Here is a 144,179-nt window from a genome sequence, read left to right as displayed (position 1 = left end):
CCTCCCCCTGATAAAGATGCCTTACGATCCTTCCTTGGGCTAGCAGAGTATTATGCCAGGTTTGTCCAGTCATACTCCCAACTAGTCGAACCTTTAAGGAAACTTTTGAGGAAAGGGTCTAATTTTGTTTGGACACAGGAGTTGGACAAGGTTTTTTGTGAGATTAAGAAGTTGATTGTTTCTGCAAAACCCATACATGCTTTCAGGGAGGATGCCATCTCCGTTATCACAGTTGATGCAAGTATTTCTGGTCTAGGAGCAGTGCTTACACAGAAGGTTAATGGTCAGGAGCAGACTGTGGCGTTTGCGTCTAGAGCACTTAAAGAATTCGAACAGAGATATAGTACTATCGAGAGGGAAGCCCTGGCTTGTGCATGGGCTGTCCACAAGTTTAAAATGTACATTTGGGGTAGGAGATTCGAGTTGGTCACTGACCATAAGCCACTAATCTACATCTTTAATAAATCCAGTTCAGCGTCCATGTCTGCACGACTGATGAGATTAGTCTCAAAGTTGCAAGAGTTTAACTTTTCCGTTAAGCATATTGTTGGTGGCAAGAATTTTCGGGCTGATTGCCTATCTAGAATGGCTATGGTCAAGGATGACGAGGAGGATTTTCTAGTGGAGGATGTCGAATGTGTAACCTTTGTGGATGCAGTGGATGAAATTAGTGATGTGATTTCCGAGAGTGATTGGAAGGAAGCCACTGCCTTAGACAATGTGTTGTTAAAAGTTATCGAGTTTACCACCCGTTGTTGGCCTGAACCAAGAGGTTTGAGCGGCGATCTACGTAGTTTTGCTCAAATTTCTGAGGAACTTTCTGTTGAGAACGGTGTAGTACGAAGAGGTGAGAAATTTGTTCCTCCTTTTAAATTGAGAGAGTCTATTATTAATAAGGCTCACCAAGGGCATTTGGGGACAACTAAAACCTCTATGCGCATTAAGCAACACTATTGGTGGCCTTCAATTGATTCCCAAGTAAAAAATTTGATTGACTCTTTTCCGGAGTGTTTATTATCCGACAAACATTGGCACACATTAAAAGTTCCTCTACACCCGACGGATTTTCCTAACTCTCCCTGGGAGAAAGTTGGGGTAGATTTTTCAGGCCCTTATTCCATTCTCCAACAGGAGAATAGGTACATTATTCTTTTGGTGGATTATTTCTCAAAGTGGATGTACTTTGATTTTGTTAAATCTCCAGATTCAGACTCCACCATAACCTTTCTCAAGAAAGTTTTTGATTTAGAAGGATCCCCCAAGTTTATCGTCATGGATAACGGGACTCATTTTGTCTCGGATAAAATGTGCAAATTTTTGAAACAATTGGACATTAAACAACTCAAAGTCTCTCTTTATTCTCCAGCTTCGAATGGTCTTGTCGAGAGGGGGAATAAAGTAATCAAAGAGGGTGTCCAGACGGCGGTTTTTTGCGGTTACAGAGTAGATGAGTTCGTGAAACAAAAAGTATGGCACTATAATACCTCCCCTCATTGCGTGACTGGGGTTTCCCCATTTTCCTTACTGAGAGGCAGAGAGAATCGTTCTGTTTTATTTCCTTCCTGGTTGCACCAGGGTTCTGCCGGTAGAACTATTGATTTGGACTCTGTCAAGAAAACTGTTCTCGAAAAACAGAGCCAGATGAAGTTACATTTTGATGGTACCTCAGATGGTAAATTGGTGGACCTGCTGGCTGGTGACTGGGTTTTAATCAAGAACCCCGGGAGCGTAGTTAAAGGACGTTCAAAATATTTTGCACCTGTTCAGGTAGTTAAAGTGAGTAAAGGAGCAGCTTTTCTGGGCAAAAAGGGTTGGTGGAACAAACGCCAGTTAGTGAAGGTTTCTGATCACCAAGCTGAAATTATCAAAGGCAGGAAGTATAGTGATAACTCTGATAATTTGGATTGGAGTTTTTGGATGGATGCCCCTCCCATTTCTGGTGCTCCTAATCATTCTTCCACGCAGCTTCCTCATTCTTCCACGCAACTTCCTGAGGAGGGTTTACTGGATCCTCCAGACATTATCATTAACCAGGAGGCCTCAACTCACAAGAAAGTTTCTTCTTTCGGCAGACACATCAGGGCCCCTGAGAGATATAACGAATTCATTAAATTCTAGACATTTGTTTTTTTGTGTTTTGTTTCATTTTTTTTTTTTTTTCTTCTTTTCCCTCTTTCATTTTGTTCACTGTTGTAAGGGGGAAGGTGGTGTAATGTAGGTCTTGGCTCGCGTTACTGCTTTGACGTGGGTTTGGCTCGTGGGTCTGACTCGTGTCTATCTCACGAGCCAAAGCCTGGGGCTGGTATTGTTATCTTTTAAATGTGTATCCACGAGCCACGGCCGTGCGTACTGTGTTATGGTTCAAAGTGCTTTCCTCGTGCATGGACGGCTGAGTCTTTCCGTTTGCCATTGTAACCACCGGCTTCACGGAGACCAGACGTCCATGACGGGTGGAGTTTTTACTTGAAGATTAAACTTCACTTACCTGAATATTCTGCCTCTTCTTCATTTACGACAATAAGTCAGGCACTGTTTATACAGGTAGAGTCTTCCAAATGAAGATTAATGTCTCCTAGTAATGTGAAATTGGTTGTGGCAAGAGGCGAAAAGGCTTCAAAAAAAGTGGGTATCCAGTTGGAGAGGTATTCAGGGGGATGATATACTAGAACTTCTGAGTAAGTAAAGTTGGGGGAGAGAGTAAGCATTTAAAATGCAGCTTCACATGCAGGAATGGGCAGATGTTCTAGGTTGCAGCTATAGATTTTTTTTATATATTACTGCAATTCCACCTCCCTTTCTTTTTATTCGATCTACTCTTGCTATCGCATAGTTAGAGGGTAAGGCTGCTACGATGTCAGGGCCAGAGCTCTCATGAAGCTAGGTGACCGTGAAGAAAGCCGCATCCGGTTGATCATTAAACAATAGATCAAAAATAATGGCTTTGTGTTTTGGGAAAGAGTGTCAGCTTATGCTTGTCATAGTATAAGATTTTGTTTTGGGGATTAATTGCTTTCCGACGTATGGTGTATTTGTGTGATGGTTAGGGGTGAAGTTAAAGCCACAATGCACGCAGGTAGTGAAATCCGTGTTTACGAGAGCTCTAGAGCAATTAGGCATATGAGATGTATTAAGGGCTTTCAGAAAGTCGGCGTCATAGTGGTAAATCCCTGTCTTGGTTGTCTGTTTTTTTGTTGTTTCCTTAATTATAGAGCCAGCGTTCTTGGCCCTAGGCCCGGGCCAGGCGCGGACGGGCGCAGACAGGCTTGCTTTTGGCGCGCCGGCGGCACGCCCGCTGCGCGCGTCCGCTGCGCTTACCTTCACGGGCGTCCATTTTATCCCTCACTGTCCGCACAACAACTAGCCCGCTGCCCGCTCCGTTACCTCCAAGATGGCGGCTATCGGCGGCAGTCACGGTGTTGCCCAGCATCCCCTGATGATCAGCACCTATTCGTCTGAAACAGGAAGGTGAGAGTAACGTGCAATTATATGAGGAGTGAGTGCTGTTTTAAAAATTAGAGAACAAGTTTCTAAAAATTAGATAACAGACAAGAGCTCCCGGCGTCCGCCTCAGGAGTTTCGATGTTAATGGCGATAGATCAAGCTTAAACTGATATTCATGTAATGTATTTTATTAACTGTGCATCAATAATAAATTTGAACTAGCTGAAATTATCACTCAGGAGACTTGTGGGCTCCCAAGGATCTTTGGGTCTCATTTACAAGACCATTGCACTGCCGGTGTGTTACTTTTTTTGATGCAGCAGCAACGCAGTGTGCCTGCCCATATTTATAAGGCCACGTAAAGTCATTCTGAGTGGCTTTTTTTAACTGCCTTGTAAAAATGGGCCCCTTTAACGCATTACTCTGCATGAAAGGGCTGATCCATGAGTGTTGCAGTGGCTGTTTAATCACAACATCCATAGAACCAGACACATTTCTAGACTTGAAAAGTTTTGTAAAACTAGGGATGCGTCTGAATCCGACGCCTCCCCAGGGGAGGCATAGGAATGGAGCAACAGGGAGAAACACACTTAGTACATTCGTTGGTCGTGTTTGCTCTCAAACGGTATAGCTATGCGAGGTGCACCTTCGGCCAGGCCTCTGTGTCTGTGGTTCCAGGCTTCAACTAGCTACCGAATTTGGTGAGTGTCCATCAGGACCTGCCTGGGCTGCAAGTGCCGTTCCACTTGCCCTTGACCCTTTGCTGGCCCCTCGCCTGCTCCTCAAGGGAACCTGCCGTGTAGCATCCCAAGGACCCTGTGTAAGCGTCTCATCTACTCACCCTGTTGCTGTGTCCTGCAATTTAGCTCCCTCAGTACCCCTGCCATGAGACATCCCAAGGGTCCTGTGAGAGCATCACATCTACTCTCTCTGTGGCTATGTGCCGTCATTAGCTCCCTCAGTGCCCGTGCCGTGAGGCATCCCAAGGCCACTGTCTGAGCCTTCCATTCACCTCTAGTAAATGTTCTCTCTTTAGTACATCTCCTCCTTGCAGGAGGGGGATCTGTGCGAACTTTGGGCCTTGCGCCCTTATTTAACACCCCCCTGCTGCTTGCCAACTCGCCCCCTGATTGGGGGGGGGGTGTTGGCTACCTTGCGCTGGCCAATCCTGGTCACCTCTCCTTTTGCGGGCTGCACCGTCTTGTAGTGGAGAGCTTTCTGCCTTCGGGCTGCATTTGCCCCGGCCCCCAATGGGTTCGGCGTCACCTCTCCCAGACGGGCTTCTAATCCCCGCAACGAACACACCCTTGCAACATGATGCAAGAGCGTCTGCACTGGCGCATGGCAGCCACTTGTGCGCCAGCGCAGGGGATAGCCCATGGATGTGCTGTTGTTAATAAGACGCATCCCTGTGCTCTTGCCCCTTCCTTGCGATGTGTGGCAGGATGGATGAGGAGCAGGCTGATAGTAAACATCTTCTGTACCATACACAGTCTATATCAGGCACCGTTTGAAAAGATGCAGCATGAGCACAGCTGCCATGTGTGCTTTCGTAGCTGGATTCATCCTGGCAGATGATTCTCACATGTTCTCCAAATGTCCAGTGTACTGGAAAGTGCTAGGAAAGATAAGGGATACTGCTGTCGAATGGAGCTTGCTGGTCTATGGTTGGTTTCTTGCATTACCAGACATTATGCAACAGTGCTTCACGGATGTCACCATTTGTTGGTTCTTGCAGCATAGGTTCGAATATCTTGTATGTGGATTGAGGAGTTCCCTCCAATGCTGGATGCTTGATGTTTCGCATATTTAGCACACTAAGGCCTTTGCCACATGTGGCACTGCACTTGTTCTGGTGTGCGGGGTACTTTTACATGAGTCGTGGTGGTGGCAGCGATAATTTTAGAAACAATACCAAACAGTATATTAATGTAATTATTTTCATAATAGGGAGCTGCTGGAAATTAACATTTCCTTTTTGAGATGACCCTGTCATATAATTTTTCTGCCAACTTTGGATTCAAGCTTGGTGGGACTGGATAATAAAGCGAAAGAGATCAAATGCCTACTCTGGCAGAACCCCATTTACAGAAGTATTAAGAGAAGTCTGATTTAATATGCAGTTAATAGCTAATATGAAGAAAAGGACATAAAACCAATTATTCCTGATTACAAATATATGTATGTTTTACGGGGCACACGTTTTCCTGATGCTGACGAAAAATGTGCAACTGCCACTAAATGAAATGTACACATTTCTGATGTGCCTACATGCCTGTGATAACATGCAGGGCTGGGGCTATTAAAGAAAAAGTGAGGGAGCTGCCGTATGACTCGAACGTCAGCGGACAGCAGGGAACGCCAGGCTGCGGGCAGATCTGCAAATATTACACTTTTCAGGAGTCTGGTGGCCCACATTTCATTTTCTGCTGTCGTCGAACATCATCGCCGTTTCTGCCCCAAAGAAGTTTTTATTGAATTCTTTTCTATAGCAAGTACCCCGTGAATACATTGAGGGGTTTAGTAGTAAAACAGCAGAATACACAAGACATACTCTCCCCAAGACTCCTGGCGAAATCAAGAGATTATGAAGTGCAGCAACTTGTACACGGAAGCGTTCTTGAGGAGTGACGCAGAATCTCAAAAGAGAACACACAAAAATTGCGAAGGAAGAAGAAATGTATTCTCTGAAAGATGGAAGCACAGATTGTTTTCGTCTTGAAAATATTTGTGAGAATAGAAATGGACACCAGCTCCTAAAGGAAGGGGAAAGCGAAGCTTGCCATTCCGACCTCTTTAAATGTAAGTTTCACAAATTTGGTCACGTTTCTTTTACAAAACGTAAATAATGTCATGTATGAATGTGCATGCAATATAGTAATTAAGCAGTTGCTTGAACTGACCGGAACTACAACGTCAGTGGAAATGTTTGCTCCGCAGGCTCGGTGTAATCCCGTCAGCACAATTTTGTAGACTTTTATTTTATATTGGCTAGAATGAGAATGACCAGGACTGGCTCTCAAAGACAGGTAATTCTCCTCACTCGGAAGAACCGAAGAGGACCCCTGTCTGGGTTATCATTATTGGCTCCTCTGACATCAACCCCGAGGCGGTCACGCTCTATGTACAGGTGACACATATACCTTGTCAGCAAATGCTCTATTTATTTCAATGAACCGAATACTTGCCTGTTTGAGTATCAGTCACTGATTGTCGCTGACTCCCTCACTGCATTCATTTTGTCATTCCATAAACTGGGAAACTCTGAGCACCTGCGAAGGCTGTCTGTTTTAATTCCACTGCCCCACTGCATGTTTGCTTCCGCAATCCTTCAAACTTTTAGCATGAGTGAAATCTGGAGTGCCACAAGAGTGGCAGTGAGTGTTCCCAAAGGTTGCACGCAACTCCACACCTCTCACTTCTTAAAGATTCATTTTTTCTCACAAGAACTCACTGAGGGGATAGATTTATGAGCCCATTTGTGTCCCTCTTGCACCAAAAATGAGATTAAGGAAGCCACCTTTTCTCATAAATCTTGAGCAATATAATGCAGTGCACATCGTTGAGTTGCATTACCCCGAGCCAGGGAGGCGTTTCCATTGGTATTGCATTGGTGTTCCCAAGCAACATCGATGGAATTTCACCCATTGCCAGATTTACAAGAACTGATAACCTGAGAATGCACCAAAAAGATTTGCCTCCCCAGGAGAGGCATAACAATAAGAATTATCTTTATTTTACCTTGTTTTTCCTCTTTTGGTGTGTGCTGCATTTTGAGGCACACATAGCAAGAGGAAAATGTCTCTCAGAATAGTTTCTGCGCAGGAAGGTGCCCTTTCCTGCACAAAAACAATCCTTCCTACAACACAGGTGGGTGCCTGTGATGGCATTAGGCGGCCGAAAGGGTGCCAGCACAAGGGAAATAACAGAAATGTGCCATATTCTTTTCAATATAGTGCATTCCTGCCCTTTCCCTGTCACACGGTGTTGCGCAACGCGGTGACTTGCTGCGTTGCACTGCATGACAATTCCCATACGTATGCCCCTGAGGGTCTTTCTTCTATGTGAGTTGAGTGTAGATTCCTTGACTGACTTAAACGTTTGCGTTAATCATGGGGCAAAGTTGCAAACTGACTTAGAATTAGTTGTACAGGAGCTAAGTGTACTTTTAGATGAAATTGCGGTGTGAAGGAGGGCTCTTTGGCGCTTCTACCCTGCTCTTACCCTACACTGACTCGAGCAGCATTGTCAGTCCTTTGGAGTCGAGTGGCCCTGCACCCCCCCCCACCCACCTCACGAGCAGTGTCTGTCGGGTTGAACAAAGGTCAGCCTGGCAGACACTGTTCATGTTCAGGTCAGGCAGCCAGGAGCCAGGCATGCGCTAAATGTGCAGGCTTCTGGCTACCTGAGCTGAACTTTGCTGGGCTGAGGATTATTATTATTATTATTTGGAATTTTATATAGCTCGCGGTTACCCTCGGGCATCCCAGCGCTTGTCCAAGGCTCCGGAGGCTAGTAATAGAAAGGAAACATTAAGCGGGGAACAGGTGGGTCATGAGTAGTTTCCGGAACCGCATAGTACAGGTCTCAGAACGTTGATTCAAAGGAAGCACATTCCACAAATTGGCCACGTTCACTGAGAATCTTCTGCCACCCGTCCGGGCTCTTTTCACTCTGACAGTTTGCAACAGATATTTATGATCCGAGCGCAAGGCTCTGGTAGCCTTATAGGGGAGCACCATACTCCCCAAGATGGGAGGTCCCTTCCCCTGAAGGATTTTGTGAGCCGTACAGAGGGATTTAAATTTTACCCTCTCCCGCACCGGAAGCCAGTGCAGTGCTCTTAATGCTGGTTTAGCTGACTGCCTCCTAGGGATGTTCATCAGCAGACTTGCTGCTGCGTTTTGCACCTGCTGGAGTTTATTGAGCGTTGCTTCCGGAGCGCCCAAAACAATCGCATTACTATAATCCAGCCTCGATACAATTAGTCCCTGGATGAGTAATTTCCTGGAAACCGGTGGAAGAAGAGGCAGGACCTTACGGGTTGACCGAAGAAGGCCGAAACAGACTCCTGCGTTTTTTTTGGCATGGGTCTTAAAAGATAAGTCCTGTTCCAGCCACACCCCCAGGCTCTTGATCTCATTTTTGGGGCTTGGAGGATCGCCGAGACAACTATGCCAGCTGCTTGGCGGCAAGGAGAGCACCGAATGGCCCAACAGCATCATCTCTGTTTTGGAGCCATTCAGTTTTAATGCTGAGTTGCACATCCATGTGTGCACCTTGGACAAGCATGAGTGAAGTAAGTCATGTTGATTCACCAGCTGGGAAAGAGCCCACACCAGCTCAGTGTTGTCAGCATAACTGATAGTTTTAATACCGAATGGTGCCACCACACCCTCCAGCAGGGCCATATAAACATTAAACAATGTAGGGCTCAAGGAGGAGCCCAGGGGCACATCACACTGGAGGGGGATCGATGCCGACTGTTCACTACCTTCCCAGACTTGATAAATCCGGTTGGTCAGGAAAGACGCGAGCCACTTCAGGGCCGTCCCTGTAATGCCTACATCTGACTGCCGCTGGAGCAGCACCTGATGGTTCACGGTGTCAAAAGCCGCACTGAGGTCCAGAAGGATCACTGCCACCGATCCTCCTGAATCCAAAATGCTCCTGGCTTCTTCCACGACTGTCAGAAGGGCGGTGTCAGTGCCCTGGCCTGGCCTGAATCCCGTTTGGGAGTCCCGCAGCAAGCCATTCGACTTCAGGAAGTATGACAGTCGACGGTTCACCAGTCTCTCCGCGATCTTCCGAGCCCGGGAAGCAAGGAAATCGGCCTGAAATTTGCCAGGTCAGATGGCTCCAGACCAGGCTTTTTCAGGAGGGCCTTTACTACTGCTTTTTTCCAACTCTTTATGACCCCTAGCACCTTAAGAACTTCGTCGGTGGTCACTGGTCCAAAGGCTTCAAGCTCAATTTCCACAGCACCCAGCTGGTTACCTATATCTAATTCCTGGGCCGGTCGAGGTAGGGAGCTTAAGATATTTTCTACTTTCATGTGGAAATAGTTGGCCAGTTCCTTACATTTCTCTCGGGGACTATCATGGTTAACCGGAGGTTCGGGGGTTTTCAGGAGATCTCTGAAAACTTTAAAGGACTCTCTAGAAAAGTTAGCAGAATTGCCAATTCTCTCCTCAAAGAACTTAGCTTTGGCATCCCGAAGAGCGGCTTTATATCCTCTAATTGCCGCGCAATACTCTTTCCGGCTTACCTCCCCCCAATCCTTTCTCCAAATCCGCTCCAACCTCTTGCAGCCTTTCCTAAGAGTTCTCAATTCCTGGGTGTACCAAGGGGCTGAGCCCACTCTCTTCTCCCTCATCAGCATTCTCTTTTTAGGGAGAATGGCGTCCAGGGAGCTAGTCAGCCAATTTTCCAGGTTCACACTGCGATTATTGGATCCAACATTGGGCAGGGGCATGTAGCTTCAAGGTTAGCGGTCCAGCTATCTACTGGCAGCCTAGACCAGGCCCTTTCAACAGTATAGATCCTAGGGGTGGCTGCAACCATTAGTTCACACTGCCAAGTGAGAGGAACCAGAAAATGGTCTGACCAAGGCAAAGCCAAGGAGGGCAGGGCTTTAAGGCGGTCAATATTAGAAAAGACTGGGTCTAGTAAATGGCCCTTACTGTGCGTGGCCCCTGAGTTAATTAGCCTCATCTCGAAAGCTTTTAGATCGCACTGCAGGTCAACAGCCAATGCGTCTGCTGGATCGTCAAAATGGAGATAAAAATCTCCAAGTGCCACAAAATTGGCTGTCGACGACGCCAAAAGCGTTACAGTTTCCATGAGCGAGCTGACAAAATTGACCGCACACCCCGGTGGGCAATACACCAGAAGGCATGATACCGAGGTCGTGGACAACATCCGTAATGAAAATTGACAGCTCTCACAGTCACAAACCCCCCCATCCTGGGTTCTACAGGCAAACGTGTCCCTATAGAGGATTGCAATACCACTTCCCCGCCCCACAGGCCTATCCAAATGGTATATTAGGTAGCCAGGGGGGAGTGCTCGCACCATATCTGGCCCTGAACAGGACGTGGTCCAAGTTTCTGTTAAAAACAGAATATCCAACTCGTGATCTTGCACGAGTGAATTAATTTCTATGGAATGACTAGGAAGGGACCTACAATTCAGCAAAGCCATTAGCAAGGCATTTTTTCCCTTTACTCTCTGCCCCATCCTGCATATCCTGCAACTTAAAAAAGGTTTCTCTCCTTTGTGGATGTAATTGCAGGTCGCATCTTTAGGGGGTCGTAGTAGTATAAGGTCATTTCTAGTGTACCTGATACCGACCTCTGAGAAATTTGCCAGTGGGTCTAGCCCTGAGCCCGTCTGGGTCCGAACGGGCACAGACGGGCTGAACTCTGGTGTAACTCTGGCGGAATGGCGGCGGACCCGCTGCGCGTGCCCGCTGCGCGTTTGCATGGCCGTCTTTTGAAGAAGGTCTAGCGTCCTTGTGACGACTAGACCGTGCGAGGAATGGCGTCGCGCTTACCCCCAATATGGCCGCCGGAATCAGGAAGGCAAGGAGAAGGACCCGCAAAGAGCGGTGGGTTTCCAAATATTATAGTGCAAGTAAGTGGGTTAAAAACAGGGAATAAGCAAAACTAAATTTAAATTAATGGACAAAACGGGCGTTTTAAAACTGATGCCGATATACAACTCGCAATTCGCACTAATGAGCGCAGCACGCTTTAAACTACTGCAGTGCGCTTGCACTACTGCCAATGCCCCCGAATTATGATGTCACAGCCACTGTAGGCAAGACCTCCTAAGCTCAGAAAAGGTCCCTGAGGCCTCCTCTCAGTGATGGTGGTAGTGTCACTGATTGCCTCACACCTGGGCTCTTCAGTTTTAAGCCCTGAAGCGCCAAGGATTGAGTTTCAATCAGTGATACTTCATCAAAGAATGGGATGGGGTCAGCAGTGTCACTAACCCCATCCCACTCTGTGATGACGTTGGGACTGCTGCCTTACCTTATTGGCTGACCTCAGGTTAACCAATGAGAGAAGGCAGCAGCCCCAAGCCTTCTAGGACTACTGAGGCAGAACAACTGGTAACTCTGTTTGAAAAAAATAAAAATTACGTTAATATTTGATGCGTGCGTGCGTGTCTGTATGAATGTTTGGTAATGTTTGTTGTGAATGGATGTGTTTGTGTGTGTGTGTGTGTGCGTGCTTGTCAATGCACGGCTGTGAGCATGTATGTGTGCATGTGTCCCTTCCACCCCCTCCCTCCTAAACTAGCACGTCGCCATTGGACTCGAGGGACATTTATCTGGTTGAGACCTTTGTTCCTGTGTAGGGCCATTTCAATCTGACGCTGTTAGCGCTCTGACCCCCTTAATATCACGATATGTGGGCGAATAAATGACTTTATAGACCAGATGCTTCCGTTGTGCAGGACACGTCTTTCATGAGGTATTTAAACCGGCAGCTGATTTGAATTCGGTATCTGTAATTAATGGTCCTTCTAATTTTATCATGTATTTTAGTACCATAGGGTTTTATTTCTTGCTACGTAAATGTTAGCCTAAGTACACTGTATTAACGATTTGTGTGAACTGTGATTAACTACTGGAGCGGTTACATTGTATTGAAGCATTGAAGCAGCCAAATGTCCTAGAACCAGTCTCAATAATTAACGGTGAACTGCATTTTCAGGTCGCCTTCAGGCAGCTTTAGCAACGTGGCACAGTTTATGTCAGCAGCACACTAAAGCACAAAGAGAGTGGGTTTTTGGGGCAGTCTATTTCGGCCATTGCTTATTTGAAGTGGTGTCTTTCACATCCTGCATCAGCTCGCATGACTATTGAGCGGATTAACATTTGCAGCAAACTCTCAGAAAGAAGTCCATGTTGGCATTCCAGGCTCCTTTCCAGAACACATCTTTGCATCCCACTCTCTTCCATACCTTTCGTCATAAAAAGGAATGACTCGCTAATACACATAAACCTTCTGAAGAAATATTAATAGAGCGATGTTCAATGCTTGGAATGAAGACACTTTGTAAGTAACAGTGACTAGGAAATACCTGTAAACCTTATGGAGTCTTCATCTGCTTCTTACAGAAGTTACAACATGTGCATTCAGATCCACAACAATGACTATCACAATAGTAACTAAGCAATGGCATATTTATTTTGTCCTTTGAAATGAAGCAAACATTCATCATACTAGCAAAAGTGGATATGCGAATTAATGTGTGCAAGCTGCACCCTCTTTATGAGCTGCCCTGCTCAGACGCGTACTGGAGTATTTGCCTTTATTCTATCATACTTTCAAACAAAGGGAAGTTTAAGGGGGCCTGCATAATTCTCCGACAACTTAAGATTGAGGGGGTTTTGGTGCCAAATTAGACCTAAAAGAGTGCAGCATCAGCAATGATGTACTCGGCTCACGAGGCACAACTCATAGTGCCTAAAGCATCTTCAAATATGTACTCTACTGTTTCATCATAAAGATACACCGTGGCTGGAAAAGGGCACTTCAAATATATCCTATCCTGAAATTGTAGGGGAGGGAAGGGATTTTAGTTTTGACTGGTAATGCCTTTGAAATCTCTAATTCAGTCGCGGTTGGCAGCACTAGAGTGTGATGGGGCAGGCAAATGGGTGTTGGGTGGGTGACACATTAAAACAAATAAAGAAATAAATACTCACTTGGCTGAAGGAACATCCTCCTTACTCTGGTCCGGTTATCTTCTTCATGCAAAACCCCAAACAATTCCCCATACCAATGTTGGTGCTGCTCTCATGCTGAGATCAACGCCAGGATTGAAGGAAGCTGCCTGTCTCGCCCACTCCTGAGGGCACTAAAGGCATGGGCTCGGTCTGACCCAGCTGTCTTAAAACAGCAGGGTTAGAGGTTTCAAAGTGCGCATGTCTGACTGGCCATCGCAGGACGGCTGGCTAAAAGGACACACGCTTTGACATGAAGTGCCCTGTGCCCAGGCAGCCCACCCTGCTGCCCGCTGCTGTCATTCAGCAAGCCCCGCCCATTCCTGACGCCTAATTCGGGATAAGCAGATGAAAAATAAAATGGTAAGAAAGTTCTTTTAATACCATTTCATTTTTCATCTCTGGGGCATGGGGGACATTTTAATTAGTGGAGTGGCACTCTCTGTTCAAATGGAGGAGCCGCCCCAGCTCCAATACTAGCTTAAGCTAATGCAAATGGCATAGCAAGGACTTGTGTATGACTCAAGAAGAACATCTAGTAATGGCTTGCTGTACTGCACCTAGGTGAAAGAACTGTTAATTACTTAACAAATTGTCTGTATCATTTATTGAATTACAAATATTGTTCAGACCATCGTTTCCAAACTGGACTCCACACATGTTGTTGGCAGGTATCATTGCTATTTAAGTGAGAGGACATAGCTGCAGCAACCTTTAAACATTTGCTTGTTTATTTAAATATTATGTGTTGGACAGGATACTTCTTAGGTGTTGTGCCTCAAACTTTTTCTTTTTGATGACTCTCTTTTTGTGGCCTTAGGACTGCAAGCACTCTCAGTGTATTGCAGTGTGAAAGTGCATGCACCTTTCTTACACAGGGTAGGAAGTGGTGCCTACCTGTTAGGTGCTGTACCTGTCAGTAAACTGTAAAGAGATACACCACATACCCATGCCAGGTACTGCACTGGCTACTAGTGGACAACAGCACTGATGGAGCCACCCACAAGAATAGTCTTTCAAACATGTCTGAAGACTGTCATTGCAGGCCTGAATGTATGCAGTTGCACTTATGCTCGGGTTGGCATTTCTAAACCATTAACCAATACTGAGTGGGCCGTTCACTACCACGAGGACACCTCTAGGGTTACCCATGAAGAGTGGGGCTAGTGGTAGGGGAAAGGCAGGACAGGTACACGTGTGTTCCCTGCCCAGGTAGTGTATAATGCCCATGTTGATTTTCCCTACCTAGTAGGTCTGCTCTTCCCATGGGTCAATATGGGGGAATTGCTGAATGACTTTTAAACTACAGTTTCATCTTACTGCAAGGAGTAGCCTCATGGTGCTTTCAACCATGTATCATGTCTGCCATTACAGGCCTGTGTGTGTGCATTGCACGTATGCTCGGACTGGCCTTTCTAAATCATTTGCTAATGCTGAGGGTGCCCTTTGCTATCACCAAAGCACACATAGGGTGAGCCCTGGGGAGTGGATCTAGTGATAGGTGAAAGGCAGGGCAGGTACACATGTGTATTCCCTGCCCAGGTAGAGAAGGACCCCATGTGTGTTTCCGCTACATATGAGGTCTGCTCTCCCCATAGTTTAACATGGGGGAATGGCTGAGATTACTATAAACTGCAGTTGTGGCTTACAGCGCAGCAGCCTCATCTTTTTTACTATCATTGAAGAAACATAGACAAATCCACCCTTGTAGTAAAGTGTGCTTAGTCCTTAGTACCTTAGAAATGGCACTTCTGGAAAGTGGAAATGTCTCTGCACCAAACTCTTTTGAGTGCCTCTTACTTTGACTCCAGTCCACACTGGAGGCTGCAGGGGCACATCTTTGCATTTCCCAGAGACAGCCATAAGCACTTGACATGCAACTAGAATGATAGTTCTTGGCCATTGGAGAACTTGACTGTATAGATTGGGTGAGAGAGGTTTTGGTACTTGGACTTTAGGAAGCCAGATCATGGCCCCACTAAAGATTATCCCAAAGCCTCATGGCAGACACGACTGAAATGTAGGGGCGACATCTGCGGTTTAAAGGGGAACCCTATGAACCACCCCCACTTCTAAGGCGCACTCCAGTATAACTACTGGTGCCATGCTACTAACTAGAACAGATGACCCAAAGGCTCCAGCCCAGAGAATGCCAGCAGAGGATCACATTAGGGCTGAGACTATCTCCACAGCGCCGCTGAGCGGTTCGAATAAGATAAAGGCGCATCCAGGCAACCACGCAATTTTATTGATCCCGGAATATACATCAAGGGGCTCCTTTGACATCCTCAACAGGGGCAACATTCTACGCTTATTAAACTACATAGACAGCTTAAAGGACATATCCACCGAGGATCTGGCCTCAGTGGAGTTTATAGTCTTACCGGAACACCAAGGGGTGGAAGTTACTAAAACAGTATGGGCCTCATCTGATTTGACTGAAAGCGTGCTTAACGAACAAGCAAAACTCAACAGCTGGGGCATACTACTTCGCCCGGTGGTAAAACCGAGATACCCAGATCCCCAGATCCCTTGGCAAGCGATTTCTTGCATCAGAACGCATGTCCACCATTCCCTATCTGTACTGCGAGGGGCCCGTAGTAGATCCCCGGTCAGTCAAGAACAAAAAGAACGGGGTGTCAGAAGGTTTAACCCCGCAAATGAGCAAACTAACTTAGACTGGACATGGTTGAGCAGGTCCATAAACAACAAGCCGGAAAAACACTGACATGATAACCAGGTAACAGGGAAATTGTACAAAGCTTTAAAATCTGCTCCTGAAACATCAATGGCATTGGGGACAAACTTATGGACGCAGATCTAAAACATTACATGCAAAGCTTCGATATCTTAGCCCTCCAAAAAACTTGGTCAGATTCCCCACCACTACTTCCAGGCTTTTCCTTGAACTTCGTTCCTCCAACTCAGTCCGCAAGATTTGGTCACAAAAAAGGAGGCCTAGCCATATATAGTTCACTAAAAAGCACAAGCACAGTGGAACCACTTATATACAACCTAGACTCTCCGAACGCAATCCAAGTACTACGAATCACCATTAGAAACCAGGGAAAGAGGGAGGTGATAATTTTAATAAACATTTATCTACACCCCCGAGGTAAGAAGCAAGGAGCTCGGCAGCTGATAGAAGTGCTGTCAAAGTTAATAACTGTAGAGCATACAAACAGCTTGATTGTCAGCGGTGACTTCAACCAGAATATGCTCAATATACCTGCAACGGAAGTCAGCACCGTCGACGACCCTCTTTCTTTGGAACAATACCAGCAGGATAATTCTTCAGGGGGTAGAACTACAAACGCATCACTCCGACTTCTAGGAGCAATGGAAGATCTGGGCCTTAAAGCACTTAATGTGAGATTCCCTGGGGATCGTCCCCAAGCAGCAACATTCCACAGCACAACGTCTAGTTCAACAATCGACTTCACCTTCCTTTCGGGTAACTTGTTCCAAACAACTACCGATTTCCATATTGGCTCACTTGACTACAGCGATCACTTACCACAAGAAGTGACACTAAAAGCCTTTACAATACAAATACCGGAACAAGCTATTGGTTATGAACAAGTCTTTACAGCAAATGACCGGCGTTTAAAGTGCAGAACAGATGATCCCGTGGCCCTTCTGATTTACGCCAAGCAAGTATATGGCGAAACCCAAAATGAAACAATGGACCTTGTAGCCAGCTGGGGGACATTTACAGAAACGTTGCGCAAAAATATGGGAAAAACACAGAGGAGAAACCAGCTCGAAGGAGGGAGCAATACCGCCAACCACATGCAGCACTTTAATCTTACTTTGACAAATAATGCTCCCCTAAAAAGTCTAAAAACTCTTATCGGCCAGACCTTACGAAGAGCAGGGAAAGATCCCGATGCCAAGGATGAACTGAGGATGCTAAAGCGTGACCGTAGGAGGTTGTTATGGCGACTCAGGAGGGAATCAGAAGAGGCTCTTTAGGCCAAACTTTTATACGACGCCAAATCAAACAACAGTACGCAATTTGGAGAAAGATTAATAATCTGTCCAAGGCGCAGAATTATGGCACTAATTCCTTTGTCCAAGAAGACGACTGGATAACCTTCCTTAGTTCACACTTTAGGGGTACTGATGCCAACATCTAAGGTACCGCCACACATATAAAATGCACCATGGACCGTTCAAAACTCATCCGTGATCGCCACAAGTTCCTGCAGTCAGACCAGACTATTGCAATCAAGTGTGCACTGATCTGTGACAGAATCTCAAAGGGGAGGCGCGAGGGGGCCCCGGGCCCAAACGGGATTCCACCCCTACTGTTTAAGCAAGACCCTGCGTTCTGGGCAGCGGCCCTTAAACCAATGTTTGTCAAGATCTTGCAAACTTCTTTAATTCCATCATCGTGGAGGGGAGCCATTATTTCACCGATCCTCAAAAAAGGAGACCAAAGCGATCCAAAAAATTACCGGTTAGTGGCTCTGCTCGATAATGAGGCAAAATATTTTGCGGGCCTCCTTCTGCATGAACTGTTATCCTGGGCAGCCGAAGTCTCAGCAATCCCATACAACCAAAAAGGCTTCTGTAAAGGCATGGGAACCTCTTCTAACATCTTAGCACTATCTTTATTAATTGATGCAGCACAAGAAGCGAACCAGCCATTTTATCTGTGCTATATTGAATATAGTTCGGCTTTCGATCATGTCGACAGGAACCTTCTGTAGGAAAAGTTATTCAAACTGAACATTCCTCCGCTGCTTTTAAAACAATGAATTCTCCTTCACACCGACACATGGGTGCAAGTCAGGCTGGGCACCGGTGACCTTCTTTCAAGAAAGATTCCAACGTGCACAGGAGTAAAACAAGGCTGTGTTCTTGCCCCAACACTTTTTATTCTTTTTATGGGAGACCTATCCAAATTGTTGAATGACTGCAATTCACATGCTCCAAAGCTAGGGGGCTCACAGATTTCCAACCTATTCTATGCAGATGATTTGTTACTCATCAGCCGGACCCCGGTTGGCCTTCAGCGGCTGTTGGATATTACTTCACGATATTCTGCTGCTAATAGACTTACCATCAACCGGGAAAAATCAAAAGTTATGTGTATCAACCTTTTCAAAAAGAAAGCAACTAGAAACTGGCTCCTGTCATCTTGCAAGCTAGAAAAGGTCAGTGAATATCGATATTTGGGGGTATTTATAGACCATAAGGGTAACTTCACTCCGCAATGTGAAGCCATAAAAAGGAGAGGAGTATCTGCAGCAGCGACACTCAGAACCCTAAAAAACACAGTTTCAAGTCCAAGCTTTCTCCCACTAATAAAGGTAATACAGGCAAAGCTAATTCCAGCAATCACTTATGGCAGTGAAGCTATGAGAGGGAGGGACGCTCCATTATTAGACAGAACTGTGGCAAAAGCACTTCGCATGATCTTTGGCCTACCAAGGTATTCATCGCCGGCCCAAATGAGACTAGAGTTCAGGATTCAAAAAGAAGAGCTGGCACGCAAGGGAGCCTGCATAAAAACCTGCCATAAATTATGCAGGGGCGAACCGAATACCTTAAATGCGCTCCTGTGGAAGGAACTTCAAAACAAACCAACATGTCCAGCAAGGAGGTACTTGGAGGGAGCCATTGAGGACCTAGGATTACAGCAACTTTGGTCACTCCCAGTCTCCGCAGCAGTCTTTAAAAAGGTGGTCAACAAGACAGTCCGGAAGGAATCAGTACTGCAGGACAAAGCCGCCCTAATCGAGTGGGATCATGGTTGGCTTACAGTTCAATCATACACCGCGCCTTTGCCCCAAACCTATCTGCAGATTGGTTTCACCCAAAAAATAAAAGAGAAATTTCTGAAATTTCGCCTGGGGCTACTGCCTTCAGCGCCCCACCTGCCTCCATGGTTACGGCCACCGCTACCTACAAGATGTCGACTTTGTGGGGACGGACAGGAAAACATAGTCCACCTGATCACAACCTGTTCCGAGCTCACTCATGAACGACGAGTTTTCCTGCGTCTGCTTTTCAACTTCCACAAGATACGGACTTGTACACAAGCAGTTCTGGCCTGCTTTAAAGGGGACAACATCCAACTGAGTTGTCGAATGTTAAAATTTCTCGAAACAGCCTAGGCCCGCTACAAAATCTTGAAGGAACCAACTAAAGCGAGCAATACCTTAAACAGCCCAAATGATGATCCTAACGGTACCCCGGAAGTCCAATTCCTACACTGACTCCTTGACTCTCACACTTGATCGTTTTAATAAGATGATAAGCCCCCTTCATTTGTGTTGTTGATTGTCTTATTCAGTAATCCTGTTTACTTGTCTTATGTACAGAATTTTAGTTTTTAACTCGTTCAATTCAGACACACATTTTATAAATTGGTGCTTCTTTGTTTTATTAACATTGTAAAGGTTTTAAAGAACCATGTACAATAAAGTATTACTTCCTGTTACTTCCTGTTACTGGTGCCATGCTTCAACTGGACAGAGATACACTTTTGGGGCTGTAGGGTCAGACATCCTGTACTGTGCCAGAGGAATCTTTTCTGCACAAGGAGGAGACTGCTTTTCAAAGGGATTGTGCACCCTGCCTGAATAGTGGCTGGCCTGGGCTGACTACCAACTGCTGTATGGCACCTTGACGTGTACTCACCTAGGGTTCGTTGGATTGAGGGACCTCTTGATTGAACTGGGCAGCCCCTAGAGTGTCTCTGCTCTGCATAAAGTGGGTGAACTTCCAGGGTGGTGGCCAACCCCCATTTGTCGACTGCTGCCTGGTGACCCTGAGAGTTCCTTCAGTGTTCTCCCCAGGGCCCCTAACTAAGGGTGACTCTGGCCTTAAACTGATATAGTAATGGGTGGGGTTTTTGACTCAAAGCTTTGGGCAGAGAAGTGGGCGGGTGACTGAGATGTGTAGGAGGGAGTGTGCGAATGGGCCCATATTTATATTATCAACTGGCCTGCTGGATATCATTTACACCACGTTACGCGCTGAGTGCATGCTTGTGCTTAATACAGACTTGCTGATAACCTTGGTACTTTATTACAGTGCTGTGTGAGTGTGGGAGAGTGTGTTGCCTGAGAACAGCCTGCTATTAGTTCTACCACACAGTAGTGTTATTTCACTTGTTTCCTTTATTACCTAAAGAATACTCTGTTTTGACATTGACTTCACTTGTGCAGCCTTACCCTACGGCACAGTTGAAAAATGTTAAAAATTCCTGTGTGTCCACATTCCTGTTACCTTTGTGACCTGGGGTGCACTCTAGAAATATATGCATTTGTATTGTGGTATTTCCCAGGGTGAGCCCAATTCTAACTATGTATCTCACAGCATAAGGTGTAAAATAGGATTTTTTCAAAGTGTGCCTATTACTGATATCATTTTAACACTGTTGGGCCTAGTACTGTTAGTTATATTTCCAAGTCTGATTTATGTCTAGAAATACATGCTGTTCATGTTGTGTTAACTGTTAAGTAATGTGTATGCTGAATACAATCTTCATTATCATACAACCAGTGTGAAGTCTCTTTTGTGTTGCTCAGACTATTTATTATGTGAGAGTGCTGTGCCAATGCTTTACACACTGCCTCTGTGATAAGTCTGACTGCTCAGTGCCAAACTACCCAAGGGTGACCTCAGGTTATACTGTTGTATAGCATTTTAGGACCCTAGTGTAATTTTCCCGATTCATGCTCTTATTTAGGTATAAATCACCATATCCTTATATAGGCATAGAAATCATATCCATATTTAGACATAGCTCATGCAGTCCAAATACGGCATGGCTACTTCCACTAGTTCTGAAAATCCACAACGATTTCTTGGAAAACTCGGCTTCAGCAGCTAGGGACTTCCCTTTGCTTGAATATTGATTTGTCCAAGAACTTATGGAGTTTTCAAACAATTGAGACTCTTTGATGACGTTATTATGTCCACCTTTACGTCAAACTTGGCACCTTCAAGGTATAAGTATGCTCACACTTGCCATAGCAAACACACAGTGGTTTGGAGCAGTTCGACTATCTACTTGCCCAACGCATTCTGCTACAGCAAGTGCCGAAGGAAGCCGACCCTCCAGCAGATGCACTGAGAAAGACGCTGTCTTTTCTCTTGCCGAGTAATACAGCTCCAGTGTTTCCAAGCTACCCTTGCGGGTTGTTGGGAAATTGAGTCCTGAGACTGACCTGCTTCATTCTAAACCAAGGTACGGCGCTGATTAGATCCTAAAAGAAATCTTGGAAAGATTCTTTGCAAAGAATACAAAATTTATGCTACACCTCACTTACTTCTTCCCTCGTACTAGACTTAGGTTAGGTACATCGGGGTAGGCGTATTTTAGAAGCACCAGTTGAGTACTTTTTATCCTTTGTTATTTATGTATGTATTTATCTGTGGTCTAGGAACCATACAATGTTTTACAGTATTATTTTATTCTACTGTTCTTACTTGACGCATTATACTTTGCAACCAGTATCACGATTGTAACAGTTCATTTCTTCTGCTTGAGAAAGAAGACTGTTCAATAAATACTTTATTGAAAACGCCCGTCTATCTATTTCTCTGCACCCCTGGTGAAACGAAGCATGCAAGAATAACTGAGTAAATTATCTATCTATTGTTTCCACTACTATGAAGATCAATTTTATCTTGGGGAAACAAAGTTGTCATGTTTATGCGGTTGTCAAAAAACTAAATCCCTTCTTGTGAACCCAAGAAAGTTTCTAATGACCACTGAGCTAACTGGCACTCACAATTAAGTCTAATATATTCGATAGAGACCTACTAGATATAAGTCCTAGGTCACATCTATAGGATATATTATTCCAATGCGCAGAGCCTATTGGGAATATAGGAACTACACTACAATACAGTGAGTGTAATCACTTAATCCTGACAGGAGTGGTAGGTTCTGTCTGGCTTGTGCACCGCCTCAACCAACCAGAAAGTACCAGTTCCAACATTATGTTCATAACCTTTTCATATAAATCAAGCATATGGTTCTCTAGAAAAGAATGATTTATATATTAAATTGAAATATATATTGCCGGTGAATGGATTGAAGTGTACAAGATGAGTGACAAATTGATTGGATGAGGAGTGACTGAGTGTAATGATGAAAGCATACATACATCTGCCCAGTCACTCATTCTTTTTATTACATTCACTCATAGGCCAATCCACAACATAACACACACAAACAAACATAAACACACACACGTCCATAATGAAGTGGTACTTCTAGTCACAAGTAGGGTAAATTGTCCTTTCCAATGCTTGTATGTAAATGGGTAGGGTAAGAGTCTGCTATCAAAGCTCTGTTTTTTTTATTGTGATTGTATGCGCAGTGTATAGATTTCACAACAATTTTCTAAATTACTGTTTTTATTACCTTGCTAAAGAAATGTTTCACTTACTTTCTTGCTATTTCTCTCATGCTCTAGCCAAAATGAAAGCTTGCAGACCAACAAATGCGGTAGAAAATCCCTGAATTGGTTCCTCTCATCTGAATGACTTGCAAATGAGAAAAACTGTCTGATGATATCTTTCAAGCCATGAACATGAACTATACTTGGAACAGCTAATTCTGTTTCTGGTTTGTGTTTAACATGCCCCACAAGTGTGCTGGTAAATGTGGCTTTACTTTCACATAATTGGAAAGACTGTCAATATGATTACCACTAATAAGTCTGTTTTCTTCCTGCATTATCATTTCTTGTAGACTTCAAGGAAGCAAGTTATTCTATGTATCTGGGTGAAATGATCACTGACTGAACTACCAAATCTTATCTCATATCTTCCACCCCAAACCCTATGATCACGTCATCCCACTCCTCGCATACATGCTATGTATAACTGGAAGGAACATGTAGGAAATAAAGAAGGTAAACTAGAAGGGGTTGTAGGCCATGTCAATGGACATTCAAGGTACCCTATGTTCCTGCAAATATTGCCAATTATTGCTGAAAAGTATTATTTTCAGAACATTTTAAAGACTGGAAAAAGTATTATCTACCACTGGTTTTACTGTATTAAAAGCTGCTTGAAATGAAGGTTTAACGATTGGTCATATCTCAATAAAATTATTGAATTCATATTTTTGTTTTGTAAACATTTGCTTTTAAGAGGTCTGTCAGAAACATGGTCAAAGTAATAACTTTGGACACCGACATTCATGTTAACTATCGGTATATAAGAAATGATGAGCTGGGGCCTTCTTAGCTGTGTCAAGTTAAGTCAAAAACAAAGTTTATTTAGACCATTTGATCTATAAACCATAGTTCATCATATAAAATCTACATATCACAAATTCATATTCTTAACAATTAAAAAGTCATGTTATCCTAAAAACTACATTTGTAACAGTTTAAAATCAAGAATTCATTTGAATTATAGAACTACTGGCTACTTTTAAGCTTCCAGCCATCCAGGGAAATTAGAAACTCCCTGCATACATTTCCCGATAGCTATCGCGATATCTAAATATTCCATATCAACTAGAAGCTCCCGTGCTTGTGAACCCTCCTCAACACCATATTTTAAAAATATCTAGCGCAGGAACTGTTTATGTAAATTTAAAAATATGTAACAATCCAATAAAATGTGCAAAATATTAAATTTAATTCCTAATTTACAAAGACATTTGCCATCAGGAATGCGTTAAGACAACTTTTATTGCACTATTTACAAATATCGGGTTAATACCTATTCTTAGCTTGAGGACTTCTGTTCTTAGCCAACGGTTCGGTAGCAAATCGATATATGGGAAGCTTACGTCTTTCTCCCAGCCTGAGCACATACATTTTACAGTCAAATACTCTTGGTCTGTTACCCTAGAGATTTCTTTACCCTGCACTTTTAGTAAATTCTGTATTACGTTAATTTGGAGTGTCCTTGGGTCAATGTTCACATTCAGGTGGTCACAGATGGCCAGGAGTTTACTTCTTGTCACCTTAGCCCACTTTAACTCACTGGTCTGAATTTCTTTCATGCACCATTGTGACACCTTTGTGACTTCCCCCTGCCCCAAGCGATTCAAGAAACTGAGGAGGCTCAACTGCACCTGCACATTCCATGCAGTAAGACCTAATTCCAGTCTAATTCCAGTCTAACTGCCTGGATCATTACCGACCCAGGAAGAGACAGTAGGGATTTTAAACATTTCCCCTCCTCTTTATCCCAGGAGCTTTTACCATCGATGCAGAGTACTTCTGCCCCATATTAGAGTTGCGGGGGCATCATTGCCTTAAAGGCTGTCAATAGAGGTTTGTGGGACATATCACCATAACTATGGTTAAATCTTTTCAGCCCACATACCGCTAAATGTGCTTTCAATTTCTGTGCTTTCAAATGTGTGCCCCACTGCAAGGACCTTGTAAACCATATTCCGAGGTATTTGTATTCGCTTACAGTCTCCAGTTTGGATTGGCCCAAGTACCAGCTAAACTTCGTACTCTTCTTCCCAAAACACAACATTTTTGTTTTATCCATGTTTACTGTAAGTCATTTTGCAATGCAATAATCATTAAATACATTTAGCTTCCTCTGAAGCCCCACCTCTGTTTGATCCTTTATTACAAGGTCATCTGCATACAGTAGGCACGACAGGTGCCTACCATTTATTTTTGGTCTTGCACCTCTGGCTGTGACCAAGAGAAGCGGCAAGTCTGCTAGAAATATGGCAAAAATCAGCGGGGCCAGAACACAACCTTGTCTCAACCCGTTGTTTATCTCTATCTCCGTTGTAAGGCCGCCAGAGGTATCTTTAATTACCTGAGCCCAATTTTGGCTATGCAGTTCCTGGATTACACGCAGAAGATCGGCAGGGACCTCGTAATTTTTCAATGTCTCCCACAAACAGTCCCTATCCACCAAATGAAAAGCTGCGCGAAAGTCCACAAAGCAACAAAACAGTTTACCCTGCAGCTCCATGGACTTCCTCGCTACGGCCCACAATGCAAAGCAGTGATCAATAGTAGAGTGTCCTTCCTTAAAGCCGCCCTGCTCTATTGGAACTATTGACTGTCGCTCCGCCCACTCCTTTAAACTACCAAGGATTATTTTAGAGAAGACCTTTTCACCAATGTCCATAAATTGATCAGCATATAATTCTTAGGGTCCTTTTTTCACTTTTTTATGCAAAGGTCTAATTATGGCTCCTCTCCAGGATTTGGGGAAGTAGCCTGAATCCAGGATTGCTACAAACATGTGCGATAAGAATCCTGCCCACCAATCTATCTGAGTTTTAATTAAGACGGTGGGAAGGTTATCACGGCCTGCTGCATGTGATAAGTTCAACTTCTTAATTATTTCTTTTACTCTCTCTACAGAGAAAACTGATTTTAACCCTTCCACACCCCATGTCCCAGTTGATCTATTCTTCTCAATTTCCGAGGTCCTTTTTGATTTATATAGGTCACTTAAATAGTTTACCCATGCCGCCTCTTCCACAACACAGCTCATAGTTCCTGGCACCCTTCCTGCAGCTTCCTGTATCAGCCTCCGGAAACCTTTTATATTTTTATTTTCAATCGTCTCTAGAAGGGTTGCCCAACATTCTTCTTTAAACATCCTTTTCTGCTTCCTTACTAGAGATTTATATTCTTTCTTCATACTGAGTAGGAGCTCCACATTCCCAAGGTCATAGCTATTCCTTTGCCGTCGCTCTAATTTCCGAATCGCACTTTTATTACTCTTACATTCTTGGTTGAACCACCTGTGCTTTCCTTTGCTGGGCTGTGTTTTTACCTTTACCTGTTTCTTATCTTTTAGGTACACTCTAAGACACTGCACCGCTTGTACTATTATATCCTCATACCATGCTACCTGATGACCTTCGATCCTATCCTTCAGTAAATTTTGTTGAAAACATGCCAGTTTCTCGGCATACTCATCCGTCAATTTCGTGGTCATACGCTTGGGATATTCCACATTTTGGGGGATCACCCTTTCACAAGTACTTAATACCCCCCCTTCGATTTCCCAAAACAAGGCATTATAATCGCTATCCCTGCGTTTAATTACTTGAAACTTTTTTACCAGTACATAGTTCCAGGCCTGGATAAAGATATAGTCTATGGGGCATTGTTGATTTCCTACTCTAAAGGTCTGTGAGGCTGGACGATCAGGACCCTTCCCGCCACTTAAACATATTAAACCCTTAGAACCCAAGAACTTACCAAGAGCTTCATCCTGACTGGAGGTTAGACACAGTGGGAACTCTGCTGATCCTATGTTATATGCACTCAGCATGTCCTCAAACCAGCGATCTATCCTTCCAAAGTTAAATTTGTGGGTTAAAGTCTCCCATTATCACCAGGGTATCCTCCCCATACTTTTCTATTAGGTCAATTATATCCTTTTTGAAGAGACTTAATTCTATATCATATTCTTTTTGAGACCCCCATTGAATGTATACATTTATGATAATCAAATGGGCTTCCTTCCCTTCAACGTCTGGGTGACATACCTTGCAAACAGCCATTTACATAGAGAGCTAATTAGTTTGGTCTCTTTCACGAGCCTGGTTGAGGCAAGAGTCATTATACCCCCTGAGGGGCGTCCAATTTTTTTCTTTTTACTAACTGGTTTGTGGAATTGAACAAACCCTTTGACTACCTGGGTGTTGCCGCATAGCCATGTCTCCTGTAAACAGATAATATCAACATACTTTGAAGCCTGTTTTAAACTATCTGTCTTTGTTGTTCCTCCCAACCCATTTATATTCCATGAAATTCCATGCGGCAAGTCGGTAACCTAGTAGATCTCACTAAGGCACCCTGACTCGTTCAGACCCCATGAGCAGGCACTACTATCCAGGCCCCAGCTACCCCAGTCATTACTAGGCTTCAAATTCTCTACAGCTATGGTAATATTAGCCTTCTCCCCCTGACCCCTAGTTTCCCACCTCACCTGCCTTTCCCTCAATCCTGTGTGAAACTTAGAAAGCCTCCTTCTCGCTGTTTCCCTGCTTCTACTTCTTCTTCCGGGATTATCCTTATACCCTTTTTTAAGATATCTTTTTCAGCTTTCTGAATTGCCGCTTTAACGAGCCCTGAGTAGACTAGGACCTTTGTGTATTCGGCACCATTCTTATCACTGCAGAACCCTACCTGTCTCAGGTCCTTTGTACCAAATTCTTTCAGAGATGCGCATTTTGCAAATGAAAATAAGAGATGGGAACGATTTAGTGGGACTACCTTTCTTTGTTTTTTCCTTCCATACACTTGTTCCTTGAGTTTCAAGTAGATCCACATTTTATTATCCCAATCGTCTCTTCCTTCCTGTATGTTTGTTCTAGGGAGTGTGTCTGCTATGCTACCTCCAGCAACTGAACTTCTTAGGGGTTCTTTCCCTCCTATCTTTTCACCAGTGATTTTGGCGCTCGTCATCTCCCTAGGGGATTTATACGTATCTCTTTGTGGAGCCCTTTGCCTTTCAACTTCCGCCACAGCTCCTGCAGGCGCGGATTGCCTCCCTGTTCCCCTTATTACTCTTCCCTTGTTTTTCCGTGGGGCATTTTCTTTAGTTATTGCCCTAGCCTGCATTTCCTTGCTCTTCACTTTATTTTGGGCCTTCTGTCTTCCCCGTGCATGGGATAGACTTTTATGGGAGTACCTAAAATTCTGATGTTTAAAAAAGTCGCCCTGCCTCCTTACCAACATTGGCCATCTAGAGATATAAACATCATTCTGAGAAGCACCCTCCACTATTTGCTCTATGTTCCCTTCAATTTGGCCCTCCGTTGCTGGGTCATGTACTGATCTAACCATTGTGGGCATCAGTCCACTTATCCCCTGTAGTTCTTCTATCATTTTCTTAAACTGTATTTCGTGATTATTTAACAGGCTATTATTTAACACAGAAACCTCTTGCAGACCTTGCAGCATTTTTTGTAACATCAGCATAATGTCTAGCATCGAGGCAGAGGATGAGGTTGTAATGTCCATGCCCAATGTACCATTCCGTAATATTTCATTTAGGGAGTCTGAAGGTTTTGGGCTATGATTTCCTACTTGATCCATATGCTGTCGAAAATAGTTCTTGCCGCAGGGTTTGACATATTAGAGCAGTCCCCCTCCTCTATGGACCCAAACCCTACCGAACCTTCCTCCTCCGCCCTCAATGAAGAAAAAATCTTTGGAGAGGATGAAAGTCCTGGTTCAATGGGCAGGATCCTGCGGCTTAGATCAATCTGAATAAGGGAGGAATCAAGAATCTCCACGACGTCTTCTATACTAGGTATCTCCTTATTAAACGCATGGACTTGGGCTTGAGCTTGACCTTTTCCCGGTGTGAGTGTTCTCTTAAAATGCTTCCCAACAAAGTCTTTTATTGATTTGGACACTAGGCCGCCATCTTTCTTGCAACTTTGTAGTTTACTCTCAGTGGTAGCCTTCTTGGCAACTTTTTTCCTCTCCTTTTTATCATTTAACCCAGGGGAATTCGATATAGCCTCTTCGGGCCCTTCTACGACTGCTGTCACGTCAAACTCATCAGCTTTTTCCAATTGGTTTAAGCATATTTCCTTTGGCTTTGCCTTTCTTGGGGCCATATCCAAGCTTCTCGCCTGTTCCGTGGGTTTTACCAAGGTTTAGCCCAGAAGAATAGCCTTTCCCCTGTTCAACTGGGAATTCTCCAAATCGCTTAGATTTATCCTCACGCCCTTCTTCTTATGCCTTCTGTGACTTTACTCGCACGCTAATCCAAATGCCTTAAGACATTTAATATAAAATAAAATATAACATCTATACCCACTTACCTTCCCTGTGTGCTGACTAGCTGGCCGTGGCTGACTGGGATTTCTTCTTTGGGCTGCCTTAAGCCTGCTCAGACCGTACAGGGGCCCCTGTATCGGGCGTCTCCCCGAGGATTTAGGCTTCCCTATGGCAGTTCAAAAAGATCGAATTTTAGTGCTCTCTTGCTTGCAGTGTGGGATTCATGGGCTACAACGCCCCCACCTGGCCCTAATTGCACCAAAACGAAGGACCCAGGGCAGGGGGAGGATCCCTTGGCAGCAGTAGCATTTTTTTGCTAAACGCCGCTGTGCAGCCCTTACTCTGAACTCCCGGGCACTCCTGGGCTGGCACTTTCCTCCACGATTCCCCCGGGCTGGTGCGAAACACTGAATCGCCGAGTTACTGCTCCGATACACCACTACACCGCGTCTTCACCGCGTCTCAGTTTGCGATTGTTTCTCCACCTCCGTCTCTCTGTCGGCATCCCGTCCGGACGTCCCGGGTCACGTTTGCCACGTACGTCAACCACAGCTTGCTACACAGGGAAGTAGTAGGTGAAAGTGTCAATACACTACAATGTATGTAAATGTAAATGTAAATGTGTTTGTATTTATATAGCGCCTTCACCCAGAGGTCTCGTAGTGCTGTATTCATACCGCTGTGGAACCCTTCCTGGCTTTCCTGTGAGATGTCCACTCCTGGGCACCCCCAAGGTGAAGCCAGGCATCCAAGCGCTGCTGGGGCCGTTGTGGAGATTAAGCAAGCTATTGCCCAGAGTCACAGAGTGGGACCCATGATTAGACTAGGCACCGAGGCGAGAATTATCAGGTCCGGGGAGATTGAGTCCAAGAGCCGCCGAGGCGGGAATTGAACCCTGGTCCCGGGCCAGACCTCTGCATCAGGGTCTGCCGCTCTAACCATTGAGCCACGTATTCTCCCAAAGTTGGCAGGGTATGCCCAGATGTGGCTCACTTGCTCGCTTCATCCCCTTTGATATCGCTTTGTTCGCCCTAAGTTGGCAGAGTATGCCCAGACGTGGGTTCCTTGCTCACTTTGCCACTTGATTCAAGCTAGCCTGGCTGATGACAGCTGATTAGCCAGAAACCGGTCCCAGGATGCTTGTTTCTGGTCCAGGGAAGACATGGCTTGGCAGTTTGGGCTGGACTGTTCCCATGAGGCACAGGGTCAGACTGATTTGCATGTGGCCATGTCTGAATTGGGGTGGTGGAGTGAGCTAAAGAATGATGATGGATTAAACCCAGATCAGTTGACTGGGGGTGAGTGTTTGATTTGTTCCAACACTCCGTCCATCATCCCCTTTGGTATCGTTTTGTTTGCCCTAAGTTGGCAGGGTATGCCCAGACGTGGGTCCCTTGCTCACTTTCCACTGGATTCAAGCTAGCCTGGCTGATGACGGCTGATTAGCCAGAAACCGGTCCCAGGATGCTTGTTTCCGGTCTAGGGAAAACATGGCTTGGCAGTTCGGGCTGGACTGTTCCCATGAGGCACTGGGTCAGACTGATTTGCATATGGCCATGTGTTAGACCTGGCACCATTGGCGTGGGTCTCCCTTCCATTTTTGCTGTTGCCTCATGTGTTTTGCTGGTATTATATGCTTTGGGCACTGTGCCACTGCTATTCAGTGCCACAGTGCAAGTGCTCCCTATCGTAAATTGATGTATTAATCAGTGGTTCCATGTTTGGCTATTTGTTTTACTTGTCAGACCCTAGTCTAGTGCACCGAGTGTGCCCACGGCTTGTAAGTCCAAATGCTGCTGGTGGGCCTGCAGCACTGGTTGTACCACCCACAGAAGCAGCCTTGTAAAATGTGTCTAAGGTCTGCCATTGCGGAGCCTGCGTGCTGTCTGGTACTGTCATGCTGACTGGGCAAGTGCACCCACTTGCCAGTCCCTAAACCTTCCCTTTTCTTCATATAAGTCACCCCTATGGCAAGCCCAAGGGCAGGGTGCATTGTAAGTATAAGGTAGGACAAGCCCTGTGTGTGGCATGTCCTAATTATGAATTACAGTCATTTTCGTTTTTCACTATTGCAAGGCTACCTATTCGCCATAGGCCAGAATGGGCTGTTAGATAATTACAGATTTATAAACCTAACCGCCTCAGAGAACATGGTAGAAATTCGAGTTTAGTATGCCTGAACTCAAAATGAAAAAATACATCTTTTAGTGGTTAGTTTTAACATTCTGTGTTTGCAAATATCACTTTTAGCAAGTAGGAATTTGCTTGTATAACCATTCAAACCTGACTCTGCTAGGTTGTGTATTCCTTTGACTGGTTTCATGAGTGACAGGGCTGGGGGATTCCAGGAGACAGGCTGAGTCACCCAGTGGTGAATAAAGAGATCTGCATCTGTATGGGAGGGAGGAGTTGCACCTGAACCTTGAATAGGGCAGGCCCTGCCTTCCACAATGCTGGCTCCACCTCCTGGGGAGCGGCTGATGTCTCTGCCCTGCACACTGGAAGAAGAGAAGGAGTCCTGTAAACAAAGTACTCCAGGACTGTACTTGCCTTCCACAATGCTGGCTCCACCTCCTGTGGGGCGTCTGATGTGCCTGCCCTGCACTGTGAAAGGAAAGGGGAAGTCTGGTAAACAGAGTGCTTCAGAACTGGTTTGGGCTGGGCAAAGACCCCTCTCCCCTCAGAGAACAAAGGATTTTGGGGTATAAATATTGGGACCCTGATCCCATGAAATTAGATCACTTTTGGACTACAAGAAGAAACCTTTACTGAGGAACCTGAAGAAACTGAGGAGAGACTATTCCCAAGCTGAAGTGCTGCTTGGGGATTGACCTGCAGTGGTTGCCTTACTGCCAAAGGTTGGAGAAAGAAACTTTTTGTACTTTGCTTTTAACTTGTGAAGGATCTCCAAGGGCTTGGAAAAGAGCTTGCCTCCTGCTGAAGTGTCAGGGACAACAGACTTCAACCCCCAGCTCCCTAGAGTTCTTTTGGAAGTGCCTGCTGCTGTATTGGCCCTTCTGAGGAACTGCTTGTCGCAAGGAGCTGGAAGTGCGTCTCAACGAGAAGAAGCGTGTCGCTGTCACTGTGCCTGCAGTTGCAACTTCAAAGGAGGGTGTCGCCGCTGGAACTGTCGCACTGCATCACATTGGAAAGAAACGTGCCGCAACGAAGAGGAAGCGTGTCGCAGTCGCTGCTGTTCGGTCGCAACTCCGAAGGAGGGTGTCACCGCTGTAGCTGTCGCATTGCACCGCATTAAGAGAAGAATCTCGCAACGAGGTTGAAGCGTGCCGCCGTTGCTGTGCCTGCCGTCGCATCTCCAAAGAAGGGTTTTACTGCTGGAACCGTCACACTGCACTGCATCGAAGAAGAGTACCTTGCATCCCTGAGAAACTCGCCACCATTGAAGCTGCTGCCGTCGCATCAAGGATGTCGCCGCTGTAGTTGTCGCATCGAGCGGAAGCTTCATGCATCGTGGGAGAAGAGTGTCGCCGCTGGAGCTGCTGCCGTCGCATCGCGGAACAAGGGTGTTGCTGCTGCAGTCCACGCCTCGAACCGAGAACTTCTCGAACCCCCCGAGAAGCTTGCCGCATCTGGAAGATCTTCACATGTTTATTTCTTTGTGGACCGGACCATTTGAGTTTGTGAAGCGCAAGAGTCCAGTTATCTACTTGGTGAACTTGCGGTCTCCTAGGAACCCCTTGAGGGTCCTACATGTCAACAGCCTTAAGCCCCACTTAGAGAGGTCTGAAGTGGGCATGCTCTCGGGAACAGATGCTGGGATGGAGGAGGAGACTGCGATTCTTCCTGACCACCTGTCATCCTCAGAGCAAGATGGGTCAGTGGATGATGTTCACCTCTCTTCCACCCTGACCCATGAGCAACAGAATGACTGCCGCAGTTGTTGGGACAGTTTTCTGATCTGTTCTCCCTGGTTCATGGTGTCACAGATTGGTGCGTCCATGATGGGGACACAGGAGACAGCTTACCTGTGAACCATGAAACTTACAGGGTAACTGACAGGGTGAGGGCTTGCATCAAAGAGGAGGTCTCAAAGATGCTTGCGCTAGGGTCGATTGAGTCCTCTAGCAGTCCTTGGGCCCGCCCAGTGGTCTTGGTCCCGAAGACTGCCGTGCCGGGTGCCACATCTGAACTCCGGTTCTGTGTGGACTAAAGAGTGCTCAATTCAGTCACGAAGACTGACATGCACCCCATCCCCAGAGCTGATGAGCTCATTGATCGGCTAGATGCTGCAGGGTACCCCAGCATGTTTGACTTAACGTCTGGGTACTGGGAGATCGCCTTGACTGATGGGGCAAAGGAGAGGTCAACATTCTCCACACCAGATGGGCATTTTCAGTTCCGTGTTATGCCCTTTGGGATGAAGAATGCTCCTGCCACCTCTCAGAGGTTGGTCAACCAGGTGTTGGTGGGACTGGATGAGTTCAGTGCTGCCTACCTGGATGACATTGCAGTGTTCATTGCCAGTTGGGAGGAACATCTGTGCCACCTCTGGAAAGTGTTGATGGTTCTGCGGAAGGCAGGCCTCACGATCAAGGTGAGTAAGTGCCAAATCTGGCAGGGTTCCGTCGTGTACTTGGGACACGAAGTTGGGAGTGGCTAGGTGGCACCCCTATAACCCAAGATTGAAACCATCCTGGCTTGGGAGCCACCCAAAACCCAGACAGAGGTCAGAGCCTTCTTAGGTCTCACAGGGTACTACAGGAGGTTTGTCAAGGGGTATGGCAACATTGTTGCCCCCTTGATAGAGCTGACTTCTAGGAAGCAGGCCAAGAAGGTGATCTGGACTGACACCTGTCAGAAAGCATTTGAGGCCCTAAAAGCTGTCATGTGCATGGCGCCCGTCGCATCGAGGTCGGAGCGTGTCGCCGTCGCAACTCCGAAGGAGGGTTTTGCCGCTGGAACTATCGCACTGCACCGCATTGAAGAAGTACACCTTGCATCCCTGAGAAGCGGGCTGCTGTAGGAGCTGCTGCTGTCAAATCGTGGATGTCGCTGCTGTAATTGTCACATCGAGCGGAAGCTTCACGCATCGTGGGAGTAGAGTGTCGCCGCTGGAGCCGTTGCCGTCGCATCGCGGAACAAGGGTGTCGCCGCTGCAGTCCACACATCGAACCGAGAACTTCTCGCATCCCTGGAGAAGCATGCCACGTCTGGAAGATCTTCACGTCTTTATTTCTTTGTTTCTGAATTTTGCCGCATTCCCATCGCTGCGACATTGCTTGCTGTGGAGGTGCAACGCAACCTAAGGTACATTAGCGCAAAGTGTTGCATCTAAGAACTGAATTGAACTAAGCTGATGACGGCTGATTAGCCAGAAACCGGTCCTGTGATGCTTGTTTCCGGTCCAGGGAAGACATGGCTTGGCCGTTCGGGCTGGACTGTTCACATAAGGCACAGGGTCAGAATGATTTGCATATGGCCATGTCTGAACTGGGGTGGTGGAGTGAGCTAAAGAATGATGACGGATTAAACTCAGTTGACTGGGGGTGAGTGTTTGATTTGTTCCAACGCTCCATCCATCATCCCCTTTGGTATTGCTTCCAAAGTCCACGCCAGCACCTTGCTTGGATTGAAATCTATTCTTCCCAGTCAAAACTTGATTCTAAGGGCGCGCTTTTGACATATGGTTAAAAAGCAAAGAAAGCAGTCAATGGCACCTTGAAACATAGAATGTGGCAAATTTTTACTGCTGAAAAACAGCACAAATATTTGAGAGCCTCAATTGGAACTGTGAAGGATCTCTGCTCCATACCGCCTAAAGCACTAACTGAAATACTGTCGAAACAGGCAAAGTTAATTTTCGAGATATCACAATACAGAAGCCGTGAATATACCTGCCTTCATAAGCACCACTCCACTTCTATATAATGTAGCCAGTACTACAGGTTTTCTGGACTATTTGCTGCAACTATACAGGAAAAAAGAATCACTATGCTTAAAGTGTGGCATAGTTCATCCTAAAGAGTACCAATTTGATTGGTTAACTGGAACTTCACAGTGGGTAGCAGATTGTGAAGTCAGCTCTGAAGCTTATATAGCACATAATTTGTATCAGTGCGCCATTATTGGTGCAGAGACGCTCCTGACTATGCCCGGTCTTTTTTAGCTACAAAGAAAATTGTGCCAGGAAGCTATTTCTGCCTATCTATCTCCTCAATCATCACAGCTTGCAGTCAGACTCTTAAAATGCATGAAACATGCAGTTAAGATGCTGGAGAAGGTTTCACATTAACACTGACTAACCTTGATGGCATGAGGCATAGACTTGACCAACTCGATGACAATAATTAGGTGTAAGTCAGATCATTCTAGAAGTTCTTTTTTCTTTCTATTTGCTGGAACAAAAATAAGACTTACAGCTCATGTGACTATCTGGTATGGAGAGAGAGCCAGCTACATCTGACATGAGTAGATGTAGAACGAAAATGAGTGGCCTCTTAGAAACAATTACTGTGACAACCCACCTGATGCTAAATAAAAGATCATCTTATTAATTCTTAGAAGCCAGTCTGTTGCACAGCATGACATCTTAAATTTACAGAAGTATACCTACTCTATAAATATGACTGGATATATTTGTATTTCTGCGATGCACTGCCACTTGGTTAGCTATAACTAAGTAAGCAATCCCTCGGAATGTAATTATGTTTTATAAACTCAAGTTTTGGACCAAAAAGAACAATGCAATTTAACATATCAAATGTTTTAATTGACGCAACTATTTTATTGAGTTGATTGTCTCCAATTTCTTTTGTAATGAGCAATGATTTTTATTAACTGTACAATAAACATCTTACATACTTACTTACAATATAGAAATATATCGAATGTATGAGAGTATTTACAATACCCAATCATCCACAAATGTGTCCAGAAATGGGTGACAATAATATGCAAGTTAAAAAATATGGTGTCAATTCTAATTAAATATGCCAAAATGGATCTCGAAGATTTACAGGAAACTATTAGAGGATAGAAGAAAGCATTGAACAGGAACATCAGGATGACGAACAAGCCAAATTGAGAAAAGATATGGAACACAGGTTGGATAATGATGAGAACAGGTTGATGCATCAAAACAAGGGAAGTTCATTAGAGATAAAAGGGATTATGCACAAGACATGATCCTCACCTTTGCAAAACTGTTTGATCAGTTGAAAAAAACATGTTGACGAACATACAAAACCATCATTGTCAGCAGAATTTAGGAAATCAGACACAGATCTCAGTGAGTGTAAGGTTTCATCTACATATACATTTTTCACCATTCTTTCTTTTTCAGGCAAAATGCAATCGAGAATAGCAAAGCGGAGAGGAAGGGGCTGACACCACGGCAAGGGTCAACAAAGAAATATCAAAAGATGAGAAGAGAACATACGGATAAGATCATATCCCCTTCGCAGTCATACACGAAACTATAATCATAGAAGAGAATGTGATATTGAATCTCAAAAAATATGAACCCTTTGAAGACTAACAACAACTTTTGAAAAAATATCTCTCCTTTTGACCTGAACAACATTTCAGGAACGTTGAAACTAGAATAGACACATAAAATGTGCTTGAAAGCTGAAACTGGCCACATTATTTGATACTAAACAATCATATCAAAGGTGTCAAATAATTAATACGTACAGTTCTGTTATTGACCTCAAAATAAACAAATACCGGATCTGAAAAACGTACTGGTTCTCATGTATGATCTGCAGGATCAGGAGATGACATACAAACAATTTCTAGAGGCACTTAACATTGATACTAACATAAATCATTGCAATACTTTGAGAGAAAAATCTAAATTCTGTCCAGCTTTATCATCAGGAAGCAAATTTAACATGTTTTCTGAATTTTTAACCCCTAATGTTAACAATTTGAACAATCAAAGGCACCTAAAGTGAAAGAAATGTATAGTCTACAACAACCTTATGGAGAACCACTCGAATATGATCAAACCAGAGGACAAAGCCGGAAACATAGTCATTTTGGACAAACACAATTATATGAATAAAGCCAAGTGCCTACTAAAAGGTGAGGCCAACTACAGAAAGTAAAATTATAATCCTATAAATAAAATTATTATAATTTTGAACCAAAAACTTTAAAGAATGGCATTTGGAATTACTCATAAATGAAGATGAATACAAACATATAATCAATAAGCATCCGGTCAACCCTATGACATATTTTCTTTCTAAAATTACCAAGACCATGACAAACCCACCTGGAAGACCTATAGTTTCTGGCTGTAATTCACTATATCAAAGGGTATCCATTTATATAGACAACTACTTAGCACCCATAGTGATTGCATTAAGTTCATACATAAAGGACACTGGAGATCTTTGTTCAGATTGTTGGCAAATATGACCTAGCAAAGTGGATGTCTGCTAGGGACTATTGATGCAGTATCATTATATAGTTCCATTGAACATGAGGTAGGACTAAAAGCATGTGAAAATACCTGAAATAAAGGAATGAAGGGGAGCTAAAATATTTCAAAATGCTACTAAGCACAATTAAAATAAATCTATAAAGAACAAATATATATTCCACCATGGAATGTACTGACAACAACATGGAATTGCCATGGGGATCTCCTTCTCGCCAAGCTATGTAAACCTCAATATGGGTTGGTGGGAGAAAGAGGTAGCTTGGGGACAGAATATTAAATAACATCCAGAAACAATGTTCATGTAGCTAAACATAAAGAGGATCTTTTCATTATTTGGAATGGAACACAGGACCTACTTTCAGGGTGTCAATGAAGGAAGTGGCCCATTTATGGTCACACACGTCACTAATGACCGCCTCTCAGGCTTCTGTACCAAATGAAGAGTCAGTCAGACAGTAGACAATACAAAGCAATAACTCAATAACTGTTTATTAATGTACACTCAGAGCAGGGCCCGGTCTGCTCAGTCACTTGGAGTGCTGCAGAGAGGACTGAACTCGACAAGCATAAAGATACATTATGTACATCTCATAGCTGGGCTAGAACACGCCCACAGTGGAATTTTTCAGGCAGATGCAGCTAAACAGTAAAAACGGTTTCAGCGTTTCTATCATTTACAAAGCATCTCAATTCCATGGTCGTTCCACCTGGGCCCACCACTAGACAAGTGGGAGAGGGCCTCTATCTAGTGAGGAAGGTATGCGCCTTGTAATGCCAGACCACCAAAGTAGCAATCTGTTCTTCCATATAAAAATTGTTGCAATATGTATTGTTGTCACAACTTGGATAACCCATCCTCAGTGGCTTTCTATAGTATAAACAAGGTCCTGGATAGTCAAAACCGAAAACTCACTTCACTGCTGTAAATTGCGGTGGACGAGTATATGTATAGTTTACAATTGACAATATAGATGCAGTCCATAAACGAGTGACAGATTCAGTGGGGTAACAAGCTGTCCCTTCTCGGAAGAATCTCCTGTGTGTGTCTAGGAACACGTTACTCAAGGCTGTTCTTTAATTTCTTTTTGGGGGAATAACCTTACCCTTACTAGTTAGAGGCATACTTTGATCATTTTATAAAATCCATGACACTCCACACAATATTATTATCAGCAACACTGACAGTACAACACATACTGTTTTCAATTTCCACGTCAAAACCATATCATGCTGAGCAACAAGAATCATTGGCTGCTCTTTCTTAGCAACCTGTCTGCAAAGGGATGCATAACGGATAATAGAGGTGGCCAAAATGCAAAATGATATACAAGTTCCCAGTGTCCGTCCGAGCCTCACTGGTACAGGCTCCTATTGTCCATTAATATGTTAGTACTCTTGAGCACCGGCAGTGGAGCTTGCTTTGTACTAAGCTCTTTTAATGTATCCCGCGTCGGTCCAGATGGTGTACCTTCAAGGTATACTTCAGCATTCCCTAACTAATGTTAAATTCTCCACTAATGTCTGGTAATACCTTTTGTACTGTAACTTAGTACAAGCTGCCTTACGCAGTCCATCCCAAATCTTTTTTTCTCCTTAGACTCGGTATCCCTCAGCCGAGGGCGCAAATTGTACCTGGTAGCCCCAGGCACTGTGTGTTCAGTAAACAAAGGCTCTTGAGTAACTCGTATTTCTGGGGCAACAGCCTCATTTAAGACATCCTCATACTCTTTATCCGTTTGCTTCCACCTAACTGGGCATCACTAAAAGGAACAAACCTGGGCACCTGTTCACACTCCATGTCCCAAATTTCTTCTTTGACCAACTGGTTCTAGGGTAATGGCAAGGGAATCCTCTGACAGTCAGTGGAGTGGATCCAGTTCTAACGGCCAGCAACCTTCACGGCTGTACATGTCACCAACAAACCCAGCTCAGGACCTTTCCAGTGTGGCTCCAGACTTTCTTCTTCTGGAAATTATGAAGTAACACCTAATCACCAGGCTGGATGTCATGGCTGGACCCCTCTGGTGTGGAAGGTAGGGATTCCCACACTTTTTTGTGAATAGACGCAACATTTCTTTTAACTGGCTAAGGTAATCAAGCAACACAGAGTACTAAATATCAGAGTACTCACAAGGACGAGGGATGCCCCAGACATTTTCCATGTGCCCAAACACAAACTCGTAAGGAGACAATCTTGTCCTAGAATGAGTTGTTGTTCTTGTGGAAAAAAAGAGCCAACAGTAAAGCATCTGGCCACTTTTACTCTGTTGTCTCCTGGATTGTTGCAAGTTTCAGTTTGAGAGTACCATTGTACTTCTCAACCAAACCCACTGACTGTGGACGATTGGCAGCATGAAATGTTTGTTTCACATGCAGATCATCACAAATCAATGTAATCACTTTTGCATTAAAATGACTTCCGTTGTCACTCCAGATAACTCGGGCAAGCCAAAACAAGGAAAGAACTCCTTCAGGAGTACCTTTGCAGTCATAATGGCTGTGTTATCTCCAGTAGGGTAAGTGTCAACCCATTTACAGAACGTACATACAACTACAAAAGCATACTTAAGAGTATTGAATCTCTAGTTCAATAGAGTCCATTGGAAGGACTTCAAAAGGAAAAGTGGGGAGTGCAAAATTACCAGGTGGTGTCGGAATAACTTTCCCTGGACTATGCATCATGCATACTATGCAATACTTCACTAAATATGCAGCTGCCCTAGAGATATTGTCATTCTGCCATGCAGGGGCTAACAACTTACAAATGCATTTTGCACTAATATTAGCTGGACCATGTGCCACAATAACCACAGGAAGAACATATGCTTTGGGCAACATCCATCTCTGCTTCCCTGATTTATCAATCCAACATCCTTCATCATTCAACTGTGCTGTACTTTCCTGCAATTCTGCTAATTCTTCTATCTTAGCTTCACTTTGTATCTCCTTTACACTTTCTTTTTAAAAAAAATAACTTATTTTTATTTGGAGAGAGTATATCAATAGGAAAAAACATTTACACTTCATAAGCATTATAATATATACATATAAACTTAAAACATGTAGCGCAGGAGCAAATTCATAGATATTTACGAAACAGATTGGTCAAACAGAGAGAGAGGAATCATAAGAGGAAAAAATTGTCCAAAAAATTAATAGGCACATGGGTATTATTTAATTTCAATACGTTTTTAACCAAAGGAGAAAATATGTCATGATTTGCTCTTTCTCTTTAAAAAATATTTTGCTTGGTAATCCAGTTATTCATAGGGGCCCAAATTGCCCTACCTCGCCTTTTTGCACTATGGCCTTTGCACTTGTAAAGGGCTTCCTTAAAATGATAAATAGCCAATAAACGACCCAGCCAAGCCTGAAATTGAGGGGATCTGCATCTTTTCAATGTGTGGCAATAAGGAGTCGGATTACTGCTATTGAGACAAAGACAAATATATCCTAATGATGATCACTTTGAGACTTCTCATCACATCCCAGCAACATTAGGGTTGGAGTTATGTTAACACTCGTGTCAATTGCAGATGACAAAAATTCCCCTATATGCTTAATCAATGGACCCAGTTTCTCACAGCCATAGAACATATGTACCATATCTGCTGGCCCTTGATCACATCGCGGGCAGTTATCATCCTCTCCCTTTCCCCACGGATTTCATTTTATGGGGTGAAATAGAGGTCATATACCGTATAGTAATGGTGAGCTTTCAAATTAGCTGCAAGGAACGTCCCTTTGGCTAAATCTAATGAATTAAACACATCGACGTCGGTATCTCCTACTTTAGTAACCCATTTGGTTTCTACTGCCTCGAGATCGTCTGAAAGGGTATCTATCAAAATCTTATAAATGTTTTTAATTTTTCCCTGCAGCAGGAACATGGTTTCTATTAGCAGATTCCTGCCTAGAGAAGTTCTTTCTTCATTAATTTGGTTTAAAAAGCAGGTGAGCTGTCTGTATTTAAGGTATGTTCCAGCCGCAATGCCACACCTTTGCTGCAACTCAAAGAACGATAGCCGTTGTTCGTTAAAATAGATATCCCCCAACTTCAATATTCCTTTTTCTTCCCATTGCATGGCCAGATTATGGTACACTAATGCAGGAAAGAGGGGCAATCACCACAGTGGTGTATGCCTGTTGTATTTCGGTATCTTCGTGAGCTCTACCATCTACCATTCTTTTCCAGGTACTCCAGATTGCAATTATAATCTTAAATATAGTTTTCTTATAGCAGCTGGGCTCTAGTTGTCGTAAAGGTACTCCTTGTACGTTTCTTCCTATTGCCAACTCATAGATCTTAGGGAGGTCACTATTTATAGCGTATTGACTGTTGCCCACACTAGGCAAAATCACTAGAGCCATTTGTTGTAAAAAAGGTGCCTAATCATAAAAACTAAGATTAGGAACAGACCCTCCACCTCGATCTTGTGGTAGTATCAGGAATTTAAGAAGGCTTCGAATTTTTCAATACTTCCATACAAAATCACTAAATATACAGTCTACTTTCTTTAAAAGTAAATCTCCAATTGCTAATGGGATTGATCTAAATATATAGAGAACCTTTGGGAGCATAACCATCTTAAGTATGATACATCTTCCTATCAGGGTTAGGTGCAGTCTATCTATATTACATAGATCTGTGCTGATCTTATCAATCATAGAGATCATGTTTATGTTTAAATTGCTTCTACTTTACTACTGATTTTAATACCAAGATAGATTACCACATCAAATGTTTGAGAGTGCTGGAGCTGCATAGAATCTACGTTTTACCTGCATTTAGTAGCCAGATTTACGGCCATATTCGTAAGCTAAATTCTGAATTCGGCTGATTTCATTCATTGGGTCAGTAGTGACAACTGCCAAATCATCGGCATAGGCCATTATCTTTGTTTCAAATCCATTGCTCTTAACTGGTGCAATTACTTGATCTTGAAGTATTTGTTCAATACAAATATCGATATAGAGAGCAAATAATATTGGAGAGCAGGGACAACCTTACCTTGTCCCTCTTGCAATGTCAATAGATTTTGATTCCTGACCCATTATATTTAACCTGGCATTTGGACTATGATATATTGCTTTATATGCTGTCAAAAAAGCAGGCCCAAATCCTCTCTGTGCCATAGTTGTCCACTGATGTTGCCATGAAACGCGGTCAAATGCCTTCTCTACGTCTAGGAGGATCATAGCTATCCTTTCACTCGTTGTCTCCGTTATGACACACAAGTCTTTAGCGCGTTTAATATGGTCTGTGGTACTTCTTGTAAGTATGAAACTGTGCTGCCACTGTGAAACAAGTTTGGCTATGACCCCCCCCCCAATCCAGACATGAGAATTTTTTTAAATATAGTTTGGCATCTGCGTTCATGAGGGATATGGCCCTGTATGATGCAGGGTTGTCAGCAGGTTTCTCCTTTTTTTTAAAAAAAACACTATGTCTGCTCCCTGCCAAGACTCTGGGGGATGGAGGGGGGGTGGTCCCGCATTCCGAGAAAAAAGGTCTGGAAGTATCAGCATTATTACCTTTGAAATAACATATGTAATTCAAGTGGAATTCTATTGGGACCTGCCGCTTTACCTGAGGGCATTGATTTTAAAGCTACTAGAACCCCTTCCATTGTGATTTCTTTATCAAGTTCTTGTCGCTGTGCTTCACTGAGCCTACGATGGTTTCCTAAAATTAGCTCAGTTTCATTAAAGAGCATAAGATCAAGGTTGTCCTTTCGATACAGATCTTGATAAAACTTTTCAAAAACCTTAATAATATCCTTTAGTTCTGTGGGATGTTTACCATCTTGGGATCTTATATCAGTTATATTATTTCTGTCTTTTCTTTGCTTAGTCTGTAAAGCAAGTATCTTACCAATGGTCTCGCCATATTTATATCTTTCATTTTTGTGTGTCTGATAGCTGGCTGCCCCCTTCCTTATGTAATAACTTTTTATTTCTGATTTTATGATCCTTATTTTGTGTCACATTGATAATTCTCCCTCCTCTTGCTTTTGTATAATTGCATTGGTATTTTCTTCTTCTAATTGCCCCAGTGTAGTTATCAGATCAGCTATCTCTTTCTTTTCTTGCTTTATCCTCTTTCCCACAAAACTTTTTGTTTCCTCCCGGAGGCCTGCCTTAAAACTGTCCCAAACTATGCCCCTCGAGGAGCTAAATTGATTCACTTCATAGTATTTTATGACCCATTGTCTGATATGTTTAAGATATTATTGATCGTTGGATAATAAAGATCTATCAAACGTCTGCTTTGCCTGTGGTTGGTCTTCTATCTGAAATGCTAAGTCTATGAGAAGGGGATTGTTGTCTGACATTAATCTAGGCAATTTCTTTATCCCGGCAGTCGTAATCAGAGGGTGACACCAAGAAATAATCCAGTCTGACATACTTCTAGTGGGGATTTGAAATATAGGTATATCCAGGGTCAGCGGGATGTTTTACCCCCCACACATCCCTCTGATCGTAAGTAGCCCGTAAGGCCGAGAGTGCACAATGAACACGGGGTTTCCTGCCCTGTCGCTTCTGGATTACCCCACACCCCATATCATATTGGATGTTCAAATCCCCACAGATTACTAATGGGCCTGACCATGATGCTAACTGAACTTCTAAGTTGTTACAAATGTGCGGGTCATCCTCATTAGATCCGTATATTGTAAAGAAATAATCAATCCCGTATGAAGCTGTACAATAGCCCATCTTCCCCACCTATCTTCCAATACCCGTTTAGCAAAGCCTATACAGCTCTTTGCATGGATCGTTACTCCCTGGATAGTTGAAGTTGGGGTGGAACAAGCGAGGAGATTATATCCTCTTATAGCTAGCATGTCTCTTTTCCCCCAGGGGATGTGTGTTTCTTGTTGGCATATTATATTGGTGTTTAGGCCTCTTAATATTTCTCCAACTCGGAAACGTTTTTGTGTGTTGTTGAGACCACCAACATTAACTGAGCAAATAGTTATTCTATCCATCTGGATAGTTTAATTTTCGCTGAATTAGATGCTCTTGCTTATTTAAGGTTACTATCTGATTCCTTTTTATTATACCCTCTCCATTTATTTTTTCTCCACCCTGTGACCAACCCCGACCTCTCCTTCCACCCCCTCCATCCCCCACTTCTGCCCTCCCCCAACCCCTGTGCCCTTGAACCCTTTCACCGCCCCTTCCCCTGTAGAAATGCATCTAGACTAAAGAGTCTGTTGTGATGAGTGCTGCCACCCAACTCAGTATTAGTTTCCTGGCAGCTAGGTACCCCAGATCAAAAGATAAGCAAAAACCAGAAAAGAGGGGAAAAAAAGGCTTCTCTTCCTCTCCCCCAAGAAAGGGGGAGAATGAGCATGTTTGGATATACAATCACTCATTCAGTCTGAAGAATAGTCTAAGACTTATGGTCCCAGGCCTCCAAATATTCCTTGACTTTAACTTCAGAAGTAAAGACTCGAGTATGATCTCCCTTGACCATTTTCAGATGCGCCGGATGCAGCAGGTATGCTTGTCCCCCTGATCCTGTATTGGCTTGATCATCTGATGAAGACGCCATCGTCTCTCCACTGTATAGTGGCAAAAGTCTGGTTGAACAAAAAACAAATAGTCTCCTCCACTGCGCTTCGATGTTGGCTCCGCTTTATCATATATTGACTGTCGCAATAGGAAATTGCCAAAATAGACAAGTATAGCATGGGGCTTTGTATCAGGTTTCTATGGGTGCTTAAGATTAAACGGTAGCCGATGAGCTCTTTGTATCTCTAGAGGCCACTTCCAGTCCTCGAGATCCGGAAAAGCCATAGATAACATGTCGACCATATACGCCCACGTATCAGACCCTTCTTTTCCCTCTGGTACACTAGCATTCGCAGATTGTTTTGCATTGTTGATTTTCATGGTCCTCTAGTTTCCACTGTATATCAACTATTTGGGCATCATGAGCATTAGTGCTTGTGTGCGCGGCTGCTAGGTCACTCTCTAAGGTTTCTGTTCGAATTTCCAGATTAGTCAGTCGTTCTTTGGCACCTTCCTTACACCCCTTTGGATCTTCTGTGTAGCTGTCTGTGCACGTTTACTATCTTGGCACGTTTCTTCGCAATGGAAAAGAATGCATTGAAGAACCGTGTCTAACGTTGGAGGTTCTGGGGCTACCGTATTATCACTTTTAGGAATTGATGTTAGACAAGTGCTGAGTAAGTCCACACCTGAATGGTCCCAGCCTAAATTTTTCTTTTGCAAACTGGGATGGATTATCTTCCTTACTGCGTTACCTATTGTAGCTGTAGTCTCTTTTTTACCACTATCAGAAATCTCCTCACTAGAATCTTCCAATGAATCTGACCCTGATCCTGAGCCTGACCCAGATCAAATCCTGTCTAAGAGCGAGAAAAAACAGTACATTTCCTGTTCACTATGATTCGAAGAAGCACCATGGTTTACTGCCATGGACTCTATGAGCGGGGAGTTAAACATGTTAGAGTCCGGCATTATAGTTGGTGTTTGACCCCCGGATCCATCTAGGTTGCTTCCATCTATGCAATGCTTTATCTCAGATTGCAGGCAGGGAGCAGAGGTGGTGATGGGGAGAGCAGGGGGTGATTTGACAGATTTGACACATTGGGCTGGCTGTCCTTGATTGCATCCACCATCAAAGTAATAGTCATTAATAAGGGGTCTTGCATGACAACAAAGACCTCCCCATCAGCCTCCCCAATCACCTCATTACCATCTTTGCCTCTCCCCTCCTGTAGCTGCTCACCTTCTTGTAATTTCAGACTCTTTGAGACAGACGCTGCTCGCAAGAGAAGCAACACCGAAGTCTCATTACTGGGCTGCCGTATGATACGACTTTTCTTCCCCTCTATCTTATCAGTCCTAGATACCATAGTCCCTGCAGGGGTCCGAGGCCATTGTTGCTTTGGGAGACAAGCCATCGGTTGCGCCCACACCAGACCTCGTTGTCACCTTACAAGCGGTAGCCACAGGGAACTTTGGAGCCATGATTTCCACACAACACACCAAAGAGAAGCCTGAACAAAACCGGCAACACATCCCCTGTCTGCCGCGGGTTGTCAATATGCGATACACGCAGAGAGATGAGGAGCGCCCTTGCCAGCTCCGTACAACACAGCACAGCTTCCCACTGGTTAGAATCGTCGCAGAGCATCAGGTGGGTTAGAAACAATCCAGTTTTACCTTTTTCCTGCATTCCGGTCTCTTTTTTCCTTTTCTCTCCTGTCCTTTCTCCACTCGTAATCTTTTTGTTTTTTCGAGTTTATCTTCTTAAATAGCTGGCATTCTCATTCAGTGTGCATTCTTCCTTGACTTGCGATCCTTTTCCTGCCAATTACTTCCACTTTTCTGTTCCAAAGTTGAGTCATGGTTGGGAAGCATCCGAATGACCGACTCACTTAGTCACCATCTTGCCTCCCTCAGTGACCTCCTTTACACTTTCAAGGGTATTCTCAAACATGACAACTCAGGGACCCACCTAGCTGGACCTGCTACATACATGCTTATCATCTTTGTTTGGGCCATTTCCTTAGCTATCTGATCAGGAAAAGCATTTCCCCTACCCACATCAGCAGTGACCTTCCTGTGGGCGCTGCACTTAATTATTGCCAATTTTTTGGGGAGCGTTAAAGCGGACAAAACCTTCAATATGAGATGCCCATGCTGAATCTTGGTGCCATGAGAAGTAAGGAGCCCTCTATCAACCCAGAGTCCCCCAAAATTAGGCACGAGCCCAAAAGCATACTGACTGTCAGTATAAATATTGAGAACCAGTCCTTCACTCAATTTGCAAGCTCGACTAAGGGCAGCATGCTCTGCAGCTTGAGCGGACTGATAAGGGACAATTGATGTCTGTACTACCGTGCGCAATGTCATATAGCATAAGCTGCAGTTGTGGTGCCATCTGGCAATTTAAAACAAGAGCCATCGACTTATAGTTCCCCTTGTGGGTCAGATAAGGGAACATCAGTCAGGACTACCGGTCCTTTCATCCCGAAGATACGATCATGTTTGTCAACTGCATCATTTTGAGAAGGGAGGGGTAGTAACGTGGCTGGATTCTGAGTGGCACAACTTTTGATTGTAATATGCTTAGCAAACAATGTCAATTCATAGCCAGCAAGACGCAAGACGTGCACTGGTGAGGTGCTGTGTCTTTGTCTTATTCAAAAGCATGTCAACAGCATGGGGTACCCTGACTGTGAGATCAGTATCAAGTACGAGTCCAACTGATTGTCTGATTGAAGTGGCCACAGCCACAATCACGCTCAGAGAGGGTCAAGCACGGCAGAGAAATAAGCACTAGGGGCTAAATGCATCAAGGGTTTTTGCATTCGCAAACGGTGCGAATCGCAAATTTCGGCCGTTTGCGAATGCAAATTCCGATTTTGGGATGCATGAAGCATTTTTCCTATTTTCGCAATTTAAGAAATCACAATTTTATTGCGATTTCTTAAATTGCGATTATTTCTTAAATGCAATGCATGATTACTTTGGAATTGCGAATTCGCAATTTGGAAGGGGTAAATTAGCATGAAGTTGAACTTCATGCTAATTTACCGAAAACTTTCAAACATGCACTAGTTGCATATTTGAAAGTTTTCATTTACACACACACATGTCCTTGGGTCATGTGTGTGTGTAAATTGCACTTACAGTTCAATTTCAGGTGTGCAGGGAGGGGTTCTTTAAACCCCCCCTGCACCCTTGAAATTGCATTCACATTTTGCGAATCGCAATTTGAAATTCGCAAAATGTGAATGCCTTCTCGATTCATTCCTATGGGCCATTTGGCCCATAGGAATCAATGGGAAGGGTTTTCCTTAATTGCGATTCGCAAATTGTAAATCGCAATTAAGGAAAAATACTGAATCGCTATAAAATTTGCGATTTTTTGATGCATAGCATTTTGCGATTTCTTAATTGCGATTCCTTAATTAAGAAATCGCAAAATGTTACAATGATGCATCTAGGCCAAAGCCTCTGTTTATAACCAAATTGCTGTGTTAGGACAGAGAGTGTGCAACCAGCCATCTCATTAAAATAAAGCACAAAAGGTTTGTTGTAGTTAGGTGTGCCAAGCACTGGAGCAGAGCAAAGCGCAGTTTTCAATTGCTAAAAAGACTGCTGACATTCAGGCATCCAAGGCAAAGGTTCATGCACTTCTTTAGTTGTTAATGAAAGCAAAGGTTTGATTAGCAATTAATAGTTAGGTATCCACTGGCGACAGTAGGAAGTGATACCAATAAAAGTAGGCACAGCTTTTTGAGTTTGCAGACTAGGCGTTTTAAAAATGGTACTAATGCGCTCTGGGGTCAACTGCCCACCCTCCTTCAATGGTAGGTGACCTAAATAGGTGACCTCCTGTCGACAATACTGACATTTAGACAGAGAAATCTTATGTCCATGATGGGCCAAATGCAACAAAAATGTCACTGTACTATCTTTGCAACCTTGTTCCATATCAGAAGCTATAAGTAGATCATCAACATACTGCACCAATACATTACCTGAAGGAAGCGATAAGGAATCCAATTGACTTTTTAATGCTTGACTATAAATACTAGGACTCTTTGTATAGCCCTGAGGACCACAACAGAATCTAAAACTCCTACCAGCCAGTTTGAACTCAAACAAATATCTACTGCCTGGATGGATAGGAATACTAAAGAAAGCATTTTCAAATCAATGACAGAAAAGAATTTAGCAGCAGAAGGAATGATCTTCAAAAGCGTGGTGATATCAGGAACCATCGGAATCTGTTATGTTATGTTATGTTAAAATCAATTTGTAAAGCGCTCGTACGCCCGTGGGCTTCATGGCACTATAGGGAAAGTGAAGAATCCGTCCAACATAACACTGAGCTAACAATGGCTAATGGTAGGCTTGAGAGAACAGCCAGGTTTTTAGTCCCTTACAAAAGGTGAGTAAATCCTTACTCTGCCTAATCGGTAAGGGGATGGAGTTCCAAAGTGAGGCTGCTAGATGGCGAAAGCAGCAGCCTCCCTGTCGCTTCCTTTTAAAGCGAGACACCTCCAGTAGGGATTTTTGAGCAGAGAGCAGGGTTCTGGTGGGAATATATTTAGAAACCAGACTGCGAATAAAGGCAGGGCCTTTATCTTGTGTGGCCTTGAAGGTGATACAACCTGCTTTAAAGGCTATGCGCTGGGAAATCGGAAGCCAGTGTAGCTTTTCTAGTCCTGGTTTAATAGAAGACCATTTTGGCTGTTGTAAAATGAGTCTAGCCGCCTGATTCTGGACTAGTTGAAGTCTCTTCGACAGGCCCACTGGAAGTCCCAGGTAGACGCTGTTGGATTAGTCCAGGCGGGACATGACCAAGGCAATAGTAACCTGGATTAGGGCAGACTGGGTGAGGAGGTGAGCAATTTTTTTTATTTTCCTCATTTGGAAAAAGCTTGCTGAGAGTGAGACCACGGTGCCCACCTGGGTTTTTAAGGACAGGTCCGTGTGGAGCGTGATACCTAGGCTCTTTACAGCAGTGGACCTTACAGGGGGGATGCCCAGGTCTGCTGGCCAGAAGTTAACACTCCAGCTGGATAAACTGTTCCCGGGCAAAAGTAGTTCTGTTTTGCCCGGGTTGAGTTTTAGATGGTTTTCGTTCATCCAGCATTGGATGTGTTTCATGGTGTTCTGAAATTCGGACACAGCATGAGGGGTGTTCAGATGAAATAATAGCTGTAAATCGTCCGCGTAGTTGAACACCGTGACTTTAAACTTCTTAAGGGAATAAAGAAGAGGGCGGAGATAAAGATTAAATAATAAGGGGGATAATGACGACCCCTGCGGGACTCCACAGGTGGACGTATTCCTAGTGCCTATGAAGCTGCCCAGTTGAATTGCCTGAGTCCGGCCCTCGATAAAGGATGTGATCCAGCTCAACGCTGGTCCTCTCAGGCCGGCCTGTTCGACACGGTTGAGCAAGATGTCATAGTCAACGTGTCGAACGCAGCCGAGAGGTCAAGCAGCACCAGGGCTTGGTGTGTATCGACATCCGCATTGGCTCTAAGGTTATCCTGAACCGCCAGGATCACCGCCTCTGTTGAGTGACCCGGGCGGAACCCCGCTTGATTAGGCTCCAAGTAGTTGGTGGTCTCGATGAAATTAGAGACACTCTTAGAGACATGAGCCTCCAGCACCTTTGAAAGGTAGGGCAGCAGGGAGATAGGTCTGTAGTTTGTAAGATCCGAAGGATCCTTCCCTTGTTTTTTTACCAAAGGTATAAGGAGGGCTTTTTTAAAATCTGTGGGGACTCTGCCTTGTCTGAGGGATTCATTGAGAATAGGCAGGAGTACATGTGGGAGGGATAGGCCTAATTCTCTAAAGATAGAAGGGGGACAAATATCATTAGGTGACCCTGATTTGATCCGTTGAAGAAGTTCCGACAATTGTTTGGAGTCAATCGGGGGGATGTGATCTAAGATCTCTGGATTCATGTATGCGTCCTCAGTGATGTTGCTGGCAGGGTGTGGTGGTATACTTTGTTTGATTGTAATGATTTTGTTAATAAAGTAGTTATTCAAATCATCACATAAAGCTTGAGATTGTGCGATAGGTAGTGACGTACGCTCATCGTTACAGAGGTCGTTCACTATTCTAAAGATGTCTTTAGTTTGATTCTGGGATTTCAGAATTATGCCTGAAAAATAATCGGTCTTCCTCTTAAGGATGGTTTTTTGGTAGAGACGGCGGCTCAGGCAGTAAACCTCTTTATCTTGTGGAAGATAATTTCTGCGCCAAATTCTCTCTTTTTGTCTGACCTCTAGTTTGAGTTGTTTGAGGTCCGCAGAGAACCATTTGTGAGCCTCTTTGTCACGTGAGCGGGAGAATTTTACACTCGGGGCATGAATATTGGCAGCACTTTGGATCCACAAGAAGAGCGCCTCATAGATATCATCTACGTCCCCCATGTCGTCAAATGGTGGCAGTGTAGAGGCCAAAGTGTCCAGAAAAGCAGAAAGATCTATCGCCCCCCATTTGCGAGTGGAACTACTATTTTGTTAACCTAGCGCAAATCAACCACAAAACAGTAAACATTATCAGTATTGTTTCAGGAGCCTGGGGGTGTCCTTTTAAGAATCAGAAGACTAGGGCTATTACAAATATTGGCAGACATTTCATCAACTACTACCTTTTGTATCAAATCATTAATAAACTGAAAAAGAGCCTGTTCTCCCGCCTGAGGTAACCTGTATTGAAACTGCTGTATATGCAACAGGCCTACATACGTGTCACCTCTTGACCATAGAGAGTGTGGGACTACAACAAATTCAGCTGGAAGGGGTGTATCCTGAGACAAACACTGTTTAGTAATCTTTTTTGGACCCAAAGTAATATAGACACCTGCAGGAGAGCAATAGATAGCAGCATGCAACATCTTCAACAAATCCAAACCCATCAAATTTTCATCACATTTGGGTGTCAACAAAAATAGAGATTTCACAGTGAAAGAACCAACAGTCAATGTAAGGGGGCGTGAACTGGGGCCTACAACGGGTCCACCTGAAAAACCTACTGACACATTTTGTGGCCAGACAGAGCCACCTCCGGGACCATATGTCAAGAAACTGAACTCTTTGTCGCACCTGTGTCCACCAAAAATTCCTTACTGGAGCCTTGCAAATCCGCTGTGACATATGGACCACGCTGACCTACAGATATCCGAACTGGTCCCTCACCCTGTCCCTGGCTGTCCTAGCTATAAGACATCCCTGTCATTTCATCCACATCATAATCATCATGATAGTACTGTCCATCGCGAAGGTCATCAAAGTAATTGTTCTCAAAATGACTCTGTGAAACCGCAGCATTCTGAGCTCTATTGGTCCCACAACCTCTTCCACCAGATCCTCGCCGACTAGGAGTCGCAACCTTCTGTGAAAGCAAAGGGCACTGGCTACGCCAATAACCCTCTTTTTTACAGTACACACACTGATTTGGCCCTAAAGGTCTCATTTAAGGCTACCTGCTAGTACGTCAAAGCTGTCTGGAAGGACTACCTCATCCTCTATTATTGCCCCGAAATGCTTGCTGCAACAACACCTTCGTCTTTAGATCTTTATGTTTCTTATCAGTCTCATCTTTCTCCTCCTGATCGAGATGTTCATAATATTGTGCCATATTCAAAATAACAGAGGAGGAAGATGTAGACCAAGTATTTTCAGATGCTTGCAAACAAGTTATTATTTCAGGGAGAAGATTAATAACAAACCTATACACAAACAAGTGAACTCCCCCCTCAGTGGACATATCCTGCCCAGTATAATCCAAAAATGTATCTTCAAATCGAGTAAAGATGTCAGACACACTCTCATCCTTCTTCTGTCCACAAGCCATCAATCTATCCCAACTTACCTTCTTAGGTGGAATAAGAGTATGAATGTAAGTAACAAATACGACCAGGCAAACAAGTATCTCTACAAGTGGCTAATCTCCTGGCTTCCTTTCCTGATCCCATCCTTTAATCACATCCAATTTACCACCCAATTCTGCAATTATTTAATTTATTAAAATAAAGAAATACAATTTTGTATCAAATATCAATTGTTTGCAGTTGCATATATATGATTATTTAATGTGTACTGTTTTCACAAAGATCCAGGCCTGATGCTTTACATTGAATAGTTATTACATATCTTGTGAATAGCTCTTTGTTTTACCCCACATGGTATCTTGAGTATACACCTGCCACCAAATAACAACCGGAACAAGAAGGCCTAAAAACATTTCAATATCAGCAAGAGTCATTACAGAAGAAGAATCCTCTGTTAATTCCTTATAATAAGCTGTGGGAGTTTTCCTAGGGTCGGGCAAGGTAGCCTTAAGGCCCAAAACCACGGTCCTTTTACACTCAGTATAGAACCACTGTTCCTGAAAACTAGCGGTTATGGCTCCTCTAGTGATATTACCATGCTGGTCCGTTAACATGGGTATTTTAGGATGATATATTGGATGAACTTCACGCATAGAGAACTGAGTCATTTTAGTGGGAGCCTTTTCAAACAATTCTATAAGAAACATTAGTAGCACTATTTCCAAACACTTGTCCAGGGGCCAAATCAGCTGTATAGACACGATCCGTAATATCAAATAACACTTGTGGTCCTTCCATTTTAAAGGGTGTGCACCAGAGATTGATCAATTTAGGAGACATATGCTGGAGAACATGCTGCTGCAGAAAAGGCTCAAAGTCACGCCTAACTTACCAAATATCATCAGCACTATCACCTGATTAGTAACCCACTGCATAGCCTGTCTTGCCGAAATGGGCCCATTCACTCCTGAATTTCACCCTATCTCTCTTCTTAACCCATCGTAGTGGCGTCTCAGCTGTCAAAAGTATTGGGGGATGAAAAACCATTAAAGGAGAAACAATAGGGGTAGCACGTACAATTGTTGTTAACGCTTGTTCAGGGGGAGAAAGAACGGAAGATACAAGAGTTAACACAGTAGATGTACTAGGGGTCACACTGGTCAAAGATGGCGAGGACAAAGAAGGGGCAGGAGGTGCCATAGCCAAAGCTGTTTAAATTACAGCCATTAATACGGAAACAACAGAGGCAGACGAAACAGGCGGCTGTGTCTGTAAGGGAACGGTAGGGTATATCCTCTATAGAGAATAAGGATTTGGGGGTTGGGTATCTAACAGCTCCTCCACTAAAGTATCATTTTCTTCTTTGGCCAAATAAGATTTATCAATGTGTAACCATAAACTCCTAACTTCACATTGAATTCCTGTATTTTGTTTTTCTCTATCAAATCCTACAGCTTTCTGGGCCAATGTTTGTATTTTCCCCTTTTCTTAATCTCTTTCCATCTTTAACTGTCTCTGTCTAGCCTCCTTCTGACAAGTTGGAAGAGAATCAAACATAGACTGCCTACTTTACCTTTTAAACAACTGTTCCTGTAAAACATTAATCTTTTGTTCATCAAAAGTGCTGATCAACGGCCACTGCAACTCGGCATTGTCTCTCATATATTTGTGCCATAATGTACTAAACATAATAGGGTCAAGACCATATTTCACATAAATATCAAAGTTAGGGTTGCCTTTAGGAGGCCGAGGGTGAGCTTCCTCCAATCGAGCATCTGCAGAACAACAATGTTAACACAAATTCCAAATTTTGCTGAAGCCAGACCTTTCAAAAAGAAAACATGTTTGTTATTTTTACCTGGCGAAGTAGTTGCAAGTACTTTTTACCAAAACAGTCCTCAGATGTACCAAACTCAAATCACAATGGTACCATATCCACAAAGAACCAATACTAACTCGCCTGATATCAGTAGCATAATCAAACCAGTTCTCTACTGCCGACTCTTCAGACAAAATGGTCAGATCCAAGGGTTTCGCAGTTTAGGACTCCAGTCGGGGTGACAACTGGGCGATGCACCGTTCGACAGGATGGAAGGGGCAGCTGCGAGCAAATAATACTCCTCGTAAAGTGATCCCTGAACTGTCAGTCCGACAAGACGATGGCCTGACCTCCCTCCGTCTGCGGAAAGGGGCTGGATCAATCACCCGTAGGAGTCTCTGTTCGGGCACAGCTGAAGGAAGTGGCCCATTTAGGGTAACCCGCATCACTATTGACCACCTCTAAGCCTTCTGTACCAAATGAACAGTTGGTCAGACAGCAGAGAATACAAACCAATACCTGTTTAATAATATACACTCAGAGTGGAGCCCAGTCTGCCCAGTCGCTAAGAGTGCTGCAGAGAGTACTGAAATCGGCAAGCATAAAGATACAATATGTATGTCTCGTAACTTGTTTAGAACACGCCCACAATGGAATTTTCCAGGCAGGTGCAGCTAAACTGTGAAATACAAAAAAAACGGTTTCAGCGTTTCTATCATTTACAAAGTATCTCAATTCAAAGTTCGTTCCATTTGGGCCCTCCACTAGACAAGTGGTAGAGGGCCTCTATCTAGTGTGAAAAGTATGCGCTAATAGTAACAGTGTACTCATTTTGAGAACAAGTCTAACGTGGCAGAAACAAAACTTATAGTGGAGAATTTTCTCGGAAATGAACTAGATCAGTTTCAAACAGCCTAAAGTGGCACCTAGAAAGAAAATGGTGCAGCGAATGTTAACTTACAATGGCAAACGTGAACATTTCTTTTCTAACATCAATGACAACAATCCTTGTCTGAGTTTCACTTGTAAGTAAAGTAAAGAAATGGTGGACTTTCTAGACATCAGAGTGTATTGCAATGATAACATGATTGAAACAACTCTATTCAGAAAACCAACTGCCACAAACAGTGTTTTCGATGGCACCATTTTCCACATAAATTCATCGATAAAATGACCTACAGTGAATTTATGTGAATGAAATGGAATTGCTATGATGCTGAAGACAAAGACAATAAATTCAGCGAGATAACACTGAGATTTTGGAGAAAAGGATATCAATGGAGAGATAGCAAGAAAGTGTTTAAATCAGTCAACCAAAAAGCCGAACTCAGACATGCAGAACAAAAAAAACACATTTTGGATGGAAAATTGGTTGAGACATTAAATTGATTCTTACATATAGCAAAGAGCAAGTTCTAATTCGGAGGATCATCAAGAAATATTGGATTCACATAAGCCAAGACCCAGATATTGGCTAAAGATTAGACGTACAACTTCAAATTAAATTCAGGAAAGTTACCGCTTTAAAATGTAAACTGGTAAGAAGCCACCTTTGAGAAAAAATGGCCGATACTTGGCTTAAAGTTGTTTGAAATGGATTTGTTAAATATAATAAATGCAAATCTTGTACAATAGAAAAGAACACAAAAGCCATCTTGGATTATGAAAATTGCATCACCGTTATCAAACAAAGAATAAGATGTGACTCGCAATATGTGGTTTATGTTTTAGAATGTAAATGTGGCATCAAATGTGCAGGAACTTCAAAGAAGAAAATTCTCGAACATATAACATCTATTAAAAAAAAACTTTTGCCATTGCAAACAACTATGTGAAACAGCATATCTGTGATTGCAAAATAATGAGGTTTTATGGGATTGATATGGATAAAAAAAAGTGAGAGCTGCGGAGAAATAAAATGTAAACTTCACCAACTGGAATCTAAATAGATTATTATGCTAAGAACAAAAATCCTATATGAACACAACTGTGATGAATTTATGTACACCAGTGAAATCTAGAAATGAAATTCAACAAATCAGTATGTTGGTATATAAAATGAAAAGTCCCTTCAGAATCTCATAATGGAATATAATTTATACCATTGAGGATAATGTAGAAATAAAGAATCAAGACTTTCTAGAACTGTTAAGCTATTTCCAGTCCTGGGGCTTATTTACAAGCCCTTTGTGCCACCCATGCATCGCTTTTATTGATAGACCAACAGTGCAATGGGCTTCCCCATATTTACAAGACCATGTAAAATCACATTTACATGTCCCTGCATGACTTTTCATGACCATGTAAATATGTCTCCCTTTCATGCACAACTCTGCTTGGAAGGAGAGTTCCATGGGTGTTGCTGTGGGTGTTCCCACGCAACATCCATGGAGCTTGATGCATTCCCAGATTTACAACATTTTGTAAACCTGAGAATGCATCAGAATCCTATGCCTCCCCTCCTGCTGTTTATTTTGAAAGTAGTATGTTACTTCTAGACTGTTGTGAACTTGTGTGATTTATTGGTTCAAGAGAGTGTTCCAAAGAGAGTTGCCATGCAAACTCAGCAAAGAGACTGCAGGAGAAAGGGTATTAAACAGATAGTAATGTATTTAGTTAAAGTTAGAGTGGTTGAGTCTCATTATTTATGAAAGCGGGTATATTTTACAAGTCAGGAGTATTTTATAAAGTGTAGCGTAGTTGTAAAGTATTGAGAATACAAAGATAAATAGTTTTTTTAGCTCCTGTACATATTTGCAAATGTGTTGTAAATTTACACAATTCACTAATATGTCCACAAACATTGCAAGAGTTTGCTTTTCTCTCCCTTTGGCCGCCCTTACTTTGGACACAACCAAAGACTTTGATAGGGTCAATTGGGCCTATCTGGCCGCGGTTATGCAAAAATATAATCTAGGTGACAGCTTCTGCTGAGTGATAGCACTCCTCTATAAAGCCCCAACAGCTAGACTGCTTGGTAACAATTCTCTGACGGAGGCCTTTAAAATTACAAGGGGTACAAGGCAGGGCTGCCTGCTTCCCCCCCTCCTTTTCAACCTCTATATCGAGCCCTTTGCTCAGGTTCTCAGAGAGGAGGCTAATATTCCATCTTTTAAATTTGGTGGTGGGAAAGGCGGGTAGCCCTTTACGCAGATGATATCCTTATTTTGACATGTGACCCAGACACTGCATTCCCTATAGTTATCAAGAGGGCTGAGGAGTTTGGCAAGCTTTCCGGGTACGAAGTAAATGCCGATAAAGCCAAAGTTATGGCCTGGAACATCACTAGTACACAACTTGATGTGGCCCCTTCCATGCGTTATTTAGGAATTAGAATCATTCAGGATGTCGGACAAATCGCAGAACACAACCTTGACCGGGTCTCTAAAGAATGTCAGAAACAGTTAAAGTCTTGGGCCTACCTCCCCTTATCCATCATGGGGAGGATAAATTGAGTCAAGATGTCTATCTTGCCTAAATACACATTTCTTTTCAATTCCATTCCCTTGGCATTTGACACTAATCAGATTGACAAATGTCAACGGGAGATAAACTCCTTTATTTGGAAATATAGAGCCACAAGATTAGCGTGGAAGAAGTTGAGGCGAAGGAGGGATAAAGGAGGGCACTACCTGACCTGCAATATTATGCATGGGAGTTTCAGGTCTCGTATTCCAGAATGCTCTTAAAAACACCCTCAAATACATCGAGAGGAGAAATGTTTCGGGCTATGCTAGAATGTACTGATTTACCACCTGACAGCTTCCTTTTTAAGTTTGAGGACCAACATTTTTTTCAAAAAGGTACAATTAAAAAGCCTTCCATCTTTGGCTAAAAGCTGGTCAAAAATTAGAAACAAAATAGGGCTTAGCTATTTTTCAAACCTTGCACCTCTGTGGGACTCCCCAGGTACTCCACCTTGTCTCAAGGACAGACTGGCGAGTCCCGTGAAGGATTGCTGGATTTCGAAATAGGGGGACTTGCTGGCAGGGGGTTCAATCTTGTTGTGGGATGAGTTACGGGAGAGAGTTTGGTCGGGCCTCTCTAGGTTCAAATATATGCAGCTGAATAGTTGGGCTCAGGCAATGTGTAAAAAGGGTGTCCCCCTGGGAAAAGTCAGTAACTTCGAAAATCAGTTGGTGGCAGGGCCAGGGGGCGGCAAAGAGGTCTCACTCTGGTACTGGACGATCTTGGAGGAGATAGACGGGGACTTCAAACTCGCCGATGAGTTATGGGGAGGTGAGTTGGGCTTCCAGTGTGAGCAGCTGTGGATGGACTTTTTTAAGCTTCTTCACAAAATAGTGAAACCAGCATGGTTGAGGCGCAATCACCTCTTCACGGCTCACCGGGCATATCTATCTCCTCTAAAACTATCAAAATTCCAGCCAGGGAAAATATGCAACAAATGTGACTTGCCAGAAGCATCTGACGTGCACATGATCAAAGATTGTCCTCCCATAATCCGTTTTTTGGAGGAAGTAAAGGGCTCTTTGGATTCGATGCTTAATACTACACCAAATATCACTCTCCCACTAATAATTTTCGGTATTGACGAAAATATATCCGGCCATGCAAGATCCTTCCTCTTTTATGCAATCCTTTTGGCAAGGAGACAAATTTGGAAGTTTTGGGTCTATATCGTCCCACCAACGCATTCGGGCTGGCTGACGTCCCTATATGAAGTTTCCAAGGTGGACATGGTTAGATCTTGTATCAAAAAAAAGTTAGCCTTTTGGGACATATTGGTACAGTGGAGATAGGAATCCCCGTTTTTTTTTTTTTTTTCCCTGGGTCCTATGATTACGCCTTTCTTGCTTCACGGACCTTTTGCTATGGGTCTTCTCCGGTCAACATGGTGGTCGAACAGGTTGTAATATACCTTGATGGAGTTAATTAGCCAGCCCACAATGTGTTGGATACCTCTTCTGTGCTCACGTTGACACACAGTGGTTGTCGGTGTTTCCTATACAAGGGTAAAGGCAAATGAGGACAAAAAAACGAATTTGCTTTTTCTGAAGTACAAGAAGGGGTTAGGAAGTACTGACCAATGAGAAGTAGAATAACACATGTAAAATATGAAACAGACATTTTTACTTGCTAACTATGCAGTATCACTGAGAGTAAAATAGAAAAGAATGCCATTAATGGTTGCTTTGTTAGAGAGTGATGTACCATTCTTCTGCTTAGTTTTCACATTCTCTGTGATAGTACAGTGCAACTGACAACAAAACAAATATTGACCAAGAAACTCAATTAACATGTATGTGAATTAGAGTGTAGTTTAAAAAAATGTGACTGAAAATATACATGTGTACATTAGGTTGAGGAAAGTGTAAGTGATAAATGCAAAACTATTGAGAGTTTATCTGGGGATTTGTGAGTGTGTGTGTGATTGTTTTTGTAGTTTTATTAATGGGTGTGCATGTGTCTGTCTGGGTCTGAGAGAAGTTGAGTGAGTATCCTTTAATAATGTGTTGCCCTGGAACTGTAGAACATGTGTGTTTGTTTTTGCTGCTTAAACACTGCTTGCTAAGTCTTAGAGTTCAAATGTTCTATGCACTAGTTAACCCTTAGGTAGGGTGTAGATAAGTCATAGATCATTGTGCTATTTACTGAAAAGGTAAGGCATGCACTCAAAAGTCCCAGTCAGCCACAAGTTTAGTTTGAGACCCCTAAGTACATATAACTGTCCAGTGTCTCACCAATTCTGCATCATATATACATATTTACAAAAGCAGAGGAACTCACCCACCTAGTCAGATAAAGACAGAGTCACATACACGTTCATATGTATCCAGCAGTAACAAAGCCAGTTGCACACAAACGTATATACCCCAACGTTCACTAATACAGCCCGTAAGCAATCCATACAGCTAGGTACATATACCTATAGAGACCCATATGGATATTAAGACAGCTAGTCACATAGAGACATGGTCACAAATACACATCCAGTGATACACCCAGAGAGGGACTTATACACTTATTTAGATATGTTCTGAAATACTGATACTTCTAATCACCCATACTGACAGCTCCATAAACATGTGTTGGGTTTGCTACTGCAGAGACTATGTGTGCAGTTTTACTGCTAGGTCGTGTTGGCCTTTACAACTCCTTGCCAAGCTTTAAACTTCCATTCTATTACATGTGTCATCTCTAAGGTAGGGTGTACGTAGGTAGGCCATAGGACAGGCTGCTATGTGCTTAAGATGTAAGACATGTACTTTGCATTTTTAGTTAGTCGTATGCCCACTTCCAGATCTATATGCTCAGTTAAACATCCAGTGTCCCACCTATACTGCAACTCACATAAGTATTTACAAAAGTATAGAGGCATTCACCCACCCAGTCAGACAGAGACAGAGGCTCTTACACATTCAGTCACATGCCCATGAAGCACTTATGTATCTAGCAGTAACAGAGCCATTGGCACACACAGTTATATATCCCAATACTCAGTAATATAGCCAGTAGGCAATCCATACTGCAAGTTACATACACATATAGAGACCCATGGATATACTACAACAGCTAGTCATATTGCGACACAGTCACTTGCACATCCAGTGACACACCAAGAGAGGGACTGATACACTTAGTTAGATATATACTGAAGTAGTACAACTCCTAGTTATCCAAGCAGGCAAACATTTGTTAGGACTGCTCCTGTAGAACCTGTGTGTGCAGTAAGAAAACAAATCCTCATCTTCGTGAAGTAGCTATTTTCTTTTGGCATAAAGAGCACCAAGCAAAAGGTGCTCCTCACAATCACATGCTCTTATGTATAAAAGATGCACTGAAATTTGGAACAGACAGTGATGAGTCTGTCCTGTTTTTCATTGAACAGTATGTGACATACACCATCTCCAATGATGGTCGTGAAAAAGGCTTGAGACAACAAGTTCTGCACTTTCAAACTCATATTGTTGAAAATACAGATTCAAAGGTAAATTTCATACAAGATGTCATTTTGGATTCCCAAGACCCATCATTTCACAAGGAAGAGTAAACAACTTTTTATTTGCAGTCAGACATGCACTGACATGAAAATCACTGAAAAACATACAACAACCTTGGAAGAACAGAGTCCTTAAAGTATATTAATGACTATAATCCAGCCATTCTGAAAATGTGGAATGGCAACATGGATATACAGTTTGTTGCAGACAACTCCATTTCTGTTCCTCGTTACATCACTTCATATTTTACAAAATTTGAGAAGGCAAAAATGAAGGAGATGTAGGAGGAGATTTCTGCCGAAGAGTTTTACAAAGAAATGTTTTAACTTCAGATTAAAAATGCTTTCCCATAGGGAGATAGGGTAGTATGAGTGCTCAAATCAGTTGAGCTTGGTTCGTTAGTTCTGGAACCAGAAAAGGTCTGCCCTCAATGATAAATATTAAAGGCTCACATGGAGTCCAATGGTTTTAAATTCGCAACATTGAGGACTCCACAGAACACGGCCAGACCACATGAATAATCAGACCACATGTAGAAAAATACAAATTTTTATTCTCTTTTTTATATATAATTTCGTAGTGCATAAACAATTAAATAACAATTAAAATGGTAACGAATCACATTTATCAAAACTTCACATTGGCCCCACATCACCCTCTTATCATTTATCCAACATCATCACATCACTTCTCCTGCAAATCCTCATACATCCAAGCAGCCAATTCCACATAAAACAGTTCATGCACCATCCTCATCAACAATTCCCAGAGTGACACACTGAAGGGACCCTGAAGAGTCTTCTCAGCAGGGAGCCGGACACTCAAGATCGTAATAGAAGGACCCAATGTAACAACGCCAACGCGCGTTTGGGTGCCTGGCTCGATCTATGGCCGCACCTCCTTCAGGGCTTTCTTGTCGGGGGAGTGGGGCAGAACACAAGAATTAACACAGCGGCCAATTGTGATACACAAGAAACACATATCGTTTTACCATTTATATCATGAATTCACAAAATTCTAATAACACTTATACATTCTTTAAGTTCAGCACTTTTGTATATACTCCAAGCTTATGTATATCAAAGATACGAACATTCATAGTTTACAGTTTCATATGGATCATTTTATCTTCAATAGAATCGTGCATGCAGTGAGCTCAAAGATTGCGTGCAAAATTGCAATGATAATATATTTGCAACAACCCGCACCACTAGCGAGCAAGAGAATCCCCTGAACACACAAACCCACAGTCATTGAATCAGATAATAAGATTTCCCCTTCGTTTCAACACATACATCTCAGTCAAAGCGGTAGTGGTCAATTCATTTATTTACATAACTCCTTAAAAAGGTGCTTAATTTTCTCAAGAATAGACATTATTCCCCTTTCTGATCTGATAAAAACCTCTCATAGTTTACCTCAGGAGCAGGCCAATTCTTTCAGTCACGACCAGCCTTAGATGAATCTGAAAATGCTTCAGGCTTGAAGCCTCCATCCAATTTCACCCCTAGCCTTGATGTCCTCGGGCCCGAGGTGGGGGTGTTTGAGAAGGCTGTCATCAATAAACTGGACAAACTGTTGAAGTTTGTTCCTTATCCTGGTAACAACCTTCCTGGCGAAGAAAGTAGGGCACTGAAAGAATTGTGTGACAACCTCGAACTTACCATTAAGTCTTGCGATAAAGGCGGGGGAATTGTTGTATTTAAAACCTCTACCAATATTGAGAAGATGAATTCTCTCCTATCCTCTGATACCCACTACCATCGTATCCTGAGATCCCCGGAGGAAGGCCTGAAGCAACGCATCCTTAATCAAGTGACTGCAGCTGTTGATGGTGGCTTTATTTGCACCAAACAGGCTGAGTATCTTACACCTACCTTGACCAGATTGCCCATTAGTGAAGCGTGTGAGCATGGGGGCCTTGTGTGCCCCCAGTGTGGCTTGTCTCTACATGGGCCATTTCGAAGAGATCAACATCCACAACGAGATGGCGCCATTCTACAAGAATGTTCGAGCCAGGTCGCGCTTCATTGATGATATTTTTTTCATCTGGAGTGGCGACCAGGCGTCCTGAACGAATTTGTCGCTCAGTTGAACGCTGCAGACCCGAACCTTCGGTTTACTGCCAATATGAGTAAAGTACAGATGGAGTTTCTCGACATATGGGTGAGACATGCTGAAGGGCAACTCTACGTGTCACTATACACGAAACCTACTGCCAGGAACACGTTGTTGGAGTACGGAAGTTTTCATCCTCGGTGCCAACGTGATTCGATTCCCTTTAGTCAGTTCCTTAGACTGAGAAGGAACTGTTCTCAAATGAGGGATTTTCTTCAACAATCTGACATTCTAAAAGTGAAGCTATCCCGACGAGGATATCCGCATCGTCTCATTAGGGACTCCTTCAAGCGTGCCAGGTAGTTCAACAGGGACAGCATGTTCCTGGAGATGGAACAAGTAAACCAAGAGCGATTGGTATGTATTACCAAACATTCTGTGGTTAACAATAAAATTCGACAAGTGGTCAATTCTCTCTGGCACATACTGAAAACCAATGAACCTGATTATCAAATATCTAAACCAATTTTGGCCTTCCGCCGAAACAAAAATCTCCACAACCATCTGTTGAGAGGGACAGTGGTGACTGCCGGAGAACCCAAACAGCTAGGATTATTTGGTCTACCCCTGGTGGTTGCAACCACCGTTGTGGGAATTGCCAAGCGTGTGCCCAGGCACTGATTGGCAGCACTCTGACTATTGGCAATCGCAACATCAAGTTGAATAGCATGATTATTTGACGAACCACTAACATAGTGTATGTCATCTTATGCCCGTGTGGGCTCCCCTAAGTAGGAGAGACGGGGCGAGAGTGTCGCACCAGGATTGGTGAGCACAAATCTAATATTCGCAATCAGAGAAGTCGGGCTCCATTGGTGTCTCATTGGACTATGGCAAAGCACTCTGAAACAGACTTGAAATGGTCTATTCTTGAGGAAGTTCACAATGTACCGGGCAAGGATGTTACCTCTGTAAGGAAGAAAAGGGAGGTGCTTTGGATTTTCCTCCTAGACGCTGCAAAATCGGGGCTCAACGATTTGTGCCCATGGGAAAACGCGATTCTGTAAACTGGTCTGATACATATGAGGGTCTGATGCGTGAGCTGCATGCCCCTCTATATTACGCGACATTCTGCTCTACTGCCCTTCTGAATATTTGCCTTACTAGGTCTTGGCCCCCCTTTCTTATATCTTATTTCATTATGTATCTAGGACTGCCTTGCCTAGTCATATCCAGGAGCAGAATTCTTGTTAACTGCATCTATTAACCTGATGGTGACCCTAGTTGGTATTGTGTGTGATGAAAATGTTGGAGACGCTCTTAAGCTTTTCTAGAGAATTGCGCGCCCCTCTCTGCAGGGTTATGTTCTGATCCAGATCCTGTCTATGTTCTCTACCTATCGGCTCCTATATCATTTTTTGTAGCATTTCCATCGATATTATTTCTAAAACTAATTCCATCTGACTCTTACTCTCGCTGTATTGATGGAGCGCTGCCCTGGTAGATCCTAGCGCGCGAGTCGGGAATCTCCAAAATCTGTGTTCCGTTCCGTCTTTTAGATCCAGCTCTGCAGCCCCAAGGACATATAACCCAGGTGCTGTTACTTAATGGCCGCTGTGGTTGTGCCTTTGGTATTTAAATGCGGTACAAAAGGGGGTGGTAATGGACGGATCATCTGAACCAATCAAACACTCACACCCAGTCAAAAGATCTGGGTTTAATCCATCACCGTTCTTTAGCCCACTCTGCCACCCCAGTTCAGACATGGCTATATGCAAATCAGTCTGACCCTGTGCCTCATGGGAACAGTCCAGCCCGAACTGCCAAGCCATGCCTTCCCTGGACCAGAAACAAGCTTCCGAGGACCGGTTTCTGGAATTCCAGCCGTCTTCAGCCCGGCTAGCTTGAATCCAGTGGCAAAGTGAGCAAGGGACTCACGTCTGGTATTTAAATAGCAGAAGACGCCGACCTGAACGTTTTTTTAAGTCTTCCTGTCTTGACAGGGGCTCGGAACGCAGAGGAATCACTGTCAGAGAGCTATCATACCAGGTAAGCGGGTCCGCCTATGAAGTGGCATTTTTTGATATCCCTAATTCCAGTTTGATACTGGTTTGAATGGTCTCATAATTTCGGGTTGTCGGCCTCTGTAAACTTTCTGCCCACAGCCTGTTTGTCTATAGTCAAACTCATGCTGCCTTCCATTAAGATTAATTACCCAGTGCTACCCGACTCCTTGTTTTGAGTGGTCTGCTTTAAATCTCTCATGAAGTTCCGGTTTCTATCGAGACCTATCGAGACCTGTTCTTGTAACGTTACGTGGACCGCGAGTGCCTCTGAAAGTCTGGTGAATATCACCATTGTGAACAAGTACTAGCTTGTTATGTTTTTTACCGCCTTATAGACTTACGAAAGATCCTAGCACGAGAATCGGGTGCCCTGATCCCAGCGGAATTCCCTGCTGAGGTCTACGACCGAGCCCCTGGGACTACTAGAAACTCCGCTTGCCGCGATGACGGTATGTGTAATTCCTTTTCTGCACAGGTCGTCTCTTAGAGGGGAAGTTGGATCCAAGTTTCCGAGCTGAATCCAATTATGAGGGATGATTAGCTATACAAGACGTTGGATGCTTTAGGACAGTTCTGCTAGTCTCCTTTTAATCGAATCTGTAAAACTTCATATCAGCTCTTACAGCATAGCTTTACGTGATGCCTTTCTTCATTACAGTAGTATCCGTTAGCGTCATTGTGGATGAGATCCTTGAAAACTTGTCGGTTCCTTAAAACCTGGAATGAGGACCTGCTGAACGTGCGGTGCTTGGAAAAGGAATATTGGATTAGGTAAGTTTATGGATCCTTTGACGTTCTGCTCCGGCAGACGGGGGACGCGAGTCTGAGGTTATCTCCATCCAGTATCATTTAAATACCCATCATGTCTCATTTCTTGGTCTAGAACTATCACTGATACAAAGGTGTCCCTCTCCATGAACTCTGGAACAGGGGTTTTGAATCTGCAGTACCCCGAACCCGCCTGCCGTGGCTATTGAAGTGATACCCTCTCTGAGCCCACGATGTTTGCCTGCTCCTGAGGTAAACTATGAGAGGTTTTTATCGGATCAGAAAGGGGAATAATGTCTATCCTTGAGAAAATTAAGCACCTTTTTGTTATGTAAATAAATGAATTGACCACTACCGCTTTGACTGAGATGTATGTGTTGAAACGAAGGGGAAATCTGTTTTATCTGATTGAATGACTGTGGGTTTGTGTGTTCAGGGGATTCTCTTGCTTGTTAGTGGTGCGGGTTGTTGTAAATATATTATCATTGCAATTTTGCGCACAATCTTTGAGCTCACTGCATGCACGATTTTATTGAAGATAAAATGATCCATATGAAACTGTAAACCATGAATGTTCGTATCTTTGATATACATAAGCTTGGAGTATATACAAAAGTGCTGAACTTAAAGAATGTATAAGTGTTATTATAATTTTGTGAATTCATGCTAGTGTGATTGTTGGGAACTCTGAAGCTCTTCTTGATATTAGACTTGATCACATAGATCACATTACATCTTAATACTCTGGGTATTGATCATTCTACGACTTTGAGTCAAATCAATGTTCTTTCCATTCTTTTTATTCAATCTTTTAATTCAAATATATAATGTTGAACTACCATTGGAATGGCACAATAGCTTTAGTGTAAGGTTAATGCATGGTTGCCCTGTGCATGGCGTATTAGAGATTCACGCATTACCTTTGCCCTTTTTACTTTTCTGAAAAATTTTCTCTCAGGTTGTTGTTTTATCTCGACGCAATGGGGTCTGTATTTTGCATATTAATGTGGTATAGCATTTACACGCTTACACATTGGATAACGTGTGTTATTTAATTGGTCCTTATTTCCTTCTTATCCAGGCCCTAGAAGGCTGTGGGAACTTTCCCTCGAATGACTCCAGAGTTATTGCTTGGAGAACACACTTATGTTATGCGCTATCTGACACTTGCTAAGTCAGAACCCACATATAGTATGGGATTGGCTGGCTACCCAGGGACCTTATGAACTTTAGATTAATCTCCCTTCCTGTTTCGTTCTTATATTAGAGTATATTGGTGGAAGAGGTGTGGCGCCGTGGCTAGGGCGACTGACTCCGGAATATGGGGATCACGGTTCGATCCCCTGCACAGGCGGCAGATTAGCGTTTGAGTTTGAGTTTAAAATATTTCTTAAGCGCGCGTACACCGAGCGATTTCATGGTGCTGTATAGTACTAAGACCCTGAAGGACGGAAAGACCGGGGCACAAAAGGGACTTTATAGTGAGAAGGCTTGTGCAAAAAGGAAGGTTTTGAGGGCCTTACGAAAGAGTGTGTACTGGGGGCAGGATCTCAAGTGCGCCGGGAGGGAGTTCCAGAATGCAGGAGCAAGTGTGGAAAATTTGGAGCCTCCCCATTTTTTGCATTTGAATCGGGGAACTACGAGCCATTGTTGGGTGGATGAGTGTAGCTCCCTGGGAGGAACACAAGAATGAATTTCGGACGTGATAAAGGCAGGGGCTGAACCGGACCGGGCATTAAAGATGATGCAGCCCAACTTGAACTGGGCTCGTTCCTGTATGGGGAGCCAGTGTAGGGACTTGAGGAGGGGCGTGAGTGGTGTGATTTGGACAAATTGAATACCAGGCGGGCCGCCTGGTTCTGGACCAGCTGGAGACATCTCACGTTGTACGTGGGCATGCCACAGTAGACGGCATTGCCGTAATCCAGGCGGGAAGTAACCATCGCCAGGACTATAAGTTTGATTGCGGAGGGGGAAAAAAACCGGGAGACTTTGCGAATGGTACGGAGGGAGAGAAAGGATGAGGACACAACAGAGCTGACTTGGGAATGAAGGGAGAGTTGGTCATTAAGTTTGAATCCAAGAGTTTTTACAGAGGAAGAAGGAGTCGGGGGGGAACCTAAGGAGGGGGGCCAGAAGAGAGACGACCAAGGACTGGAGCAACCACCTGTCAGCAGCAACTCCGTTTTGTCGGGGTTAAGCTTCAGGTGGTTGTGATTCATCCAGTCCTGGATGAAGGTCATAACAGAGTGAAAGTTGGAAATTGACTCGGAGGAATATGGCCGGGATGCCTGTGACCCCCTCCCAACAAAATCCCCAATGATGGGAGACGGATGCAGTTCTGAACTTTTGGAAGGCGGGAGGGAGTTACCCTCCCGGACGTATTTATTAAAATATGAAACAAAAGTAAAACATTAAATAAAAGTTTCATATCATGTACAATTTTTACTTATTACATTTCGATGAAGACATGTTCATTGGCTAACCTTAACAAATCTCTAATACAGAGGTTTTCCTAGCCGAGTCTGACATCCTGCGAATGCATACTTTCTAACTTAAAATTGTACATCCTAGCATTACGGGCCAACGGCAAGGTCGCAACCGGTGTCAGATCCCTACTACCGAAACTCTCACCCTCACGATGTGAGTGGCGCATGCGCAGAGGACTCTTCCCTCTGTGCCAACTCCAATTTCCCTTGTCTTGTTGGAGGCCCCCATTACTCGACGCCATCTTAAAGGCCGTCCGAGGACCGGTGTGAGGTGTCTGTAAGAAGGCAGCGTGGACTCCCCCTCCCACCCCACACTGTCTTCCACATCCGCCGTCGCGGATATCCGGGCCCCGGGAAATTCGTAGGAGGGGCATATAACCGCCTTCTCCCCTGGAAGGGGTCTATGGCCGTCTTCCCCTAGGCGACCCATACTTAGTGGGTGCCGCCTACCCATGGGAGGGGCCAATGGCCGCCTCCCCCCAGGCGCTCCCATCCATAGTGGGTGGCGCCCCCCTCTAGGGACCTTGAAATTACTGCTCACCGATCATGACCTTACCGCCACAGGCCGGATAGTTGACCGGCTATCCGGCCCCCCCACAAACACCTCCTAAATGTCATGCTTTCTTAAACCCCTTAGCCATGCTATGAAGTCTCCGATGAGTAAGACATCCCCCTCCCGGGACAAGTGAACCCCATCCTCGAGATACATGTGATCACCCCGAATACACCCATGCGGAATACTGTGCAACTGTGCTGAGCGAAACAACCTACCAATTTTGTTGTTGACCTTTTTTACTGAATGGTTCAGTGCTGACACCGAAAGGCCCCCCCGCCATACTTTCCTGGGAATCATATGGGACCATGCAATCGTGCACCCCAGGATCCTTTTCGCTAACCAGCTAACGGTGGACAAAACTCGCTCGAGTAATACTCGCCTACCGAGTGTCACCATGTCGTTGCCCCCCAGGCGTACTATGATTACAGATGGCGGTGACCTCTGCCGCCCTAACAGTCCCTCGATAAAAGATTCGAACTGGTCAATACAGAGCCCGCCCCTTCCGTGGAAGGTCACTCTGTACCCATATTCCCCAGCTGCATGAATCGCGTCACCTGCTTTGAATACGTCCCCGGCCCGCCTCACGTATGAGTGGCCCACGACCCACACCATTCTCTCCTCAGCCGGTGATCTCTGACCGCTGGTCCCCAGGTGCCGGGTCGACTGCAAATTCCGCCCCGCAAAACATGCTCGCGAAACTGTAAATCAAACAGAAGACAAGAAGCGTGAGTGTATGTAACTTGACTTCACAACATGTGCAACCGCACATACCTTTTGAAACAATTCGAGGACCATCGTCCCAACAGTTTCACCTCATCAGCACTCCGACCCCTGGCTGTAGCCTCAGTAGCAGCCCCTATCCTGAAGGAGTGGGTCCCAAAATCGCCCGGGTCCAAGCCCGCCGCTGCGATTGCCAATGTTAACACCGTCTGAAACTGAAACGTCGTCAGTGGGGTGGCATCGATGTGTCTCAGCAGACTCCCACCCCATGTATCCGCCCTCAGCGCCAGATATTCCTCAACGCACTTTACCGGGCACATGGGGGACCCTTGTATGCGCTGGACCACAACACTGTCTCCCATAGCTGTCTGGTCAGTTTTGGACTTAGCTATTGTAACCACCATCGAATCACCCCTAATCAGGATGTGATTCCTACACAGACCTCCCCCCACATCGTTCTTATTCCTTGCTACCAGTTCGCTCACTCGCATAGCCCCATGGAATGCTAAAGCAAAAGCGGCCCGGAACAGAACTGCCTCGAATTGGGAGGAACATGTCGTGGGTAGCATCGCTATGAGCAGGGACAACCTCTCTAACCCAATCGGGCGTCTCTCGTCCACTCTCCGACCCTCAAGGCGCTGCCAGCCACGAAGGGCTTTCTTTGCCAAAAAGGAAGATGTCGGGTCCTTGACGCCATGCACCTGCGCCATGAATGAAATGGCCGCCCGGTGCCTATTGGCCGTTGCCACTGATCGGCCTTCCCTATGTAAAGCTACCAGAAACCTCAGGAAGCAATCCTCCTGACCCCATGTCTGTTCCCCTGTCGGACCCAAAAATGCACAATAGGAACGAAACGCTCCTTCGTATGCCTTCCTTGTCCTGGGAGATAGGCTTGCTGCCACGAGGTCTTGTAATCCGGGGCACCGAGTAGCCAGAGTACTTCGGGGAATGGTGCCGCCGCTAGGTCCGCAGTAGGTAGATAACCCCTGAACGCCTGCATATGTGAACGAGAGAGTGCATCAGCAGCATGATTCAGTACCCCCGGCACATGCTTCGCCCTGAATTGTACATTTAGTCTCATGCAAATTAGTACAATTTCTTTCAGAAATCTCAATATCCACTTGCAGCGTGCTGCCTGATTATTTATACATTCAACAACAGTCATATTGTCAGACCAAAATACCACCGAGCGATCTCTGAACTCGTCCGGCCATGCCCTCAGAGCCACAAATATAGGGAATAGCTCCAGGAAACCAATGTTACTGGTGAGACCGCTGGTGTGCCACCATGTCGGCCATGTTTGCGCCGACCAACGATTGCCGAAAATGGCGCCAAATCCCACGCTCCCCGCAGAATCGGTCCACAAACCTAGCTCGTCCGAAGACGCTGGCGGTTTGTTCCACACTACTCGACCGTTAAAGTCCGCCAGGAATGCTAACCAAATACGCATGTCCTGGCGAACCTCTGAAGACAGCCTTGTGCGGTGATGTCCTTCTTTGAGACCAACCATAGCCTGGGCAATAGAGCGTGAAAAGGGGTGGGCCATTGGTATCATCCTAAGGGCAAAGTTAAGCTGACCCACTGCCTGTTGCAACTGATGCAGGGTCACCTTCTCCTTACTAAGACACAGTTCCAGGGAAGCCCTAAATTTCGCTATCTTCCCCACCGGCAAACGGAAACATCCCTCCACAGAATCGAGCTCAATTCCCAGAAACTCGAGTGTAGTAGATGGTCCCACCATCTTACCTGGTGCCAATGGCACCCCGAATTCCCTCATGAGGATGCAAAACTCCTGTAGCGGCTGCGCACATGTTGTGTCGCCGGCTGCCCCCAAGAACAGAAAATCATCTAAGTAATGCATAAAATGGCTATAACCAGTGGCCTCAGTGAACGCCCACTCCAAAAAACAACTGAATTTCTCAAAATAGGCACAAGAGATGGAGCAACCCATTGGCATGCATCTATCCATGTAGTAACGTCCCTGGAATACAAAGCCTAACAGGCGCTGGTCCTGTGGGTGTACCGGGAGCAACCGGAATGCCGACTCGATATCTGACTTCGCCATCAGCGCTCCGGGCCCCAGGCGATTCAACATGGTGACGGCATCATCGAAGGATGCGTACCGCACCGAACAAACTCCTGGGTCAATCGCCTCGTTCACCGAGAGACCCTTCGGTGCTGACAAGTTATGGATCATCCTGAACTCCCCTGGGTCTTTTTTGGGGACTACTCCCAACAGGCAACAGACAAAATTTGCCACTGGAGGGTGCTGATATGGGCCCGCCACCCTAGTAAAACCTCTCTTCCAATCTTCTTCTCTACCACAGCTGGATTATGCCGAGCGGATAATTGGTTTCTACAAAGTGATTCCCCACGAAAATCCCCCGCCGGGATGCGGAAACCATATAAAAATCCGTTCCTCAACACCCCAGCGGAGACATGATCAGGGTATTTGTTTAGCCAGGGGGTTATTGCCATGATATCAACAGGGGTAGGTAACGGTACATGGTGACCCTCCTCAGTCCTGTTTGGACCCTCCCTTACCTCCCGATCCGCCATTTTTGGATCTGCACGAACTTTCCGGGTGCAAGGAATTCCCACAACCTGCACATGCATGCTTGAACTTACATGCCCCCTGCGGTCTGGAGCAGTTGCCTCTATTAAAGCTCCAACTGACCCCCCGTTTTCCCCCATTCCCACCGGACCTTGGCTGGTGATCGCCACCGGCGCCCGCTCGAAAGGGCACCGCGGGCTGTTGGCGGGAAAACCCCGACCCATTCCCACCTGACGAGCACGTCTTCGTCGCGCCCGGCAGGAGCTGCTTCTGCCAAGAAATCGAGTCGAGACAATCCCACGTCAGAGATGAATCGAACTGTTTGGCCTTACGGAACTTCATATCGTAACCCATCCATTCATTACCTTCATATGTTTCATAAAAATCCATTATTAGTGCCTGGTAGCAAGACAATTCAGACAAAACCTCGGGCTTACGTTCCCCAATAATTGCAGTAAACATGGCAAAGGCCTTGGCCCAATTTGTTATTGTCTCATCCACCCTGAAGCCCGCCATCTTGGCTCGCCAGACACTCGGGTGCCACAAATCTTTCTGCGTTTTAGCATACTCCATCTCGCGATGGTCAGTTGAGAGAGAAAACATGTTCACGTACTTGTCTGCCCAAATTAACTCTTTCGTGGCCAACGGGATATGTTGAACCACTTTCTCCCGTCTTGAGGGCAATGAATCCCCCCCGTCATTGGCAATGCCTGCTTACCCGGTTCAGTTGACGGTCCTGCTGATTTTTTCACGCCAGCTGCCGGTCCTTCCGGGGTTACCTGTGGGGGGACAAGAGGGAGATTCGCCTTTGCGGCATCTCGCGACTGCCGCAACTGCTGTAATAGTAACCTGGCCTCTGCGGCCGTGTCTCCAGGTGCCATAGCGGATCACTGAAATAATATAGACTGCCAAAATATCGACCTGCAAAAATATCGTTGCCAAAATATCGACAGACAAAATATCGACTTTCTATCTACAAACAGGTAAGTACAAAAATATCGAGTACAAAATATCGTTAACAATAATATAGATGTAAAAAATATCGACTTTATTAAAAACAGTGTTAAATTAAATTAATATTAAATTTAAATGACTAAAATATACTTAAAATACTTAAATTAAATTATAATAATTAAATAATAAATGAAAATAATAAAAAAAAAATTTACAATCTTATTTGTTGACCCTGAACCCTAAAATATACCCCTTTACCCAAAAACCCAAAACTGACCCTGAACCCTAAAAATACCCCTTTACCCAAAAACTAAAAACTGACCCTGAACCCTAAAAATGCCCCTTTACCCAAAAACTGAAAACTGACCCTGAACCCTAAAAATGCCCCTTTACCCAAAAACTGAAAACTGACCCTGAACCCTAAAAATGCCCCTTTACCCAAAAACTGAAAACTGACCCTGAACCCTAAAAATGCCCCTTTACCCAAAAACTGAAAACTGACCCTGAACCCTAAAAATGCCCCTTTACCCAAAAACTAAAAACTGACCCTGAACCCTAAAAATACTCCTTTACCCAAAATTTATCAATATTATTTAATTACCAATTAATTATTAATTAACAATAACAATAAAGTAAATATATTAGCACATTAGCTGTAATTATTTTATTAATTAATATTATTTTTTCCCAATTAATTACTTAAGAATAACACAAAATTATATATTAAAATGTACTCTAATTAATGTAATTAACTAATTACAATTAATCAATTACCAATTAATTACTAATTCAAAATATGTACAAAATTATATTAATTAATTAACTAATTATTATTAATTATCAATTAATTATTAATTATAAATATTTACAAACATATATTAATTAATTAATTATTATTAAATTACTTCCCACCCTATTCCCCTATAAACCCACAACCCGCTACAGAATTACATAACGCAATTATTAAAAAAACAAATTCCATTTAATAAAATATTTTATAACATTAATACACACTTTTCACACATATTATTACATAAAAATACACTATAAAATATGATATATTATTAAAAATTCGATATTTTTGCTATCTATATTTTAAACAGTCGATATTACTTCACTTACCTGAAAAACGATATTTTTGTAGTCGATATTATGTCCAGTCGATATTTTGTCCAGTCTATATTTAAAACTCGATATTATGTCCAGTCGATATTTTGGAGTCGATATTTTGTCTGTTCACCGCCATAGCACCCCCTGTTTTCTTGCCGAGCCATGCGGCCAACTGGGTGGCCAATTCAGGCGGCATGTCCTCCTCGCTAGCGGGCGTAATCACAACCGGTATCGGCTGACCCGCGTCTGGGAGTACCGGGGCCTCGACTGGAATAGCAGGGCTAACCGGGGGTACCTCGGGGACAGGGACCTCCCCCCTTGGGGCCCTATTCCTGACCCGCTTTCCCCTACCCTCCGGGGCAACATCCGGCAATGCCGGGCCTATTACCTTCTTCGGTTTACCCGGGTTGTTCATCGCAGCCATCTGCTTCTTCATGTTCGCCATATCTCGCCCCACGTTTCGTTCCATCTTCGTCATTCTGCTAATCAACATCCGGAGCATCTGGTCAGTCTCGGGCTTCTTTCCTGCCTTTTTGCCAGACATTCCTTTCGATTATTCACTCCAAGACGAACAGAAACGGTCCTAGGTCTTTTAGCCTTGAAGGCGCTGAAAGAGAAACACAAGAATTACAAATTCTAAAAATTGCTCCTTGTTCCGTCGAGGGCTCACGTGCAACGAGTGGGTGCAGCTTCCAAGCACAGGAACAAGAGAATGCATCTTCGGATTCCCGCTCTCCTTATTCCTCGTCGGGAGGGCGTGAACCCTCCGCTGGTACGCCTTCTGGGCGTGGCCATCGGTGTAGGTGTCTAGGACAACCCCTCTTGGGCGGGAAAAGGCGCGCCCCGGCTCCGCCGCTTCGGGCATACCAGCCGTGACACGCCCCCCGCCCAAAATGGTTTCCCGGGAGGATCTAGGCCCCCTACCATACGTTCGGGGGGACCGAGTGGTCGCCCCTTTCCAGAAGATAAGGAAAAGATAAGCTGGAGGTCATCCGCATAGTTATAGGCGGAGACCTCCAGCTGTTGAAGGGCGAAGATGAGAGGTGCGATATACAAATTAAATAGCAGAGGGGAAAGGGAGGAACCCTTGGAAACCCCGCATTGAACCGCGTGGAAGTCCGCAGAAAAGTCACCCAATCGCACTGCTTGGGTGCGGTCGCTGAGGAAGGAGGACAGCCAGACCAAGGCCGAGCCCTCGATTCCCGCCGCTCTGACACGGGACAGTAAGATGGTATGATCAACCGTGTCAAAAGCGGTGGAGAGATCGAGGAGGACCAAGGCCTGAGGATGGTTGGTGTCCATACTCTCTCTGAGCTTATCAAGCACCGATAATACTACGGACTCCGTGGAGTGTGCGGGGCGGAACCCAGCCTGCCTGGGGGCTAAGACCCCGTTCTCCTCCACAAAGGTACTCAATGTTCTGGTTACATGGTGTTCCAGTACCTTCGCCAGAAAGGGTAAGAGTGAAATGGGGCGATAGATAATGGGAACCGAGGGATCAGCGCCAGGTTTTTTCAGGATGGGTAAAATAACAGCCGATTTAAGACGTGAAATGACAATGCCCTGTGAAAGTGAACTTTTAAGAAGGGTGAGGGGTGGCAAGACACAAGCAGAGTAAATCTGTTTTAGGATGTGTGCTGGGCAAGGATCTAGGGGGGATCCAGACTTAACCAAAGGCAGAAGAGAGAGGAAGGAATCTTCTGTAAAAAGAGGGATGGAATCGAGGCGTGCTGCGACTGGGGGACACTGGAGGCTAACGAAGGAGGGGGAGGGGGGATGTTAGGTTTGATAATGGCAATTTTATCAAGAAACAAAGAATTGAGGGAGTCACAAAGGTGCTGGGAGGGGGAGGGTTTGAGTGTGGCCCTGTCAGAGTACGCGAGGTCGTGCACAATTGCGAAGATTTCTCTGGGCCGATTTTCAGCAGTTTGGATTTTGGAAGAGAAGTAGGACTTCTTGGTTGCCAAGATAGATTTTTTGTACAAGGCCAAAAGGGTAATGCACTGGTTCTAAGGATCGGGCAGTAGTCTCACCGCCAGGAGCGTTCCGCCCGGCAGAGGTTAAGTTTTTGAACCTTCAGTTCCTCGTTAAACCAACAATTTGCGTCGTTAGAGCGCCTGGATGATATCCGCCTTAAAGGGGCGACGAAGTCGCAACCTGCTCGCAACCATGCGTTGATGGAGTCCGCTAGTCCAAGAGATGACAGCCGTAGAGATCCGGGCTGGATGCGGAGAGAGTGGCAGACAGGGAAGCCACGTCCACAGGGTTCCATGATCGCGCCCAGATGTTTTTGGCGAGAGAGGGCTTAAGGGCTGGACTGAGGGATAGGGAAAAAGAGATGAGGAAGTGATCAGACCAAGTGCAGGGAGAGATAGACAACGAAGTTACCGGGCAGTTGAGGGACCAGATCTGATCAAGGGTGTGGCCCTGGCTATGGGTTTGGGCGTGAGCAATGGGAAAAGGGTACTCCCTAAAATTATGTTAGGTCTAGAGGAGGGAGTGGCAAACCAGCAGCAAACAAAGGAAAAACCTTTATGGTTTCCTATATTTCTTTATACATGAGCAAAAACATTACTTCAAAATTACATACATGATGCTGCAAGAAACATGAATACATACACTTAGACTTAGTATTGATATTTTATTTCTTTCAATTATTTTCTATCATTTTCAAAGCAGTTTAATTTTATCTCATTTTTTTGTGATTATTTTATCAAAATTACTATACAGTGACATGGTAACATGTGTACAAATCATTTAAAATGCAAGAATAAATAATTCCTGAACATAACCCCTACAATACACAAATACAGTTATTTTCACTCATACTAACATTCATACATACTCTCTCTATCATTCTAGTGGTGCTAACATACCTAACACAGTACACAACAGTGAAAAAAAATGAAAAACAAGTGAAAATGTCCTCTGGTGGACTCCTCAAGATGTCGTTGCGATCAATTATTTTTAGATCATTCTTTTTTTGTGTAAATGTTCTTGGTCTTTTTTGATCCTTTTATTTGTTTCTCCAAAGTCTGAATTAGTTTGTGCGTGAGGGTCTCTGGTGCATACGGCCTACGTACGTTTCGGTGATATAGTTATTTCACTTCACCTTCTTCAGGGCCAACAAAAGACTGGACAACAAACAGGTACATTCATACTCTTAAAACCAGGGGGTTCTCTTTGTCTTTGTCTGTGTCGAAGTTTTAGAAGAAATAGTATCACTGGGCGCTATTGTTATGGTCCTTGTAGCAAAAGTGCAATCCTACGGAATAGAAGTTCCTCAGTATAAGGTCAGTTTTTGGTATAGGACTGTAGTGCTTTCTCTGGCTCCATACAGGTACTATTGACTGTGGGACCTCAGATATGGAGATAACTCCGATCTGCAGGGGGGGCGCCTCCGGCCGATGTCACTGCCACTGACCTGGGTTGGGACGTGAACAGCGGGGACAAAGTTAAGAGAGTGGAGAGACTCCGAGGACTCTTTTGATGTTGAACATTCGGCCGGGTCAGAGGGCCAAAAGTTGAAATCCCCTAGTACCACAATGGAAGAGTTATTTACTACTAGGGTGGCCACCAGGTCTTGGAAGCTCGAAAGAAAGAATTGAGAAAAAGTGGGAGGACGGTACATAAGGACACAAGTGAGCGGGGTACTAAGAGAAAGTGAACGGGCCACTAAGAAGTCTGATGAACCAATGGAAGAGAAAGCTAGAGGTTGAAAAATGATTTCTCTGCGGGCAATCAAGGCAACGCCACCACCCGGTTTGCCGGGAGGACGGTCGGCTCAAAGAGCATAATAAGAAGCAGGAAGCATGGCTAATAAGGAGGGGAGGGAGCTGTCACAGAACCAGGTCTCTGTGAGAAATAAGAGGTCGGGTTTGTGTAGGTCCAGTAGAGTGAAAAGTTCATGGTGATGCTTGACTGCTGATCTGGTATTAAGGTAAAATGCAGATAAGGCGGTTGGGGGGGGACGGGCTGGAGGAACATAGCCGGGGAGAATAGCAGGTGACAGGGATGGGGGATGGGAATGGATGGTAGCGTGTGGGGGGACAGACCCAGCCTGGTAATACGTGCTGTTGCAGTATCCTCCAAAGGCCACGGGCCTTGGAGACTGGCCAGCTGCGCGAATGAATATTGTATGGAATGGGCAGAATGGCCAGCCCCTAGCCCCGGTCGGACGCAAACGGGCGCAGGCGGGCTTTCCTTAGGCGCCAACGTCGCGCCCGCTGCGCTCGTCCGCTGCGCGTCCGAGGGAGACACATGATTTATGGTAGGATGGAGAGAGGACGGTGAGCGTGGCCTTCGATAAGGGGGCTTGGCCTGAGGCCTGGGCGAAGTGCTAGCGAGAAGTGTCTAGCTCCGATATCGAACAGCGCTAAGTCCGCTGTCGAAACCGGGATGGTGGCGGAGGGAAAGTGGTTAAAAACACAATAATATGCAGTGACAATCAAATTTTTTAAAAACAAGGTGACTCCCGGCTTCCGCCTCAGGAGTATAGTACAATGCAAATGGCGACGCTAGCAGTCAGCGTCACTATATAGACTTCAGTGGTGGGCGTGGCCTCCGATAAGGGGGCGTGGCCTGCGGCCTGGGGCGAAGTGCTAGAGAGGAGTGTCTAGCGCCGATATCAAACAGCGCTAAGTCCGCTGTCGAAACCGGGATGGTGGCGGATGGTAAGTGGTTAAAAACACAATCATATGCAGTGACAATCACATTTTTAAAAAACAAGGTGACTCCCGGCTTCCGCCTTCAGGAGTATAGTACAATCCAAAAAAAAAAAAAAAAAAAAGCGCAGCACCATGTGACTCTGAGCAATAGCTTGCTTAATCTTCCCGACGGCCCCCAGCGCCTAGAGACCCTTACAGGTGAGTGTGCGCTTTACAAATGTGAATTATTATTATTATTATTATTATTATTATTATTATTATTATTATTATTATTATTATTATTATTATTATTATTGTTAATATTATTATTATTTGAATTCAGGCCCTACATCTATCATTTTGGTATGCACGACTGGACCCAGCATTTCAAATTGGGGAATTTTTTGAATCAGACGGATTTCTCATCTGTGGAGGTATTTAATCCAGGTTTGTGTTTTGATTTCATCATCTACCAAACTATGGGCCACATGTAAGTGGGCCAATACCGGTTGGTAACAGTGAAATTCGGTAAATTTCACTGTTACCGACCGGTATTTAGGCATTTGAGATGTAGGTAAGGATTCAGTAATTATGAATCGATAAATATCACTTCATCATTACCAAATTCAAAATGACAGAATCAGAATTACAGATTCTTTATTTACCGAATCGGTAAATAAGAAACAGTAAAAACGAGAAAAGAATAGTAGGAAAAATCAGTAATAGCGAATTTCATGAAATTCGGTATTTAGGAGTCGGTAATTAACACTGACTGAAAGCAGATGGTAATCAGCTACAGTGTATATAAGCAATCCTAAAATGCAACAGTGTGATCACGATGGCGGTTTTCTATGTGATTGCAAGGTGGCTATGGCTACAGGCAGCAGGAGTGAGGATCTGGAGACGGGAGGAACTCATTTACAGGCAGCGCATCACACTCTTCCAACAGACTGAGGCTAAGATCCATGAAAGGTACAGGCTACACCCCCACACCATCCTGGACTTGATAAAGGACCTGCACCCTCTCCTGGAACACCCAATACCAAGGGTGTACGCCATACCACCACATGTGCAGGTGATCTGTAGTCAACATCTACTTGCATCTGGCAGTTACCAGGGGGTGATAGCTGAGGTAGGCAGTGTGTCTCAGAGTTGCCTGTCCCGTTTCTTCAGAAAATTCCTGGATCCCATGATGCAGAGAATGTATCACTACATTAGCTTCCCAAACACACAGGTTGAACTGCTGAAAACCAAGACAGACTTTTACCAGATGGCACAGTTCCCGCATGTCATAGGGTGTATTGATGGCACACACATTCCAATCTGCCCACCTGCAGCCACTGAGTGTATCTACTGGAACAGAAAGTCCACCCACTCCATACATGTGCAGGTAATCTGCGATGCTGCCAACATAATTACTGACATTGTGGCCAAATTTCCTGGGAGCACCCACGACTCATACATCTTCCAGAACAGTTGGATCTCCACACACCTGGCTACGGGAGAATTTGGAGAGGGATACCTGCTAGGTAAATAACTGTGACACACCCTTATAGTTACTGTAGATGAATGTGTTTTGTTATATGTAACTAATGGCACTCTCTTTCTCACCTATGCGATAGCGCATATGCCGTGGGGTCATTTATCCTCACTCCCTACCTAAACCCATCAACCTCGAGTGAGAGACAATACAATGTGGCACACAAATCAACACGCAACATTGTGGAGTGCACCTTTGGGCTATTGAAAAGCAGGTTCCACTGCCTCCACAAAAGCGGAGGCACATATCAGTACACACCCATCATCTGCTGCAAAATCATTGCAACTTGTGCTATGCTGAACAACCTTGCCACAAAGAAAGGTACAGAAGTGGAATTAACTGGTTTTGAGGACAATGATGATGAATTTGCACAGCCAGAGCCCAACGCAGCAGGAGTGGCGCCAGTAACAGATGGGAGAGAGACACGGGCAGAGATCACACACAACTATTTTAAGTAAGTAAGGAGACTAAGCCAGTTGTTGTATGTAATGACGTAGTTTTAATAACTGGGCACTTCGCCACAGCACAAACGGCCAAACTTGACAGTCCAATTTGTGACATCCATAAAAGGATGTCATGGGTTACTTCACCCAATTCAGTTCTGATAGTGTGGGCTGCATCAGCGTCTGCAGCCATGCACAACAGTGCTGGATGCCATCAGCTGACTTTCATCACTGGCTGTGGAACCAGTGCCGGCCCCATGCCGTCTGCTGCTCCTCCGGGTGTCTGTTGCAGGGGGGGTAATGCTGCTCCGACGGGTCATGTTCTCGCTGTCCCCCAACTTCCACAGTACCAGTATTGGCAGACTAAGTCGTCAACAGCACTTCAAGTGCAGTGGTTACCTTTACCAGCCCCCTAGAGACATCAATGCTGCAGTGCGCCAGCCCCTCCTGCATGGCCATGGAGCGCCTGCAGAGCAGAGAAGTGGCAGTTGCTAGGCAATTCACTGCCCTCGTATGATGTTCCATTTTCTGCCTCTCCCTGGGCCGTGTTACCCTGTCCTCATTCATTTTGCAGCACAGCAGCATCACAGACTGGGACATGTCCCGCATGCCCGCAGCCATCTCCTTCATGCCCTCAGCCATTGAGCTAATGCCCTTCTCAATGTTAACCATGTTTTGTTATTGAGGTGTTTCCTTTGTCGCTGTACCAACTGAATTGCCTTGCCTTGTAGGCTGTGCACCTTCACCATGTTTGCCTCCAGCCCTGCAAATACACCATGACCCTCACCCTGTAGAGATGGACTGCTTTCCTGAGCACTGCGGCGGCGTCTGGAACCTGTGTGTGCTCCCTCAGAGGTGGACAGCAAACCAGCATTACTGCCATCCAGTGGCACAGTTGATGTGTCCCCCCCCTTGTGTCTTCTGAGGACGACTCAAACTCCTGCAGTGTGGCAACAGCATTCCTCCTGAGTCTAACCACTGCTGTTGGTGTTGCTGCTGGTGAGGCTAGCAGTAGTGGCGAGGCTGGCTGTGGTGGCGAGGCTGGCTGTGGTGGCGAGGCTGGCTGTGGTGGTGTGGTGTGCTATGCACTTGTACTGGCGTTCTCTGTTCTGTCCTTCCGGGGTGCCCTTTCTTCCTTGTCCTGAGCAGTCCTGCACGATGTCTCGCCTGTGGACAGAAATTGTACATTAGCTCAGTGTTCCTGCAGCCCTGCATTAAAAGAAAAAAATATTAATTTCTGCCACACAATCTCCTTGTACTCTGCCTGCTTATCGCTGATGTGTGTCACATGCCTTGTTGTTCAGTGCGATTAATGTCATGATAGGGGTTTCACTGACTACATCTGCCATAATGCATTGCGGGTCTTAACAAAAACCTGTACTGGAGTGGGATTCACACAGCCCAATTGGGTATTTGGTATAGGGGCAGGGGGGATACACAATGCTATGCATGCTTCTTACCTTGTTTGGTAGCAGCTCTGGCACAGCTGTCTGCATCCCCGATTCCACAGACACTTTCTGGCTTTATCGTGGACTCCACAAGCTGCTCAAGTGATGTCAGAGAAGGTGCCCTGTGCCTTCCTCCTCCAGACTGGCTGGCTTGCTTTTTTAGTTAAGCCATCTTCTTTTTGGTGATGCTCCTGATATCATATCACACTTGCAGGGACTGCTTTCCAAACAACTTTGTATGCTGTTTTACTACCTCTGCCACAAGGACCTGCAGTTCCTTTTGGTTGAATTTCAGTTTCCTCTTCCGTTCACCTTCTTCTCTTTCTGTGTCCTGGCTAGCCATTGTGCACGTTTTCCTGGAAAAGTTCAGGCAGTGGCTCTGTTGCTCTCCTCTGCACTCCCAGCCTCTCCAGAAGGTTCTCTCTTTGTGCACCTGCCTGGGTGTGGCCACTTCCTGGTTGGGAGGGGTGGTGGATGCACAGGATTAGCTGAATCCTCAATTGTTGTTGTTTTGAATTTCCGAATCGGTATTTACTAAGCATGGGCGAATTTTGAGAATCTCACGTTTGCGAATTTTGCGGATTTGCGAACTCGCAATTCGCAAAATCGGCGAATTCTCGCGAATTTGCGGATTTTTTTTTTTGTGTTCGCGCGGGTTTCTGCCAGTTCGCGAGGGTTTTGTACAATTTCGCAAACGCGAACTTACCTGCCGGGTCGCAAGTTTTGCGAACTTGTTGTTTCTACGTGTCCAGCCTGTTTGGGACACTCTTCTTCATCACTGCCACTCTCTGTCACCACTGCCACTCTCTGACTACTCATGCCACCCTCTGGCCCACCCATGCCACCCTCTGTTTCATCACAGCACCCTCTGGTTGTCCAGTCAGTGTACATTATTGTGGCAAAGCAAAGCACACCTTCCCTGCCTCAAGTGACCTGAATTAATTTGGGGCTGATTAATGTGTCACAGAATATTTTTTTAGCTGGCACCTGCTTCCTTAGTGCTTCCTGATTAGTGATCTTTTGCACTTGCTAAGTGCTTCATTGTTGCAAAATTAGTTACAACACCTGCCCTGCCCCAACTGACAATAATGAATTAGGGGCTGATTAATGGATTTGAACTTCCAGCCTGGCTCCTGCTTGTCTCCCTTAGCTGTAATTCAGGACCTTTGTGGCATATGTGTAACTATTCTGAGGTTCAGAGCAGGGTCACATAATAGTTGCAAGTAGACAACTGAACTCTGGAGGGGCCCCTCAGGAAGCACTACAGGAAATGGCTACTAATGATGAGCCTGAACTTTTGAACCTGGTAAGTAGTTTCAGTTTTGCTAAGATCGTATTTCTGCAATTTAGCGCTTATTCGCGGGGCGCGAAGTTGTACTGGGAAGCCGCGAACTCACGCGAACAGTGCGAGCAAAATCCGCTGCTCGCGGATTTGCGGATTTTGCGGGAGATTCGCGGATTGCGAATTTACCGAAAATCCGCAAAATCCGCGAGCGAAACGGATTTTCTGCCCATGCTTAGTATTTACTGATTCGGTATTTAGCGATTCAGTAATATTTATCGGTTCGGTATTTACCGATTCGGATATACCGATCGGTACTGTGGAATCGGCAATTATTTACCGATTTGGTAAAATTTACAGATTTTTTACGTACATCGGAAATACCGATTTCTAAATACCGAATCCGTAAAATTCGGTATTTAGGAATCGGTATTTCCAAGTTACCTACATATGGTGCTATGTTCTCTCATGGACGATAATGGGCAGGTATCCCATCCACTTTATGCTGAAATTTGCCCCGTCTTTATCTCTGATCGTAGAATTCAGGATCTACATGGATTTGTCTCTGAGCACACAGCGGCCCTTTCTGATACTGACCAGTGGGAACAAGCACACAGATTCCTTTTTTATTCTCTTCTTGCAGTCGTGATTGATCCAGGTTGGTCACAATTATTCTTTCTACATGTTTTATTTTTACATTGTTTTTGGTATTACTATCAAATTCTTAGCTTTCAATACCGTTCGTTACCACAAACCTGTTCTTTACCTTTTTATCACCCCAGCCGTGGCCATACTTCGGTACAGCACAGGACATATCTTCAGCACAAAGATTTTTCATAATCCACTTGATTTCTCCCTCATAAGGGTGAATGCCCTTAAGAGGTTCGATTTTATTTATCATTTATTTATTATTGTAGTTTGATTGTTTATAATAGAATGCCCCTAGGTACTGGTGTGTGTGCCCCCCCCTGTTTTTTCATGCTTTGTTCTTTCCCCCTATTTTTCATGTTGCACAAATTAATTTTGTGATCAAATTAATTTTTGATGATAACTGTCTTCCTTGGTCTGAAATGTGTTTCTTTACATTGGTGTTTTTCCCCCCTCTGTATTTTTCCCTTTAACTGTGTCTATTTTTGGATATTTTATGTAACATTTTGATGTCCTTTCGGTTTTTCTAAGGGTGTGTCCACGTATGTGCACTATCATATACTGCATTATACCTATCAAAAATGATCCAAAAGTATCCCAATGATAAGCGCTCACATCGTAGTGGGTTCTGTGCTATGATCCCATTTAAAGGCTCTCCATTGATGTGTGGCAACTCGTCACCATCCCATGACTAATTCCTACTAAATTTATAATGAGGTTCTGCTTAAGGTACATATCGCTCAAATGTGAATCTATATTTCAATGATCTGTACAACCATTCACGCTGTTTGGTTCATTAGACATGAATCATTATATATATGGTTGCCAATGTTGTGTTGTTGTATTTAACAATGTTATTTTTTTATGTTGTGATTTTCTCTTTGTGTATTCTTTGGTTTTTATTGTTGTTGACTTTTGTTCCTTTTCTTCTCTTGTCAAGTTATTTGATCCTGACAAGGACTCGAAGGTCCAGAGAGCTGCGGGGGCCGTTCAGAGACCGCCCGCCTCTTCTCCACACCGGGCAGCAGTGAAAAGCACCTTGCGCCTCCTGCTTCGCGGGAGACGCTGCACCCTTTGTTTCTGTCTGCCTGCCTGCACCGGGGATCCTGCCAAGGACTCGAAGGTCCAGAGAGCTGCGGGGGCCGTGAGGAGACCGCCCCGACTTCTTCTCCACACCGGGCAGCAGTGAAAACCACCTTGCGCCTATCGCTTCGCGGGAGACGCTGCGCCCTTTGTTTGTGTCTGCCTGCCTCCACCAGGGATCCTGACAAGGACTCGAAGGTCCACAGATCTGCGGGGGCTGTGAGGAGACCGCCCGCCTCTTTTTCACACTCGAAGTATTTTAGGAAGACTAGTTCTCTGCTGCGCCGACGCAAACGGGTGAAGCCCGGGCCAAGGGCGGGCCCATCTGAGCACGACTAATGACGGGACGGGCCACCCCCTTTTAATCCGCCATTAACATGCCAAAGAAGGTGAGTGAATTATTGCTTGACTTCTAAGATTCCTGTCTGCATTCCTGCTCATGGGAGCATTTGTACTGAGGCCCCTCCTTATAGGCAGATATGGATACAGCTAAGGTGGGAAAGGGGAGGAAATCCCTATCCGGAGGAACAGTTGTGGGTACACTGGATCAATTTTTAACCAGAGCATCTCAATTGCACACACATGAAATCGACTTGACCGAAAAAAGGTTATCTTTGGAACCAGTTTTTCACAAACGGTCATCGATGGGTGGGTTAGCACTGGCGCTGTCACCATTGCCCTCACAAAGGACCGACATTGTGTCCACAGGAGTTGGCCATAAAGGAGAGGGCACGCAGCCACAGACAGTACATGACAGTGTGCCCAGTGTCCCAGTGATTACGAACACAGTTGCAAATGGTCTACCCATCCCCCCAACCATCCATGAGATCGCGGGAGTAGCGAAATTGAGACTGAAAACCCGGTCTGCTTCCAGCGCTAAACTGGGGGCCACCCACTTGGTACCGGACCCTGCAGTTAAAAGAAAGCACGGTGGGGCTGCAACCAAGAACAAGACGGCAAAAATCCAATTGTATGAGGATCGGGAGTCAGACCAACCACTAAGGGTTACATCTAGCTGGGAGTCATCCCCGTTACCTGTACATAGACCAATGATAACACCAGGCACTGGAGAAATGGTCTATACAACTGATCTAGGAGAAGACTTCTGTGTTAAACTAGAATTTATTTTCACTGAGACCTGTCTGCCCATATACGAGAGATTGAACTCCATAGAAGATAGACTTACCCACCTGTAAACATTGTTTACTCCTGTGCAGGTTGAGGGTGGTACACAGGTTGAATGTGGGTTGGTAAATATGGAGGGGCATACTAGTTCAACTAACGCAGTCTGCAACCCTGTAACACCGCAGCCTCGAAATGCTACAATGGAATTATCTGCTATAAATGCACCACAACCCCTAAACCAAAATCGATTAGGGAGTAGTGATACGTGTAATGGTGAGGAAACATCCAAAAGAGCGGAGCTGGGGGGGCATAGAGGTGTAGGAAGAAATTACAACCCTGTAAACACAGTAAAATATCCCTGATGAATCAAATGTGCTCCCACGTTTAGACCTCCCCCAGAGTCCACACCTTTTGTGGTTGTCTTAGTAGGGGTCCCAGAATTGAAACAAGGAAAAAAGGAAGCCTACATTGAACTTAAAAAAAACAAATGTATCCACTGGCTGAGACAAAATAAGCCCCTTCCAAACCAGGTTTCGGGTGAAATCCTCTTTGCCAGACGTGTGGTTTGGGTAGGTTTACGGGCGAAAAAAATCCAGGGTGATAGAGTTGTCATTAACTTCAGCGACAGAAGGGCTGTAGAGCACATTTGTAATTGAACGATTGGAAGTTCTGCAACACAAATACAATCTCTTCCCCTGACCTACTTCTACCCGGTTGCATCTACCATCCCAAATTCTGACATTGTCTCAAGAAGGCATCCCTGGGTGGCTGGGGACAACTTCTGCTATTATGCACAGGCAGGGAACGATAATGGAATGGGGCCCCAAAGTGTATGGCAGATCTGGCTATGTTCCATCACAACAACTGATTCAGTACTTTGGACCTTGTAGATTGACGGTTGAGGTGTAGCCCGACAACATCTGTCAGTTCCGTTAGAAAGGATAATGACGAAGCCCACTGGGGCCCAGCAGGAGTGGACTGCCCTGATACACATTAAGGTTTGCAGGGAAGTGAGAGCAGTGGGGTGGCAATTAGAAGTAGGAGTAGTGACAGGTGGAGAAATAGGAGTAACTACGTAAGAGAAACAGATGGTGCGTTGTCTCCAGCAATGCAGGAGGTTGTAGGTAGCACAGCAACGAATATGGAGGTGGGAAGGCCCAGTGATACAGCCCAAATGGAGGAGGGTATCGTACTGCCAGCAAATTTAGAGAAGGGGGAGAGGCACGGGGGTGAACTGCGAGAGGTAAAGGGCAATATCCAAATCCTCTCATGGAACCTGACGGGGATCAAAAATAAATTATTGTGTCCTGCTTGGGATATGTTCATAGGAAAACATGACATCTGTTTAATGCAGGAGACTTGGGCTCTAGTAAATAACAAAAGAACTGGCTATGCAATAATTGATATACTTGCCACGAAGAAGGGCAGGGGTAGACCATCGGGAGGCCTTAGTATTTGGGTGGGTAGGCACTTGAGTGCAACAGCAGAGCATCTGCCCACAAATTCAATGGACATACAATGTGTCCTTTTAACCTTGCCCTGAAAAAAAAGAATTGCCCTAATCAACATCTACTCGAGGCCGACACAGAGCGGGCAAGAGTCTGAAACTGTTGATAAACTGAGTGACTATATATCAACTCTTGACCCCAAGATCATATTAATAATTGGGGGTGATTTCAATTGCCAGTATGAACCTCTTAACAATTTGAGTTCAGAGGGTGAAGAGGATAGTGAGAACCAGCATTGGAGTATCTTGGAACCGCGAGTTGCACCTGTTAGAGCATGGACGCCGTTGGTCCTCCAAATCAATTCCTTTACACTTTCTTTTTCTTTGAGGGCCTGTAATGAGGTAATATAAATTTTATGGTCATGTTGTGTTCCCTAGCGAGTACCCCACCGACTCCATGTACGAGTTAAAAGTGCATGTAACTTCCCTCCTGTACCAGCTATGAAGACGCAAATACATATGCGTCCAACGTTAACTTGTCCTCTTTCAGACCCACCATGAATGGGTTTGATGGTCCGTTCCTAAGTATGCTATGCCAACGTCTTTTTGAAGTGTACTCCTACGTTTTTCAGCCTGGCTGAAAGTAGGCCCTGAATCTCTGCCACCGAGCCTCTTTTCTGGCTTCTGACTGCGAGGGCCTCTGCCCAAGCAGCCCCCGTACCCGTGAACTCTGACTTACTTCTAGCGCGGCCCTCCGTGCTCAGCTCAGCCTGCTGCCTGCCAAGATTGACTATAACCTTCGAGTTATCTGTTTTCCTCCCCGAAGATACACTCCGGCCTGCTAGCTTCAGTAAACATCCTTCCTCAGCTACAGGGCTAAAGGGCCGACCTGTCTTTATGCAAGTAATTCATAGCCTCTGCTGCCATGCTTCCATGGAAGGCCCCATGCCCCCACGCTTCTCATACAGACACTCAGGCGCTTATACACGCACTCACAGCAAGTATAGAATAGCTTCTGCTCTAGAGACCTTTCTGCCCAGATAGCTTAGTTCCTAAACATCAGATATCAGATATGATAGAAGCACAAGTTGATCTGACATGCCAGACTTCTGTCTCTTTCCGCCAGTATAAATGTCAAGTCCCCTGCACCCCGTCTATCACACGTCATGCAGCTGCGCGCGCATCCAAGCTTCCGATTTCTGCTGACATTGCAACATTCTGTTAGCACCACCCCTTGGTGCCACCCACTTGCGTCACCTATCAGTGACGTTTCTAGCACACACGCCTAGTTTACGCCTCTTGATGATGTACTAGCACCACGTGTATACTGTTATCTTGTCTTCTCTCAGCTGTTACGCCTCTTACATTGAACATTATGATGTAAATCAAGTATATAAGCTATGTATTGTCAATAAACGACGGCGCGCTCATCTATCCCTTCTGACATCCTGTGTGGTGGTCAGAACATGATATCCTGATTCCTTTATGAGGAATAAAACCCTTAGAAACTCTTACACCACGGACTCTGTTTTCCTTCATTTCGATTGAGTTATTATTGATTAAGTACTTACCTGCATAGAAATTAAGAGAGTAAATTAATTATTTACATCATTTTGGCGCCCGAACAGGGACCCCTCCCCCACCTCACGCGCCGGAAGGTGCGTTGCAATCCGTGTCCCCTGCCATCAGTTAGACGGACCACACGTGTACTGGCAGGATTTCCTGCATCCCCCTCTGACACACGGAGGTGACGAAGACTGCGATCAGTGCCCAGACGAGGCGGTGAGGAGTGCGGAGGATCCCGACCAGAGCCCAGCCGAAGGAAGCAAGGTCCGAGGTGTGAAGAGGCCCACCAGTTTTCCGAAGTTTTCCGAAGTTTTCCGAAGTTTTCCGAAGTTCCGAGTCGAGTCCAGTCGAGTTTTCCGAGGCCTTCTGTTTTCCGTGCTTCCCGGTGAGTACCATTGCTGGGTCGTATCTAGACGGGTTTGGGTACGCAAGTCCGGTCTGCACTGTTTTTAGGCAGTGTATCTGTACTGTTTAGCAGTATATAAAGTATTCCGAATTTCTGCACTGTTACAGCAGTGTATCTGTATCGTTGAGCGGTACATTCAGAGTAGGGGGAAGTTAGCTATGTCTTTAAATGTTTCATGTGATTAATGTCGTGGTATGAATGTGATTGTTTTTGTGCATTATTGTGTTTTTTTGTTTAAATAGTTACAGTTGACATTAGGTATCAAGGATCAAGCATTCCAGTATCAAGTAGGCACAATGCCGTTTTTTAACAAATTAAAGCAGATAGGAACTAGGAAAGGGATGTTAGAGGAAGAGATTCCAATCCCCCCTAGGGACACTCCAGGTAATTTCATGTATAATAAGCATGGCATAGACGCCATCTTGTATCTAGAGTTATGGACAGATTATACCAAGCACCTAGAGGAAAGATACCGATGGCCAGTTAACGGAACATGGGATGCCGAGTGCATCATAAAGGTAGAAGAAATATTACGGAAAAAGAAAGCTAGACAATCTCAGAAAGACGCCATAGAATTTTGGCGTAAGGAATCACGTAAGCGTGCTGATAGAGCACTCCGTAGAGAAGACAGGCTTAAAGAATCAGAAAAGGCCCAAGAAAACGAATTAGTTACTGAGGGAATTCGAGTAAAAGTAGAACAAATAGATCGTATCCTAAATGGCAAAGTGAACAACATGTATCTTTTGGCCGATGGTACCCCTGACGCCATTTCAGAAATACCGAAAAATTTGCCGTCACCATTAGTTCCAACTAAAGTAATGCATAAGACTACTAAAGACATATTCCTAAATGCATATCTCGAAGATGTAGCGCCAGCTTACACCAATCTGCCTGTTCGTGCCCTGCCTACTGACAGGGCCGGGGGTGGTACTGCCCCCCAAGATCACTCTCAGCCGACACCGAAAAAGACTAGTTCCGTTCCGCCAGCTCCGCCACTTCCCTCACCTAAAACTGATCTGCCGAAACCACTTCAATCAGATCCTACTAAAAGACAAATTCAGATACTGACTACACACAGAGATAATGCCCAAGTTTCCGCTTCAGGAGGTGCGACCGCGGGTCTCCAGACCCCGCCACCGACTCACAGATTAAATCTCAGAGGTATGCTGAGTCCTCTTACGCACAGATCCCCCCGTTCTTCTAATTCATCCCGTCTTGATGCACTAAAAGAAAATATGTCAGTTTGTAGATATGATCCAGAACCTGGACAGGACGACTTAATGATATTAGCGTCTTTACGGTTAAGATCTGCTACTGATAGTTTGTTATGTTATGCAGGAATGAAGGAGCGCCTAGATAGAATATATGAGTTCGTTCAAACGGGAAAGGACCCCGACAGTATTAAGGATGCCCTGGAGAAACAGAAAGTTAACATGCAAGCACTGATACTACGATTTTTCATAAATTGTCTAATAAGAGAACGAGACAGGCCCGGAACAGAGCAGAGTGAATTAGATGCATTGAACAAGTGGGGTCAAAATATAGCCGATGGAAAACATGACAGACAAAATTGCATAGAGGCCATGTATAAAAAGATTAAGAAAGCAGTGATAGCAGTACACGAGAAAGAGAAAGAAAAGGCTCCCTCCGAGGAGGAAGAAGAATCTGAAGAACTAGAACCGACTACAAGCACTATAGCATATGTAGGTAAGGGAACTTATCTTAGGAAGGGTATCCGTCCAGAAAGCAAGAGAGTTTTCTTCTCTGCCTTAACGAATCCGAATTCTGCTGAACATCAGTTCCAGGAAACTGATAAACGGCTTCGAGATCGAGTTGGGTACCATGTACTCAATTCTATGGATGAACAAGAATTAGCCCGATCAGCGGTATCATGGGCCGAAAATGCAGACATATATAATGATGACACCGTAGCACAGACATTTCTGAACCTCTCCCCCGACGAACAGAAATTAGCAGGGGTATATATGATTCAGCACCTTCTCATTAAGTACAGAAAACATTATTCCGATCCAGGTCCCTTACATGAGACACTAGAAGCACTACTGATGGATAGATGGAGAGGCTTAAGCACTAAATTAGTTCAAATAATTCTAGAACAACGACGCAGATATGACACCTTTGTAAGTCCTGAATATGTTCCCGCCCCACCTCCAGAAAGAAAAATGTACCATATGCAGTGCGGGGGTGGTATTGAAAGTCAGAACCCCTTGCGAGAAGTGCACCCTGTTATGGGTGAGGATAAAATTTTGAAACGCGTGTATGTACACACGCCTCTAACTAAATTAGAACTGTTAGAAATGAAGAAATTAGTACCATGCCATGATAAAGACCCTGCAGGTTTTCATAGAGAGCTCAAAGACATGTTACTGATGGGGGACTACACATATGATGATATCATGAAAATGTTGAAAGTATTATTGCCTACGGGTATATTCGAGAAATTAAAGGAAAAGGACTGGGAGGTGGGAGACGCAAAGATTGCCTGGGCAGAAATAGAGGATGAAGAAAAGAAACGGGTTCCAGGGTTAGGCCTTGGGGACAAAACTAAAGCATTACCAGGTTTAATAGTACAGGTCCTGCCCAGATTATTGACAACTAGAAAGGAGGATTGGGATGCAATCTCGTCCTGTAAACAGAAACATGATGAAGATACTAGCGACTTTTATTCAAGATTCGAGAAATGTTTTATTATCAATAGTGGCCTCCAGCCAAGTAGCGAGTCGTACCCACATCTTTTTGTATCAAAGTTAGTCGAGAATTCCCTACCGTTAGTTAAAAATAGAGTGTATAAAGTCGAGAGTACATGGCAAGCAAATACGCCATCCCAGATGTTACAAATGTTACAATATCACCAGAATAGAATTAGGGAAGAACAAGATCAGGAACAGAAGCGCATGAAAGACACGAAAATGAAAATGTTAGTAGCCCAGACGGTCCCATCCGACAGTCACAGGAAAGGTACGACCCAGACAAGTCACGCTGCAGCTCCTGTTAAAGGGACATGCAATTATTGCAAGCAGCCAGGTCACTACGTACACGAATGTGCAGTTCTGAAACATAACATAGCGACAGGTAAAACTAAAGAGAGACCGCATCCGCCTAGACAAGACCATAACCAGCATCAGTCTACACAGAATACACAGCCCATGCATGCATCCGCACAGACAGCACAGACCGTAGCAGTACCACAGCCACAGCCCATTGCTGCAACTCAGCAAGTCTCACAACAGATGTACCAGTATGCCCAGTCAGCTTACCCCGAATATTCCCGATATACATGAAACAGCCTAGAGAGGGAAGGTGGCTTGCCTCTTATCGAGATTCCTGTAGATCAAGAAGGTCCTTATGTACACAGTCAGGTATTGGGGAAAGATAGAAAGTTTTTAATTGACACAGGGGCAAGTCGCACTACAATAAGTCATGACGAAGTTCCAGGGGCACCCCTCTCAGGCTCACAAAATGTTTCCCTTGGTTTTTCAGGACAACCTATTGTAAATGAAGTCTCAGAACCAGTTCCCCTGGCTGTGGGTCCATTATCACGCGTTACAGACCTATTACTAACAAAATCATGTCCGGAAAATCTGTTAGGAATTAAAACACTGAAGGCTCTAGGAGCCATAATATGCTGCTCCCCGGAGGGGGTTAGACTCTTTCTGCGGGATTTCAAGGGTCATTACGTCCTTCGTGAGTTTGACGTCAGATTGAAAAATGTACCTGATTACTTGTGGGCAAAAGGCCCAACTGATGTAGGATGTATGCACATTACACCATACCGCGTTACCCTCAAGGCAGGTGTTGTATTACCCAGAATCAGACAATACAAGTTACCACCCGATGCTGTAGCGGCTTTACTGAAAATCATTGAAGAGCTCATTGCCCAAGGAGTGGTCGTCGAGACCGACTCCAATATCTGTAACTCACCCATCATTCCGATTCTTAAACGTACTGATCCCAATGCACCGCCAGTATATCGGCTGGTGATTGATCTTCGAGAATTGAATAAATGCATTATCCCACAGTATCCTGTGGTCCCCGATATATCATCTCTCTTGACTGCTATTGATTCAGAAGCAACGTTCTTTACTGTAATTGATCTCAAGAACGCCTTCTTCAGCGTGCCTATTGATCCAGAGAGCCAATATCTCTTCGGATTCTGTTTAAATGGACGCAGTTTCAAATTTTCGCGCGCACCTCAAGGATTCACAGAAAGCCCCAGCATCTATAGTCAAGCACTGAAAAGACAACTAGATTGTATTCAAATGCCAGTTAACACCGCTTTACTACAATACGTCGATGATCTGCTGATCACCGCACGAAGTGAGCCCGAATGTGAAAAAGCATCACTGACAGTTTTACATTTCCTGGCCGACAAGGGACACAAGGTGTCTCCTTCGAAGCTACAATTCTGTGTTCAGCAAGTTGTGTACTTGGGTCACTTGCTGTCCAAAGTGGGGAGACAGCTCACTCCCGATCGCATTCAGTTAATTGTGAACATGCCGCAACCCAAGACACAAAAGGAAGTGCGGGCCTTCATAGGCCTCACCTCGTACTGCAGACAATGGATTCCCCAGTATGCATTTCTAGCTAAACCACTCATCCAGTTAACGACACAGGAGGCAGCGACTTCGACTGTCCTCCCTTGGACTCAGGAACACACACAAGCTTTTGAAGAATTAAAGAAAGTTTTATGCCAAGCACCAGTTTTAGCGACACCATGTTACAGCAAACCGTTTACACTTTTTGTTACAGAACGTGATGGCACAGCGTTGTCTGTCCTCACTCAAGACCAAGCAGGTTCACATAAGCCTTGTGCTTATTTTTCTAGTACATTGGATTCAGTAGCTCAAGCACTCCCTGCGTGCTTAAAGTCAGTAGCAGCAACAGCGTTAGCAATAAGACAAAGTGATTCAATTGTTTTAGGTCATCAGTTAACAGTTCAAGTACCACATTCTGTAGAGGTTTTGTTAAACAGAACCCAGACTCAACACTTAACTATAGCACGACTGACAGGTTATGAATTAACACTATTCCAGCCACACATAGAAATCAGACGTTGCAGCATCCTGAACCCCGCAACACTGTTACCTACAGTTATGACAGATCCAGCTCCGCATGATTGTATAGAAATAATTAATGCAGTAACTAAGCCCAGACGAGACTTAACAGATGTCCCATTGACAAATCCAGACCTGACACTTTATGTGGACGGTTCATGCATGAGAACAAGTACAGGAGAATTAGTGGCCGCGTACGCCGTGACCACTGAAACTGAAATTAAAGAAACACATCGTATTGACACCCTGTCTGCTCAAGCAGCAGAGCTCATCGCTCTGACCCGAGCTTGTATTCTAGCCAAGAACAGAAATGTTAACATATACACAGATTCCCGCTATGCCTTCGGAGTTGTACACGACTTCGGAGTCCTCTGGCAAGAACGAGGTTTTCTGACTTCTCATGGGGCCAAGATACAACATGGCCCCCTCATTCAAGCACTGTTAGAAGCAATACATTTGCCCTCGGGCATATCAGTCATGAAGTGTAAGGCACATACTAAAGTCACAGATTCTGTTTCCCAGGGTAACGACCTGGCAGACCAGACAGCAAAACATACAGCATTGACTTACACCCAGACTACTGATGTGACAAAGACAATAGAACAAACACAGAGTATGACAGTTAGAGATCCCGCCCTAGACGTAATTGACATCCAGACACATGCTACTCCAGAGGAGATAAAGAAATGGACTGAACTAGGAGGGATTCAGACAGATCAAGGTTGGGTGACGAAGGGAAAATCTATATGGTTTCTCCCCGACTCAATGGTTCAAGTCATGATAAATACAGCACATAGTCCTGCCCATCTTGGAGAGAAAGCCATGTTAGACAGTTTACAGAATCTCTGGTACAACAAACACTTACGAGCAGCAGCAAAACAGAAAGTGCGTACTTGCATGATCTGTTGTCAGTTCAATCCAGGTAAAAGCGTCCCTGTTGAGCAAGGTGGATTTCATCCTCCCGATCACCCTTTTGAAGTCCTCCAGATGGATTATATCCAGATGAATAGCTGTAGAGGATTTAAGTATGTCCTTGTAATTGTTTGTGCTCTGTCCCGCTGGACCGAAGCATACCCAGTCCCAGACTACACTGCTCCGACCACTGCCAGACAGTTGGTTCGTGAATTCTTCCCACGGTACGGTTTGCCCCGTGTCGTGTATTCAGATAACGGACAGCCGTTCTCGTCCGAGCTGATGAGACAAGTTTCCCTCTTGCTAGGATATCAGTGGAGGTTCCACTGTGTCCGACATCCCGAAGCAGCTGGCCTTGTAGAAAGGCATAATCAGACACTAAAAATCCGTCTTGCCAAGATCTGTCAGGAAAAAGGGGTCGACTGGATAGTCGCCCTGCCCGTGGCACTATTCTACATGAGAATGGTCGCCCACTCGAGATCAGGGCTATCCCCGTACGAAGTGGTCTTTGGCAGACCGCCGAATATGTGGGGGACGCCCGTTCCGAAAAAGATCACTGATATTGATTGTAACATGTTGACAGATTACCTTGCCTCCTTGATGTCTGCACTCCAATCATGTCGTTCACAGGTTGCCGCAGCCTTCCCTGACAACACCGATGTAAAGGCGCATGAGGTCCGTCCAGGGGACCTGGTAGTCGTCCGGAATTTCGACCGGAAAAGTCCGCTGGAGCCCCGCTGGAAGTCTCCAAAGACCGTTCTGCTTACCACCAGGACCGCCGTGAAAATCGAGGGGAGAAAGGGGTGGGTCCACACGAGTCACATCAAACTATGCAATGAACTAAAAAACGGACTGAAACAGGACTCTGACTCGTCCACCCCCACCAAAGACTGTGTTGAAGCACAAGACGTTACTGTGCCTAAAAGAGAAAAGACTCCTCAAGAACTTTACCGTATGAAGCTTCGATCTAGCAAGTCAGACAGTTTAATTGTTTAAGTCCTCCCCTAGGTGAATCGGTTAAATAGTTTCTGACATGTATCCCCTAGATCGAGTTAGAGAGAGAGAGGAAAAGAGAAGAACATATTGCAAATCACTTCGTAGTCACTGCATAGTGACACTAATAATCATGTTTATTCTGAGTATTCTAATTATTATTGCCAGCATTCTGCTTCCTATGTACTGGCCTATTTTCAGGCGTGAACAATCTGCTTACAATGTCTCTGCTGAACACACTTTTAGTGAACTTCCCGCACATGAACTCTCTTACAGACTTGCGCTGCGCAACAATACATTCATTAGTATGTTACACCATTCCCATCAGACAAATAATGCTACAGACTGTTGGATATGTGGCCGACTCCCTCCCTACCAGAATTACAAGGGAGCTCTGCCTCTCTTTCCGTACCCATTCACTCACAATGGCTCCTGTGGAGCATGGTTTAAAATAATTAATTCTTTAGATCCTGATATTGCTGTTTTCGATGGGGGCTGGGTTTGGGGAAACTTGAACTTAGTCCTGCTCAACGTCTGTTATCCTGATCAAGAAGGACTTCCCACTCGAATAGGAACTGATCTAGAAAATGAAGTATATGGATTAGGTAATTACACAATTAGCCTTATGATCCTCACTGTTGAATCTGAAACTGCTCCAGTTCTGCCCCATATGTTAGTACTACCAGTCACAGGTGAATTATGTGTTAGCAAGAAAGGTTCAGTACACGTAGGTCATAGTAAATGCACTACTGTGGTCGAGTTCAGTGACCATGGTAAATCGTCTTTTAAAGCTACCAGTCATTCCTACTTTGTTTGTGGTCATACCGCCTACATACGTTTGCCCCCAGATTGGGATGGTACCTGTTACATTGCATTCCTTCTGCCACCTGTTTTCCTAGCTCCTCCTGATTACCATAGAAATACGAATCTAGCACCGAATAGATCCAAAAGAGATATTCCCCTTGTCGACTACACAGAAACGGCATGGGAACAGTACACTGATTTCAATAAAGGATTCTTTTTCTTCCTAGGACCTGTCCAAAACAGTAAATTAATACGCAGATTAACGAGAACACTCGAAGCAGTAGTGAACGAAACTGCCTCCGCTCTAGGTAACTTAACAGAGGAGCAGTCTGCTATACGGACTGTTGTCCTTCAAAATCGTCTTGTGATTGACGTCATCTTGGCAGATAGAGGTGGAGCTTGTAAGGTCATCGGGTCAAGTTGCTGTGTTTTCATTCCACAAAACGCACCATCTGTCTATCAAGCTATCACCCGTTTACATAAAATTGCAAATCAGATACATCAGAATCCAGGCACCTGGACTTGGTCCGGTTGGTTCTGGACTACGTTAACAGCTTGGGGATGGAAGATCTTATCGTTCCTAGGCATTGGCCTTGTTATAGTATTCAGTTGTTGCCTGTGCCTGCAGTGTGGGCCAGCGATATGTGGACTGTGTGCCACATCCTGCATTGAGCATTCCAGTTGCCTCTCAAACAGTCAAAGAAAGAAAGACGAACATATAATGTTACAAGAACAAACTGATCGATTTATGAGGATCGATATATCATGAAGGGTCCGTAGGGAACAAGGAGGGAATGAGGTAATATAAATTTTATGGTCATGTTGTGTTCCCTAGCGAGTACCCCACCGACTCCATGTACGAGTTAAAAGTGCATGTAACTTCCCTCCTGTACCAGCTATGAAGACGCAAATACATATGCGTCCAACGTTAACTTGTCCTCTTTCAGACCCACCATGAATGGGTTTGATGGTCCGTTCCTAAGTATGCTATGCCAACGTCTTTTTGAAGTGTACTCCTACGTTTTTCAGCCTGGCTGAAAGTAGGCCCTGAATCTCTGCCACCGAGCCTCTTTTCTGGCTTCTGACTGCGAGGGCCTCTGCCCAAGCAGCCCCCGTACCCGTGAACTCTGACTTACTTCTAGCGCGGCCCTCCGTGCTCAGCTCAGCCTGCTGCCTGCCAAGATTGACTATAACCTTCGAGTTATCTGTTTTCCTCCCCGAAGATACACTCCGGCCTGCTAGCTTCAGTAAACATCCTTCCTCAGCTACAGGGCTAAAGGGCCGACCTGTCTTTATGCAAGTAATTCATAGCCTCTGCTGCCATGCTTCCATGGAAGGCCCCATGCCCCCACGCTTCTCATACAGACACTCAGGCGCTTATACACGCACTCACAGCAAGTATAGAATAGCTTCTGCTCTAGAGACCTTTCTGCCCAGATAGCTTAGTTCCTAAACATCAGATATCAGATATGATAGAAGCACAAGTTGATCTGACATGCCAGACTTCTGTCTCTTTCCGCCAGTATAAATGTCAAGTCCCCTGCACCCCGTCTATCACACGTCATGCAGCTGCGCGCGCATCCAAGCTTCCGATTTCTGCTGACATTGCAACATTCTGTTAGCACCACCCCTTGGTGCCACCCACTTGCGTCACCTATCAGTGACGTTTCTAGCACACACGCCTAGTTTACGCCTCTTGATGATGTACTAGCACCACGTGTATACTGTTATCTTGTCTTCTCTCAGCTGTTACGCCTCTTACATTGAACATTATGATGTAAATCAAGTATATAAGCTATGTATTGTCAATAAACGACGGCGCGCTCATCTATCCCTTCTGACATCCTGTGTGGTGGTCAGAACATGATATCCTGATTCCTTTATGAGGAATAAAACCCTTAGAAACTCTTACACCACGGACTCTGTTTTCCTTCATTTCGATTGAGTTATTATTGATTAAGTACTTACCTGCATAGAAATTAAGAGAGTAAATTAATTATTTACATCAGTAATGGGAGACTAAAATCAGACTGACCTGGCTTACACACTTTTAATAGAGAAGGGCATACTTCAACCACACATTATATTATGGTCGAATGTAGGTCCTGGGACAGGGTCCTTGATTTACAGATTGTTAGGCGTAGAGATAGTGATCATAATGCTCTAGTTTTGACACTCAAGCCAGGAAGTTGGGGCCTGTTGAACCACCTAGAAGTGCCCTCACTAGTACAGCAACCTCTCCTGCTGCATAAAAACAGGCGCTGGGTAAAATGGCCCCAAATACAAGATTCCCCAGAAAAGTTGGCACGTATTTTCCAGCCGGTTGTGCCACACCTTATGGAAATGACTGAGATGGGCCAATTGGGCCAACAAGCAAGGCAGGACACCAGGCCACTAGAAATTCATAGTCAATTGACTGCTAAGCTCCTGGAGTCTTTCTATCCTGAAACCAGCACCAAGGTAAAACCTCTCCCAGCACATCCCTGGTATAACTCATCTTGTCGCAGGAGCAAAAGTGAGTTATTTAAAGCCATTAAGGCCAGGGATAGGACAGGTATTAAGGAACTTAGGCACCAATATAAGCGGGCCATCCTATCCGCAAAGAAGGATTGGGATGCCAAGAACTGGGAGGAATTGAGAACTGCTCTCCACAATAAGGATCTGAAATCCTTCTGGGCAATAGTTAGTGGCGGTGGTATGGAGTCCAAAGCAGCAATTGAACCAAACATAGCACCAATTGTATGGGAGGCACATTTTGGATCATTGTATGTTTGTTCAGGCGAGGATGCAGTGGCATTTTTAGCTTCTTGCCCCACCCACGAGTATCGACTGGGTGGGGAACAGGAAATCACTCTTGTCGAAGTTGAATCCGCTATTGCTAAGTTGGTGCCAAACAAGGCACCTGGCCTGGATAGGCTGCCAGGGGACCTATTTAGATCACAACCAAAAATATGGGCACCCTATCTCTGTGTTCTCTATAATTCCATCTTGAGGGGAATGGACCCGCCGGATACCTGGTGTGGTGCAGAAATAGTTCCCATTTACAAAAAAGGTTGCCCCCTACTACCGTCAAATTATAGGCCCATTAGCCTAATAGACAACACTCAGAAGCTGATAGGTCGAATTATCCTGGAAAGAATTCAGGCCTGGATTGAGGAAAATGAGATCTTGAGTACTCTCCAGGCCAGCTTCAGGGCAGGTACGTCAACCACTGACCAGCTATTCAGACTTCAGGTCTATACTGGAGAGCAGTGAGTGTAGAGGGTGGCAGGCTCTACCTCATCTTCATTGACCTGAGGTCTGCATTCGACTTGGTGCCCAGGGGTAAATTGTGGAAAGTGCTTTTGGACCTAGGAATCCCATCCTATCTTTTGGATGCGGTAATTAGGCTCCATACAGAAACGTATGCCCCGGTGAGGTGTGGGAAGAAAGGAGATTTGTCCAAACGCTTCCCAGTAAGAAAGGGTGTGCACCAGGGGTGTGTTCTGGCCCCCACCCTTTTTAGTATATATATATAAATGGCCTTGTAGACCATCTATTAGGTCTAAAGGACATTGATGCCCCAAGGCTAGTCTCAGGACGGGCACCCGCATTGATGTTCGCGGACGACACTTTGTTGTTGTCCAAGACATCAATGGGGATCTAGCGCATCTTGGACGGTTTTGCTAATTTCTGTGAACTGAGAGGACTGGAAATCAATTCGGCAAAAAAACAAATTTATGATTTTCAACCCCCCTAGCAAGACCTGCCAAAATCCAGTATTAGACGGTATTCCTCTGGAGCGGGTAAAAACCTTTCAGTACCTGGATATTACCCTTGAAGAACATCTGGAATGGGGTACTCAGGTATCTAAGGCAGCCCTTAAAATGACACAAAAAGCAGGAGGGATATCTAAAATGCATAGACGTTCGGAGTACAAGCCTGCTGACCCTGTCATAGAAATCAATGAAGTCCAGGTTAGAGCGGCCTCCATGTATGGGGCAGAGTTATGGGGACACCATAAGCTTACCAGTCTCACAAAGATAGAACACACATTCAGGAGGAATTTGTTGGGGCTGTCAGTACTCCCCTAGTACCCCTGAGACTGGACCTAGGGCTGCTACCCATCGAGGAGGAAGCAACGCTAAGGCCGCTCTAATTCTGGAGAATTGCAAAAAACACAGTTGATGGACAGAATGTAGAACAATGTCATACATTCACCCCAGTACAAGGATCTAGGCCTAAATCCATCGTTTTTTTGCACTCCACACCACCCTGGGTTACACACTGGCTATATGCAAATTAGCTCTGACCCTGTGCCTCATGGGAACAGACCAGTCCCAACTACCAAGCCATGTCTTTCCCAGACCGGAATCAAGCATCCAAGGACCGGTTTCTGGCTATCAGCCTTCATCAGCCTGGATAGCATGACTCCAGTGGTGTGGAGAGCCTGGGACTCACGTCTGAGTATACCCAGCACACTCGGGGTGAAAATTGCAAAAAACACAGTTGATGGACAGAATGTAGAACAATGTCATACATTCACCCCAGTACAAGGATCTGGGCCTAAATCCATCGTTTCTTTGCACTCCACACCACCCTGGGTTAGACACTGGCTATATGCAAATCAGCTCTGACCCTGTGCCTCATGGGAACAATCCAGTCCGAACTACCAAGCCATGTCTTTCCCAGACCGGAATCAAGCATCCAAGGACCGGTTTCTGGCTATCAGCCTTCATCAGCCTGGATAGCTTGACTCCAGTGGTGTGGAGAGCCTGGGACTCACGTTTGAGTATACCCAGCACACTCGGGGTGAAAATTGCAAAAAACACAGTTGATGGACAGAATGTAGAACAATGTCATACATTCACCCCAGTACAAGGATCTGGGCCTATATCCATCGTTTTTTTGCACTCCACACCACCCTGGGGTAGACACTGGCTATATGCAAATCAGCTCTGACCCTGTGCCTCATGGGAATAGTCCAGTCCGAACTACCAAGCCATGTCGCCATGTCATTCCCAGACCGGAATCAAGCATACAAGGACCGGTTTCTGGCTATCAGCCTTCATCAGCCTGGATAGCTTGACTCCAGTGGTGTGGAGAGCCTGGGACTCACGTCTGAGTATACCCAGCACACTCGGTGTGAAAATTGCAAAAAACACAGTTGATGGACAGAATGTAGAACAATGTCATACATTCACCCCAGTACAAGGATCTGGGCCTAAATCCATCGTTTTCTTGCACTCCACACCACCCTGGGTTAGACACTGGCTATATGCAAATCAGCTCTGACCCTGTGCCTCATGGGAATAGTCCAGTCCGAACTACCAAGCCATGTCTTTCCCAGACCGGAATCAAGCATCCAAGGACCCGTTTCTGGCTATCAGCCTTCATCAGCCTGGATAGCTTGACTCCAGTGGTGTGGAGAGCCTGGGACATTGTGAGAGCAAAGCAAGGTAAATATCCAAGAATAGAGCAGAATGACGTTTTTTGCAGACTATTTTGAGAAAACAATAGTTTGGAAATATTTGTTTTAAAGGCATTTCCGATTGTACTTCTTAAGGTTGAGTTTGTCTTTATATTTTTCCTTTGGTGAAAATAATCTCATGCACGTAAGTAAATAATTTGTCAAATTTGTACAGTGACCAAAGTAGTACTTTTTCTTTCAGCACACGTGGTTGCCTGCCTCATGGCTTAGCGGGTAAATAATTAGAAGTGAAATAGTTGAGTTCCAACCAGACACATAAATTATGTGAGAAAACCGAAAAAAGCTTTCGCTTTAATATACATTTATTTAAAATGTCAAGATACAATCATTTGTCAGATGATAGTTTTGAGGACGGCATAGACATAGACATACAAAACTAAATGAAAAGATTTGTGGCCACCTGGAAGAAAAGCCATGTGACACTTCTATATAGGGAAATGGAAACACATAGTACCACAATTCAGATAAACGGTGCATGTACCTCTCCATCCTGGTTAAAATTGAAATAAGTAAGTCTACTTTCATAATGACCTGGTACATACTTTCCTCTATAGCACGTCCTCTATATTTATACCTAACTACTTCATGCACCACTTTTTTCCCCAGAACCTTTCTGCCTCTACTACAATGAAAAACTTGAACGGAGCATCTAGATTGGCTGGGATACGTAATTCAAGCACTCCATCTAAGAAGAGGGAGCTGCTTTCTCTCTTTCCTCCGTCTCTCAGACAGTGCAGCTGGGAGACCTCAAAGTGTACATAAATGGATGGACGAGTCAGAGAAAAGGTCAATCCATCTTGCACTGCTGTGCAGTTTAATCCACAGCATCAACAGCCTTGACACTCACGACTAGGAGTAGAACAAGGAAGGTGCACCACAGGCAAGCCTCTGGAAATAAGTGCTGGTGGTAAACAACGGAAAGCCCTGGCACAAATTAAGCACTGTCAGCATAATTAATTTCTAAATACTGACTCCTACCAAGACTAGCAGTATCACATATTTAAGTAAAGTGCATATTTCTACGTAATCAGACAGCCGCACAGAGAAAGCGAGTTACAGCAACACATGTTTCATCGTCTGGAAGGCATTAAAATGCAAAAAAAAACTTGGGCACCAGCTAGATTCATGAAGCATTTTTGCAGGCGCAAACGTTGCGAATCGCAGAATTAGGCCGTTTGCACCCGCAAAAATGGCATTTGAAATTCATCATTGGGTCATGTACTCGCAATTAGAGAAATCGCAAAAAATTGCGATCGCATTTAAGGAATCTCAATTTGAGATTCCTTAAATGCTAATCATGACCCAATAAAAAATTGCGAATTCGCTATTTATTCCCGCTATTTACCGCGAAGTCAGACTTCGCGGTAAATAGCGTAAACTGAGAAAAATGCAGAAAAATCTCAGTTGTATTTGGACATGTGTGCGTGCAAAATGTGTCCAATTTACATTTCAGGGGTGCTACAGGGTGTCCTGTGGACACCCCTAGCACCTTTGAAATCGCATCCTTATTTGCGATTAGCAAATTGCTAATCGCAAATAAGGAATAACTCCCCATTCATTCCTATGGGCCTTTAGGATTGAATGGGGAGTTATTCCTTATTTGCGATTAGCAATTTGCTAATCGCAAATAAGGAATGAGTAGGAATCGCAATTTATTTTGCGATTCCTACATGAATCCCGTTTTGCAAATCTGTAATAGCGATTCCATATTATTCGCTATTACAGACTCGCAAAACTTGCCGATGATGAATCGGGCTGATGTCTCAAGTTTCTCGATCTCAAAAATGGAACCAAGAAACTTTTAGTATATAAAACATAGAATTTCCAGAAAAAGATAAAGTGAATCATGGACTGAGTAGCCTGACACTACACGGGCAAACAATCGCAATCTGAGTTGGTCTGTTACCCTATTGTAAAGCAAAGTAAATATTTTCCTGTGTATGCCCTGAACCTAAATAATAGAGAGCTCTCCCAAGTCCTTCTTGGTTTCCATATATAACTGTCCAATATAAACTCGGTATTCCATATTCAGGACCAGATATTTTCCAATGGTTGCTTTCTGTGATTCCTCCATAACCCTCTTGTAGTGGAATTGTGCTTTTAGAAATGATAAAACTTGTCTTTTATTGATAGATGCACATGAGGTGGTGCCAAAGGCATGTCAAAGGCATGTGATAGACCAACCTCATCAAAAGAGGTTTTCACATAGAACAACCATGGAATTAACATACCTTTGTCACAGTTCAGGCATTCACTAATTATGGCCCTTGATAGTGGGGCATCCTCATTGCACCTGATAGAAAGCTACAACATAGGCGGTTTCATTTGCATATAGGCACTCAAATAAGTAAGCCCCAGTTCACTGTAAAAAAAAAAAATTGATGAGGACCCTGGTGTAGCCAAATGTCTCCTACAAAAATTATTTTCCTCCCTCTGTTATGATGTACAATCAGCATACACCAAAATACCCGCCCCATAAGAATGTATGGAAAACATTGCGCAGGGTAGATTCGAAGCACCGGGGCCAAAGGCCAACCCCTAAAGGGACGCAGGAGGCTGAGAAGTGAACCCAAGAATCTAGCCAATTTTGCCCTATTTTGCTGGACATGTGCTGCCCAGGATCCTACCTTGCTAAGAGTTATTCCCAAGTATGAGAACGTTTTTGTGCTTTTTAAAGCATTTTGAGCAACTGTTATTCTAAGATTCACTCGTCTTTTGGTCTCACATGCTATTATGTAAGATTTACCGAAAATGGGATCCAAGTTTGACATATACATCATGAAAGTGTTAACTAACATTCTTAAAGCTTTTGGGCCCTTATTTATGAGGCCTTGCGTCAGTTTTGAGCCGCCGGTGCGTCACTTTTTGTGACGCACCAGCGGCGTAAAATATGTGCCTTGTTGCGCCATATTTAAAAAGTGACGCATCTAGGTAGATGTGTCACTTTTTAAACTCCTGCCCCACATTATACCTGCGTCAGGTATAATGTATGCAGAGGGGGCGTTCCCCCGCAAAAAGCCTCGTAATAGTGACGCAGTGAAATCTATGAGATTTCACTGCGTCACTATTAGGATGCTGTTGCGTCAAAATCTTGCGCCTGCCTCACAGCAGGCATAAGACTGACGCAAGCCCTTTCACATGGGGCTTTCCCCATGTGAAAGGACGCATTGCTGGAGTTGCGTCACTTTTCTGACACACTCCAGCAATGCGTCACTTTTGCGCTTTCAGATACGTCAGAAATACTGACGTATCTGTAAGTCCTTGCGACATGATGCATCATACATTAAATATGACGCATCATTGGTGTCGCAAGGAGTGCGCAGTGAAAAGTGACGCATCGCTGTTTTCACGCAGAGATGCGTCACTTTTCATAAATGAGGCCCTTGGTGTGTGGGCCATCAAGACCGCATTGTCTGAATACAAAAGCGTGGGTAGTGGAATACCATTTATTTTTGGAGCATCTAGTGTGCTGGTTGCTAAATGAGTATTCAGGTTGTTTATATAAAGAATAAATAGTAAAAGAGTAAGAACACAACCTTGCCGCATTCTGCGATGGGTCTCACTAATGTCTGACATTTCACCTTTTTGTCCATAACGAAGCCTTGCTGAAGTATTAGAATAAACTGCAGCAAGCATATGAATAAGAGTCGCGTCCAGCCCAATGTCTTAGAGATGCTGCCAGAGCTTTTTTTGATTGATACAATCGAAGGCCTTGGATAAATCCATGAACCCCAGTTACAAATTGGATAGTTTGGCTATCTATACTTGCTAATTACCAAATTTAAGTTCAAACACTACTCAACTGTGTCAATAGCAGCCCGATAGCAATATTCGAATGGATCCTGGATGTTCTGTCATGTACCCAATCCTGAATCCTATTACAAAGGACACGACCAAAAATATTGTACGTACGTTAATTAGAGAAATTGGGTGGTAAATGTTAGGCCTGGCCCGATATCCTTTTTGAAAAATGGGAACCATGATAAAATTCACCCTAGAACTTTGTATAGAAGAACACGTCATATTACTAAAAATGTGTGTCAGTAGAGGAGACTATATGGTCAAGTTTCATTTTATTAGGTCGATGGGAACTTTATCAGGCCTGAGTCTATTTAGGAAAAATTATCCACCCATATATCGCTCTCTATGTGGCAGCAAATAGTGGTCGGTGACTGATCAAGAAAGTGTATGCTTGCCACCGCTTTCCAGGATAGGTTATTGTCCTGTGTGTGAGCCCTATCAGATAAAACCTTCCACTGCTGAGTGATAACCTCATTTCTTCTGTGAGAGATCACAATTTTGTAATCTTTTATCATGCTGGCCACCTCTGTATGATCTCTAGTGTTCTTACATAGGGTTCTACATAACGATCGGTTGGCAAGTGAGCATGCATGGTCAAACCACTGTGGACATTGTTGTATGGGTCTGTGGGGCTTACTAACGGTTATTGCGATGCTCTCGCAGAAGCTTACAAAGGCACTAACTACCTTCCCTGTTCCTAATACTCTTCTAAGCAGTTCATTGCCAAGATCCTTTTCTCTGTGATGACCTTTTCCAGGAATTGCTTGGGGTCAGCCAATTTCCAACACACTCTCATATTGTCAGTATATTGTCGTATTTGACCAGAACCTGATGCAAATATAGGGATCTCTCTGGCTGGAATATCAAATTCCGCTGCAACAGGGTTAGGATCTCCAAATTGGGTGAGTATGATAGAGGTGTATCTTAAGCAATTTACCAGATTGTGGGAGACAAATAAATAATCTTTGACCGTTGAGCACTTTCTTCCTCTAAACGTTGGTATCCTTTGGCTTTCTGTACGAGCTATCTCTAAAGCATGGGTCTCCAAACCGGTCCTGAAGGGCCGGATCCATGCCAGATTTTTTAAATTACTACATGTATCTCAATGGGGATATCCAAAAAATCTGGAATGGATCCGGCCCTCCAGGACCGGTTTGGAGACCCCTACTCTAAAGCATTATGCAGATCTGAGAAACTGAGTAACTCCTCTAGCTCTTTGCTCCCTGTATCCCCTCCCACGTCAGCCATTGCAATATTGCCACTACTTTTAATTGGGAGTTTGGCTTTAACGTTTCCAACCAAGCAAATATATAATTTTAGCCTTGCATTTGCCTTTTTTTCAATAAGGAGGAGATATAATCAAATACAGCCAGAAACATTTTGGTGGGGATATTATAAACATCGTTATTATAAAAATTCACAAGATATAAATCCAAACCCCGTATACTACTTCTTTACTTCGAGAGCCTCTATTCTACCTTTAGGTAGCAAATTAATCTAGATTGATAGCCCCCCAGATGGTCTTCCAGAGCTGGATGGTTCTGCAGGGTGAGAAAAACATGTAAACCCTTCAAAGACAATAGAAGTAGTATCCCATGTACCCGGCAATAACGGAATGTCATACGTTTTTATAAATGACTGCCACTCAGGCGGTAAGGTCTTTGAACGTATACCAGCAATGTTCCAACTTAAGACTGAAGATGGGCATGAGTTACTAAGAGTAGGAGCAGTATTAACCTCTTCAGGGTATAGTGAAATCAAAGACAGTTTCGAAAAAGTGTGAGCCGGCTCTGCCTGTGGTGACAAAGCAACAGAAGCTTGTGCATTCACAATCCCAGAGCTTACAGTTGATACATCCGACTTGATTGCCCCTGACACAACCTTTCAAACAACCTCATTACATTCACCAATGGTGAATATCTATTGCTACTCGGTAAGCCCCACAAAGGGTCTGAAAGAAAATCATGACGCAGGGTCTGGGGTATGATTTGGGGAGGTCTGTAAAAATAAGCCAGTGGAAGTGTGACAATGTCTGATTTCGAGTATGGCCTTCGGGCTTTGTGACACAGCAAGTATTCCACAGTACTTGGCCATCAAAAGTTCACAACAATACAGTCACCAGATATATTATATAGTCTCAACCCAGCTTATTTGTCTGACCATTAAAATATCCTTTCCATCCAACAGGCCTGAACCAATGTGTCACCTTGTTCTGGGCTTGTTCCCATTACTCTGTTTATCCGTCCTTCAGCAGTGGCACCCCATCCATGTACAAAACATAAGGCAAGGCCTCTGGAGGGAGACATAGAGTAGGGGTAATAGTTTCCTTCCTGCTTTTTTTGGATTGCTTGAAAGTGCATTAGTCACTTGTGGGATGGCAATAAGCATGTATTTCCTGTAAAACCATCCCTCTCCTTGCTTGTAGCAGCCATACAGAACTTGTTTTCCCTTGTACCATCTCATTTAGGTCTCCTGTAATAAATCCTACCAATGGGATTCTGCTGCCTCTCTGGGGTCTCTGGGGCCACTGATTGCCTTGCCTCTATTCGGAATGGTACCCCAGGTGCCTGAGGTGGTCACAAGCAACTTGTTAGGTGCTAAGCATACAGAGCATACCGAGCATGCTGTGGGGGTGTTGTGTTACTGGGGTCTTAAGCAATGATCCCAAACATTTTTCAATGTCAGATAGGCGCTCCTTTATGGGGCTGAAATGTTTTTCCAGGGATTCAGTAAATGAGCGATAGAGTGAGTCTGTTGTCAGCGACTCCACCCCTTCCATGTATGCTTTCAGTCGAGTTTGCCTTAAAACGAGTCTTATTATTAGGTACTCTCTTCCTCTTTACTGCTGGTTCTGGGATTAGAATGAAACTAATGACCACCTCAACAATGGTGTTTACATTGGGGTGGGGGAAGTTTTGTAAGTATTTTGTGTCCCAGAGTTCTCTCTAGTGAGCCCCCTGAGTCGAGCTTAGGTTCTGGTTCAGAGTAAGGGGCAGTATGCATAATATTGTTTGAACAGCTACCATGAGCAAGAGACTACCTGCGCTCAGTAGAATTTTTTCAGTGCTTACCATCCCTATTGCCTTCTCCAGCATGGTGTCAATACTAGTGGGTTTGTATAGCACTTCTTCCATGCTTCTGGTAGAAGCCAAATGAAGAGTAATATGGAAGTATGACACTCACGCTTAGCTGCTTCCCCTGGTGTTGCAAGAGGAAAAGGGGGTGGCCTATCCCAGCCTCAGCCGGATGCAGACGGGTTCCAATGGGCTCGCACTTGGCCCAGTCTTCACCCAGGCACGTGCCGGGGCACTTCATGAGCATGTTCTTCGCAGCGGGAGCCCCAGAAGCTGAAATGAGCACCTCCAGGAGCATTGGGAGGGAAAGCAGACCACGAAACAGAACTGTGTGAAAAAGGCTGCTTTATTGAAACAGGTGCACATTAACAAAATATAAACCTCGGCAAACGTCTTACAAAACTAAACCTCACTAAATAAACTTTTACCTCAAAACCCCAGGTTCCTCCCCCACCCCTAACACGTCATTGACCCCGCCCCCACCCATACATTACAACATATACAATCCCAACACTGCAATTTCCATCATAATCAATTAAACATAATACAACCCCCTTACTGATAACCAAAATCCCCGGCCTGCCCCTCAACCAACGTCATAGCCCCCACCACATGAAACACCCCAACAGATCAGCCTGCCCAAATCACCCCTACTACGACCCAACCAAAACAACGAAGCATCAGAATCGTGCCAATCCTGGCAAAAAACAACATTGACCCCCGCCACCCAAGAAGCGGGAGGGAAGAAACTTACCTCCCACTTTCAGCCCCCCAAAAACAGAAAAAAGAATAAATCATCCAAAGCACCTCAACCATTAAACTCCTGAACAGCGGGACAAAACTTCCCAAAGCTCCAACAGATATAAATCCATTCCCAATCGCGAAAGGTGAACACCATCACTCCTGAAGAATTCAACCGTATCGAAACGAATATCACTATGTACAACCCTGCCAAAACCTAACCCCCTACAAAACCTGGAAACCTCCAAATTAATCTTCCTGCGTGCTCTGTCTACTGCTTTTGGCTTGATGGCACCCCTCCAGACTCTACGAGGAACCAATTCCGTCCACAAAACGTAGCAACCTGACCACTGCTCCTTCAACAACATAAGATCTCTTTTCATGGCTCGTAACAGAACAACGCCCTTGACCCCACACATGTTGTTCTCCCCCAAATGAATGAGTAACACATCTGGGCACCGACCCCAACCAACCAAGAGTTTGAAGCAGGAATCAATTCCCTCCACAACATCCCACCTTTACCCTTCCAAACCACAGAAAACAAACGATCATTGAAACCAAGGGATGAACCAAAATAACTGCGGCAAGCCTGAACATGAGCCCATTTGACAAACGAATGGCCCACAATCCATATGGTCATCTCTGTTGCTCTGGGGCCAGCCACAGAACCTGAAAAGAGAAAAACAGCATCAAACTTATGACAGAGCAGATGACGCAAGCGTCTCCTCACCCGCTGGCCACACATAACGTTGAAAGCAGTTCGATGACCAACACCCTAAGCGCATGATATCCCGCCTCGACCAACCCCGGTGATAAGCTTCAGTGGCAGCCCCAATTCAAAAAGAATGGAGTATCATAACAGGACTCATCCAAACCAAGACTCCTCAAAGCCTTCCGAAGGACCATGCGAAGTTGGTATTCAGTGACTTGAGACCCATCAAGATGACAAAAAACCCCAGCTGAAACATCCCCACCAGACAAACCCAACCAACGCTGGGCCCACTGTAAAGGACAAGTCCCCGGCGGAGAGGACGCAAGTAACCAGATGCCCTTCCCTGTACTCCTCTGATCTGTTTTGGACTTGCGGAGCCAAATATGAACCCCTCTGTCAGACAAATGAACCTCTTGCCATAACAAACCTATAACCAACTTGGAACCCAACAATTCCGAAACTCGGAACGCCCCAAAAAACATCCAAACCATCAAAGAAGAAAAAAGGCAAGCCTCAAAGGAATCCCTGCACACCGATGGCAACGCCTCAACCACCCTCGCTAAAGTCTGCCAAGACAAAGGGGAGCGGACAGGACGCTCAGATCCCTGTTCCATGGACCAACCTTCTAACATTCTCTTCCCAACTTCCCCTGCCGAAGGAGAATAACCCCAAAGGAGCTTACCCATAAATGCTATGCCCTCTAATTTGCCAGTTATGGTGACTTTAGACAAGCCTTTTTCCATCAGGTCAAGAATAAACTGAACTACATCTTCTGCCCTTTTCCAACCAAAAGCCCTCCAACAAGCACCTGACACTAAAAATTCAGACCAAGCCAATGCATATGCCTCTCTAGTAGAAATCACCAAAGAGTTCACCACCAGTTGTATGACCATACGTTGCCTACATACCACAGATGTTCCGGCATGGGGGTCGTGGTCCTGTCCGCGTCCTTGGCAAGCCCATGGAATCTCTCCCACTGTGAACGAGACAAAGCATCCGCAATGTCATTGTTCACTCCGGGGATGTGCAAAGCTCTAAAGCTGATAACTTCAGACAACACAACACAAAAACTCGAAGCAATTTCAGCACTTGTTCATCCCTGGCCGACTGTCTGTTAATGATATCCACCACAGCCATATTGTCAATTCGGAAAAGGACCTTCTTATGGGCCAGATTCGGTCCCCACAGCGTCAAAGCAACCAGCACCGGTAAAAGTTCCAAAAAGGTAATGGACCTACCCCCACCCTTCCAGTCCTCAGGCCATTGTTCCGCGCACCATTTGCCTTGCCAATACAAGCCAAAACCTTCACTGCCTGCCGCATCTGACAAAATCTGCACATCCCACAACCAGTCCTCTTCCCGAGCCAAAGGAACACCATTAAAAGAGTGCAAAAAGACATACCACATCCGAAGATCCTCCTTAACTCCAGCAGACAACCTGACATGGTGATGAGGCAAATGATGGCCAGACAAAGCACGACCGAAGCGCCTACAGAGTGTCCTTTCCGCCCTGACCACCCGGCATGCAAAATTCAAATGGCCCAACAGAACTTGTACATCCTTCACAGTTGCTTTGTGACATTTCAGCATGGATGCCAAGAGTTCCAACATTTTAACTTTCTTTTCCACAGGTAAGCGAGCTTCCATGGCCACGGAATCAAGTTCAATCCCCAAAAAAGACATGGTCGCGCAAGGACCCATGGTCTTTTCAGGCGCTAAAGGCACACCAAGGAACTCCATAAGCCTCTGAAACGTGTCCAGAGCGGCTTGACACTCCTTAGAACCAGGGGCACCCACAAAAAAAGGAATCACCCAAGTAATGCGTCACCAAGACATGGCCACTGCGCTGAGTGAAAAACCATTGCAGGAAGGTACTGAAAGCTTCAAACAGGGAACAGGACACAGAGCAACCCATTGGCAATGCTTTGTCCACGTACCATTTACCGTTGAAATGGATGCCCAGAAGACTCCAATCATCTGGATGGACTGAAAGCAAACGAAATGCAGATTTAATATCGCATTTTGCAATTTCTGCAGATGGGCCCGCAGACACAACCAGGGACATAGCAACATCAACCGAGGAGTATGACACAGAGGCAGCCTCCTCATCAATGAAATCATTGACTGAATGTAAATGTAAATGTTCGGGAATTTATATAGCGCAAATCACCGAGCGGTTTCTAAGCGCTTGCTTAGGGAACTCGTCCTGGTATTCCCCTGTGAGATAACCCCGGCAGGGTATCCACAAGGTGAAAGTCAGGCATCCCGCCGTGAGGGGCCGTTGTGGAGATTAAGCATGCTATTGCCCAGAGTCGCAGAGTGTGAACCCGTGAATCGAGTAGGCACCGGAGCGAGAATTGTCAAGTCCATGGACATTTTTAGGACTCAAGACCCCGCCGAGCCAGGAATTGAACCCTGGTCCCGGGCTGACCTCTGCTTCCAGGTCTGCCTCCTCTAACCAGTGAGCCACACTTCTCCACCCCTGAACACCCCTCTGGCCATGAAAGATGTTGAATTAACCTATATTGACCAGCCTCCTTTTTGAGAACTACCCCAATCGGAGACACAATCAATTTATTTATTTATTTATTTATGCGATTTTTAAAGCGCTGCAATTACCCAGGGGTGTCTCGGCGCTATAAGCTGTGTTTAATACCACTGAGGTGAGATTACTAAGAAGTCAACCCTGTCTTTAAGTGCTTTCTGAAGATGATAAAATTACTGAGAAAACAACCAAGTCTTTAATTGCTTCCTGAAGATGATAAGGGTGGGACTGGTTTTTATGTTAAGGGGAAGGGAATTCCACAATTTTGCAGCGGCGATAATGAAGCATCTGTCTCCCCAGTTGACTCTTCTAGTTCTGGGTATGTTGAGCAAGTGGGTAGTATTAGAACGGAGCGTTCTGGAAGTGGTATGAGGTTTAAATGAGTTTTTGAGGAATTTGGGTCCAACATTGTTGATTGCCTTGTAGACGATACAGAGGGATTTTAATTTTGTACGGCTTCTAATGGGAAGCCAATGCAGTTGTTTTAGATGTTTAGGGACAGGACTACATTTTGAAATGCCCAGTAAGACTCTGGCTGAGGCATTTTGTATCATCTGGAGTTTAGAGATGACCTTTTCTTGTGCATTCAGGAGGAGGGCATTACAATAGTCAGTTCGTGAGAACACAAGTGTTGAAATTAGTGTTTTTCCTGCCGTTTTGGGGAGATATGGGAGTAGTTTCTTGATTTTCCTTAATGTATTGAATGATGAGGAAACTACTGAATTCACATGATGGTGGAAGAGGAGTTTGTCATCCAAAAATGACTCTCAAATTTCTAACTTTACTGACTGGCTCAGGGGAAGTGCCCATTTTCTCCGGCCACCAAAGGGGGGACCATGTTGGCTGGATCTTGCCAAACAGCATAACTTCGGTCTTTGTGGAGTTTAGTTTTAAACAGTTGGAGGACATCCAGCTGCTGATGGCCCTCATGCCACCTTTGAAATTTGCTGCTATTGTAGGGCCGTCTCTATGTATGGATATTACCAACTGGGTATCATCGGCATATGTCGTTAAGTTGATGTTATAGGCTTTTATTACTCTCGCTAAGTCCGAAACATATATATTGAAAAGGGTCGGACTTAGCGAGGAACCTTGTGGGACTCTGCAAGAGAGCGTGAAGGTGGGGGAGTTATATGTGCCCAGTTTAACTGCCTGTTTACGGTCTGCCAGAAAAGATGTAATGAGGTCCTTGGCTTTGTGTTTGATACCGATGGCTTCGACACGGTCGATCAAAGTGGAATGATCGACCGTGTCGAAGGCCGCCGATAGATCCAGTAGGATGAGTACAGCTTCTCCGCCGTTGTCTATAGTCATTCTTATTTCGTCTGCAGCCTTTATCAGAGCGGTTTCTGTCCCGTGTCCGTGTCTGAAACCGAACTGGGTGTCATCCAAGAGTTCGTTGTTATGAATATATTCGGACAGCTGTTTGTTCATGATGGATTCAAAGATTTTAGCTGGGAAGGGCAGGGATGCTATAGGACGGTAACTGGAAGGTGATGAAGCATGAAGTGATGGTTTTTTGAGCAGAGGTTTAATTATTGTGTTTTTCCATATTGTTGGGTATGAGCCCGTTAAGAACATGGAATTGCAGATGTGTGTTAAAGGTAGTGTGATGATGTCTGGGATGGTGTTGAGTATCGAAGGGTGGCAGGGTCCAGTGGGGAGCCAGATTTGTTTGATGATATTAGTTTATGGATGTATTGAGGATGTGTGTTAGTGAATTCCATGAAGCTCGGTGAGTCCGAATTTATTTGTGTATTGGTTGTTTTGGTGATGGTAGACTTTGGAGTAAAGTCCTTAAATATGGACGTGACCTTTTCAGAGAAAAAGTCCGCCAGTGCATTACAGAGAGTTTGGGATGTTTCAGTGGGAGGGCTTGAGGGTGCTGCAAGGTGGTTCACCACTTGGAACAGTTTTTTCATGGTGCATTTGGCCTGATCTATCTGGGTGGTGTAGTAATTGTATTTTTCTGTGGATATCATCTGCTTGTAATTGTGAAGAGCGGATTTATATGCTGTTTTATCTGCCGAATGATATTGTTTGCGCCAAATTGCGTTCTAAATTTCGGCAGTGTTGTCTTTGTAATCTTAATTGTTCGGAGAACCAAGGGGCCGAGGGGGTTTTCCTATTGTATTTAGAGGTTCTGGGTGGTACTAATAATGTAAATGCTTCTTCCAGAGTTGAGGTATAGTTGTTGGCTGCGATATTTGGGTCTGTTTCTGTATCTGCACAGGAAAATGCATTAGTAAGGATCTGTATAAGATGTGTCTGATCGAGGTTTCTCCAATCTCTGGTGGTTTGATAGAGATTAGGAGGTACGTTTTTATGTGTAGGGATTTTGGTTTTGATGTCAAATAAGATTGCTGAATGATCAGACCATGTTAAAGGTAGTATTTTATTTATAATGATGTAAGGGTTATTAGTGAAGATGCCATCAAGTGTGTGTCCTGCTTTGTGTGTAGGAGTGGAGACCAGTTGTTTAAGTTCGACGATAGTAGGTCATTAATGAGCTGGGAGGTGTCTCTGTCGGTTAGGGATTCAAGATGGAAATTAAAATCTCCTAGTAAGGTGAAGTATTTATTCTCCACGGCTAGTTCACTTAGTTGATGTAGCTGTGACAGAAATGCAGTGCGAGAGCCTGGGGGCCAATACAGTAAAGTGCCAGTAAGCGATTAGTTAACAGCAAGCGTGACGGTAAAAGCAAATGCTTCGCAATGCGCGTGCTGTAGATCAATAGCTTTAACTTGAAGGCTGTTGCGGTAGATTATTGCAATCCCGCCACCTTTTTTAGTTGATGTACGATCCTGCCTGTAAACGCAGTAAACTTCTGGCATGGCGGCTTTAAAGTCCGGTCCTGATGCCTCATCTCCCCATGTTTCCGTGAGGAATATGAGGTCGAGAGCGTAGGAGGTAATTAGCTCTAGTATCTCTATTTTGTGACATGGAAGAGAGCAGACATTGACAAGCGCTGCTTGTGTAGGTTTTTGGTGTGTTAATATTTGCCGAGTGTTTTTTGTGCAAAGCGTGCAGGTGAAGGGTCCTCCAATCGGGTCTGCATATAAGCATATCGGTGGATCGTGGGCCTTCTGTAAGGTTTTATTTAGGGATATAATTTCGCTAGAGGTGTACATAAGACGTGAGGGATCAGTAGGGGCAGGGGGGGTGGCCCTAGGCTAGGTACAGGCTCGGACGGGCGCAGACCGGCGCAGACGGGCGCAGACAGGCTTGGCTTTGGCGCGGCTTCGGTGTGCACACGGCGCGCCCGCTGCGCCAGCCCGATGCGCCGTCTGGCCATGACACACATTATATAGTGATGTGAGGAGGGTGGGAGGCCAACGCGACTAGAGCGCTCTCCCAGCCACACCTAAGATGGCGCCCACCGCCGCCAGACGCCGGCTCGAAATCGGATTGGCGACGTAGGGAGGAAGGTTTAAAAGGGTGTCAGAGTGCCTGATTATATAATTCCCAAATTATCTTCAATTAAAAAGCCCCCAATAATAAAATTTGCAGAACGATGTAAAATGCTTCCTGACAAATCCAAGTGCCTCCTAAAATAGTACAAAAGTATTCCCTCTACAGTAGTATCAAGCGGCAAGCTCGCAGCCCTAGTTGCACTCACTAGGGAGAGCTTCTCAAGGCCTGCAAAGGCCATGAATCAAAGGGTCCCGCCATCCTACCCTCTCGAACCTTTCTGTCCAGTTTGTCCTGTACTACCTCTGGGTGTTCATAAGCCGATTTCAAATTTCTTGCAAAGCGTCTCTGACGCGGCCCATTATAACCAAGTCGAAAACCCACAGCAAAACCTTCAAATAATAACTTGGAAACTCGCACATCTTCATATCCCTGCAATGCTTCAGACAATGGACCTAATTTAACTGGAGTATGAGCCTTTGGACCCAGATCCCTGAGGAGCCTTTCCCCCCCTAGGGGGCTGTGGCTGTTGTGATGAAGTAGCAACATTGCCTGCCAGGCGTACCCACTGCTGACTGCCGGAGTTCCCCGCACCCCAGCACTTGAACAAGGAATGCTTCCTCCCACACTGGGAACACTCATGCCTGATGCGACAATATTCTCTGTTGCACGTGCCTTCATTGAAATCCCAGCAGGTACCGGTGCCAGCTGGTGTTGATGAAGTACTCCCCACCCCACCCCGGGTGGGCTTCCCCTGAAAGGGCCAATAAACTAAAGGTAATCCACTAGCCGTAAAAATCATTTTACCACCAGCAGATGCACCAATCGTGTGCTGCCAAAATCCATATCCAGCTCTCCCCACTTTGCTTCCGGATCCCAAGCCATGCGGGCTCTAAACTCCTCATCGTACTGAGCCCAAGCAAAGCCACTACCAGTAATTTGGGCTTTGCGTATCACATCCATATATTTAAAAATAGCAACGCAGCGCTCAGGAAATTTCTCACAGTATACGCTAGCATAAATCAGAAATGCTGAAGTCCAATTTTCAATAGTCAAAGGGACTTTAGGGCGCTTAGCCAGCTCATACTCCTCCTATTTAGAGCCTTCTTTAGAACGAACTTCTCTATGCAGAAGTTTCAAAATCTCAAAATATTCGCCCTTCCAAATTCTTTCTTTAGTGGCCAGCATTAAATGTGCTCCCAATGGTTTCGTAACACCCATGTAAGGCAGCTTCTTAATTTTCAATTCTTTACTATGTAAAGGTTCCTTACCAATGGTGACTTCATCCGTGTTCACACCACTTTCTACTTTGGAACCTAAAGCTCCCCCATCCTCCTGTGTACCAACACCTCGATCTTCAACATAGCGACCTTTGTAAAGTTTACTCCCACTTTTTTCCCCTAATTCATCACCCCCTGTCCGCACAGACACCATTTTTGGTCTGGCCCGTGGTTCATAAAGCTCACCTGGCTGCAACAAGGGGGCCTGACCAGGCACCGACCGCCATGACGCCGGGTCAACGCTGTCCACCAGAGGGGCCGCACTCTCCTCCAGGTCCAGACGTCGTAGCCACTCGAGGCGGTATCACTGGCGGTGCCTGAAAGAAACTACGAGAAGGATGAGAGAGCCCCCCCTGAACCTCAAGATCACGAACTTCCCCCTTTTTTTTTTTTAAATATTTCTATTAAAAAAAATTTTGTTGCATTGGCACACAACATACAGAACATGCCAGTTGTATAAACAGAGATCACAATACAAAAATTAAACAAAATATTTACTATAAGAGAAACTTAAACATAAACATATAAAGGTGGAGAAAACAAAATATTATTGACCATGACATGCACTTACTCTCTCTTTCCAGTGATATACAGGTTCCCATATTTTCAAACCCAGTCTTCTTGCTCTTTTACCTTTCCTATCATATATACCTTTTTCAAGGTTAAATATCCCCAATAATAAAGCAATCCATTGTTGTATTGTGGGAGGTAGAGGGTCCCGCCATACTCTAGCAATTAATAACCTATACACTGCCATTGCTAAAAATACAAATTCAATATTGTCACCCCTAAATCCCCTAACCCCTAGCATAATAACAGTTGGTGTTAGAGTCACATTTAAACCAAATGTATGACGCATAAATTCTTCAATACCCTTTCGTAAATTATCTAATTGGGGACAAAGTGCAAAGATGTGAATACTATCTGCTGCCGGTGCACTGCAACGAAAACAAGTTGTCCCTGTAGTCGCACCCCACTGTGCAATGCGGTCCGGTGTGTAATAAAGTTGATATAAAGTTTTAAAATGTTGAGATTGAAGAGAGGCAGAACAGAGAACAGAACATCCTAAATCCAATGAATCCAAGAAACACTGAGTCTGCACCCCTAATTTCCCTGCCCATTTGTCCCCAAATTTCCCAGTATCATCTTTTTTTAATTCTGATAAGCTAGCATAAAAGTATCGTATAGAACACTCTCCACTTTGATCTATAGATTCCATAAGGTTATTCTTCCGAAATCCACATTCTCCTCCTTTTTTCTTACCCAAAAAGCTCCTAATTTGCAAATACTTAAAAAAACTATTTCTTGTTATATTATATTTTTCCATCAAATCTGAAAATTGCAAGATGTTCCCATCTATCCCCAGCAGGTCTCCTATTTTTTAATACCTTTCATATCCCAGTCTGCCATTATAGAATCAGAGAAGATTAAGGGTGGTAGTGTTCTATTCCTGTATATTCTAGTATACTTATTATATCTTCCCAATCCGCATTTTTTTGCTACCGCTATCCAGGTGTTATATGCAGCTTTAACTGTTTTAAAACGTGTATGTTTGTAGTAAAAGAAATCAGCACAATTTAGAAAAGCATTTGAAGCATCTGCCCCCATTACAATAGAGTATACCATTGTCGAAAAAGATCTAACATTCAAATCAAATTCACCTGCACCCAACAAGCCCTGAGTGAATTGCAGTACAGATGCCCAGTAGTATAACCTAAAGTCCTGGACCCCCCATCCTCCGCTAGCCCTCGGCAAAGTCATAAACTTGTAGGCCCTTCTAGTCTTCCCATATGACCATATAAATTTATTTAATATCGATTCCAGCTTATTGAACCAAATTGATTCAAACAAAAGAGGAATGGTGCGAAAGAAATAAAGGAATTTGGGGAGTATAAGCATTTTTATTACATTTGTTCGCCCAACTAACGTAAGCCTAAGATTATTCATTCTGACCAGTTCTGAGCTTACACTCCTAATTAAAGGGGAAATATTCCGTTCTACCACAGTATCCAAATTAGGTGAGATCTCGACTCCTAGATACACTGCTGCTGGAACCACCCGTGTATCATTGTATTGAACCTTTGTATTTTTAATAATCTGTGTTTTTGCACTATTTACTTTGTACCCAGATATTCTGCCAAATTTACTAGCCTCCAGCTCAACCTCCCCCATTGCTTTAGATGGATCTGGGGTGATTATAGCAACGTCATCTGCATACGCTAAAACGTTAACCTCTAATCCATTTGAGACAAGAGGAGGGATATTAGGATTACATTTCAAATAACGCAAATACGGGTCCATATATAATGCAAAAAGGAGGGGGGAACTAGGGCAGCCCTGTCTAGTACCTCTTTTAATTTGTACAATTGCGGTTAGATCTCGATTTACTTTAATTCTAGCTGTAGGAGCCTTGTATAAAACCTGGATTGCTCTAATATAATTGTCACCAAAGCCATATAATTTCATTATTTCCCACAGATAATCCCATGTGACCCTGTCAAAAGCCTTCTCGGCGTCGAGGGATAAGGCTGCCGCAGGGCCGCCGGCAACCTCCATAGCATCAAAGCAGGTAATCACTGTTCTAACATGTGTTGTGGTGCCTTTCCCGGGGATAAATCCGTGTTGATCTGGTGAAACTAATTTTTCTATAACAGTGGACAGCCTTGTTGCCAAAATTTTAGAGTACAATTTCGCATCCGCATTCATAAGAGCGATTGGTCTATATGACCCTGGGGCTGTGGATGGCTTGACTTTCTTTAAAATAACTATAATCTCAGTGCCCCCCCAAGAATCTGGGACTGACACTTCCCTCTGTGCTTGTAGAAGGGTATCCAGTAACTCCAATCTTATAATTGAGAAAAAGGTTTTATAAAATTCAATTGGAATGAGGTCTGGTCCTGCCGCCTTAGAGGATGGGAGTTCTGATAACGCTATCGTGACTTCATCTAACGTTATATCAGAGTCCAGCTTTATCTGATCTTCCATTTCCAATACCTCTAGCTGAATATTTCCCAAATATCCTCTTATTTCATCTCTTATTTCATCTCTACCCACCCTGGTTTCAGAATCATACAAATCTGTATAATATTTCCAGAATTCATTCCTTATACCATCAGAGTCTAGAATCACATTCCCTGAGTTATCTACCATATTTTTAATATTCCCAGCATTAGCTTTCTGTCTAGTTCTAACAGCAAGAATATGTCCCACCCTTTCACTATACTCAAACACCTGTTCCTTTTTTGCAAAATAATTTGCAGCCATTTTGCTAGTAACTCTTTCAGCAATTTCACTCTTTAACATCATTATTTCCAATATTTTTTGATCCAATGGGCTCCCACTTATAATGAGTCTACTAAGTTCTGCCTCTGCAACCAGAAGTGAGTTCATTTGAAGTTCTGTCTTCTCTCTTTCACTCTTCTGTCTAAATGTTGTAAAACTAATTGTCTCGCCTCTTATCCTTGCTTTAAAGGCATCCCAAATGTTACCGCTACTTGAACTACCCTTATTGTTAAGCCAGAACTCGGTTATCCATTTCTCCATATGTTTACAATATTTCTCATCTTTTAACAGCGCTCTCTCAAATGTCCATTTATAAGCTTTCCTTACAATGCCGTTAAGGTTCAGTGTCAGTAACAGTGGGTTGTGATCCGACATCAGACGTGGTAACTTTCTAATACATACATCTGAGAGCAAAACATTAGAAATTAGGAAATAGTCTAACCTAACAGTAATTCTATGTGGTGCTGAAAAAAAAGTATCACCGTCGCTCATTGGATGTAAATTCGCCCATACATCTGATAAAGCATTATGCACTGCCAAATCTACTATAGCCCTATATACCCTCTTCTTACGTCCAGTATAGCCGTGATCCCTTTGTAGCTCAACACTAGCCGGGCGATTAATATTGAAATCCCCACAGCAAACGATAGGTTCCACCCAGGTTGTCAACTCCTGATCCAAAAATTGAAATATGTCTGGCTCATCACACATTGAACCATACACAGAGACCAGAGTAAATTTAGCTCCTCTGAACACTACTTCCACGATGACCCATCTCCCCCACGTGTCTACCTTACTCCTAATCACCGTACATTCTCTCCCCCTACCCAAAATTGCAACCCCCCGTGTTTTTGAGGCTTGGTTAGTGTACGCCAAATACTTCAAAACCCAACTGCCCCAACAAAAAACCCTTACCTCCCTCAACATGGGTCTCCTGGAGACAAATCAAATCTGGATATAATGCCTTACAAAAAGCAGAGACCCGTAATCTCTTCTGAAGGTCATTAAGACTGCAAACATTCATTGAAACAATTCGGCAAGCCATTAAAAAACATCAAAAATCAGAACCATCTTCCTTTCCCAGTTTCCTTTTTCTTTCTTTATTTCATTGTTCCACCTTGTATTTAAAAGCTGTACTTGACTCTCGCTAGATCTCTGTACGTATGTTGCGTATGATGTGTGCCATTTTCTCCCCCCCCCCCCTTTTTGCCCCTCCCTGACCCACCCCAAGCTACCCCACCCCCACCCTCCCCTACAGGCAAATAGGTCACACATGACCTATGTGTGATCGCCAGGGAATCAGCAGTCGCCACTCCTCCCCACCTTCATACCACCTTCAAACAAGATACCATCATCATTATTTTAGTTATCACTCCTTGTACCCCAGAACTTCTATCATGAAGGCCTTTGCTTTGATCTCAGAAAAGAAAAACTTAACCTGACTTTTGGTTACTACCTTCAATTTAGCAGGGTATAGTAGATAAGCTTCTGAGCCCAGGGTCTGGATAATCGGTATCAATTGCCTCAACCTCCATCTACGCTCTACTGTAGCATGGCAAAAGTCGGGCCTTGCAAAAAACGTAACATTGTTAAATGTTCGTCTGGACTCAGGTTTAGCCTTATCCAGAATCAGCTGTCGCAAAAGAAAATTCCCTACAAAAATCTAAATTGCCCTTGGTTTCCCCCCTTGGGCTCCATCCTGACCCCTTTTGAAAAATGGAAAGCGGTGAGCTCTTTGAATTTCACATTCCCATTGTCATGTGGTTAGTTCTGGGAAAGCACCTCTTAGTAAATTCACAACAAACATTCTAATGTCCCCCCCTTCCAGTCCTTCTTCTACTCCTAGCAATCTGATGTTATTACGACGCTGCCTATTCTCAAAGTCCTCCAGTTTCCAGTTTACATCTTTAGCCACCTTCTGATGTTCTTCCTTATACATTTTCAGCTCTCGCAGATCATCCTCCACTTTCCCAGTTCTTTCCTCCACATGGGCCACCCTTTCAACCATCTCGTCTTGTCTTTGACTTATTTTCCTAAGTTTGTTCTGTACCTTCCTTGATTCGTGCCTTGCCCTCCTACTTTCCCCTCTAGCCTCGGATTGCATTAATTTCAGAGTATTAAACAATAAATCCAATGTAACCGGTGGTTGTGAAGGCTGCGAGGATCCCTGATCCCCAATCATTGTAGCCGGGCTATCCTGTTCTAAAAAAGAAAATGTAGTGGTAGAATAGTCCCAGGCTAGTTTCTTAGTAGGATCGGTAGTACTACTTGCTGAGGAGGGTTTTCTTTTAGCTAATCTTTTTTTCTGTGTGAATTTCTGTACTGGAGAGCTGCTACCTGTGTCTAACCCAGTTGACTCATCGGAACTCTCTCCTGTAGGTATTGACTGTGACTGGGAGTCTTCTTCAACTGAGTAAAACCTTTCTGCTGAGGCCGATTCAGACATAATATGTAAATCGACAGAGTTAGAAGTGGAGGATTCACCTCCTGATTTACCCCCTCCATTTTCCATATTTGAATCCACTTCATTTGCCCATGTTAAAGTATCAGGCCTCATTTTTTCCCCCAAGTCCCCCAAGTCTCCCACTTCTTCATTGATCACCATTTGCTCTCGAGGCACTGGTTGCATGCCTAAGTCTGTCGCCAATCCTGCAGTTAAAGCAGTAGCTTGTAATTCAAAATTCTCCTCATCCGGCAATTGTGCACCCAAGGCTCGGTTGTCTATCAGCCCCCCAAGGACTTTACTCACTGTATTTTGTTCTCCTGCTCGCGTAGATCCCAATGGTTGTACAGAGCCAGAAACTGCCTCAGCTCTTTTCTCGCCTGGTATGACTCCTTCAGTCAGCTTTTCTGCAATGTTCACAGCTACAGCGCTATCAGCGGTAGCAGGCATTACCTCAGCCGGCTTCACCGCATCAGGTCTTCCATGTTGCTTAGCAACCTCTGCACCAACGCTGGCGCTGGTTCCCGCTTCTGCTTTCTCTCCCGGTATCGGTACCGTGCTGTAGACTCCATTGACAAACCCTATTTTCCCGCCAGCAGCTATGGCAGCGGACGCCGGGAGACCGTCAGCCTTACATCCCATCTTACCGCTGCTGCTGCCGCCGCTGGGGTTTACAGGTACACTTGAGAAGCTCTCCGTGACTGAGGGCTGTCGCATTGCACTTTCTTTTGTTTTTTTGTTGTTCCCTGACTCCTTCGCTGAAGCTGAGTTGTCAAAACCCGTTTTTTTCACAGTTAATTTCTTGGAGCTAGTTCCACTCTTTTGGATGACAGTTAATGATACTTTTGTATCCGTCTTTGTATCAGTTTTTGTATCCGTCTTGGTTTTCTCTTTGAATGTTTGACCTTTGTTAGCATCTGTTTCTGGAAGCTTTCCGCTTTTACCATCTCTGCTGTCCTTAGCCTCATTTACACGCTGCAGCCGGGGTGGCATTCTAAACCAGGATCTCAAAATCAGCCTGGTGTTTTCTGAAAATTTCTTCCAGAGAATCCAAACAGCTCGTTTAGTTGAGTTTAATTCTTTGAGCGGGAATCCACTTTTCCTGGGGTAACTGTCACACTGACACGGTGCGCAGTAACCAAAAGCAATCTTCTTCAAGCCAGGCACCACCATCGATCCATCTATCCAGTGGTAGGGAGAAGTGAAATGTGTGACTTACTCGCTGAAAACCTCAGCGGCCATCTTGCCCCCCCGAACTTCCCCTTCTTCAGGACTTTCCTCATCGTAGTCCAACACCAATGGCTCCTCCACCTGCGGAGGGCCTGCAGTAAATACTGCAGCACGGGCCTTACCAGGCCCAGTAGAACCAACCAGGGCCTTACTGGACCCTTCATAAACAAAACTAGCCTGACTAGACTCATGCCACACACCAGCAGGAGGAGCCGACTGTCCACGTCGGTACTCCCCAACCCTTTGACGGTCCAGCAGTGCATCTTCTGTCGTCCGCTCAATCTGACGTGAAGGCCTAGCAGTTGGGGCCAGTGAGGTCGCGCCTGACCTGCGTGCACTGGCCGCGCCGGGATCCCCCGACGGTACGGAATGTGCCGCGCCAGGCTCCACCCTCCCTTCTCCTCGGCGCTGCTGGGCCGCGCTACTCCCTACCGAGTCTGCAGGTCCTTGAAAATCCCTAACATGTGGAGTGAAAGATCGGACTGATGTGCCAGGACCCTGCAAAACACATACATCTACAGAACCACCAGAATGAACCCACCAGTCCCCAACGCCTGCGCAGATCCAAACAACCTACTCTCTGTAACCTCTGCCCTACGCAAGCCTTTATCAAAGCTGTTTCTGTCCCGTGTCCGTGTCTGAAACCGAACTGGGTGTCATCCAAGAGTTCGTTGTTATGAATATATTCGGACAGCTGTTTGTTCATGATGGATTCAAAGATTTTAGCTGGGAAGGGCAGGGATGCTATAGGACGGTAACTGGAAGGTGATGAAGCATGAAGTGATGGTTTTTTGAGCAGAGGTTTAATTATTGTGTTTTTCCATATTGTTGGGTATGAGCCCGTTAAGAACATGGAATTGCAGATGTGTGTTAAAGGTAGTGTGATGATGTCTGGGATGGTGTTGAGTATCGAAGGGTGGCAGGGTCCAGTGGGGAGCCAGATTTGTTTGATGATATTAGTTTATGGATGTATTGAGGATGTGTGTTAGTGAATTCCATGAAGCTCGGTGAGTCCGAATTTATTTGTGTATTGGTTGTTTTGGTGATGGTAGACTTTGGAGTAAAGTCCTTAAATATGGACGTGACCTTTTCAGAGAAAAAGTCCGCCAGTGCATTACAGAGAGTTTGGGATGTTTCAGTGGGAGGGCTTGAGGGTGCTGCAAGGTGGTTCACCACTTGGAACAGTTTTTTCATGGTGCATTTGGCCTGATCTATCTGGGTGGTGTAGTAATTGTATTTTTCTGTGGATATCATCTGCTTGTAATTGTGAAGAGCGGATTTATATGCTGTTTTATCTGCCGAATGATATTGTTTGCGCCAAATTGCGTTCTAAATTTCGGCAGTGTTGTCTTTGTAATCTTAATTGTTCGGAGAACCAAGGGGCCGAGGGGGTTTTCCTATTGTATTTAGAGGTTCTGGGTGGTACTAATAATGTAAATGCTTCTTCCAGAGTTGAGGTATAGTTGTTGGCTGCGATATTTGGGTCTGTTTCTGTATCTGCACAGGAAAATGCATTAGTAAGGATCTGTATAAGATGTGTCTGATCGAGGTTTCTCCAATCTCTGGTGGTTTGATCGAGATTAGGAGGTACGTTTTTATGTGTAGGGATTTTGGTTTTGATGTCAAATAAGATTGCTGAATGATCAGACCATGTTAAAGGTAGTATTTTATTTATAATGATGTAAGGGTTATTAGTAAAGATGCCATCAAGTGTGTGTCCTGCTTTGTGTGTAGGAGTGGAGACCAGTTGTTTAAGTTCGACGATAGTAGGTCATTAATGAGCAGGGAGGTGTCTCTGTTGGTTAGGGATTCAAGATGGAAATTAAAATCTCCTAGTAAGGTGAAGTATTTATTCTCCACGGCTAGTTCACTTAGTTGATGTAGCTGTGACAGAAATGCAGTGCGAGAGCCTGGGGGCCAATACAGTAAAGTGCCAGTAAGCGATTAGTTAACAGCAAGCGTGACGGTAAAAGCAAATGCTTCGCAATGCGCGTGCTGTAGATCAATAGCTTTAACTTGAAGGCTGTTGCGGTAGATTATTGCAATCCCGCCACCTTTTTTAGTTGATGTACGATCCTGCCTGTAAACGCAGTAAACTTCTGGCATGGCGGCTTTAAAGTCCGGTCCTGATGCCTCATCTCCCCATGTTTCCGTGAGGAATATGAGGTCGAGAGCGTAGGAGGTAATTAGCTCTAGTATCTCTATTTTGTGACATGGAAGAGAGCGGACATTGACAAGCGCTGCTTGTGTAGGTTTTTGGTGTGTTATTATTTGCCGAGTGTTTTTTGTGCAAAGCGTGCAGGTGAAGGGTCCTCCAATCGGGTCTGCATATAAGCATATCGGTGGATCGTGGGCCTTCTGTAAGGTTTTATTTAGGGATATAATTTCGCTAGAGGTGTACATAAGACGTGAGGGATCAGTAGGGGCAGGGGGGGTGGCCCTAGGCTAGGTACAGGCTCGGACGGGCGCAGACCGGCGCAGACGGGCGCAGACAGGCTTGACTTTGGCGCGGCTTCGGCGTGCGCACGGCGCGCCCGCTGCGCCAGCCCGCTGCGCCGTCTGGCCATGACACACATTATATAGTGATGTGAGGAGGGTGGGAGGCCAACGCGACTAGAGCGCTCTCCCAGCCACACCTAAGATGGCGCCCACCGCCGCCAGACGCCGGCTCGAAATCGGCTGGGCGACGTAGGGAGGAAGGTTTAAAAGGGTGTCAGAGTGCCTGATTATATAATTCCCAAATTATCTTCAATTAAAAAGCCCCCAATAATAAAATTTGCAGAACGATGTAAAATGCTTCCTGACAAATCCAAGTGCCTCCTAAAATAGTACAAAAGTATTCCCTCTACAGTAGTATCAAGCGGCAAGCTCGCAGCCCTAGTTGCACTCACTAGGGAGAGCTTCTCAAGGCCTGCAAAGGCCATGAATCAAAGGGTCCCGCCATCCTACCCTCTCGAACCTTTCTGTCCAGTTTGTCCTGTACTACCTCTGGGTGTTCATAAGCCGATTTCAAATTTCTTGCAAAGCGTCTCTGACGCGGCCCATTATAACCAAGTCGAAAACCCACAGCAAAACCTTCAAATAATAACTTGGAAACTCGCACATCTTCATATCCCTGCAATGCTTCAGACAATGGACCTAATTTAACTGGAGTATGAGCCTTTGGACCCAGATCCCTGAGGAGCCTTTCCCCCCCCTAGGGGGCTGTGGCTGTTGTGATGAAGTAGCAACATTGCCTGCCAGGCGTACCCACTGCTGACTGCCGGAGTTCCCCGCACCCCAGCACTTGAACAAGGAATGCTTCCTCCCACACTGGGAACACTCATGCCTGATGCGACAATATTCTCTGTTGCACGTGCCTTCATTGAAATCCCAGCAGGTACCGGTGCCAGCTGGTGTTGATGAAGTACTCCCCACCCCACCCCGGGTGGGCTTCCCCTGAAAGGGCCAATAAACTAAAGGTAATCCACTAGCCGTAAAAATCATTTTACCACCAGCAGATGCACCAATCGTGTGCTGCCAAAATCCATATCCAGCTCTCCCCACTTTGCTTCCGGATCCCAAGCCATGCGGGCTCTAAACTCATCATCGTACTGAGCCCAAGCAAAGCCACTACCAGTAATTTGGGCTTTGCGTATCACATCCATATATTTAAAAATAGCAACGCAGCGCTCAGGAAATTTCTCACAGTATACGCTAGCATAAATCAGAAATGCTGAAGTCCAATTTTCAATAGTCAAAGGGACTTTAGGGCGCTTAGCCAGCTCATACTCCTCCTATTTAGAGCCTTCTTTAGAACGAACTTCTCTATGCAGAAGTTTCAAAATCTCAAAATATTCGCCCTTCCAAATTCTTTCTTTAGTGGCCAGCATTAAATGTGCTCCCAATGGTTTCGTAACACCCATGTAAGGCAGCTTCTTAATTTTCAATTCTTTACTATGTAAAGGTTCCTTACCAATGGTGACTTCATCCGTGTTCACACCACTTTCTACTTTGGAACCTAAAGCTCCCCCATCCTCCTGTGTACCAACACCTTGATCTTCAACATAGCGACCTTTGTAAAGTTTACTCCCACTTTTTTCCCCTAATTCATCACCCCCTGTCCGCACAGACACCATTTTTGGTCTGGCCCGTGGTTCATAAAGCTCACCTGGCTGCAACAAGGGGGCCTGACCAGGCACCGACCGCCATGACGCCGGGTCAACGCTGTCCACCAGAGGGGCCGCACTCTCCTCCAGGTCCAGACGTCGTAGCCACTCGAGGAGGTATCACTGGCGGTGCCTGAAAGAAACTACGAGAAGGATGAGAGAGCCCCCCCTGAACCTCAAGATCACGAACTTCCCCCTTTTTTTTTTTTTAAATATTTCTATTAAAAAAAATTTTGTTGCATTGGCACACAACATACAGAACATGCCAGTTGTATAAACAGAGATCACAATGCAAAAATTAAACAAAATATTTACTATAAGAGAAACTTAAACATAAACATATAAAGGTGGAGAAAACAAAATATTATTGACCATGACATGTACTTACTCTCTCTTTCCAGTGATATACAGGTTCCCATATTTTCAAACCCAGTCTTCTTGCTCTTTTACCTTTCCTATCATATATACCTTTTTCAAGGTTAAATATACCCAATAATAAAGCAATCCATTGTTGTATTGTGGGAGGTAGAGGGTCCCGCCATACTCTAGCAATTAATAACCTATACACTGCCATTGCTAAAAATACAAATTCAATATTGTCACCCCTAAATCCCCTAACCCCTAGCATAATAACAGTTGGTGTTAGAGTCACATTTAAACCAAATGTATGACGCATAAATTCTTCAATACCCTTTCGTAAATTATCTAATTGGGGACAAAGTGCAAAGATGTGAATACTATCTGCTGCCGGTGCACTGCAACGAAAACAAGTTGTCCCTGTAGTCGCACCCCACTGTGCAATGCGGTCCGGTGTGTAATAAAGTTGATATAAAGTTTTAAAATGTTGAGATTGAAGAGAGGCAGAACAGAGAACAGAACATCCTAAATCCAATGAATCCAAGAAACACTGAGTCTGCACCCCTAATTTCCCTGCCCATTTGTCCCCAAATTTCCCAGTATCATCTTTTTTTAATTCTGATAAGCTAGCATAAAAGTATCGTATAGAACACTCTCCACTTTGATCTATAGATTCCATAAGGTTATTCTTCCGAAATCCACATTCTCCTCCTTTTTTCTTACCCAAAAAGCTCCTAATTTGCAAATACTTAAAAAAACTATTTCTTGTTATATTATATTTTTCCATCAAATCTGAAAATTGCAAGATGTTCCCATCTATCCCCAGCAGGTCTCCTATTTTTTTAATACCTTTCATATCCCAGTCTGCCATTATAGAATCAGAGAAGATTAAGGGTGGTAGTGTTCTATTCCTGTATATTCTAGTATACTTATTATATCTTCCCAATCCGCATTTTTTTGCTACCGCTATCCAGGTGTTATATGCAGCTTTAACTGTTTTAAAACGTGTATGTTTGTAGTAAAAGAAATCAGCACAATTTAGAAAAGCATTTGAAGCATCTGCCCCCATTACAATAGAGTATACCATTGTCGAAAAAGATCTAACATTCAAATCAAATTCACCTGCACCCAACAAGCCCTGAGTGAATTGCAGTACAGATGCCCAGTAGTATAACCTAAAGTCCTGGACCCCCCATCCTCCGCTAGCCCTCGGCAAAGTCATAAACTTGTAGGCCCTTCTAGTCTTCCCATATGACCATATAAATTTATTTAATATCGATTCCAGCTTATTGAACCAAATTGATTCAAACAAAAGAGGAATGGTGCGAAAGAAATAAAGGAATTTGGGGAGTATAAGCATTTTTATTACATTTGTTCGCCCAACTAACGTAAGCCTAAGATTATTCATTCTGACCTGTTCTGAGCTTACACTCCTAATTAAAGGGGAAATATTCCGTTCTACCACAGTATCCAAATTAGGTGAGATCTCGACTCCTAGATACACTGCTGCTGGAACCACCCGTGTATCATTGTATTGAACCTTTGTATTTTTAATAATCTGTGTTTTTGCACTATTTACTTTGTACCCAGATATTCTGCCAAATTTACTAGCCTCCAGCTCAACCTCCCCCATTGCTTTAGATGGATCTGGGGTGATTATAGCAACGTCATCTGCATACGCTAAAACGTTAACCTCTAATCCATTTGAGACAAGAGGAGGGATATTAGGATTACATTTCAAATAACGCAAATACGGGTCCATATATAATGCAAAAAGGAGGGGGGAACTAGGGCAGCCCTGTCTAGTACCTCTTTTAATTTGTACAATTGCGGTTAGATCTCGATTTACTTTAATTCTAGCTGTAGGAGCCTTGTATAAAACCTGGATTGCTCTAATATAATTGTCACCAAAGCCATATAATTTCATTATTTCCCACAGATAATCCCATGTGACCCTGTCAAAAGCCTTCTCGGCGTCGAGGAATAAGGCTGCCGCAGGGCCGCCGGCAACCTCCATAGCATCAAAGCAGGTAATCACTGTTCTAACATGTGTTGTGGTGCCTTTCCCGGGGATAAATCCGTGTTGATCTGGTGAAACTAATTTTTCTATAACAGTGGACAGCCTTGTTGCCAAAATTTTAGAGTACAATTTCGCATCCGCATTCATAAGAGCGATTGGTCTATATGACCCTGGGGCTGTGGATGGCTTGACTTTCTTTAAAATAACTATAATCTCAGTGCCCCCCCAAGAATCTGGGACTGACACTTCCCTCTGTGCTTGTAGAAGGGTATCCAGTAACTCCAATCTTATAATTGAGAAAAAGGTTTTATAAAATTCAATTGGAATGAGGTCTGGTCCTGCCGCCTTAGAGGATGGGAGTTCTGATAACGCTATCGTGACTTCATCTAACGTTATATCAGAGTCCAGCTTTATCTGATCTTCCATTTCCAATACCTCTAGCTGAATATTTCCCAAATATCCTCTTATTTCATCTCTTATTTCATCTCTACCCACCCTGGTTTCAGAATCATACAAATCCGTATAATATTTCCAGAATTCATTCCTTATACCATCAGAGTCTAGAATCACATTCCCTGAGTTATCTACCATATTTTTAATATCCCCAGCATTAGCTTTCTGTCTAGTTCTAACAGCAAGAATATGTCCCACCCTTTCACTATACTCAAACACCTGTTCCTTTTTTGCAAAATAATTTGCAGCCATTTTGCTAGTAACTCTTTCAGCAATTTCACTCTTTAACATCATTATTTCCAATATTTTTTGATCCAATGGGCTCCCACTTATAATGAGTCTACTAAGTTCTGCCTCTGCAACCAGAAGTGAGTTCATTTGAAGTTCTGTCTTCTCTCTTTCACTCTTCTGTCTAAATGTTGTAAAACTAATTGTCTTGCCTCTTATCCTTGCTTTAAAGGCATCCCAAATGTTACCGCTACTTGAACTACCCTTATTGTTAAGCCAGAACTCGGTTATCCATTTCTCCATATGTTTACAATATTTCTCATCTTTTAACAGCGCTCTCTCAAATGTCCATTTATAAGCTTTCCTTACAATGCCGTTAAGGTTCAGTGTCAGTAACAGTGGGTTGTGATCTGACATCAGACGTGGTAACTTTCTAATACATACATTTGAGAGCAAAACATTAGAAATTAGGAAATAGTCTAACCTAACAGTAATTCTATGTGGTGCTGAAAAAAAAGTATCACCGTCGCTCATTGGATGTAAATTCGCCCATACATCTGATAAAGCATTATGCACTGCCAAATCTACTATAGCCCTATATACCCTCTTCTTACGTCCAGTATAGCCGTGATCCCTTTGTAGCTCAACACTAGCCGGGCGATTAATATTGAAATCCCCACAGCAAACGATAGGTTCCACCCAGGTTGTCAACTCCTGATCCAAAAATTGAAATATGTCTGGCTCATCACACGTTGAACCATACACAGAGACCAGAGTAAATCTAGCTCCTCTGAACACTACTTCCACGATGACCCATCTCCCCCACGTGTCTACCTTACTCCTAATCACCGTACATTCTCTCCCCCTACCCAAAATTGCAACCCCCCGTGTTTTTGAGGCTTGTTTAGTGTACGCCAAATACTTCAAAACCCAACTGCCCCAACAAAAAACCCTTACCTCCCTCAACATGGGTCTCCTGGAGACAAATCAAATCTGGATATAATGCCTTACAAAAAGCAGAGACCCGTAATCTCTTCTGAAGGTCATTAAGACTGCAAACATTCATTGAAACAATTCGGCAAGCCATTAAAAAACATCAAAAATAAGAACCATCTTCCTTTCCCAGTTTCCTTTTTCTTTCTTTATTTCATTGTTCCACCTTGTATTTAAAAGCTGTACTTGACTCTCGCTAGATCTCTGTACGTATGTTGCGTATGATGTGTGCCATTTTCTCCCCCCCCTTTTTGCCCCCCCCTGACCCACCCCAAGCTACCCCACCCCCACCCTCCCCTACAGGCAAATAGGTCACACATGACCTATGTGTGATCGCCAGGGAATCAGCAGTCGCCACTCCTCCCCACCTTCATACCACCTTCAAACAAGATACCATCATCATTATTTTAGTTATCACTCCTTGTACCCCAGAACTTCTATCATGAAGGCCTTTGCTTTGATCTCAGAAAAGAAAAACTTAACCTGACTTTTGGTTACTACCTTCAATTTAGCAGGGTATAGTAGATAAGCTTCTGAGCCCAGGGTCTGGATAATCGGTATCAATTGCCTCAACCTCCATCTACGCTCTACTGTAGCATGGCAAAAGTCGGGCCTTGCAAAAAACGTAACATTGTTAAATGCTCGTCTGGACTCAGGTTTAGCCTTATCCAGAATCAGCTGTCGCAAAAGAAAATTCCCTACAAAAATCTAAATTGCCCTTGGTTTCCCCCCTTGGGCTCCATCCTGACCCCTTTTGAAAAATGGAAAGCGGTGAGCTCTTTGAATTTCACATTCCTATTGTCATGTGGTTAGTTCTGGGAAAGCACCTCTTAGTAGAATCATAAACTTTTATTCGATTATAAAAATTTGCATAATCATAAAAAGTACAATTTAAGAAGAAAAACCATCGTTTTTGTACTAAAGATTACATATTACAATTTATAATTTATAAAACAATGTTCTGTCGAGTTCTTATTACTGTTTTTAAGAAAATCACTATCATTTTGGCTTCGTGCGGGTTTGCCGGCGACTGTAGATGGGCAAGCGCTGGATATGTGTTTCTATGGCCACTTAAGCGTAGAAGAGGAAGGATCCATTTTTTCCTGGCCACACTGTAATATTTGCAGAACAGTGTGACATGGACCGTTGATTGCTTGGAGGCCCCATCACAGGGACAACGAATCATGTTCCGTGACCAATTGTTCTGTTCTGGAAATGAGACCAGGCGAAAAAAGAGATCGAACCGGAGTCTAGTCAATAAAAACTTTTCATGATTCGAGAGAAAGAACGTGAGGTAAGGCTGTATCAGTTTCTCTGTTTGCAGTTGGGAGATTTTTTCATTTTGTATTTTCACTATCTCCGCTTGGTTACGAAGTTCTCTCAGGTGGCCTATGCACAGTTCTTTCAGCTGTTTCTTAGATATGTCTTCAATTGAAGGTGGGTCAGAAAAGTATTGCTCGCGGTTGAGATCTTGAAAGAATTTAAAAACGTAGTTGAGCCAGGGGATTTTTCTCCAGTGAGCTAGGCTAAGACAGTCTGTGATGAGGGAGCGTGATACGTGGCTTTCTGGATTGCACCATATGCGATGCCATAGAATGAGAGGCTGGCAACGTATGGTGTCTGTCATAAATTCCATCCCTAGCTCTCGGTGAGATGCTAAGATCGGGGAGCTTTGGGGGAGGGCCAGGACGTATTTAATAAAGGCGTTCTCCGTTGCCTGTAATTGCTTAATGCACCCATAACCCCAGATGCCTGCTCCGTAACTCGCCACACTGTGGCATTTTGCGTAGTATAGGGTTAAGAGTTCTGACGGAGCTGGTTTGCCTAGTTTCCTAGTTCAGCAGTCGCCACTCCTCCCCACCTTCATACCACCTTCAAACAAGATACCATCATCATTATTTTAGTTATCACTCCTTGTACCCCAGAACTTCTATCATGAAGGCCTTTGCTTTGATCTCAGAAAAGAAAAACTTAACCTGACTTTTGGTTACTACCTTCAATTTAGCAGGGTATAGTAGATAAGCTTCTGAGCCCAGGGTCTGGATAATCGGTATCAATTGCCTCAACCTCCATCTACGCTCTACTGTAGCATGGCAAAAGTCGGGCCTTGCAAAAAACGTAACATTGTTAAATGTTCGTCTGGACTCAGGTTTAGCCTTATCCAGAATCAGCTGTCGCAAAAGAAAATTCCCTACAAAAATCTAAATTGCCCTTGGTTTCCCCCCTTGGGCTCCATCCTGACCCCTTTTGAAAAATGGAAAGCGGTGAGCTCTTTGAATTTCACATTCCCATTGTCATGTGGTTAGTTCTGGGAAAGCACCTCTTAGTAAATTCACAACAAACATTCTAATGTCCCCCCCTTCCAGTCCTTCTTCTACTCCTAGCAATCTGATGTTATTACGACGCTGCCTATTCTCAAAGTCCTCCAGTTTCCAGTTTACATCTTTAGCCACCTTCTGATGTTCTTCCTTATACATTTTCAGCTCTCGCAGATCATCCTCCACTTTCCCAGTTCTTTCCTCCACATGGGCCACCCTTTCAACCATCTCGTCTTGTCTTTGACTTATTTTCCTAAGTTTGTTCTGTACCTTCCTTGATTCGTGCCTTGCCCTCCTACTTTCCCCTCTAGCCTCGGATTGCATTAATTTCAGAGTATTAAACAATAAATCCAATGTAACCGGTGGTTGTGAAGGCTGCGAGGATCCCTGATCCCCAATCATTGTAGCCGGGCTATCCTGTTCTAAAAAAGAAAATGTAGTGGTAGAATAGTCCCAGGCTAGTTCCTTAGTAGGATCGGTAGTACTACTTGCTGAGGAGGGTTTTCTTTTAGCTAATCTTTTTTTCTGTGTGAATTTCTGTACTGGAGAGCTGCTACCTGTGTCTAACCCAGTTGACTCATCGGAACTCTCTCCTGTAGGTATTGACTGTGACTGGGAGTCTTCTTCAACTGAGTAAAACCTTTCTGCTGAGGCCGATTCAGACATAATATGTAAATCGACAGAGTTAGAAGTGGAGGATTCACCTCCTGATTTACCCCCTCCATTTTCCATATTTGAATCCACTTCATTTGCCCATGTTAAAGTATCAGGCCTCATTTTTTCCCCCAAGTCCCCCAAGTCTCCCACTTCTTCATTGATCACCATTTGCTCTCGAGGCACTGGTTGCATGCCTAAGTCTGTCGCCAATCCTGCAGTTAAAGCAGTAGCTTGTAATTCAAAATTCTCCTCATCCGGCAATTGTGCACCCAAGGCTCCGTTGTCTATCAGCCCCCCAAGGACTTTACTCACTGTATTTTGTTCTCCTGCTCGCGTAGATCCCAATGGTTGTACAGAGCCAGAAACTGCCTCAGCTCTTTTCTCGCCTGGTATGACTCCTTCAGTCAGCTTTTCTGCAATGTTCACAGCTACAGCGCTATCAGCGGTAGCAGGCATTACCTCAGCCGGCTTCACCGCATCAGGTCTTCCATGTTGCTTAGCAACCTCTGCACCAACGCTGGTGCTGGTTCCCGCTTCTGCTTTCTCTCCCGGTATCGGTACAGTGCTGTAGACTCCATTGACAAACCCTATTTTCCCGCCAGCAGCTATGGCAGCGGACGCCGGGAGACCGTCAGCCTTACATCCCATCTTACCGCTGCTGCTGCCGCCGCTGGGGTTTACAGGTACACTTGAGAAGCTCTCCGTGACTGAGGGCTGTCGCATTGCACTTTCTTTTGTTTTTTTGTTGTTCCCTGACTCCTTCGCTGAAGCTGAGTTGTCAAAACCCGTTTTTTTCACAGTTAATTTCTTGGAGCTAGTTCCACTCTTTTGGATGACAGTTAATGATACTTTTGTATCCGTCTTTGTATCAGTTTTTGTATCCGTCTTGGTTTTCTCTTTGAATGTTTGACCTTTGTTAGCATCTGTTTCTGGAAGCTTTCCGCTTTTACCATCTCTGCTGTCCTTAGCCTCATTTACACGCTGCAGCCGGGGTGGCATTCTAAACCAGGATCTCAAAATCAGCCTGGTGTTTTCTGAAAATTTCTTCCAGAGAATCCAAACAGCTCGTTTAGTTGAGTTTAATTCTTTGAGCGGGAATCCACTTTTCCTGGGGTAACTGTCACACTGACACGGTGCGCAGTAACCAAAAGCAATCTTCTTCAAGCCAGGCACCACCATCGATCCATCTATCCAGTGGTAGGGAGAAGTGAAATGTGTGACTTACTCGCTGAAAACCTCAGCGGCCATCTTGCCCCCCCGAACTTCCCCTTCTTCAGGACTTTCCTCATCGTAGTCCAACACCAATGGCTCCTCCACCTGCGGAGGGCCTGCAGTAAATACTGCAGCACGGGCCTTACCAGGCCCAGTAGAACCAACCAGGGCCTTACTGGACCCTTCATAAACAAAACTAGCCTGACTAGACTCATGCCACACACCAGCAGGAGGAGCCGACTGTCCACGTCGGTACTCCCCAACCCTTTGACGGTCCAGCAGTGCATCTTCTGTCGTCCGCTCAATCTGACGTGAAGGCCTAGCAGTTGGGGCCAGTGAGGTCGCGCCTGACCTGCGTGCACTGGCCGCGCCGGGATCCCCCGACGGTACGGAATGTGCCGCGCCAGGCTCCACCCTCCCTTCTCCTCGGCGCTGCTGGGCCGCGCTACTCCCTACCGAGTCTGCAGGTCCTTGAAAATCCCTAACATGTGGAGTGAAAGATCGGACTGATGTGCCAGGACCCTGCAAAACACATACATCTACAGAACCACCAGAATGAACCCTACCAGTCCCCAACGCCTGCGCAGATCCAAACAACCTACTCTCTGTAACCTCTGCCCTACGCAACACCGGCGCAGTAGGAGGGGAATCAGGCACCTCATCGACACCACTCCAATCCAACATAGATTGTACAATAGACGCTGCAGGGCCTAAAACCTGAGAACCTCGAGCTGCGTCACCAACAGAAAACGGAACCCTGTCCCCAACAGACTAACTCCGCACAAGCAACGGACGACCCTGAGAACTCTGAACCTTCTGAGCATGATGTTGTCTATGCACAACCACATCCGAGTCATCCCGGGCCGCGCCCTGCAGCCCCTCCGACCAAGACGGAAAAGTCTCCAAGCCTCCCCAAGATCTAATGTCCCTGCTCGGACCTCTAACCTCAGGAGAACCAACCAAAACTGGCCTATTGCCCAACGAATCAGCAAAATCCCGCTCAACTGGGGCCCAAGGGCGGGAAGGGGGGGGGCATAAGATTGGGCTCAACCTCCAAATTCTGCTGCGGAAAAACCTCCCACCCCTCCATCTGGGCCCACTCCCCTTCACCCACAGAAACACTTTGAACCATAGACGCATCTCCCTTCGGGGAATCTTGAGGAGAAAAAAGGAGAGGACTGAAAGGGGGGTGGGGGGGGGGGGGGCGCCGAAACTTTCAACTGCCCCTAAGAACCAAAATCAGCACACATAATCCTGGAACTGGGGGGGGAACCAAAACAGGAGCTGGGGTAGAAACCATGACACTCTGCCCCTCCCCAGTCGCCCCACCCGAGCATATTTGCTCTGAAACCACTAATGAAGGGGGGGCACTAACCAAACTCTGAAAAGCCTGACCAGAGCCCGATTCCAAAACCAAGGCAGGCTTATGCGCGCGAACCGGCTGTAGGCTCCCACCTGCCTCAACCATCTCCGAGCCAGACACCGGTAAAAACGACACAGAAGCGGAACGCTTCTTTGAACCACCCCGCCCCCCTCGCCAACCGCGCTGCGCAGGAGCGGACGCGGCTCGCGGCCTTGAATTCGGAGCCACATGGGAAATCGACAGAGCCAGAAAAACCACATCCAGCCCCACCTGACTCACCACAACCCCCGAACCCGGCGGAAGAACAGCGCCCGCGTCCTGCACCACAAAAGCACGTGCCTTCGCACCTGGAGTTGCCTAATGGAAACGCGGTCGGCCCCTTTCACTCACCTCATCCAGCTTCTGACGTTTCGGAGTCAAACACGCAGCAACCACCGCTGCCACACCAGCAGAAGCCTGCCGAGTAGGCCGCGACCGTCCCGCCACGTCCCCCAACACAAGGTCAAGGCTGCCCGCTTCGCTAAGCAGACGAATGGCCTCCAGAACTCGATAATCTTCAGCTACCATAATCTCAAAGAACAATTCACTATGCCACAAAACAGTTGAGACAAAAAACACTATAAACCTCGGCCACCAGGTCACCGAAATCTAAAATGGTGGCCAAGGGAGGAGTCAGGGCCAATATATAGGGAAAAATTGGGCGCTACCAAAAAGAAGCCCAAATACGAAAAATGCGCACCGTGGTCTAAGATGAAACCCCGCCCCCAACCCTCCCCTCCCAAACTGCCCGTGGGGGGGACCTCCCTGTGGTCGGCGGCCCCCCTTGGGAGCAGCTTTGTGCCGCAAGTTCGTTTGGGAGCTTTAGTCTTGCCCCCAGCGACAACAGCAATGAATTTATGGAGATGGTGTAACATGGTTGAGGTCCCAGAATATTTCTTGGATGTCCCCCTTGAAATTTATTTTCGCACAGAGAGCACTTCACATGCTTTGCGACTGTTTTTTTCTCACCAAAGAAATCCTAGGCGATGGATTGCCACTTAGCTGGGTGTTCTTCATCAGGGAAATTCTTCTCTTCAAGGTTCGGCTCCTGCAGCTCTCTTTCACCAGATTGCACTTTATTTTTTTAAAGAAATAACAAACTCAAACTGCACTCCAAGTATTATAAAACTCAATAGAGTTCTCTGGAGTCTTCCAGTCTCTCCACTGGAAGTATAAAAAGAAAAAACTGGGTGGGAACTTTCTCCATAGAATAAGGAAATGTGTGTTATCCAATTAAACCCCTTTCTTAAAAAGTCACATGATATTCACAAACACCAATGTCAATGCGAATGCTTACGTCATTGTGAATATGGGAAATAGAGTAAAACGGCGTTCACCAATAAAATTACTTACTAAAATGTTACTTTAACGATTATATGAGTAAACCATTGACCTCTAACATTAATTAGAATGTGAGTATATACGTGTTCTACACTTTTAAAAAATAACACCGAATTTGAAACTAATCGCGAAGCTGGAATATAATTAATGCAGCATTTTGCGACAAATTTGTGAATAATAAATAAATAAATTAAGGAAAGAAAAGAAAAGAAATCTGCAAAATACTGAATAAAGTCTTCTGGTACACACGTCAAAGGTACCCAACACCAATAGGTCAAGTCAAAAATCACTCAAAAGAATAAAAGTGGTTGCAGTCAGTGACAATACAGGGAACAAACATGGGTACATATTTTGAAAGAATTTATTAGTGTTTTTAACAATTTGAGAACTTCTTTAAAAACCCTATTTTATAATGTAAGTAATGCAACAGTGACATAAGAAATTAGATTGTATCATAAATTTCTCTTACAACATTCAAAATATTAGTTCTAAATATACATCAGAACATTTGTCAAAATGTTGGAACTGTTATTTAAAACTGGGGTTGCCTGATGGCAAAGGCAGACATCTGCATTACAATCTGTATGAAACAGATATTATAGTTAGGATATACATTATGAAAAAATATATACATATATAAATACTAGCAGCCCGCCCCGGCGTTGCCCAGGGCAGAAGGGACTGGGGGCAGCATCGCAGCAGGAGAGGCGCAGCAGAGCGGCCGTTTTGTTGGTCCTGGCCGCTTCTGCCCACGCTTTGTTTCCCCCGACATCCCCACTTTGTGGAAACGGCTTTCTGAGCACTCAGTGTTCATGGCCCCCGCCCGTCGTAGGTCCTGGCTGCTTCTGCCCACGCTTTGTTTCCCCCGACGTCCCAACTTTGAGGAAAATGCTTTTTGAGCACTCAGTGTTCATGGTCCCCGCCCGTCCCTTGGTGTGCACCCACGGCTGCTTCACTTACCTCATCCACCGCTCCTCCCAGCGCTGCTGAGTTTACCGCTCCACTGCTCCTCCGCTTCTCACCGCTTGTCCGCTCGCCGCTCCTCCCCACCTGTCCGCAGCTCCTCCCCGCGCTCATGTCGGCCGCTCTTCCTCTTGCTCCTGAACGCTGCTCCTCCCCGCACTCCCGATGTCATCACGTACGTCGCTGCCGGCGCTACTTCCAAGGGACTACTTTTTTTTATTCGTAAATTTTTCCAAGAACGGATATTTTTTATTTGTATATAGCCGATGTCCTTCTGCTTGCCCTGCTGTTTTCAAAGATGTCTTGGGTGTTTGGATTGGTGGTGTACTTTTCGAGTTTACCTGGCTCAAAAGACACAGTTCTCTCTTTATAGTAGTAGTATAGATATATATACACACTAAAAAAGCAAAGGTTACAGGGACATTACAGTTAGGTAATACAATAGAAAAAGTGTAGGAATTCATTACAAAAAACATTACAGGCACAGTATAGTTTTGAAAAAATATAGAAAAACGTTCCGATTCACTATAAGAAGCCAAAGATTACAGGGATGTTATGTTAGGAAATAACTTTAAAAAACATTAGAAATTAACTGAAAAAAGCAAAGGTTACAGGGACAATATAGTTAGGAAATAGAATTTAACCCCTTCGATGCTGGTGACAGAACCATTCCGTCATCAGTCACGGTTGAGCTGTGCTGATTACGGAATGCTTCCGTCACGACCGCACCCAGTTAAGGGATGTCCAGCACACTGAGGAAATCGGGGCCACACGGAAAGTGTTAAACAGCGACGGCTCGTGGTGGGAGTTACGGTGGGGCAGGAGGGTGGGGAGGGGGAGGGGCAGGGTGGAGGTTGCTAAAAACCGGCATATGGATAATTGCAGGTAAGTAAACAATTTAATTAATAAAACGAATTTCGTAGTGCGCCTTGCATCGCAAAATGCAATGCAGTGCGAGCTACGAAATTCGTTGTATTAATTAAATTGTTTACTTACCTGCAATTATCCATATGCCGGTTTTTAGCAACCTCCACCCTGCCCCTCCCCCTCCCCACCCTCCTGCCCCACCGTAACTCCCACCACGAGCCGTCGCTGGTGTTAAAAGACCTCATACATTATAGTTAAGCTCACATTTGATACACACAAAATCATAGAAATTCATCAGTTATAGTTATATAAGCTAACTATAACTTTTGCCCCCACAATCATCACTCATGAGATGGTCAGTGACATCACTCATGACATCAATGAATGGAAAGAGCAGCAGACACAGTGTTGTGCTACATTTACTGTTTATTTTCTCACACATGTCCTGTTATGGAATGGTTCGGCTGGTGGAACAGCCTTGCTCACATAATAGACTGCCATATTGGAAGCATTTTTAAAGTACAATCCTGTTTCACCCTCGATGCTAATTTCAGGTGATATAATAAAGTAAGAAAACAATATAATCCCATTTGGGAGTGATTGTAAATCTGAGCAATGCGTAGAACCACAGTCGTATTATTCAATTGACATGATGAATTATGATACTTTGTGGAGCATAATTGGGATGTTTACATCTGATATTTTTACAAAGTGTTTAGCGAGTACCTGTGATAAGTTAGTATATTTTTTAAGTCCATATGAGCATATTGTGAGAGACCTTCCTCTCTTGTAACTATCTGTATGAATAAGTGAGTGGGTGTGTGTGTATAACTGTATAGGTGAATAAGTGGCTGTGTGATTGACTCTATGGGTGAGTGACAGTGTGTGAGTGGCTGTATGGGTGTATGAGTGGATATACCAGTGGCTGTATTAGTGAGTGAGTTGGGTTATGAGTGGGTGTATAGGTGACTGCGTGTATGGGTGTGTAGACCTATGAATCAACGAGAGTGTGTGTAAGTACTGGTATGGGTGTGTCATTGGTTTTGAAATTTTGTAATATGGAAGTTGGAATGGGTGTATACATAACTTTATATTGGGA

This window comes from Lissotriton vulgaris, chromosome 1_1 (assembly GCF_964263255.1).
Source record: "Lissotriton vulgaris chromosome 1_1, aLisVul1.2, whole genome shotgun sequence".
Classification (NCBI taxonomy): Eukaryota; Metazoa; Chordata; class Amphibia; order Caudata; family Salamandridae; genus Lissotriton; species Lissotriton vulgaris.
This window is presented reverse-complemented; position numbering follows the sequence as displayed.